The 142,382-nt window shown below is 51.6% G+C and overlaps 1 protein-coding gene across 1 annotated transcript; it reads right to left on the bottom strand.

Annotated features, from left to right (window-relative positions):
- Positions 1–22,915: 22,915 nt before the first annotated feature.
- On the bottom strand, positions 22,916–132,332 carry PLXNA2 (plexin A2). Its single transcript, XM_008701248.2, has 29 exons — positions 132,209–132,332; positions 96,422–96,522; positions 93,021–93,144; positions 91,230–91,383; positions 90,221–90,317; positions 86,870–86,984; positions 78,487–78,687; positions 76,594–76,690; positions 72,851–73,041; positions 56,976–57,127; positions 50,669–50,786; positions 48,455–48,591; positions 47,353–47,520; positions 47,114–47,207; positions 42,562–42,801; positions 41,778–41,921; positions 41,252–41,486; positions 38,443–38,585; positions 37,511–37,779; positions 35,862–35,928; positions 35,509–35,655; positions 34,748–34,907; positions 34,276–34,379; positions 30,522–30,621; positions 29,346–29,536; positions 27,760–27,929; positions 25,037–25,249; positions 24,182–24,332; positions 22,916–23,423 (listed from the first exon to the last, which is right to left on the bottom strand). Exons 1-29 carry the CDS (start codon positions 132,299–132,301, stop codon positions 23,328–23,330), a joined length of 4,272 nt encoding a protein of 1,423 aa, XP_008699470.2. The 5' UTR covers positions 132,302–132,332; the 3' UTR covers positions 22,916–23,327.
- Positions 132,333–142,382: the final 10,050 nt, after the last annotated feature.

The following is a 142,382-nucleotide window of genomic DNA, read 5'->3' as shown; positions in this document are numbered from 1 at the left end:
ACAATTCATGGTTAGTGCCTTTTGGGTAAGACAAATTTGTAGCACAGGCAATAGAAAAGTTTGAGGAGGGATCAATGGGGTGAGGGGACAAATGTCAGAATGCCTTCAATAATTTGGTCAAAAGTCAAGTTCTAGAGACTATCTGAAAATCATCGAGTAGTTACCTTAACTGTCTATACCTTCTAGCTCAACATTGCTGCCATGGACAATGATAACCCATGCGGATGACGAATGAGCCAGGAATTCTGCAAGATTTTCATCCGTCAAAGAAATTGCTTGTCCCATATGCTAGTGTCCAGCTTGCAGTGTCCTTTTAAATGAACCAGGCTTGCCCACATACGCAGTCCCATTTTTGGAACTGGAAAGCAATCCCAGGGAACCTTTACAGTGTCCCTCAGTGATCTCTGTCTCTCGGTCTTCACCTTCTCGTTTCATCCCTTGTCCTTCACTGTGGGCTGGATCTCTTGATTTGCTTCTAATGAATAGAACATGTCCCTTCCAACATGAGATCATACAAAGACTGTGGTTTTCATCTTGGGTGCTTGCTGTCTTCTAATTTTTCACTCAGTTTCTGGTTTTTCTCTCTCTCTCTCTTTCTCCAGTCACCAGCACCCATGTCTTGAGGACCCTTAGGCAGCCTTTGGAGAGGTCAATGGGATAAGGAGTTGAGGCCTGCCAGCTACCCCGTGAGTGAGCTTAGAAGAGATCCTGTCCTTAGAAGAGGACAGGATATTTCCTCCTGTCCTCATAAAGCCTTTAAAGGAGGCCACAGCTCTGGTCTTCAGCCTTATAAGAGAGTTTGAACCGTGGGCATCCCGCCAAGACAGGCTCAGATTCATGATCCTCAGAAACTTTGAGATTGTAATTGTTCACTGTTTTAGGCCACTCAGTTTTGGGTAACTTGTTACACAGAAATAAATAACTAATATGCTTATATATCACCAATTCTTCATCTCTGGGATTCCTTCAGACTTCTCATTCACCCCTGACCCTACTTCCCATTCTCTAGCACGGTGACTGTAGCTCCCCACCCTCTAACCTCTCATTTTGATTCATTCTCTTTGGCTTCTTGTCCAGCTTCTTGGGTTGATGGTCTGGTCTTGGCCTTATCATGCGGCGTTGACATTGGTTCCTCTCCAGACACAGTGCTGGGGGACTGCCTTCTGCACCATTCTTCATAATGTAAGAAACTACTACCTCCTAGACTCTACCCTGGCCAGGCTTGCCTCTCACCTGCTTCCGGTCTACGCAGGAGCAGAATCAGAAAATCAGCCCACTTACCAGAATAGGAAAGCTTAACCAGACACTCTGGAAAGATTTTCAATAAAGTCTGAAACAACCTTCTTATCATGAGAAAATCCACTGCATTGTAGCCCTTTGCCCCCATTCTCCTGGTGTTCCTATCAATCCAGACTTTCCTGCATTTGTCAGCTGATGGATGGCAAATGGCTGGCCCATTACTTTGTAAAAACAAGATGCTGTTTTCAGATATTTATCTTTCCTCCCTCTTCCTCCCCCCAACCACCTCCCTGAAAAGCTTTCATTTGTTAAGTCTAGTCCGTATTTCATTCATTATTATTATGATTTTTGAAATTTAGACATTAAAATGATGAGGTCTGGGTTCCATTATGGGGCTCTGGTGACTTAGGGTAAATAGTCTATGAGACTGAGAGAGTACGTGGCTACTTTTTCTCAGTCACCCTGGTTTCATGATAGCTCAGGCCTCAGAGTAAATCAGAGGTCAACTCAAGATCGGGCACAGAACGAGAATTTGATTCACTTTCATTGGATTGCCTACAGATATTGATGACTCAAATTCAATGTTTACGTGTGGGCTGGGGGGACACCTAGCCTAGGTTGGAAGCTGGACATAACATTCCTCACCTCTTGTCACTAAGGAAATAGTACACTAACAGATAGAAATGCCTGGTAACAAGCGATAAGTCCCTTCCCCGCAGAGGATGCGTGGTAAGTGTTTGCTGAAATGATGAACAAAGACTGTTAAGGCCACTGAGGCCCTGCCTGGCCCCTCTCCCCATTCCTCCTGGATGATTCCATCTAGAACCATACTGTAGTCTTCACCTAGGACCTGAAAATACCCGAAGTGTTATCTCCAGGCTATTACCTCCCTTGGGTGCCAGAGCCACGTATCCAACAGCTCTAGAAAGCTGCCCTTGAATGTTCCTCTGGAACTGAATGTACTTTGTGTCCAAAACTGAACTTACTGTCTTTCCCCCAAAGCTGCTTCTTATCCTCTCCTACCTTCTGGAATCTCTCCACATTGCTCAAGCCAGAAAACCAGAGTCAGTTGTGAGTCGTCCTTCTTCCTGACCCTGCCCTCGTGGTCAGTCTCTGAATTTGGCTGATTTGATCTCTCGCATAGTCCTTGAAGGGGGCCACTGCTGCCTGCCTCCCTTGTTACCCTTGTGTCTCTCCTGCATTACTCCTAACTGGCCCTTTGCTGCCAGTTCATCTCCACATTCCTGCCAGAGAAGTAAGTGCAAAATGCAGTTCTGTTCATAGCACCTTATTTATTTATTTGAGAGAGAGAACACATGTGCATGCGAGTGGGGGGAGGGGCAGAGGGAAAGAATTCAAGCAGACTCCCCGCTGAAGGAGGAGCCTGACAGGGCTCATGATCCTGAGATCATGACCTGAGCCCAAGCCAAGAGTCAGACGCCTAACTGACTGGGCCACCCAGGTGCTCCTGTTCACAGCACTTTTCTGTTTAAAATGATTCCAAGAGGGGCACCTGGGTGGCCCAGTCAGTTAGGTGTCTGACTCTTGGCTTAGGCTCAGGTCATAGCCCTGCATCGCGCTCCATGCTCCACCCGGAGTCTGCTTAAGGTTCTCTCTCCCTCGCCCTCTGCCCTTCCCCCCTGCACCCGCTCACTCTGTCTCTCAAATACATAAACAGATCTTTTTCAAAAACTGATTCAAAGATTTTTTTTCCCCAGGTTGTAAGTAGAGGCTGCAAGGCCTCACCTGGTTTGATCTGCCCTGCTTCCCTCGCCAGCTTTATCCGCGTGTTCATAACACACCTTGAATTTTATGTCTCAGGCACAGTGACCAGCTTACAGCATTCTCACGCCTTGCCTGCGAATTTGCCCCTCGGCTTCCCACTTGGCCTGGGTGTCTAGTCTTTGTCATTGCCTAGTCAGCTTAGCTGCCGTCTCCCCCTGAGGAATCGCCGCTACCCCCCAAGTCTGGGGTGACTATTTCCTGGCGGGCTGCCACTGCACCCTGGCTGGTCTGCCATCACAAATACCTTCTTGTCTCTGTGAGAGCCGGGGCGGCCGCGTGGCCAGGGCCTCGGACAGCGCCTGCTCCGCAGGAGGGGACGAGTAGGTAAGTCACGGGACACAGAGGAATGTGCCAGATCTACTGAGGGGAAGTTCTCCACCTCCTAGGCACCAGTACAGAGTAAAACCCGCTACGCGCCCCATCCCGCCAGCCGGGAGAACAAGCCCGTGTAATGTGCCGAGTGCCAGACTCAGGGTCCCGAGCCTGCGGGTTTGAACCCGACTCGGCCTCTCCTCAGGGGAAGTCACTGAACATCGAAGCCTCGGTTTGCTCAAAGGTGTGGCGGGGACCCTAGCACGTACCAGACAGGGTTGGTGTGAGGTGCACACAGACCGTGGACGCCGAGGTGCCCAGCTCGCTAGATGCCTGGTTAGAATTGCGTCCTCCCCTCTGTGCCCACAGAAGCCTTACCCAGGGCAATGAACTTGAGCTTTCAAGAGCCAGGCTGACAGAGCAGACTTGATAAGCACCCTGGTTGTCGGATATGATAATAATAGTCTCATTTATTAATATAAAGGCCCGCTAATAGAGGCGGCGCTTTTAATTAGCCAACACGGCCACGATATTAATTTTTATCCACAGTTATTTAAGTCCGGGAGTCTGCCTCCCCTCTTCTGTTAGCACTTAGCTGCAGGGCGATGGAGAACATTTGTAATTGGATTTCTGTGCAGGACTTAATTATAAGGAGACAATAAAGCCCCTGAAATGTGGTAGGGTCTACCCTGTTAACTATTATTTTCCAGAGACACGCTCAGGCCAATGAATGCACAGATTTATCTAAATTATAATTTTTAAACTTAACAAAGCTTTCCTTTCCCCGCCCCCCAGGACCGAGGGGAATCTGCCGGGGAACACAGATTTGCAGGGAGGAGGGCGCCGAGGCCGCACGCTTCATTCCTGTAATCAAGTGCTTCACTCCATGGGCCACCGAGCGGCTTCCCCAGGCCCCTCAGGATCTCGGAAGTGTATTTTCTTCCCTTGGCCAAATGGCTTATTAATAGAATTGGCTTATTTATAGCTCACCCAGAAAATCCCAGAGTGCTACAGCAACAGGGAGATATCGAGCCAATTAGTTGTGGGGCTTGTTGTCGTGGGGGGGACATCTAGTTATTAATTTACTGCCCTGCACCAGTGGCACAATCGATTCTGAGGAAACCAAAAGGAAAAGAAGAAGAGAAAGAAAGCCACGTGTTGTAGACCATCTGGGAAAGCTCAAAGAGACAAGGCGACACAATTTCTACCTTCAGCAAAACTGTCTAGCCGGAGGAGAGCAGGGAGCCAGAGGCCCTGTCCTTGGTCGGCTGGGTGTGGTGTGAGCACCAGCATCTGCCAGCATCTGCCCGGTGGGCCTGACTGTTACCTCCGTGAGTGCATTCGGTTCTCATGACACTCTGCGGCATGGGCTTATCGCACCCACTTCACGGAAGACACATTCATTCATTCATTCATTCATTCATTCATTCATTTATTCATTCATTCCGTCTGAATCCCATAGCTTTGGAGAGGCAATAGAGAGAGGAGAGAGGCTGCCCTCTTGGCGCCTCCTTTCCAGCCCGGGTGGCGAGCTGCCCAAGGTCATCAGCCAGCATTCAGACTTGGTAGGACTAAGATAAGAACCAGGTAGGTCTGCCAACGACAAAGTCTGGGGCATCGCTTCGCCTTCTCCTGGCTGCCAGGTTCTGTGGGCGGCGTGGCTGGCTACAAAGCATACCATGTGAGGGTCCATCTGCCGTCCTAACTGGGAACATGGGAGGAGGAAAAGAGTTCACCGAGGGGTACAGCTCAGTGGAGGGCCTGGAAGAGGAGGGTCTGCCAGGATGAGGGTGTGGGAGAGTACCTTTTGCTCCCCTTTGAGAGCGCCTGTGGAAGACGAGTTCAGAAATACAGTATTGTTCTTTTAAGAAAAAATGACCATCGTCATTCTGCTTGTAGGAACTGCTCAGATCACATTGTAACGTATCATGAACAGTTTTCCCAATCATTAGAAATTCTTTGTGGCTGTAAGAGTAAATGATGGTAGAATATTCCATCTTGTAGAGGTACGATTTATTTAACTTCCCAAAACTTGTGGGTATTCAAACCTTGGTGAATATTTAATTCGTGTGTAGTTATTATTGTAAATAGAAGAGATGAACATATATGTGTGTCCTTATTTTTACTTGCTCAAAATCGAAGCGGAATTATTGCAACAAAGAGAATGAATTTGTTAAAGATTCTTGAGGCTTATAGCCATATTGCACTCTGGAAACATTGTACAGATTCTATGGGGCTGGTGATGTGTGAGAAGGCTTATCATTGCACCATCCCTTCATCAATACTCCGCATTGACTTTTACAAGTATTTGCTAATTTGATAGCGTGAAAAATATTTCATTACTGTGTTTTCTTCCAGGGTATTGATTGCTAGTGAGGCTCAACGTTTCTTTGTATGCTTAGGCCATTACTTGTATTTCTTCTGCAAATAGCCTATTCTTGTTCTTTGCACATTTTTCTTTTGGGTTTAGAGGTTTTTGTTATGTATAAATGCTATTTTATATTTTAAGAACATAAATTTTTTGATGTTTTTGTTGAAGACATTTTTCTCAGGTTGATTTTGCCATTTATTTTTATTTTCTATGGGTTTTTTTTGTAGAGCTGGTTTGAATTTTTATGCAGCCAAATATATCAATTTTTTTCTTTGTGATTCCTCCAATTGCTTTTGTGCTTAGAAATTCCATCTCCACGCTGAGATGGAAATAGTAATCTATATTTTATCCTAAGTATTTTATGGTTCTATTTTCTTTACACTTAACCCTTTAATTCATCTGACATTTATTTTGTTCCATGGTGTGTGATAAAGACTTAAATAGATTTGTCCCCTAAACAGTTAACCATTAATCCCAGCATCGTGTATTAAAGAATGTTTTCTTTCCCCATTGGCTTGGATGCCACCTTCATCACATGCTGAATTTTTTTTTTTAATATACAGTACACTGTTTTGAGCTGTCTTATTCTGTTCAGTTGGTTCTTCCATTATAATCACACTGTTTTAATTATTGTATCTCATACATTCACATATTTTAAAATATGACATATTTGTATATGAAATGTAGCATTTTATTATCTGGTAGAACAAATCTCCCACAATTACTCTGTTTAAAAAAAAATTGGCTATTCCTGCTTATTTTCCAGATGAATTTTAGAATCATGCTGTCTAGCTCCAGAAAAAAAAAAAAATCCCAAAAAACCCAACAATCCCATTTGGTACTTGGAAAGGGATTAGATTCAGCATATATCTTAATTCATGAACCATTTGCATCTTTGTACCATTCAGTCTTGCCATTCGGGAAAATGACATGTTCTGCGGGTTGTTTTTTTTTTTCCCTCTTTCCTTTGTTTTTGCAGGTTTAACTCTTGGATCTAAGTGAGATTTTAGCGTGCACTGTGAGGTGCGGATTGAAACTGATGCCTTTTCAAATAGCCAATTGCCCACAATCCCAGCTTCTGCTTCCCTCACACTTTCTCCAGTGATTTACAGCAAGCTGTTATCATTTATTAAGTCCTTAAATATATAGTAGGGTCTGTTTCTGAGCTGCCTAATCCCGTTGATCTGTCTATTCTTGTGCTAATGCCACACCATTTTGATTCTTGTCTGGTCTTCCCCAGTATGTCTGGAAACAGGACCACCTCCAGATGGCTCTTGGAGTCTCTGCCCCCTTCTCCCAAACCAGGATTCGTTCCCTGCATACAGAGTCGGCCCTGAGCATCTCTGGTCAGAAGCTTTTCAGTGCCCGTGGGACTGGGCTGGAGTGGTTTGGTGCCAGGTGTTTGGTTTTTAGTTGAGAAAAAACGGAGGGTGGTGGTGACCGAGGCCCGATCCCTGCCCCTGTCCTTCCCACAGGTCAGCACGGCCAGATGTTGGCTGTGGAGGAGCTCCAGTCTCCAGGGTGGAATGAGGGAGAAAGAAGGGCCAGAACATTTCAGGGAGGTGGTGCAAGTTAATAACCCTTTACTAGCAACCTCCTCATTCCTCCAGGGCCTGTTATGCGCCAGGCCTGGGCTAAGGCCATTACATTGTTCTCATTTTCACCAGAACCACCTGAGCTAATAACACATTTTACACATTAGAAGACTGGCTCAGAGGGAGTAAGAAACAACATCACCCAGCTCCTAAGGGACAGAGCCAATGTTTCACCCCCATTGTGCCTACTTTCAGATCCCATGATGATTACTTCTGGGCTGTGGTTGACTCAGCAGAACTAGAACCGTGGTGGCCCCCCACGCCCCCAACCAAGGACTCTTCTGACTGAAGCATTTACCACCTGGAGAAATGGTTTAGGCTACCTTGAATTTTGAGGGGTCTCTAACACAGGCTGTCCTGGTGATAGAATCTCGTGATGTGAGGCCCCGGTGCTTGGAGCTGCTCATCTGTGTGAAGGCTCAAAGGTCCTCTCTCCGTCCAGGCTCATGGGCTCACCTTAGGGGCCATGGCATTCTCAGCCATGGCAGAAGCTCGGGGTGGCTCAGTCGGTTAAGCGGTTGCCTTCGGCTCAGGTCATGATCTCAGGGTCCTGGGATCGAGCCCTGCATCAGGCTCCCTGCTCAGTGGGGAGTCTGCTTCTCCCTCTCCCTCTACCCCTTCCCCCGGCTCGTGTTCTCTCTCTCTCTCAAATAAATAAATAAATCTTAAAAAAAAAAAAAAAAAGAAGCGGCAGCTGGGCTTCCCATCCTGCCTCCCCTCCCTCCCTCTCCCCAGCCTGTGCTCCCTTCCCCCAGCTAAGCAGGCTGTAACCTCTGACTTCCAAGACTGACTGTGTTTAAGGGAGAGCCTGTGTGCCCACTGATGCTGGGAAGCAGATGTGGGGCATGGGGACAGAGCAAGGAGAAGGAGCCGATGGGTTGGGAAGTCCGTTGCTTTATTAAAAGAGGGTTCTGTGGACCTGATCACATTCTGTCCAAACCAGTGGCTGAGATGGCTCAAACAGCCAGAACTGAAAAATAATATGCATTTGTTTATTCCATCTCTCTTCAAGAAAAGACTACAATCTAAATTTGCCTCTAATCTTGGTCAACAAACAAACAGTGAGCTCACGGTCACTTTACCACCCATGCAGTCTGTGAGTACTTGTCCCCGTGGGGCCTCCCCTTTTCCACTCGAGGTCAGTCCCTATTCACATACCCGAGTATTAACGTACTTCCCACATTTAGTTTATCGTGGCTTATAGCATTCCATCATCGATGATCCACATTCTAGCAGAACATATTTCCAATGGTTTCTGGAATGGGCAATGCATGAACAGACTAATAGTGAGCAACCGGTCATGAGAAGATAAAACACATTTGCTTTGTGGGGGATTTTACCTCCTGGGGGACACGGGTACTGTACTAATGCCGATTATTATGAAGACCTTTCCTGAGACAGATAGAGCCCTGGGCTAGGAATCTCCGTCCCTAGGTTTGGAGCGTGGCCCTTCCTATTATTGACTTTGTGTGTCTTTGATACTTTTTTCCCCTGGTTCTCAGATTTCACTGGTTCCATTATGAGAGTCACCCCAATCGTGAAACCACAGAGATGGAAGGACATTACAGATAACTTTGTCTAACCCTCTTGTTTTATGGATGAGAGAAAACAGGCCCTGGAGGTCCAGTGACTTGCTCAAGGTCACAAAGTCAGCCTTTGTCTCTGCAGACGCCACCCCCATCAGCCTCGTGGCTTTGGGAATCATGTCAGAGGTGGAGGGCTTGGTACTTCCTTGAAGAGAGACCCTTCATTATGACTCATGCCAGCCTCCTGGGAACCTTTGGAGTGTTTTTCCATCTGAGTTGTTGACAACATGCCTCCTGGACTTCTGCCTCTCGTTCTGGAAGCCCCGTAGGGCTGACTTGACCAGGCTTTATAGAAAGGAGGAAAGGGCCATGAGGTTTCCACCTGAGCCCTGGGCGCTGCCTTGTTTCCTTACAGGACCCCCACCTCCCGTCTCTTGTCTCTTCCATCTGTATGAGCCATCCTTCCAGCTGCTTTTGGAACCCGAAGCAGCCAATGCTAGGTGGCGCGCTGGCAGAGACTGTGAACTCTTTGGCCTGTCATCATTATCTCACCATCTTACTATGTTTCTATCTCAGTTCACAGAAAGCTCAGAGTGAACAAAGACCCCGGCACAGCGGGCTAGGCTAACAGGGCAGGGTGGTGGGGTTTGAGCCCCTGAAGATCTGGCTGGATCAGACAATCCACAGCGAGCCAGTCTCGGGCTCTGATGGAGCCTCGCCCGAGGAAACTGTTTGGCCGTGTGGTAGAGACTGGAATGAGACCCTAGGAGCAGGTCTCGTCCGTGTAATGTTTTTGAAGAACAATGTCAAGTCAGTGATGTTGCTGAGGCGGAGGTGGGGCGGCCCTAGAAAGGAGCGAGACCAGCTCGAGGCCGAGGGGGAGGGAAGCGTGGCCGTCTGTGGTACGTGGGTGCGTGTCCTTTTCCTTCCCCTACAGGGACCAAAGGAAGGAGACCCTGAAAGGAGAGGCGGGTATCCTGGGGGGAGTGGGGGTGGGGCACAGAGAGAAGAGAGAATCACATCACAGTTTTCCAAGTTCAGAATTTTCTAAAGACCGAGATCAGAGAACATCAGAGGATATTTCCTCAAAGGGGATGTTTTGGACGAGAGCTCTCTGAGCTGCGCACTTTGTCCACTGTCCCCCTGGCTCTTTTTTGCGTCTCATATAAAATGCAATTTTAGTTCAGGGCAAAGACACACAGAAGGGGGGGCATGGTAATGGGAGGGTAGAAATAAGGACAGGGCAGTGGTGATGGCCAGGCCGGGCTGGTGGGAAGGGGCTGGAGTCCAGCCTCCCTCACACTGAAGTTAGAGCCATGTTCCAAGTCCCCCCTCCCCAGGGCTCCTCAAGGTGACGTGCCGGCATTGTCCCTGGAAGTTTTCCATGGCCTGGGTGGACAGAGAGCTAGAAGGGGGTAAAAAGAAAAGGAAAGGTGCCATATTTAGCCCCCCGTGGCCACTTGCCATCACACCAGGTCCTGTGTGTCTTTCAGTTCCTCCTTTCCTGGTTTTAATGGAGGGACTTGACCTGCTCCTCTCTCTTGCTGCCCAGCTGTCTTGTCGGCAGGTCAGCTCTGGATGGGAGCCTGGTTCTCGCCAGCACGATTCCCATTCATTCTTAAGATCCTCTCAGCTCTTCACCAGATGAAAACAGGCAGGGTTTACAATATAACAAACCTGGGGCCGGTAAAGGCTATAAATCTCAAAACCATACGGCATGGGTATTCCTCGTCTTCGCTCAAATATAAACGGACTGGGTCCTCCAACCTCCTATTCCGTGTCTCTCCTCCTTCCTCCTCAGGTGGCACCTGGGGGTCTCTCTCTCTACCTCCGCCCACAGCCAGAATCACCTCGGGGCCTCTCCCCTGTTCTCAGTCTCCCAGTTCAGCAGGAATCTTGTTGGTTCTCTGGAGATGCAAAACGAGTAACTTAGGACCCAGTGGCTTTTGTTCTGTTCCTCAGAACGCTTAAGGGACTCTCTGCCCCTCTGCCCCTGGGCTCTAAGGATCATTTCCTGATACAGGGAGCTACTGAGGGTTTAGAGAAAAGCGCTGAGGCTGTATCTGGGGTGGGCCGGGAGGGGGGGGTTGCTCATGGCAGCTCCTTATAGGAACCCAGAATGCCCCTCCTACAGGGCTGGAACTCTATAAAAAGCAGCTGTATCCTTCACTCTCAATTCTGGAATGGCTCCGGGTCCCTTGGACTATTTGCTATTCCAACGTTGCCCTTTCTGATTTCACTGTCTCTGTGGTGGCTCCATATTTGGCCCTGGCTCTCTCCATAGTTCCTTGGATCAGAGGTTGAGCTTTGAACTTGGATTCCACTTTGGCCTTTGGCACTTCTCTCTATCCGGTCTACACTTTGGCTGTGGGTCAGAGGCACCCCTGTCTGGTAGGGAGGGTGGCCCCTAGGTGGGACCTTATTCTTTGGAGCCCTAACGGTGCTCAGGGACAATTTGGGGTACAACACAGGGTGGTGGGGGGGTGGGGACCTGGTGTGGGAAGGGGAGACAGAGTGGGTTGGGGCTTGGCTTCCTATCTCTACCAGGCAACTCCACTTGGATCTGGATTCTGTATGAACCTTTCTTTGGTAAAAAGTAGAAAACTACTGATCTTCAATTTATAAAGGAGAAAGCTGAGACGGAACAAAGAAAAAGGATTTGTCAAGGTCACCCAAGGGATTTAGTGGCAGATTCAGGCTTCAGAAGGAGACAAGCCCAGTGGCTGGGGCACATCCTGAACGCATTGACCCAGGAGCATGACCCAGGTCTCCAGGAATCTTCTGGTCTCTGCTTGCCCCTGTTCTGTTGGGAGAGGCCCGAGGGCCCAGAAAGCTTGAGTGCTGTTGTCACGGGCTGGCTCTGAGTAGTAAGGACCATCTACTCCTTCTGCTTTGAGTGCGTTGTGCTGGAACCGGTGAGGCCCTTTTAATGAGTCCTGAAGAGCCCTGACACCACAGGGGGTGGTAAGACTGGGGGTCAAGTCCCAAGGAGGTCGCTAACCTCAGTGTGATTCTGGATTTGTTATATAATCGCTCTGAGCCTCGGTTTTCTCATCTCTAAAATGGGAGTAAATAATGTTTGCCTCTTCAGACGTTTGTCGGAGTCTTTGATCATGTGTGTGTCGCCTTCACGACAGTAAGTGCACTCCAGACACCCAGTCATTGTTGCCAGATGAACATGGCAGCCAGGGAAGCTCACAAGATGAGGACGTCAGGGGCCCAGCCTGGGACCTTTCTTGGCGCCTAGCACCGAACACAGCATATAGAGGGCTGTCAGGACATGTTTGATTAAATAAACGAAGGAACAGGGACAGGCGGTCCTAAAGAGGAATGCCCACACAGCCCGTGTGTACACACCGCTTCACGTGCCATCTTATCTTTTTTTTTTTTAAAGATTTTTTATTTATTTATTCGACAGAGATAGAGACAGCCAGGGAGAGAGGGAACACAAGCAAGGGGAGTGGGAGAGGAAGAAGCAGGCTCATAGCAGAGGAGCCCGATGTGGGGCTCGATCCCATAACGCCGGGATCACGCCCTGAGCCGAAGGCAGACGCTTAACCGCTGTGCCACCCAAGCGCCCCTCGTGCCATCTTATCTTACCACGTTCAACCTAAGGTCAAGGAAGAAAGACCTCAAGACCCCAACACTTTGGGCGAACTGGCCAAGAGGAGTGATCACGTCTGTTCCCCTTCTCCTCCATAGGTGTCCTCACCCTCCTACAGGGAAATGGAATGGAAATGGGACCTAAGAGCTGCCTCTAAAGTCACGGAAGAGGAGATGGGTTCCTGTAGAGCCCCAAGCTCAAGGTTCACTACTGTCAGAGGGGACTTAGCTCCCGTCGCGGTCTTGTGGCCTTCAAAGTCACGGTGGATCGTCTTGGGTGGAGGTGAAGTCGGACTACACCTGGATGGGGGGCTCCTGGCCTACCCTCCGGGATCCATCACCTCAGGCTCCCCTCTCATGTGGCTGGGGGTGCCTCGGCTGTCCCACCGGAGCTCCAGGCTCAGCTTTTCTAAAATGGATCCTCCAAGTTAGGGGCACTTGAGGTGACATCAGGGAACTGAAAAATGGAGCCAAATGAAGATGGGGAACCAGGGAAAGATGAGACTGGGAAGATGGACCTGGAAGCACGGAATTCCATATGATTCTTGGGATTTGAACAACTAAGCTTTTTTTTTTTTTGTACCAGTTTCTGGTGTATGCTTTTTGGTGGGACCCTTATAAACAGGCTAGGATAATGGACTTTTATGAATGTTCAAGAGAAAGACCAGAGAAGGGGATGGTTTCCAGTTTTTCCCACTTCCTATGATTCCCCGTGATGACTCGGAGAGTCAGCCCCTCTCCTGGGCTCTGGAGCTGGAACCCTCCCTGCCCCTTTGTCGTGTTTGGCTTTGCGGTCGCTCCACACCTCTTTGATGTCCATCCCTTTTCTTCTTTGCTTAGCCCGCAAAGGTTGGGACTTTTCAAAAGCATTTTCCACCAGGAAATTAAGAGCAAAAGAAACCAGATTTTAAAAAGCATCAAAGTATAAAAGAATGGTCGTCAGGGGCTGGGGGGAGAGGAGCACGGGGAGTTGTTTAATGGAGACAGAGTTTCAGTGTGACAAGGTGAGAAGAGCTATGGGGATGGATGGTGGGATGGCCACACAACAGTGTGAATGTACTTAATGGCCCTCAGCTGTACGCTGAACAACGGTGAAGATGGTGAATGTTGCTGTGTGGATGTCACTACAATAAAAAAAAAAAAAAAGGAGAGAGAGAAAGCATCCAAGTGGATAGACTTACAGATCCTTTGCATGGGGTTTAGCTTCAGTGTTTGAGAGCTGGTTGACTTTGTCATTTCCTCACCACGAAGGTTAATTTTATGGGGCAACGCAGCGAGGCTATGGTGGCCACTTGTTTGGTCAAACACCAGTCTAGGGGCGCCTGGCGGGCTCAGTCAGTTAAGCATCTGCCTTTGGCTCAGGTCATGATCTCAGGGTCCTGGGATCCAGCCCCACTTTAGGCTCCCTGCTTGGTGGGGAGTCTGCTTCTCCCTCTGCCTCTGCTCTTCTTCCCTGCTCACATGCTCTCTCTCTCAAATAAATACATAAAATCTTAAACAAACAAACAAACAAACGAACCCACCAGTCTAGATGTTGCTGCAAAGGTACTTTTTAGATGTGAGTAACATTTATAACCAGTAGAGTTTGAATAAAGCAGATTGCCCTCCATGATATGGGTGGGCCTCAACTAATGGCTGAAAGCCGTAAAAGCAAAACCGAGGTTTCCCAAAGAAGAACAAATTCTGCCTCCACATTGCCTTGAGACTCAAGACTCAACATTTAGCTCTTGCCCGAATTGCTAGCCTGCCAGCCCGCCCTGTAGACTTCAGACTTGTCAGCCCCCTAGTCTTGTGAGCCAGTTCCAGAAAGTCTCTCTGTGTCTGTCTCTGTTGATCTCCCCCCTACAGACACACACACACACACACACACACACACACACACACACACACACATGTGCACACACACATACCCACATCCTAGTGCTCTATTGGTTCTGGTTTCTCTGGGAAACCCTGACTCATACACTCACCTGGAACCAGTTGCGGATGGAGGTGCCCAGATTTCTCCCTGAGTGGAGACAGGGCAAGTAACCCTCCCAGGTCTGGTAAGCACTTCATTTCCTCTCCTACTCTGCTCTCCTGGCTTCTCTCTGGGAATCGACCATCCTGGGGTCTGTTCCCTCTGCTTCCCACCTATGTGCCCTTCTCTGGAGCTCCTGCCCTGGGCCTATGGGCCTGGCCTACACTTTGGCTCTCTGGGTGAAAGGGTGTCTACGAGGCCCCAAACATTTTTTGGACCCTGGCCCTTGTCAGGCTTTCAGGAAGCCACCTACTGACTTTGTAGCGGGTTGGACTCTCTCTGTGGCTTTAGTACATGGGGTTTGGCTTGATTCACTTCTCTCTGCTTTCTATCCACTTTTAGCATGTTTACTGGCTGCTTTGTGGCTGGTTCTGCCTTTGGGTAAAGGCTTGATTCATTTCCTATCTTCCTCAGTCAACATCCACACCTAGGCTCCTAAGGGCTCAGCTCTGAGGCACCAGGTTTCCTCTGTGAAACCTATGAGCCTTATTAATTCAGCTTTTTCCCACAGCCAGATAGAGACCCTCATCTCCTCCTGCCTGTAGGTCCTGCTGGACGCCCATAAAAGAAGGATGGATTGATGCTTTCTCTCTCTCATTCATCTATGATAGCATCTAAGAAGTCCATTATATACATTATCTTATTTAACCCCTTCCAAAACCCTATTTCATAAATCGTATCCCCATTTTATAGGTTTGAGAACTGATACACAGAGAGGCTATGGGTCTTGTCCCAAGACTCACAGCACGGAAATGGACTTCGAACCCAGACAATCTGATTCCAAGTCTTATGCTCTTAGCCAGGGATGGACACAGAAAATCGAGCAAGTAGAAGGGAGCAGGGAATGAGGAATGAAGATAAATAAGACAGAGATATAAAGCAACGTCAGCAGAGGGTCCTGCACGCACGGGTGCTGCAGGTGGGCCCGAGTTTGGCTCCAAGCTTCCAGGGCCAAGCACAGGTGGGAGCCTCCTCTTGCAGCGTGCTCGCTGAGCAGAGGGTCTGACAACTCCCGGTGCCATTGTGATCAAGCACCGGTCACCGGCAGCCCCCACTTACCTCCGTCCTCTCGAGAGGCTTATCATGCAGGGTTTTCCTCAAATGGAGGGGCCCAGCTCTCTGAGCTTCCTACTGCTATGGTTTGGCAAAATTATTTTGCACTTGTAGTAAAAATGATACGTAATTCCCACTAAGAAAAGGGATGAGTCTTTCTCTCTTAGAATAATGATTCGATATTGACGTGGGATTTTAAATTCTGAGAAAGTTGCAGCTTTAAGACTTGGCTTTCTTTCCCCTTTATATGCCCAACAAGGCCTAATCTGGTGCCCTGCTCACCACAGTGGTGAATAGGGGAGGACCGTGTTGAACAAACACGAATGTTAGCGGAGGCTGACGGGCGCTCGCACAGCACCTGCTTGTACGAGAGGGAGGACCCATTTCCGGGGAAGACCTCCAAGCTGTCAATGTCCTGGAGCTCCTGAGAGGCAGTGTAGCGCGTGGAAAGAGCATGCAATCCGAACTCTGCCGTAGCTGTCTGACCCTCCGCAAACCTCTTCGCCTCTCTGAGCCTCAGACTATAAAAATGGAACATACCTATCATATGAGAGGATGGTCTCTAGTGCCTGGAATATGGTAAATGGTCCACAAAATTTATGTGCTCAGTCATTCATTCTTTCGGAACATTCTTATTGGCCTCTGCCTCCAGCCAGGACTCCCTGTGCTCTGTCCCGGGACTACAACAGTGAGCAGGACAGGCAGGGGTCTGGTAGATTCCCTCCCGGTAGGTCCTGGAGCAGATACTTAATAACAGAGCTGCCTGCGGGCACCTGGGTGGCTCAGTCGTTAAGCGTTGGACTCTTGATTTGGACTCAGGGTTCTGGGATCCAGTACCCCCTACCCCCCACCTGGGTGTTGGGCTCTGTGCTCCGTGGGGAGTCTGTTTGAGATTCTCTCTCTCTCCCTCCCCCTGGGTCCCTCCCTCTGCTCACACTCTCTCTCAAAATAAATAAATCTTAAAAAAATAATAATAATAACAGAGCTGTCCCAAGTCCAAATTGTTGAAGGAAGAGCCAGGGAGTGGCAAGAAGATTAGGGGGCCCACACCTCCGTGGAGCCCATGCGGCGGCGCCGTGCGCCCGGCCAGCCCACGGCAGGGATCCCGTCAGGAGCCGGGTCTCAGGGGACTGCCCCTGCCAAGCACTGTCAACAGGCTGGGGGCTCAGCAGGGCTGGGGGGACGGATCGCGCCGTTCTCACTGCGGTGGAGCAGGGCGCTGCAGCGCTCTAGGTCGGGATTTACAGGAGAAGTGGCCACGGTTTACGGTGGTCTCTGCGCTCACAGACAAACCGTCTGTGCGGTCAGAAGCAGCGCGCTCATTCTAGACCAGCCGCAGCGCTCTGCTCTTCTCCTGGCTCTTCAGGGTGTTGTGTTTGCATGTTCCTCACCCTCAGGACCAGCATTTGCATCTCTTCAGTCTGTCAGGGAACAATGCGCGTGCGTGTGCGTGCGTGTGCGTGTGTGTGCGTGCGTGTGTGTGTGTGTGTGTGTGTGTGTGTGTCCCCACATACGCATGCGCACAGACATCATAAACTCAGAAGCTGCCAAGGACGGACTGAAAAATCTTAGCAGGCGTCCTCTCTTTGAATCCAGCACAATTCTATAGCCCTAGCATATGCACTGCACTTAACGAACGTGCACTGTACATGATTTTGTACTTCGAGTCCCAGGCAGGCCCCACTTGTCCATGTGCTGGCAGTCCACGTAAGACTGGGCTGGCCTTGACAGCAAAGTCTGAGTCTCCCCCATCAGATTGGAGGCACCCTGCAGGCAGGGGCTGTCTCCCCCAGCTGACTGGAGGCCTTCCAAGGGCAAGGCTGCACCTCGTCCTTCAGGAACCTCTGCTTTTGATGTGATGCCAGGCCGTGGGCCCAGAAAACAGCTCTGACCGCATGACCATGGAGGCAGCCTTCAGCAGTCTCCTGGTGCGCAGTTCCCTGAGATGTCAGACTGCCAGGGTCTCGAGCTGACCCCATCTACTCCCTTCACCTGCCGAGAGTGGCGGGGTCACCCACACACTTGGGGTTACAAGAAAGAAAAAGAGAAAAATGGAAGTACAGAAGAGGGGAGGGGGCGTGGCATCCTCAGATCAACCAATCAACTCGATACCTCCCAGGCTCTGCCTGGACCCCCCCCTCCCCCAGCCCAACTGATTCCCCCGCCGGAGCCCAGCCGGGTGCCAGAACCCCGCCCCCGCCCCGCCCCGCCCCGTGCTGGATCTAATCGCACACAGTATCTGGCATCATTCCCTGATCCACACCCCCCTTCATCCCTTAACTGAAAATCAAAGGAAAACAACAAAAACACCCTTCTCGTGGTGTGGCCAAGACATTCATTTTTCAGAAAGACATTCCTTTTTCAGAATCCTTGCACTTTTCACCAACCTAAAAGCTTGATGAGGACAAGGATCATGCGTTCCTCATTTATTATTCCTGCCCCTCCCCCAGCACTTGCCAGGATGCCATGCCTCTTTTGTATAAACGAATAAATGTGATTTTCAGGAAGGACCAGGGATGGATCTCTTCATTCTCCTGAGACCTCATTCTTCCCTGGCAAAAAGGTGTCAGCCCAAAGTATCTGCACTCTTTTTGTTGGAGGAAAGCTGTATTCTGGGGTTTTGGGGCTAGGGGGCAGTGTTCACCTATTGGTACAAGCGGGAGCAGAGAGAGAGTGTGTGTGTTGATGATGATGATGACTGGACATTAATAAGCTCTGGCTATAGAGAGACTTCTAGAAGTCTCTGAAAACCACTTAGCTCACCTTTCCTAAGTGACCTGCTTCTTAAATATGCCTGTGAAATGTTATTCTGCATGTATGTGGCTGAACAACCAGGCTTATCTGAAGATATAAGTTTTTTTTATCCAGTAAACTTTATTTATATATAACAACAGTACAAATTGTGTCCTTGGCTTGCAAAATAGGAGTGTTTCATATTTACAATAGGTACACAATAATATATTAGAATAACCAAAAAACCCCCATTTTATTGGAATATTTTAAATACTTAGTTTTCTTACAGTTTTTATTCCACAACACCTGTAAAAACAACAAAACCAGACAACTATCATTGTATTTTCTTAAAAATATATATAATACAGAATCCAGTGTGTCAAGAAGAGTGGGTTTGGGTAGGAGAAGTTGGGGGGAAATGCAGGTGGGCTCAGGTCCCCAGTTTCATGGGATAAAGAGCTTGTCCCTTGTTCCCCAACACACTTGCCATGTTCCATTATGCTCTCCACCTGTAATGTCAACATGGAGGGCAAATAAAGCCAAAGTCAGAGCCTTGACTGAAATCCAAAGGTGCCTCCCATCTTCCTTGAGGCTAAACAGGAGCAGGTTGCACAGCAGAACGGATAGAGTCCAGTCTGAAGGTGGAGCCCTGTTACAGTGAGGAGAACAAGATAGGACTGTCCACGAGAGGCCAAGAATCTCCAGTCTGCTTACTGGGCTGAGGCCTTGTTTGACAAGCAGTGGTCTTGATCAGTCAGGTCCCAGGACGTCCCTGATACCGAGAGTGAAACTTACCTTTCATTCATGATGTCACTGAGCCCTGGGTGCTAAAACTCCCCTCTTTGGGAAAACCAGGAGAAAGGCAAGAGATGAGGAAGAGAGACTTTGGAGTTATGAAGAGGGTGCCGCCATTTTCTCCAAGCTTGTTCCTGAGACAAGGCATCGAAGGCCCTGAACTTCACCTCTCAAGTCTCCCCATGGGATCTGCTTCCACAGCCCTATAACTGCGAGGCTGTTTTGCATTTTCTCATCACCCCCTAGATCCTGCCCCAAGAGTCTCAAGTCTTTTCTGTCAGTGGCCAGGCCTCAGGAGCCTCAGAAGCAGCAGTGTGGCAGGGGAAAAGTGGCCTCCCCCAGAGCAGCTGCTGGCCCAGCGGTTACCTGCTGCAGGTTAATGGGGACCCCGTGGCAACTGGGACGCACCTGGAGATTTATCAGCCAGAGGCTTTCACACATTCTCTATTTGTTCTTCCCAGACTGTTTTTCGTCCAGCCCTTCCATCCATTGCTTCTGCTTCACGCTCAGCAGGGCCAGAGGCCTCGAACGCTATTTCTTGTCCTCATTTGGTGGAAATGAAGGAAGGTCAGGAGCTCAGGCAGCAGGGGACGTGGCACCAGAAGAGACAGTGGCTGTGGAAGTGAGAGAGGCTCTCATGCGGAAAGAACACCCCCAGATAAGGTAAGGCAGCTGGCTTGGTCGGCTTTCTTCCTTCTTTTGGCCCTCTTTCTGCAAAACTCGTGCCCTCTGCAGGTGGTGGGGAGAACTGTGCCTCCTAAGTTTGTGGCAGGGACCAGTAGCCTGGAGAATGTAAATTTGCTAGAAAGTCCTTCCTGGTCTCGTTGACTGCTGTTTCTCAGCACCCAGAGCAGTCCCTAGCAGACAGCTGCGGTGTGTGAATGGAGGAATAGAGGAACAGTCCCTACCCTTGAGTGAGGCTAACAGCTGATCCATGCTTTGAATGACTGAACTCTGCAAGGAAGGGGAGCTCTCTGCAGTGGTGGATCAGACACGATTTGAGAGCTGTGCTATGCGGAGAGGGAGGAGGGCATGCACAGAAATACCTGACCTCCGACCCCGTGCTGAGAGCAGAGGCGGCAGCAGGCCAGTTGGAGGGACCTACTCCACCAAGACGGACATCTTGTCCATCTTCATCTTGTCCATCAGCACCTTCTATCTTGCCAAGCACATTTCCGGGGTCCTTTTCCAGTCCATTGTCTCTTGTGCAGATTAATGAAACAAATGAAACTGGATGGATTTTTGAGAGACACTTCCCTTCCTGCCTCCCTCCAAGATGCAAGGGCTCCGTGGGGGGTAACGGCTGTGTCTTTTTCCTTATATGAGGTCAAAATATCTTCAAATTGGATAGTGAGGGGAGAGGCCAAGGGACTCCCGGTTCTCCTCATTCTATAGGTATGAACTCCATTGGTTCTTGATGGCCCGAAGCCAAGAGTTGGTGGAGGAGGGACAGATGGGAAGCTGGAGAGAGGGCAAGGCTTGACCATCTTTCATCCACGTGGCTTGGCTTGAGTTGCACCAAGTTTTCCTTCCTCTGAATTCCTTCCTCAGAAATGCCCCTGTGCCACCTCCTTTGCCATCCCAACTTGCCCGACACTCTCATGGAATCCCAAGAAATGTGGCCAAACCACTCATGCCAGCTCTGGTTCCTCTCGCCTCCACTCTCCAGCTGGCCATCCCCCCCATCATTCTCTACACTCTCTGGAAGCCTGCAAGGAAGCAGACCCAGGGCAATGAACGATCACCCAAAGGAGCTCCTGGGAGACAATCGGGTAGATGCAGAGAGGTAAGGGGTGGTGAGATACTGTCAAAATATCAAACTTCCTTTTACTTCTTGGTGGACCAAAATCCTGGATGCTCGTCTGCGCGACGGTGTGATCAGAAAACTTCCGTTTGGAGCTCGGAAGTCATGTGAGGGTGGGCTGGGATTTTTCTGCGGCACCGAGGCCCCCCGCTCACACTCCTCTTGCACAAATCTTCTCTCCTTTCATCGCCATTAATCACAGGCTCCAAGCTGATAAGCTTTGGGTGCTACGAAGAGCAAACACTTTGGCTTAGTGCGGAAGGCCAGTCATTAGTATTTCTTTCAGGCTATTAATAGGGCCCAGAGAAACTTTAGCAGAAGTGGATTATCAGAAGAAAGTGGCCTTGGCATGGCTGGTTGTGAATTATAATGAAAAGAGCGAGTTTCCTGAGTATTTTGCTGAATGCCTTTGTCAGCTGCATTCAGGCGAGAAACTGGAGCTGAGAAGACCAGGCGATGTCTGCTGTGTGGTTAGCACAGAGATCCAGAGCCACACGCCAGGGATGGAAGCCAGCCCTCAGAGCTCCCCCTCCCCCAGCCCTTTCCTGGGAATCCAGTGTGGTCAGCAGAGCCTTTGGAAATTGGAATTGTCTGGAGGTAAATCAGGGCACAGAAAAGCTGGGGCCCAGAGTTTAATTACAGAGGAAATGACCCTGGTCTGGTCTCTCTGGGGCTGGCTGGTCCAGTTTCCCAGCACTGCAGCCCCTTGCAAAGTAGAAGGTGGGAAGGGGAGGATGGTCCTCTCCTGCCTGCCCCCTTCCCACCCCTTTGCCTTTCTCTGGCCTTCCTTCTCCCTCCCTCTGATGCTGCTTACAGAGAAGCTGGAGCTGTCTGCTTGGGTCCTTGCCGGTGGGGGAGGCCTGAAAACTCTGATGGCTGTCCCGGTCACCAAGGTCTTGCCGCCAACAGAGCCACCTTCCTCTGGATGACTCCCACTGGCTTTCGTGGGGCCTCTGGACCCAGGGTGTGGAGCTTTGGTCTCTTTGTTTAGAAACTACACTCAGGAGAGTTGGTCATCCATGGTTTTAGGTGTTAGCAGAAGAGAGAGAGAAAGAAAGAAGCCCAGTGAGAAGCCACCCACTTGTCCTTCAAACTCACAAGGACATGGGGGGCAGAAAGAGGGGCAGGAGACAGTAACGTGGGGATGTACAGTCATTTCTACTGAGGCAAGCGCTCAGACGGTCAGGAACTTCCACATATGAGCGGAGGGCTGTCTCCCCTCTGCAGGCACAAGAGAAGGGTAGAAAGAAAGCATCACAATAAATACGGCCACTTCTTTAACCTATGCTCTTCAAGTATTGCTTGCTGTAAACAGTGTTTGGTTTTTGCTTTCTCTTCAACTGCAAGAAACCCCCGGCAGATTGGAGTGGGATCTAAAGCCAAACACCCACGTCCCCAGATCAGCTCCCAAGCGGAATCTCCTGGAGGCCTGGGCCACACACTCCAGGCCCTTTCCCCAAGGAGGCCTGGTTTATGACCGTGACGAGGTAAGGCAAAGCTGTCCAGTGTCCTCAGGGAGGCCAGGCATCTGGTCTGGGAGAGGCCCACCTCTCCCCCACTTCTGAGAGTAACTTTAGGGGAACCAAAGGGGAAAGTACCGAAGATCAGCTCCTCATTTCTTGAGGTCTGAGATTAAATAAAAGAAAAACAAACAAAAAGCCCAGTAGCAAAAAGCATTGGTACCCTACAGACACCGATCTGCTCTCCAGAGATGAGAATATACATGTGCGTGTCGTCCATAAAGCTCCACACTCCCGGTCAGCCAGGTTGAGCCCCGCAGTCGGTGCCGAGTTCGGTACTTGCCATGGTCCTTGGGCTGCCGGGATGATTCCAGGTTGTACTGGCCTCTATTTTTGCGAAGTGTTTGGAGTGAACTTGTGCTCGTTCTTCTCCTCCTCGTCATGTTCTTGCAATTTCAAGGGAAAGCAAATGATCATTTTCCCTCCAATTCTCAGCTTCTCTTTGTAGGCTTTTTCTGGCATTTGAAAATAGGAGTCATTCGAGGAAGGGGGGAGGGCGGGGAGAAGGAATGGGGACAGAAATCAGATTGAAACAGAAGTGGGACGGGATGAACAGGGAGGCTTTTTGTTTTGTTTTATTTCTGTTTTTTTTCCTTTTTCTTAAAAAAAATTAAATAAAGTTCTCATTATTTCCCCAATATACATCAAATGAGTTTTCATGCAAAGCAGCAGTCACAGAGGCAGAACTGTCCCCAGTTCGTGCCTCTCGGCTTGGAGAACCACCTTCTCTGCGCCCCCTGCCTCTCTGTGGTTCGCTGTGGGTGGACGATGCCTGCGGTCTCTCCCTGCAGGAGCCGGCGGTGATGGGCCGTGGCTGGCGTGGGGAGGAGGGGCCCTCCCCTCTCCCCGGGATGGGGTCTCAGGGGACAGCAAGCTCTGGGGTCTGATCCCCCTCACTTGTCCTTCCTTCTGAGACTCCCAGTGTGACAGCTTTCACAGGCCCCCTTCCTGGGAATGCGAGGCTCTGTCTCTCAGCTCTCGATGGACATAGCATTAATGAGCTGCTCCACCTTGTACGCCAGCCGCTGTCGCCGGGCCTGCTCGTCCTGCTCTAGGGCCCCGATGAGCTGAGGAGCAAAAACGAGGGTGGAGAAGACTTTAGGACTCAGTTTCACTAGAGGAAGCCATTGGCCGAATCCTTCATCCCTCTCCCCTCCTTTCCATTCTGCCCTAATGAACATAACCTGAGATACTGTAAATGATTAACTGAATATATGTTGTGTAGGCATGTATGTGTGTCTGTGTATGTCTGTCTACATGTATGCACATACATGTAGATATCTTAACACTATGTGTTTAAAACCGTATTTGGCATATCTGACAAAGTGCTATGTAAATATTAGCTATTATCATTATTATTATTACTAATGCTAATTTCAAGGACAATGTCAGTGCATGCCTTGGAAATTCTCTGGAGCTGTCCTAGGTGACCTCTGCTCACGTTAAGGTCCACCTGCCTACCTGAAACGTAACCGATAGCATCTGCCCGAGTGCAAAGAATCATCTGATTCATTGTTGAAGGAAGGATGAAATTAATTGTACAACACTTTGAAAGGAACAACAATTACGTTGTTGAAAGTGTTATTTATTGTGTTAACAATGAGTGGAAGACAATGAAATGTGAAAGAAGGTGCTGGATGAATCCGGAGGAGAGGCTCCCTTCTAAGGGGATGGTAATGAGTTTCGAGCTCATGGGTTTTTGACTCCATGCCTCTGTCATGTAAATTACCCTCTGTTGCTGTTATTGAAGGGCTGAGCCAGGCCTTCTGTGTACCTGCCTCCCGGCTCCGTGTGTCTCTGTCCCCTCCCGGGCCCCCCGCCTTACCTCTTCGCTATACTTGCTGACGTAGGAGTAGATCTCATTGAGGGCACTCAACATATTGAACTCCACAGCGTGCAGACGGGACTGCTCAGCCAGGTAGGCGTTCATGTCCTGGTCACTGATGGCCGGGAGCTTGGCGATGTCTGCGTAGTATCTGCCGTAGAGAGGACGGGCTCCTTAGTGAGGACCCGGCACCCCTTCTCCTCCAAGACTCTGACCTCAGGCTCCTTGAGAGCACCGGATGTCCCCAGTTGCTCCTGCCTCCCGATTTCTCTTCTGATGTGTCTCCCTCTGGCTCCTTGCCTCAAGCTAAGGTTGAGGCCTGGAGACTGGCGCTCCCTAGGCCAGACTCCATCCAGCTGGGAGCTTCCACCGTGTGGGCCCCCGCCCCCTCCAGGAACGCTTAAAAGCCCAGACTCTGACCAGATTCTGACTGGACTCCTCGTCTTCCAATCCCAGCTCTACTACCTGCCGGCTGTGTGACCTTGGGCGAGTTACTTAGCCTCTTTCTGCACCTTGGTCTCCTCAGCAGTGAAATGGGGATGATAATATTCCCTTTGCATCTCCGCTGGATATTTTAAGGAGATGATACATAAAAAACCTTTATCACAGCACTGGTTGCTTACCATGTGCTCAATGAAAGGTCATCAGAATGATAATGACCTGACCTCCAAGGGCCCAAAGGCTCCCGTCTTCCCCCCAGCAGGAAGTTTGGATAAGGGGGAAGGCTGGGAGCATGAGATCCAAAGGGACTGCAAACGCGGTTGTGGGTTGTGAGTCCTAGGTCAGTGAGGCCCACAGGGTGGGGGACGGAGCAGACAGATGGGGGGGTGGGCCTGTCCCGGGGGTGCTCCTGACCTCTCCACCCAGCTCTTGTAGCTGGGGATGTCCTTGGCGTAGAGCAGTTTGTTGGAGGGCGAGTCCTTGCCCAGCCGGTGCTCTGACGTGGAGCACGAGTCCATGAAGGTCTGGGCCACCACGGACAGACAGGCGTCCGTGATGCTGCCCTTGTGGATGTCGAACACGAACTGGGGGTTCTTGATCACGTTCACCCAGAAGCGCAGGGGGAGGCTGCAGAAAAAGGCAGAGCAGACCTTGAGGGCCGAACCCCTGCCGCACCCTGGATGTTGCCCGTGAATCTGCCTCTCTTCCCTCCCCAAGTAAAGATCTCTCCCCCGAGGGCAAGGGAGTGAAATCTCAGAGCGCTGCTCCGGCTGGGGCTGCGAATCCAGCCTAAGCTGTTCCTGACCCCGGGAGAAGAGGAGGGGCATCACTGTACCCTCACTGGGTGCTGACCCTGAGCCCTAACAACTGAGGGGGAGATGTGGGTGGGTTCTGTTCCGTCCTGGCAGCTTTCCCAAAGGCCTCCATGCCCCCAGGGAAGTCCAAGAACAGAGAACTGTGCGATTTTCTCAGAGCTTCAAACAAAGCCCCCAGACTCCTAGAGTCCCCTCGCAGGGCCCATGGCCATTGTCCTGAAGGATGCAGCCAGCAGCCCCAGGCGCTGCCTGGGAGCCCGCACAAAGGGCACCACCTGTGCTCCCCGCCCAGCTTGGCCCCTCGCACTGCTTCCCAGGGCCGGCCAGGCCTGGTGGGGCTGTGGAGTGGGCCCCCCTGGGGCCAGCTCTTTCAGGGCTCTCCCCGGGGCTCTCTCCTCTCTGGGCAGGGGCAGAGGGAGGAGAGGATGCCATTGTTGGCCTACTGGGAATGAACTCACTGTAGCTCAGAGTTTTTCCCACCCCAAGAGGAACTGATCAGTCGTTAGGAGTGTTCCTTCTTGCAACTTGGGAATTTATAATCAGAGGAGAATGGGTGTTCAACCCATTTGCTCCCCTTCAAAATCAGAACAGCTGCTGTTTCTGTGTCTTTTCCAACTTGGCCTTCTCCTCCAGCTGCCTTCAGGGCCTTAACTCCTGGGCTCCTCTGTGGAGTGACCTTTGTTCCCTGGCTTCTCCTTCTGGCGTGAGATGACATTTCAGAAATCTGACCTACCTCTCATCAACCCTTCTTCAAGTTCTTTTCACCCTCAAGCACCCCAGTCTTTCCCAAATGTCTCAGTCATGCCAAGTCTTGGGGAGGACTTTGCCCACTCCAAGTCCTTCCAGGATGATTTCTGCTTATCTTTCGAAGGATAAGAGGCTCGCTCTTTCCTGTAGCCTGGGCAGGGCTGCCTCCGCTGAGAAATGACTCGTCTCTTCCAACTTCCCGTCCTCCGGGAGCTTTGAGGAGCTTTTAATATTCTTTCCTTGGACATTAGCTATTTTAGGTCTGGATAAGGGGACTCTTCCTGCCACAACACCAGGGTAGGGCACTTCTATGACCTGGGCCTATCTGGCAACAGAAGGCAGCGAGATGGGGATGATCCAGAACTTTCCCTTCATTTCCCCGAGACTGCACGCTTCCAGCACTAGGCTGGGGAGTCTTCCAAAGCAAAGGAGACAGCCATGGCCCTGGCCCTGGGAATGCAGACGAAAGTCCTGCCCCAGTGAAGCACGCTGTGGGCTCCTCACCCGCGACCACCAGAATCTCCCCATTTCACTACCCTATGATCAAAGCTGCAGACTCCGGAGGGCCAGCAACCACAACATCTCGAAGAAGAAAGGATTATATGGGGTTGGGGTTGGGTTTTTCCAAAGTGTTTTGCTGGTTGCTAGGGTTTTTGATTCCCAAATAACAGCCGGGGCCCATCTGTGTCGGCTCTGTTTTCTGAGGAGATCGCTGACTCCAGACAGCTGTGTGGGCTGCCTGCCCAACCCAAATGCCTGGACCTCCTCTCTCCCCTCTCTGGGCTCTTTCCTGGAGGAAGGTTTTTGACTCCGGCTCTCGGCCAGGCCCTGTCTGACCTGAAAGCCAGTCCTCAGCTCCGTCTGTGGTCTGGATCTCAAACCCAGGAGGGAAAAGTCGTCTGCTAGGGGCCTGTGGGAGCCCCTTCTCCCACTGCTGCGTGTGGCTGCAGGGGTTACCTTAGGGAACACAGTCATGCCTGCAGGACATATCCCGCCTGCTGCTTCCCGAAACTCATGGCGCTCGGGTCCTCACTTGGCCTTAAGGCATCAAGTTTGCCATGACCTGCTCCCGGCCGGTGGGCTCTCGTCTGTAGCAAATGCAAGCTCTCTCCCCAGGGGTCTACGTTCAGTTCAGCCTTCCCCGTCTCAGGACGAGGTGCCTTCGGTTCTGCCCTGCTCAGAGTGCCTGACGCTGCCTTGCTCGGAAGCTCTGCGCCCAGCTCTCCGGTGTGGCTCTCAACGTAGCTTCCTCTAGCACCTTCTCAAGAACCAGAGGTCTCAGCATCAGGGCAGAAGTGCTGCCCGGGAAAGGCTCTCAACCTGAAAGGGCAGAGCTCCAGCCCATGTCCCCTGGTGCCGGGCCCTCCGCCAGACAGGCCCCACTTGGCGCCCGCAGCCTGGGGACCACGTTGGCTCTGCAGAGCATATGTGCGCTATTTGTTCTAGAAACCTCGGATTACCCAGCCACCATGAGGAACGGGCTGCCCACATCTCCCTGGTCCCTGCCGGCCTCCACCTCCCGCAGCTTGCGGCCTCTCCAGGCTGCAGCTCCCTCTGGGCTCCCCGAGGGGTTACCAGTTGCTTTTCCAGGTGTGCCGCACATCTGTGTCGTGGATGCTGTGTCTGTCTGCCTGCTCATCCAGGAAGTCAAACATGTACTTGATGGCCAGGGGGAGAGCGCTGCCCCGGTGCACCGTGCTGAACAGGGTCTCGAACAAGTCGTCCACGAACTTCTGCAGGGTGCCCTGGGGGAGGGATGGGGGGGAGCGCGTGAGGGGGAGGGTGGGGGACGGTGGGGTGCAGGCAGCAGACGGGCAGACCAGATGGTGCCTTGGACTGATCCTGCCTTGGAAATTCGTCTGCGGCGCCAGGCTGTGCAGACAGTGCGGTGGGGGTGGGGAGGGGGCCGTGGGGTGTCGGGGAGATGGGAGGGACTGAAGAGGCTGCAGATTCCTGGGAAGAATCTCTCCTCCAACCCGCAGCCACATGCCACATCTCTGCTTGTGTCCGTGCCAGGCGGGAATGGGCACGGGGTGCTGGGCAGGAAGACTGAGTGCTCCGAGTCCCGGCTGCCCGCAGGGACTGGTGGGCGGGGGCTGGGACGAGAGGGGGTCTGAAGAACAAGCTGGAGGACTGTGAGCCTCCTGGCAGGACTGCAGAGGGCCTGACTGAAAGGCGTGAAGAGGTTTGCCATATTCGTGGCCTGGGATAAGCGGTGCCTGGAGTGGGTGCTGCAGGTGAAGGGTCCACATCCAAGAATCCCCAGGCCCAGCCCTGACCCCCAGGGCCCTGGAGCGTCTCTGGGCAGGGACAAGGCTGGGTCTGGGTCCCCCAGTTTACAGGTTCAAGGGATACACCTCTGAAGGTGAGGAAAACATCCAACCTTTTCTGGTGGCTCTGTTGGTCTCTTATTAGCATATTGGGAAAAGCAAAATTTGAGACATATGGTCTGAGGGTGTATTTCTATGTCTCTTTTGGGAGCAAGTCAGAGCTGGAATCTGGATGCCACTGTGTGAGAATTTCAGCAGCATTTTTGTGGGGTCAGTGGGGGAGAGGATTTGAAATCTGACCTGTGTGGGCAAATACGGGCCGTATAATTGCCATACTTACAGGCATACTTGTTCTCTGCTCAGGAAGCTGGAAGACAGCTTTAGATCATAGCTTCCAGTACGGTGGCTACCTCACCTCCACCAGCATTTGGGGGCCGATGGGATGGGACAGGGAAGGGGGAGCCTTCTCTCCGATTACTGGCAGGACCCAGCCTTTGTTCTCTCCCTCCCATTGTGGCCAGAAAGTGGGTGGAAAAGGCAGTGACAGCAAGGCTGGCCTATCTGTCCAGCTAACATCAATAAGAAAACCCCAATATTTTCCTAAAAGGTACAGGGACCCAGAGATTCGAGAGCAGCTCCTCTGAAGAGCAATGGTGGTCCTGAGGGGTGGGCCAGGGCAATGATATTGTTGCAATTTTTGCCAAAGGGTAGAGAACAACAGTGGCCTGATCCTTTAGAAAGCCTGCTCTGGGACCTGGACCTGCTCATCTGGATGGGTCCCTTAAAGGACAGACTCCATGGCATCCTTATGCTGGGGGCGGGGAGGGGCGGAGGGTGGGCAGGACGTACCCCCTGAGGAGCCCTCCCCGGGCTGCAAAGAACAGCAGTTACCTTGGTGGCCAGCAGCCGGGTCAAGTAGATCTCGGACACCATCTTGCTGCCCCGGTCACCCTCCTTCTGGTCCCCGTGCTCATGGTTCTTCACCAGATGCCACACCTTAACCCCACTCTCCAGGTCTGGGGTGATCATGGGGGCTCGGGACCGCAGGCTGTCGGGACTGCCTGTGTACCTGAAGGAGGAGTCTGAGGAGAAGGGGGCAGTGGAGGCTCATAAGACACTGATTTCATCATCCTTGCTTGTAGAATCCTTCTAGAATCTTTGTCCGCCTACTGCACTCACTCAGAATAAAGTAGTTTCAATTGGAAGGGGACCCCTGGGACCTCATATTTGGTGGGTTATTTTGGGATCCTTGGTTGGCATGAGGACAGAGGAGCCTGAAGCCTTTTCTTTGAAAAGAAGATTCAGAAATTCTGTGAGCTGGAGAGAGCCTTGAGGATTTGGGAGCCCTCCCCCACCCCTCCTGATGCTTCTACAGCAAAGAATAATCAATAGGTAAAATGTCAGCTGAATATTTTCACAGGGGCTTTCATGAAAAATCTTGGTGCTAAGAAGTTGTAAGTTGTAATGCCCCATCTTGGGAGTTAATGGGTCCTTCTTACTTGGGGCCTAGGATATAGACTTGCCTAAGCCATTTTGGGGGCTGCTGGGCCCAGTCCTGAGGTGCGCTTTAGCTGGAGAGCCCAAAGTCTTACTGTATACACAAACGCAGAGGAAATGGAGCAAGAGAGTGTGGAAGCATGGTCACCTCGTGGCCCTTGCACCCTCAGGGGTGGGTAGGCTAGGACGGCCAATCTATTGGCCCAATTGGGACACTTTTGAGAGTAAAGGGGGGCCGTTAATAACTCAGCCAGCATAATAGATATAAACAGGGACTGGCAAGTAGGAACCCTCATCCACGTGCCTTCCTGATTCTGGGCCCCTCGCACTCCTTCACCAGGTCTGAGCTGTCAAAGGAAGGGCGCCCGGTGTACCCGCTCCCGCAGCTCTGAGGTCACGGATGCTCTGGGAATGACTGCACTCGGGAGGAGGGGAAGCAAACGCACAAACATCCTTGATTGGTGGAGGGCAGCTGCAAGGGCTGCCTGCTGTCGTGAGGGATGGTGACGGGTCCCAGGTAGGTCTCGGAAGCTGCCTCCGAGCTGCCCAGGCTACCTTCCTGGTCCTCACCGTATCTGCTGATGGATGTCCGGGAGATGCTGGCGGAGGCTGGGATGTTGTAGGAGGAGGTCTGTTTGGGGACCAGAGCCACCACCGATCTGTCTGACACCTGAGAAGGGTACGAAAAGTACAGTGTGGGTGAACCAGGAAATTGAATCGTCAAGTACTTCTAGAAGGTGATGTCATAGATATGGGGTAGAGCACAAGGAGTGCAGGAATACTAAAAATAATACGGTTGCTACTCGCCAATCTGTCCAATATGGTTGTTACTGGCCACCTGTCTCGATTGTGCACTTGAAATTCAGTCACGTTGTCAGTGTCTAAACAACAAATTACTAACTATAACACGACTATTATGCTGTAAACGCATCATATACACTGGGTTTCAATGAGTTAGCATGAATAAAACAACACAAACTATCTCCTTAATAATTTTTCTATTGATTCCATGTTGAAATGATAATTATGTACACGTGTGGCTTGCATTATCTTTCTACTGGACAGCCCGGGCTAGACCCAGCCTCCCTTCAACCCTTTGGGTTCGCACAATTATTCCCATTTTACAGGTGAGGATATTGAAGCAGAGAAGGGCAAAGCACCAACTTCAAAGTCACACAGAGACTCTGTGGTACAGCCAATATTTGTAGCCGGGTCTGTCCAGGCTCCAGAGCACATGCTCTCCCCATTATATCCTAATTTGGGATTTTATTTCAAGTCACACTGGTCTGAAGCCCATTTTCCCTCTTGGCTCTGATCCTTCTGGCCTGGGTCCTATAGTGCTTGGGCCACCTTGAGGAGTTTCACCAATGGGGCAGCTGCTCTTGGGGAGTCAGAGGGAAAGATGGCATGTTGCCCCGTCCTCTGTGAGGTACCCAGGCTCAGCACCCAGCCTGGAGGGAAACGGCTGATAAATGAGGAGCCATATTGAAGACATTTGGGGCCATTTTGATTTAAGATTACCCTCCATCCAATAAAAATGGAGAATCCCCAGAATTGTGGCGATCCAATTAAACCCGTAACGCAGAGGGAATAAAACAGCTATAATAATGTTATGGGCCATAAAACATTCCTATTAAACCATTTTTTATTTTAACAATTTTTATGAACTTTATAAGTTTGATTTATAGCTGCACCAGTCGTAAAACCATCTTTCTGGGTCTTAAATTGTCAGTCCCTCTCTCCCACCAAAAAAGAATTAAATGTTGGGAAGTCAAACTATAAATGAACATTAGTGCTAACGAGATTCCCTGATAGCCGGTTTTAGTAGTGGTGTTTAATTTTACCCTCCCTATAAATCTGCGGGAGCCCAGCAAGTTTTTTAACATCTCTTTGTTAATTAAGATTATGCAGATTTTCTCCTGTCCGGGCTTCCAGGACCTTTGACTCCAAGGAGGGTCACCAGGGGGCAGTGCTTTGACTTGGTGGCAGAAAGCTGCAGGGCCCTGGGCTCTTGCCGGTGCTGGGAAGGGGCCCAGGCTGCCTCACTCCCAGCCGGGCAGTTTCCTGGACCGTCAGTGGTCGGCACCATCTGCCCCAGCTCTGGAACTGAGCGGGGGGACCTCTCTACCTCTGTCTTTCAGGAACTCTCCTTGTAAATGACAGCCTAGAAATGTTCCTTTGAAAGCCTTGCAGGGGCAGGGATCACTACTCCTGGGAAGAACAGATTACATTCTTCATGTATGGCTTGTTGTCACCTGGAGGATTCCCAAGGTGACTCGAATGACCACAGTTCAACCCAATTCCAGGTCTTGTCACTAAATCTCTCTTGTCTTCAGTCCTAGCCTTTCTTTCTCTTGACTGACAGGTGGTGCAAATCCATGGTCAGCCTGCCTGGCTGGGTCTGACCTTGGCTCTGCCACGTACTAGCCACGTGACCTCAGGGAAGTCAGTTAGCCTCTCTGCGTCTCCGTTGTCTCATGGTCGATGGGATAATAACAGCATCTCAGTGTGCGTGGGGCTCAAAGAAGTCAGGACCCAGGAAGGCGGACGGCAGCACCTGGCACCCAGTGGGCCCTCAGTAAGTGCCGGTGTTAGTGCTGTTACTACGGGCATCATCGTCATCGTCACTGTCCCCCAAAGGGAAGAATAATCCCTGTTGCTCCTTGTCACTCAGGGCTAGCATGTGGGAAGTACCCTGTACTCGGGAGAGCTCAGTAAATATTTGAGGAATGAATGAATACATGAATGAGAAATGACACTGGGGAATTGAAAGTGCTTTGTATGATGAGTACTGTAAGAACAGAATATTCCATTCTGATTGGGAGCCTTAGGACGGACAGCGCAGTAGCAAGCGTTAAGGCATCACAGACAGAAAAGAAAGGCCTCCCTCCTACCCTTGAGAAACTTCGGATTCCAAGGCACAGTGCTATTCTCTTTTGTGCTTTCTTCTTCAGCTCTAACTGGTTCATTACAAGGGTTCTCCAGGATGCACCAAGCGCAGGGGGAGGGGGTGGGGTGGAATCAACAGAGACAGGGACGGGCTCTGACTACCCTGGGGGGGCGGGGAGTCTACATCCTACCTACCTCGCCGGCTATTTCTAATTCTTCCCACCACCTTCACAAGCCAGATGTCACCTTGTGGATGAGGAGCCCAAGGCTGCAAGAGGTTAAAGTCTCCCCACCAGTGAGTGGAGAAGCAGGGGTTGAAAATGGCTCGCAAAGCCTTGACCTCTTCTCAGACACCACACTCAGTCCATCTGGGGCTAGGCACAGTCGGGGTTACGTGGGCCGGCGAGGGGGATGGAGCCTATCGAGGAGGGTTTCTGGGGCTGCCCCAGTGCCCCCCACCAGCTTCCTCTGTGCCTCGAGCCTCCCAGCCAGCTCCTATCGGCCTTCAGGACCCCCGGTGGCCTGGTCCGGGGCAACGCCATGCTCGCCAGTCCGGCCTGCCAGTCCCTGCGCCCCCTCTCCGCGTGAGGCTCGGACGGAGGAGGACGTTACTAATCAGACAATCCCGTAGGGTCCTGCAGCCTGAGGCACTTCTTCTGGTTGGTTTAATTTCCCCCGGTGTCTCTCATTTCTAGTTTCTATTTTAGTATGTTTCCTGAATCCCAACCAGCCTACCTGTGCTTAATCTTATAGAGACCCCCAGCCACGAGTAGTCACCATGGGAGGGAAGGGGAGGTGGGAAAAGATCCCTCCTGGATCTTTTGTTCTTTTGCTGGAATTTTTTTTTTTTTTTGACTATTCATTCATCGCATCTGACAATGCGCCGAACAGTTTCTCTCCTGTACTGAATCTATTCCACACGGCTTTATGGGGTGGGGATCACTTTGAACCCCATTTTACAGATGAGAAGGGAGAGAACGTAAGTAATTTCCCCAAGGACACCAGGTAGTAAGTGGCAGAACGCTAGTGCTGACGACAAGTCTATCCAGTCCCCTGCTCTATGGCAGGTGAGCAGCGGAAGCTGCGTCGATGATGAGACGCTGAGGACAGAGAGCCGCAGATCCCTATGGTTGGTGACCTTACGGAGGACCTCACAACATGCAATTTTGCTGGAGACGTGGAGGTACACAGGAGAGAAATGCCTCGCCCTACCCAGACCAGTTAAGTCAGTTTCTCGGGGCAGAGTCTGGGCACTCATGTTTTTGGTAAGTTTCCCTCATGATTCTAATGGGTAACCACGGCTGAGAAGCTCCGATTTCGATTCAGAGGGAGGAGGAAAGGGGAGATGGCTTCTGAGGGCCTGAGAGCAAACCCTGGAGTGAAGGGAAGTCAATCTGGGGAGTCAAAGGTCATGCTGCAAAGCCCCTGCCCTCACCTGATAATGCATCAGTGTGTTCAGCCGCTTCCAGTCGCCCTCGATCTTGGTGGTGATGTCCTCGTCTTGCAGCACGACCCGGGCTATCCGGCCTTGACGCCACTCTGGGTGGAGGGGGTGGTGTAGGGAGCAGTGTGAGTGGGCGGGGGGCTGGGAGCCAGGGTCACCCAGTCCTGCCTCCTCTAGGGACCTGGCAACCCCAGCTCCAAGCTGGTGCCACCCATAGAGCTTAGAGACGTTCAGGGATCCATGCGGTCAAGACAGCTGGGGAGAAGGGTGGGCAGGCAGTGTTCCGGAAGAAGTACTTCCTGTGGCCCCTCACCTGGGCAGGACCTAGTCATGCTCCCAGGAGGGGCCTACGCAGGATGGGGCTTCCCATTTTCTCACCCCATCCCATCCCATTGCCCAAATGCCCTCCCGGAAGCCACTTTTCTAACCCTTGCCCCGCCCCCCCAAAGGCCAGGCCTCCTACCCAAGTCCATGTCAACAGCTCTCGGCCGCTGGGAGTAGGGCACATTCTTATAGATGGCATCGAGGATCTTCTCCTTGACCTGCGTGATGGTGTCACAGTTTAACACCTTCACTGGGGTCTCTGGACTGTTCTCGTTGTCGGGGTTGACGCAGTTCAGGATCTACAAGGACGATAGGAGGGGGCAAGACGGGAGTTCAAGGGGCTGCTTGAGGGAGAGGGAGCAAGGCCTTGGAATCTTCTCTTTCCAAGGCTTCTCCTCCTTACAGGAGAAATAGCCGTACATCGGTTTCTCTTGCCCTCCTGCCATCTCAAAGAACTGAGACTCCACTTTCTTGCTCCTGGTTGGCTTGGGGGCGACTGTAATCCTGGAACCAGGCGTGCTACGGGTTTAGAGATGGCTCCAGGTCTATCAAGGACTGACCAGCCACTTCCCAAAGCCTCTATATGAGGAACTAGCAAATTCATCTTCTTCCCCATAATGCTCATTTCCCCATACCTCATGGAGGCTGGTCTGCCCCTGGCCATATCATCTAGGGTAGACGGATGAGGCAGACAGCTCTTTGGGCCCACCCAATGAGATGGGGTGGGGAACCCAGGCCTGTCTGCCCCACTCTTGGAACCCTTCTCGTGCCCCTTAGACTCACTCCCAGGCTGTTTTCCAGCCCCTCTGTTGACCACTCGGTCAGCTTCGTGCCCTGACGGCAGAGTACAGAGCAGAGGCAGGAGGTCTGCCGTGTCCCCTGCTTTCCGGGGCTCCTTACCAGGGTCTTGTACTCGATCTGCTGCCGGATGAGCTTGTCCTCACTCAGAGAGTAGCGGGCCTCCCCCGTGATGGCGTCGATGGGGCCCTTCTCCATCTGCTGCTTGATGGCGCAGTACAGCATGAAGAGCGGCTCCCCCGCGCACTCCTGCGGGCACAGCGGGGCGTGGGGGTGGGCGCGGTCTCCTTCTCTCCCTCTCCTGGCCAAGCTCCTAGGCTTGCTGTGCTTTGGAGCACCCCGGCCGGGCAGCTTCCTGTTCCCGAGGGGTCCCCATGCAGCCCTGACGGCCGGGCCTGGAGCAGCAGCCCCCGTCTTGCTCTCAGTGCCGGGCCCCAGCTCGCCCCTACTCTCACCTTCAGAAACTTGTGCAGGAGGAAGGCAAACCAGTTGGTCAACATCTTCTCAGCCACAGACTCTGTCCTGGGGGGGTAGAAGGGGTGAGGGGCAGTCCTTTATGGAGGGGTCTCGGAGAGGGGGATCTGACTCGTATGCATCGTGGCCCAAGAGAGCAACAGGGCATCAAAGGATACAGGGCTGGGAGCCAGGATGCCAGAGCTGAAGGTGTGACCTTGGGCAAGAGGCTTTTTCTTTCTGGGCCTCAAATCCCTGTGGAAATGGAGTGGTACTCCGGGTCTGCAGATGAATGCACCAAGTACCCCGTTTCCACAGGGCTCTCAGTTACTAGTTCTCCCTACTTCCTGCAGGCCTCAGGATGAGAAACAGTTTCTCTGTCCCTTTGGGATTCCTTGCGTGCCTGAATACTCCATTTTCATACCCAGGAAGTCCCTGGTACGTGCCCCTCTGACCTTTCAGAATCAGACTGCCTGAATTCCAATCCTGACTCTGCTGCATACTGGCTGTGGGACCTTGGGCAAGTCATTTCACCTCTCTGGGTTCATTTTCCCCATCTCTGAATGGGGACAATGATAATAGTGTCTCTCCCACAGGGCTGTTGTCGGAATGGGATGAGTTAACATATGTAAAGTGCTAAGAATAGCATCTGGCCCCCAGTAAGCACTATTCCATAAGTATTGGCTGTCATTCCTGCGGTCACGTGGGGGTCCTGGATCCTAGCCACTCAGGTGGAGAGCAGGGGGCATGAGTGTTTTGCAGACAGGGGATCTGCTTCTGCAAACACCAGCCCTCCCCACCCCCTATCCAGGGCTGCAGATCTGGGGACTCGGGAAGGAACAAAGCCGCTGTGACAGACCCTCAGTGATGGGGATGCCGAGGGGTATTTTAACACCCCGCACGTGGTGCAAATTATACCCTCTGGTTGCAGTAAATCCCAGGCATTTGCCAGGGCTGCACAGCGGTCTGGGCCTGGGGGAGAGTGACAATGGCAGAAGAAATTGTAGCTTTGTCCGCCGGCCCCTCCCAGCACCCTCTCCCTGCATTGTGCCTGAGATTAGCTCTAATTTAAATACAACAGTTCTTAATGAGAGTTTCTAATGCTAAGATTGGCAGGATGGGGGCTCAATACGCAAGAAACAAAGACATTCATCCTCCTTCCTCACCCCACGTGGGGTCTGGAAGCCTGAGACCTCGCTAGGAGCAGGCTAAAGAGGGGGGCAGAGAAACGCAGGAGGCGCATTCCAACCCCTGCTGCCAAAGGAGCTCCAGAGCTCGGTTCGGCTCCCTGGGGCCTCCAGGGAATGGATGCCAAGGTCTCCAGCCCTCTTTCCTGCCAGTAAAAATGGCAACTGGGGACGGGGCACGTGGTGGCTGCTGGTGATTTGGGTCCTGGAAACTGGGCGCAGAAGGGATAGGCTGCACCCAATCTCCAGCCCGCCGCTGTCCACCAGAACCTTCGGAGATGAAGGAAATGTTCTCTAAGTACGCTGTCCAATATGGTGGCCAGCAGGTGGTGACTGAGCACTCGGCACGCGGCCAGCACGATGGAAGAACTGAATGTTACACTTTATCTCCTTTTAGTTCACAGCCACACGTGCACCTGCCGGGACCCCTGCCGCCCTCCCCGCCCCCCGGCCGCGGGGCTGACCTCCGGAGCAGCAGCTTGGGGTGGTTCTTGTTCTCCAGATTCTTCTCGATGAGGTCAGAGAGCAGCTGCTTGAGGACGTCGGTGGCGTACTCCAGGCGGCCCTGCAGGCCGGTCATGATGAGAGAGGCCACGTTGCCACGGTCGCGCATGGAGAAGCTGCGCTGCAGCTCGAGGGTGCGGATGAAGGTCAGCAGGAACACCTTGTTGTTGATGAGCTGGGCGAAGAGCTTCAGGGCCTTCTCCACGTGCTGCTGCCCATTCCCCTGAACCTGGGGTGGACGGGATGGGCGCACCCTCAGAGGACAGCCTCCCGCCTCCCCGGCCGGCCTGGCACCAAGGGTCTTCTGGCGAGCGCCACAGAACCCTCTCCAGGACGCCTATAAGCACCCCTCACCCCCAACCCGGGACGGGGTAGGAATGGCTGGTCTCTGAAGTTCTGGTCTGCTCTGCCTGCCCACTGGGTTGGGAGGCCTGGCTCCAGGCAGCGCCCTCTGAGGGGATGCCGTCCATCTGATTTTTCCAGGAATGCAGGAGATACTCCATCAAACTTGCTTGGTCTACTAGTCTCCCTTTAATCCTCTCTGCCCTGATTTATTATCTTCAGTAAAACAAACCAACACACGGACAAATAAACCTCACAGAATCATACGTCTTTCCTTAAGCCACCTTAAATCCATTTGAGAATGTGGCAGAACTTAGTTAATTAATTTAGTCTTTAATTAAAAATTGACAATGAGCCTTCCCCTGGAATTATCCCAAAGAGCCTGCGTGCCCCCTTGGCCGTGATCTGCCTGCTGTTGGTGATGCTGTTCCCAGCTGTCTCTTGTCATCACTCCTGACCTTCCTCTGAGCTGCTGGGCCCATTGGCATTTCCCCGGACACCCAGGCCCTGCGCTCCTGCTGCGTGGCTCGTGGAGGGTGGCGGGCATTACCTCCAGCTCCCGCAGCACGGGATGGTCCTCGATGCCAGGGAACAGGACTCGCATAGCGTAGGTACGGTAATCCAGGTAGGGGATTCCCGAGCGGTCCAGGTCGCTGGTCAGCTCATTGATGTCTGTCTGGAGCTCCGCAAAAGCTGTGCAAGTGCAGGGAGACAAGGAGGCTCAGGGGGGCACCCGCGCGGGGGAGGGGAAAGGCAGGAGGAGACATTTGTGAAGGAGGGGCAGGCCCAGGGTGTAGAGACAGGGATGGTTGTAGAGGCGCATCTCCAGAAGGGGCGAGAGATCTCCAGACCTCCTTTCTTAGGTGGTGGGCATGTGGGCGATTCTATGTTCTATTTCCTCTTCCATGCTGAAGCATAATTTTGACGCATCTTTCTATGTACTGTTAAGTGTAGTTAAAATAAAGAAAAGGGAAGAACACGATGATTTGGGTTATGCATGGGCTTCAGGTTCCAGAAACATCTGAGAGGCAGTAGCCAAGGGGATGAAGCAAAGACAGGAACAGGCAGCTTTGCTCCCTTTTCTTTCCAAGCAAGAGAATCAACCAAGATGCAAAAGCCCTGGGCAAAAAAGAAGACGAAAACCACGACTTCACACCTATCACGATGGCTATCATAGAGAAATGGCGGGGCGCCTGGGTGGCTTAATTGATGAGGCATCTGACTCCTGGTTTCAGCTCTGGTCACGGTCTCAGGGTCCTGAGATTGAGCCTAGAGTCGGGCTCTGTGCTCAGTGGGGAGTCTGCTTGACATTCTCTCTCTCTCTCTCTCCCTCTGCCCCTCTCTCTGCTCATGCAAGCTCTCTCTCTAAAATATATATATATATGTATTTTTTTTTAAAAGAAAAATGGACAACAACAAGTCCTGGAGAGGGTGTGGGAACACGGGCCCCGCGACGCGCGGCTGGCGGGAATGTAAACTGGTGAGGCTGTTCTGGAAAGCAATTTGGTGGCTCCGGAGACATAAACACAAAGTTACTCCTGGGTCTCTGCCCAAGAGCCGAAGGCGGGGACTGCGCTATCTGTATACTCCTGTTCATGACAGCATTGTTCAGGCTACGGAACGGTGGAGACAACCCACGTGTCCCTGCGCAGATAGACGGGTCAACAGCCCGTGGTACGGACAGCCAATGGAGCATCCCCCGGCCGTAATAAGGAAGGAGATTCTGACGCACGAAGCTTCGGGATGCGTAGGGAGGTAAAGCAGACACGAAAGAACACAGACAGGTGATGCACCTCCGGGAGGCTCCGAGAGCAGTCGGATTCGCAGGGACAGAGGGTAGAATGGTGGCTGCCAGCCGTTGCTGGGGAGGGGATGTGGGGGTTTTGTTTCATGAGTACGGAATTTCAGCGGGGCAGGAGGAGAGAGTTCTGGGGATGGAGGGGATGGTCGCACGACAACGCGGACGCACTTAGTGCGACTGAACTGGAGGAGGAGGAGCCCCGGGGTGTAGACACGGTGAGGGTTAAAGAAGGTGAATTTTATGTTATGTATATATATATATATGTATTTATAGATTTTATTTATTTATTTGACAGAGAGAGACAACCAGCGAGAGAGGGAACACAAGCAGGGGGAGTGGGAGAGGAAGAAGCAGGCTCATAGCGGAGGAGCCTGATGTGGGGCTCGATCCCAGAACGCCGGGATCACGCCCTGAGCCAAAGGCAGAGGCTTAAGGACTGAGCCACCCAGGCGCCCCTATGTTATGTATAACCTAATGTCCTTTTCTATCCCAGGATCCCATTTAGAATACCACATACATTTAGTAGTCACGTCTATGAGGCACTTTCTCAGACTTTCCTTTTTTTTTTTAATGACCTTCCCCCCCCGGCCCTGGCAGCAGAGAAGCCGTTCCCCACCTTGCCCCAGCCCGCACTTCCCTTTATGCCAGCAAAGGCCTCATTCCTGATCCTGACATTTGCAGCAAAGGGAGAAATATTTTGATTCCTTATTGAAATGTTGACTCAGAGAGCCTGCTGGGTCCTCCGCCTGAGGGGACGCCAGGGATACCGGTCACCTCAAGCTGTGGTTGTGTGGGAGATGGAAGAAAACCTTCTCTACTCCCACATGCGTCCATGGCCAAGGACACCAGCAAGAGGCGGCCTTCAGAGCGGTCAGCCTGTGGCGCTGGTGGGAAACTAGCCCTGGGGGAGGGGCTGAGGGTGGAGGCAGGCGGGAGCTCCGTGCCCCTCCTGCCGCTGCTTCCACATGCTCCCAGGGCAGCTACGCAAGACATAGGAGCCAGACTCCCTTTTGGGGGGTCTATAGGGTCTGAAAGAGCTAAGCCAGGGAGGCTCTGCTGTGGGGACACGGAGGCCCTGAAAGGGAGAGAAAGGGGGACAGCTTGGGAGTGAGTCAGAGCACAAGAAGGACTGGAACAAGACGAGCAGGGCTGGGGCCTCACCCTGGGCATTCTTCTTCTTCTTCTTCTTTTTTTTTTTTTTTTTTTTGAGAGAGCAAGGAGGTGGAGAGAGAGGGGGAGAGAGAGAGAGAATCTTAAGCAGGCTCCATGCCCAGTGCAGAGCCCAATGTGGGGCTCAATCCCACATCCTGAGATCACGCTCTGAGCTGAAATCAAGAGTGGGACACTTAACCGACTGAGCCACCCAGGCACAACCCCCGCCCCAGTCCTGGGGGCATTCTTCATAGGACTTCTCTGGCGCTAAAGGCAAAGGAGTTTCTGGGCAAACAGAGGCTCAGGGTGGGAGGGATGGCAATAGAGACGAGTTGTCTGGAGGGAGGAGGTAATAAGACTGGTGAAGAAAGACAGGGCCAGGAAGTGAGGAAGTGCCTCTACTTACCTTCCTTACACTCCAGGGCCACGCGGGACTCCAGGTTGTCCATCTGCATCTGGAGCCTCTTGAGAGTGAGGTCGTTTTCTCGAGACTTCCGCTTGTAGGCAATGAGGACGATGATGACAATGATGAGGAGGAGGCTGCCGCCCGCCGCGATGCTGACAATGGCTGGCAGGGTCAGCAAGCTGTCTGAGATGACACTCACCGAGCCAGGAGAGAACACCATCCCGCCCACGTGAACCTGTGCATTGCACACACACAGATGCTGTAGAGCCCTGGCATGCCATCGCATCCTTAGGTTTCAGAAAGGGCAGGCAAGACCACAACCACACAATACAGACTTGGATAGGGAACAACTTCCTGCTTATTATCTGCCTTTCTTTTCTCGTGTTCTCAACTTCTACCCATTTCAGTGCAGAACATGGTGATGAGGAGTTATGAAGGAGGTCGACGGGAGAGCCTTACTTTATGACAGATCACGCAGGCATGGCGAGGAGAGGAGGAAGTCGGGGAAGGAAGGGGGTTCACTCACTATGACTTTGTGCTGCCCCGTGAGGTTGGGAGGCTCGCAGAGGAGCTGTGTCTCGGACACGGTGACAGCACACGGGGTCTCTCCGATCAGCACTGTGTAGTTGAGTTTGGCGCCTCCAGAGGCGGGAGGGCAGAGGTTTTTGCCCTGTAGATAACAGTAATCTTAATAGAAATAATTGACACATGCACGCAGAAGTTAATTGCCTATTACAAAAGAGATTAAAGAGGTGGGGGAAGGGCAGCCATGCAAAAACCAATCGCTGGCTCCCCGGGAAGTTTTTGGAGAAAACTAACAGCCGCAATTTGGAAAGCCAAAGGGAAAATGTGGAGAGGAGAGAAAGGCAGGAAGAGATGGGGAAGGAGACAGGAAGGGGAGACCACACGGCGAACAAGTGAAAATCTGGAGGAAGGCGCGCGGGTTATAAACAAAAGTAAAAAAATAGGTGGACGGATCGTACCAGGGAACTGTGACCTCTTGAAACGTGCGTGCAGGTTATGGTGGCCAAGGACGTGGGCAAAAAAAGGGAATGTTTACTTCCAAAGCGCTGCAGAACCCTGGGGTCCCAAAGCTCACAAGAACAAGCAGAAATATTGCGAAGGGTTTCTCGAGAACCCCAAGTGCGAGATCTATCGCTGGGCGAGTCCATATCTATAAACAAGCTCCCTTTACGGGGATCTGGCAGCTCTGCGAATCCACGTGCACACAAAGGCGAACGGGAAGGGCTGGGGGCGGGGGGGGCTGTTGGCATCACTGCGAGTGGCAGGCTGCACTCTGCACATCCTACCTTCAGAATGATGGGGGATCCTGGCTTCTGATCCAAGACTCCGGTGGGGCTGAGCAGTTCAAAGGTTGGGTTGGGGTAGTAGGTGAACTTCGTGTCATTGTAAATGAGCAGGGACTGGACGTTGTTAAAGACGAAGCCAAACTCATCGGGCCGCTCCACAGCGTCCAGGCCGGGCCGGTAGTCTGTGGTCAGGGAGGGCGCCAGGCAGGTCAGGGTGGTGGTGTTCACGACTTTGCACACCTAGGAGGCCCAGAGTGCAGCACTGAAATACAGACTGAGCGAGGGTGGGGAAGGGTGTCACGGTACTGCCTCCCACCCTATTTGCTTCGGCCCATCACCACTGAGTTCCTTGGCTGTCTTCATTAGATGGTGAGCCCCTTGAGAAAAGGGGCCATGAAATTTTTTTGGGGGGGGCCATGCATTTTAATATCATTCATTCATTCATTCATTCATTCACCAACATTGTTCTAGCACCTATTCTGGGCCAGGCACTGTGCTAGGAGCCGGGGCCATCTAGCGACATCATCACCAGGGGGAGACAAAGGACCAAATGTGCTTTATAACACAGTTCTGGCAGGGGGCCTGGCTTGCAGAAGGGGCTGGAGCCCTGTTAAACGCATGAATGGGTGTGAGAAATGCCCTGGTGGGCAAGGACCAGGTAGGGTAGGAGGATCTGTGTGTGTGTGTGTGTGTGTGTGTGTGAGCGTGCACGGCCGTGGCCCGAGGATGGCTCAGGGACACTGCCCCTTGGGAGAAATGGGTGTAATGTAATGTAGTCTGAAGAGCGAGTGGGACTCAGCCAGACAGCAGAGGGTCGGGTGTGGGGAACAGGTCCCAGGCAGAGGGGACAGCAGCACAGGCCTGAGGATGAGGCAGCATGGAATGTCTGAGGACAAACAGGACAGGCACAGTGGAAGGGTGTGTGTGTGTGTGTGTGCACGTGTGTTTTGGAGCAGGAAGTAGCACGAGGTGAGCACTCTGCCAGCACCAGTAGGTGTGCAGTTAATGTTTATCGAATACATTGATGAACAAAAAGAATCCTTCAATTCTTTGACGTTCTGCTCAGGACCTCTCTCTTCTGCTCCTTCACTTTGCACAAGGGAAGAGCCAGGCATTGACACTGAGTTCGTAATGTCCTTTCTTTCTGGGTAGACTCTGGCATCCCTGTGAAAATCCTAGCGGGGCTGTCCCCTACTTAGCGGGAGTTGTGCCACCCCTCCTCTGGCGGTTTAGTTCCAGGGCTGCCCAAGGCAGCGGCCAGCCCTAAGGAACCACCACAGGACCCCCATGTGGCTTGTGGACAAAACCCGGCCTCCCACCCCCTCTCCTTCTGGCTTGCGCTCAGCACCCCCTGGTTCGGGCTCAGGGTGTCCCGGCCACAGCCAAGGATATCTGGGAGATCTCGGCTGCACAAGTACACGCTGTCCTGGCAGGTCCACACATGCTTTGAGTCTGGCCAACAGACACACACACACACACACACACACACACACACACGGGCTTCATGTTCTGAAAACAACACTGTGTGTGAAATTGCAGAAAAGCTGACGGATGCACAGAGATTATGTCAGAGCTCCGAGTCCAAGTATTAACCCCCACGTTCCAGAAGGAGTTTAAGAGCTTCATCAGAACAGCTCACTGAGGGCCTCATGCCCTGTGGGAGGTCAGGGCCCATTCCCGCCCTTTCCACGCAAACTGAAGCAGTCCCTGATGAGACGGATGTCCCCTTCGTGGTCCAGGGGGAGCGCTCTGGCACGAGGGACATGGGGGAGCAGTCAAATGGGCAGAGCTGAGCCAGGGAGGCTCGGACCCTGAGCTCTGCGGGGCACTGCCTCTTCCCTCCGTTCCCCCATCTTCGTCCGCGCTCATTGCAACGCCCTAGACCAGACTCCTCTCTGAATAAGCAAATCACCCCGAACAAGCGGCCTCTGTTTGCTTCCCGCCCCCCCCCCCCCCCCCCGNGTGCTGCGTCGGCACTTTGTTTGCCAAACATTCCTTGGGGTTTCGTGGCCTTCGCTTTGGCCCTTCTCACTTCTTACTTGGGACTGCTTCAAACCCCAGAGGCAAGAGGGAGCCCCAGGGCGCTGAGGATGACCTGGGGCCCAGGCAGGCCCCGCGGGGCAGGGTGCCGCTCTCCCAGCGCTCCTGACGGAGAAGGACCAGGGCAGAGTTCGCGAGCTTCCAGGTGCCGAGCCAGGCTTGATGAAAGCCGCACAGCAGGCCCGTCCTCCGGCCATGCCAGCCTGCAGAGCCCGGGCAGGTCACGACCGAGACTGAGACCCCAGCTCTCAACAGGGAGGAATTATTACACAGAGGGCATGTCAGGGGGTGCTGGGGGAACTGCTTGGGAGAGTCCTGTCCCGGGGCTGCAAGCGTATAACCTGGGCAGTGGAGGGGACGCTCGGGACCTTAATCTTTCCAGATGGAAGTCAGGTACAAGCAAGGCCTTCCCAGAGCCGTGTTCTCTTCCGATAGCTTTCCAGGGACTAAGGCCGCAGGCTTGGGAGGCTAACCTTGTCAGTCACATACTTACTCCGCACTCCATTAACCGTGTCTTTTACTTTCTGTATTTCTGATGCTGGGCCGTCTGGGGCCTTACTGACCTGGAGGAGCTCCCCTCCCAGGGCCAGCCAGTGCCTGGAGACAGCAAACAACTTGCCCGCCTGCCCGCCAGGGCACGTTGTTCTAATGCAAAGCGAACAATCCAGAGCCCACACCCCCCACCACCTCCTTTTCCACGCTCTGAGCAACTGTGAACCGTGTCTAATCGCACCAGCCCGCGTACCAGCCAGCTAGAAACAGCCCCAGAGCCCCGGAGCCCTCGAATATGATTCAGACCAGGCAATCCTACACCCGCTCACCTGGCCTTGTCGGTTCCTTCCTGCAGGAGCCATAATGCAGCCTCCTGCCACAGTGCCTTGTTCTCCCTCTGCTTCTACACCCTGCCCCCCGTGCTTCCCACGGGGCCCCCCATGGCACGGCAGGCCCCCTTCCCTGCGGCTCTGTGAATATAACAGACTGTCTTTCTGATGGCAGTCGTCTCCTGTTGGCCTTGTCACACCTGAGTCATAATAAAACCTATGATTTAAAACACGTACCTCTTCTGTGCAGGGGTTTTATCCCTCCTGAGTGCGAGCCCACTGTTCCCACGGCCACCGCTCACCTGCCTTCCTTCCACTTAGGCCCTGGAGTTGGACAAGGTGGCCTGTGAGCTACTGGGAACACTGGCCTCAGTCTGGAAGTGGAGTGGAGACAAAGGCTTTCTTACTCATGGATCAGACTCTCCATGTGGGATAAGGAGACATGGGCTCTTTTCGCCCAAAGAGCTGTGACCATGGTGGCTACTAAAGGTGTAACACAGGTGTCCCCACATATCTGCCCTGAGGGAATGTCAGAACCAGAGCACCAGCATCTCTCCTGGTCTAGTAATGAAGAGGCCAGCCTTTGGGAACCCAGTTGGCCCTGCTACCAGATACCTTCACGGTTGGCGCAAGCCATTACTCCTTTCTGGCCTTCATTTCCTCAGCTAGACAACGACGACAGGGGGTGGACTGGAGGATCCCTGTAACCTTTCCAGATCCAGCCTTCAAACACCGTGCATTTTGTGCCTTTCTGCTTTTCCTAAGGAAGCTTCTAGCATGCTGGGAATCCGTCCGGGATAAAAGGATAGATACAGTACCTCTTTCCCATCTCCATCACAGCCTACTCCATCCCCTGAGGTCAGAGCAGTAATAATAGCAATTATATAACAAATAATGGCCATAATAGCATCTCCTGGACTATAATTATGAATACAATCATGTTTCAGAAAATATTAGCTAACAAGACTGAGATGGAACCAACTAGAACCAACTAAAAAAATTGATAACGACATCTCAGACATTCTGCTTTGATGATCGAGAACTTCTTTAAAAATCACAAAAATCCATAGAGAAAAAAATTAAATGACATGGCTTCGCCTAGGAGAGTAAGGTGAACTGTTGGACCGGTCGTCTTGGCCACTGGGATGGAAGGAGCCGCGTGCAGTGACGGAGGGTTGTCAGCCGCCCACCCAGTGCGGGCCGAGGGCTGCAGGTCACACATCGGCGAGGAGAGTCTTATCATTAGCATTTTCAGGCAGAGAATAGAGGAGCACAGAGGTTAAATGACTGGCTCACGGTCATACAACAGTAAATGGCAGAGGCCCGCTTCCCATTCAGAAAGCGTCTGAATCTAGAGGCAGAATTTCTTCACCTTTCACACTGCTTCTTATCAGACCTCAAAGTGAACAGGGCACGAAACAGGAGCCCTTTCGCGCTGTCTTGCAAGCTCAGAAGCTGGGACTTTTATATACTTATCGTATCGCCTTCCGACGAGAAATGACTATGCGGGAATTCTAAGGGTCACGGTAAGGCTCAGGTGTTTGGGGCCCTGATTCCAGGCTTGGGGCCTTGAACTAACTTTCGTCTCCGGCAGGTGGCTGCTTCAGTGCTCACGCGGCGGACCTCACCACGTGGCAAACGCAGCCACGTGCCTGTGGTTACGGAGGGCCAGGCAGACTAGGGGTACTCACATTGACCGATTCCTTGCCGTTAAACTTGACTCGGACCCTGGGCTCCTGAATGACATCCAGGTTGAAGCCTGTGATGGTCAGGGGTGTGTGGCCGCTGGGAACAAGCAGAGGTTGGGTCAGGTTAAGAGCCCTCTCAAACTGCAAACCACCGCCACTCCTGGGTCCCCTCACCAGTCACACCTGGCCGAAGGCCATAAGTCAGGTGGCAGCCGGGCGCCTCCCTCCCTCCTCTGCCTCACCTGGCAATGCTCCACTCTGGCTCAATGCGCTGCACCCGGGGGTCGTCTATGTATTCGAACTGCAGGTTGTTATCCACGCGGGCTCGGTCGACACTCACGGAAACGGGGACTGGGCCCAGTCCGTTGGATGACGGGGGTGAGACGCACACGATCTCATTCATTGACCGCCTGACAGGGAGATAGCGGGAGGGTGGTGAAGAAAGGCCTGGGCCATGAGGAGAGCTCTCTGGCTTGGGAGGGGATTTTCCTCGGTCTGAGGGTGTGGATGGCCCAGAAGAGCTGTTCTTTCCTACTCTACACAACGGGACAGATCCCGTATCGGGTGTATGTATATCGGTCCCTCTTTTTACTGGAGAGCCACCTCTGGCTGGAATCGGGAGGGAACAAATTAGAGAAGGGGATTAGAGAATGTGGGGCAGGGGCAGGGCTTCACGGGCTCTGGGGGATCTTTTCTTTTCTGGATTTTTCTAGAACAGGCTAGTTAGCCAGGGCTTAGAGTCTGGTCAGTCATTTAATACATATTCACTGAGCACCTGCTATGCAGAGAAGGGGATGCACAGTCCTTGCCTTTAGGGAGTTTCTAATCTGAGGAGGAGATAATCGGATAATCCTGAGCATGCTGGGTTTGCACCCATGGGCTCTGGCAGGAAGCTCTCAGGAGTCTGTATATGCCCAGGGCTTTACCAGTGTATCTGGCAAAGAGCAGGTGTTCGGGTTTTTAGGCACAAAAGATGCCCCGAGGAGGAGTGTGTGTGCTTGCTGAAGACTGAGGCCATGTCTCTCAAGTCCCCATAGTGGGGACCTTGTCAGTGCTTGGTCCCAATGATGACCGAAGAGTTTCTGGGACTTTCCTCACCAGCAGCTCTTAGGGCCCTCATCCTAATGATTTTTAGACGTATCTAGCCCCTCGGTAGGTTCACTCGTAGTATATATGGCTATAAACTGAGTAGTAGTACGTATTTCGCACAGGGACAGGAACGCTGTTCCGGCCCAGGACGTCCGCATCACGGAAGGGACGGGCACCTGCATGAACATGCCCAGGAGCAGGTGTGCACACGCCTCACATGTCCAGCCTTCTAGGGCTCCCGTGCGCCCATCTTACCCATAGAACTCGCAGGTCTGGTTGCCCAGGTACACAGCCACGCTGCTCCCAGCCCCGAGGTAATGGCCTGTGATGGTCACCATGGTGCCTCCCGATTCCGGTCCTCGGATAGGGCTGAGTGATAGCACGGAAGGGTTCTTTGGGAAGAAGCAGAGAAACGGTCACAGCTCAGGTTTTGCCCAAAGTGACAGACCCAGGCTAGACGTCAGGCCCAAAGGAGGGGCTGTGTCTATGCTCGGGGTACAGGTACTTCTCCTGCCCTTTCTAATCTCTTCTCCTGGAGCTGAGGCTGTTTCTAAGAGGCTCTGGCATGTCTAGGGAAGGGAAAAGGACCATGGGTTAGAATTAATTAACTCCCTGGGGAATCGCATGCTCCTAACACTGATGGGAAGGCAGAGGTAACACGGACTAATCTATCAATTAGTTTACAAATGGAGAGCAATTTGAAAATGCTTCTCTATCCAGAGCCTGTACTGATTTTTTTGGCACAAAATCGATGAGGCTGAATAAAGCATCCTTGTTTAGACCGGGACACCAAGGGGCTAAAGTCCTTCATTAATGGCTCACGCGCATGTCCTGTCCCCTCTGAAACATGCGAGGGGCACCGCAGGGGGCCTGGTGCACAGAGTTGTCAGTGAATGTTTGACATGGTCTCCCCAACCTTCATCAGGACGATGGCCTGTCAGTGACCAGGGCTTTCTAGTAAACTCACTAAGCTGTAAAATTAAATCTGAAGCTTGAAAGAAATGTCGTCTGGTCTATAGTGCATCGGCCGCTGACCGAAATCAGAAAGGAAGTGCTCCTGCCTGGAAGACAGGGGAGTGGAGTGGAAAGTGTGTTTAACTGAGCAACTTCACTTGCACGAATTCTAGTTCGCATTAGCCATTCACCGTCCATGGGCCCTGAAGCAAGCTTCTGGATCATGCTGGGCTTTTTTTTTTTTTAATAATAATATTTTTTAATTATATTATGTTAGTCACCATACAGCACATCCCTGGTTTTCGATGTAAAGTTCCATGATTCATTAGTTGCATATAACACCCAGTGCACCATGCAGTACGTGCCCTCCTTACTACCCATCACCAGCCTATCCCATTCCCCCACCCCCCTCCCCTCTGAAGCCCTCAGTTTGTTTCTCAGCTGGGCTTTTGTTTGCTCCCAGGTGGGGAGGAGGGTGGGCTCAATGATCTCTAAAGCCTCTCCCAGCTGGGACAGTCTACAGTTATGTCTCCACCCAGTCTTTCTGGTGTTTGCTGCTCACAGGAGACCCTGTCTGTGTGGCGTCGGAGACGGGGTAGGTGGGTGGCAGGTAGGCTGCAGTACTCTCCAATCTGAGAAAAAGGCCAGCAGGATACAAAGGGCAGAGATGCCAAGATAAGAAGGCAGAGCCTGGAAAACCCAGAGCAAGCAGTAAAATGCTTCAGAGAGAATAAAATTTTGTGGTCTCATGATTTTTCAAAACTCTTAGCAAGGATGGTTTGACCCCATCGGCTGGTGTTAACACTTTCTAATGAACAACTCAATGCGGTGCTATAGGTAAGTGTCAGAGGAGGGATTCCGGGGCCCCACGGGCAAGTTGCTGATTCAGTGGGAAGCCAGCCCCCGCAGACTCCAGGGCCCCGGAAGTGTGCTATTGATTTCGTAGGAAGATCGTGCCAGTCTTAAAGAAAGCCTTTGTGATGCTACTCCCGGCTGCCTGAGTGCGAAGATATGCTCTCAGGTGTGAGAATGGTGAGAATGTGCGTATGTGAGCGTAACCACCCCAGCACACAGAGCAACTCACACGTACACCCCACTCCCGTGGGCCTGCCACAGACACACGGCCCCATGGGATTTGAAGTGGCTTTTCTAAACTCCCACTTGCGATATCCTTGCCAGAAAACAAAGCATGTGGATAAATATAGACCTTTTTAATTAGGTCCCTCAGGCAATCTGTCCTCATTAGGCTGGAATGAGACTAAGATGTCCGGTTCGTGGGACAAGGGGCAGCTCCTCCCTACCCTACAGGTAGAATCCGCTTTCTAAGAAAGGCCTGATTCTGCCTTATTGAGAACTCTGACCTGTGGCTCTCTGGGACACTAACAGCGTCGTTAGTCACACATCTATCCCACCCCTGGCGTGGGATGGGGGGGGTGGGGCCTTCCCAGGAGAAGCGTGGAACAGAAGCGTACCCCTGCTGGGAGCTCAGAGCCCTGTGCAGGACCCAACACTCACCACAAAGGTGTACTGTTGATGTGACTTGGTCATGAACTCTGGCTTACACTCGCCAATGCACAGGCGCACAGGCCCGGAGGTGGTTCCCACGAGGGCATGACCCATCTCACAGACGATCCTGAGGAGAGAGCAAAGCTTCCCGTGAGAGGCCTGGCCAGAGCCGGCATCCTGCCTGGACTGCTCACCCCCACCCCATAAAATGACTCTTCAAACCCTCGCACTAGTGCTATACCAAGACCTAGCTTGCTCACCCATCTAGCTGTGTGACCCTGGGTAATGTGCTTTCCCTCTCTGGGCTCCAGCCTCTCTTCTGTACAGTGAGAGGCTGAATGAGATCACCTCTAAAGCCCGGTGTGCCACCAAATGCTATGTTGCCTAATTCTCTGAATAAACCTGTCCTCCCAGTGCTGAGTGCAGGATCTTAGAGCGGGGTAGCAACCCAATCTTTGTCGAATAAAACCCAATGTCCAACAGAGAGATGTAGGGGAGGTAATTTAGTTAGCGTTCTTTCCTGTGTGACAAGCCAAAATTGCAACTCTCCTAAAAGGAGGGAGCGAGGGCCCATTTGCCAAGTTGATTCAATTGTGGTTTGTTTCCTACAGGGAGTTTTAAAAAGAGAATAGATCATCAGGTGAGATAGTGAGCGCCCAAAGCAGGAGCTCCCAGCTAAAGGGAGGAGTGGAGTCCTGCGACAGTGGGTGAGGGGGTGGGTGGTGGATGAGTTCATTAGGACAGCAGGTGACACTGGACTCCCACTTAATCAAGGTCTGAGTGCACTATGCTGGTGGGCGAGGCAGTGAACCAGCCGTGGGGCTGGAAGTCACGTCTCACATTAAGAGGCTGGGTAGCTGGAGGGAAGAGGGGATGCAGCGTTCTCTCTCATGAAGTGCAGATCAATACCCCCCGTGACGACTTCCCTGGTGCCTGAGATCGGTTACAGCAAGCACATTTAGACACTGGTTGCCTTGGCCACAGCAGCCTTCTAGAAAGGGTGGGCAGCTGGAGGATATGGGACTGAAGAAATGAGGTTCTTGGGGGTTCCTCTTGCCAACAATTAGAAGGCATGGGGCGGGTGGGAAAGGGCCCCACCAGGCTTGGCCAAAAAGGAAGCTAGGGACAGAAGAAAGGTCTTTCCTTTTCCTCCCAACACCATGTGAGAGTTCAGCGCATTCCCGTGCCCCTGGCAAGGCTGCTTAGTGGGAATCAGAAAAACAGACCCGGTACACTAATCCCAAGCATTATCCTGGCACTGTGGGGAAGGTCGGTGTTTAACCGGGCACTGCTTATCTCCCCAGCTTCTCTAGGAAGGAAGGTAACTAAACAGAGATTTCATTTCGATGTAATAAAACTTGCATTAAACAAATACACCGCATGCTTGCACACACGGCATGCCACGCACATCTCCACCTCCTTCATCCCAAATAAGTACTTTAACTCCTGGTGAATATTGACTTAACATGCAATAACTGTCTTATTACGTTTAGCATATTAGATCCAACAAGAAAGTACTGAATGCACACGGAAGATACTCTCCTTTCCCTTTCTCTGAGAATAAATTAATTAATTACGAACCCAGAGTAAAGACGATAGTGATGATCAATTAGTATTTTGCACGTAACTGTCCTCTTAAACCTCATTAGCAGAGCATTTGAGAAGCTTAATTTAAGGTACTGCGTGTGGTTATTTTCATGCTGCTACCTGCTTGGAGTAACAAATCCCTCATCCTGTTTCCTGGGCCCTAGTGCCTGCCCCTGCATGGGGTCCCTCCCAGCCAGCAAACCGCCCCCTGTGCTCCCGAGGGGCTTCCGAGGGGACTCTGTCATCTACTGCAGGGGAAGAGGAGGACAAGTAAGCGGGGGGAGCGGATGAATCTCTTTCCCTCTCTTCTCATCAGGACTCTCTTGTCCCTCCCTCCCTCTCCCCCTACTCTGGGCTACAGTCATCCTCCAGAAGAAGGGAGGAGGAAATCATGGCAGGCTTGAAGTCCTGGAGAGGGGAGATAGGAGAACATGCGAAAGTTGGGGGCATATTTTTTCTTCCTTGGGCCCGGGGTCCGTCTAGAAGAGGACAAGGCGAGGAAGGGCCTGTTCGGGTGTCTCTGTAGGGAGTTAACAATGGCCTGGACCCTTTTGGTGCACCGTCTTTTCTAGAACATTTTCTTACTCAGGGCTCATGTCCCAAAAGATAAGCTTCCCATATCGAGGACCTGGGAGAAGAGGGATGGATGGGAGATGAGCACTGCCCATGCATCCAAGGCTGAGTGCCTGAAGCCGGCTCTGAATGCCCCACCTGAGAGGGCATGACGCAGGGGAGCAGGGGCTGAGCCGCAGCGAGGCGCCAGAGCTCCACAGTGTGTGTGCTCCCTTCCTCAGCACTGCCGCTGACACCTGTCCCCACCTCCTCTCTCTGACCTTTAACTGCAGCAGGCCGTCGGCAGCTGTGGGCCACAGAAAAGGGTCTGGGTCGGTAGGGAAGAACTGAGTGGAAATCCTAAGAAGTCAGCACGCAGAAGAACCCCAGGGGCCGCTAACCCTTCTTCCTTTTATTCCTGGGATGCGGCACTTGCGCTGAAGGTTGGAGAGGCATCCTTGAGTGAATCTGTTCTCAGGGCTCAGGGAGAGGAAATAAAGGAAGAAGCAAGGGCAGTTTCGGGGAGTAGAAAGGCTTATATGAAGGAATGAGGGTCAGGCGAAGGCAGATTTAGTACCTTAGTAATAATAAGAGCGACAATTTACTGAGCCGTGATCCAGGCGGGCACTGTACAAGACAGGATCTCCTGGCATCTCAGGCTCTCCTACGGGGTGGGTCTTATCAATTCCGCTTTATGGGCCATGACACTAAGGCTCAGAGACTCTAAGTGATTCATCCACGGTCACAGCGGCAGAGCCATGATTCAAATCCAGGTCAGCCTGGCTCCAAAGCCTATGCCTTTGACCATTCTGTTCTACTGCTTCTAGAATCAATGGAATGCCTTCCATGTGTTTTGGGGAGGGGGCAGGGTAGACATGGCAGCAAAGTGGGGGTGCAGTTGAGGCTGTTCCGGGTGTGGGAGGAAGCAGGAGGATGGTGGGGACGTGCCAGCTGGGTTCCTAAGACTCAGAGCTGACTACCAGGGCCCCCTACCTTTCTGGGTGTGATGACCCCAGGCTGCGGTGTGTGCGCCGCTGCCTCCTTCAAGCCTTACAAGTTGGCGAGGTTCCTGTGGTTTGATTTCTGGGGGCCTCCTGCCTTCCTGGCTTCCTCCTGGAGTCTCTGGTGGCTCTAGGCTCCCTATATATCACAAGGGGATGATAGCTGGGGATGCCTGAATTTCTTTCCTTGCAAAGCGAGGAGCTTGACTAATAACCATCCAGCTTCAACATTTGGAGGTTCAACTCCTTCCTGGTAGACAGAGAGCGTCTGGAGACACATTCGTGACACCCACAGGCTCTCTAATGGTAGGAGCTGTAGTTCCACGGACATACAGTTCACTGCTCTGACACGCCAAGGACCATAGTTGCGATTGTAGAGATCATCTATTTCTCCATTTCTCCATTCTCCAGATGAGACATTAGAGAATGTGGGACCAAAGTGATTTGCCCAAAGTCACCCAGCTCACCGATAGCTGGGCTCCTGGCCCCTAGTCCAGTGCCCTCACCCCCATACCGTACCACCCCCCACAGCCTGGCAGAGATGGTGCCTTTCTCCCCATGAGTGGCCACTCCTAGCGTGGGAGCACATGCATCTGACATCCAGCCAGCCCTGCCTGGGTTCACAGGTGCAGCAGAGGAGCGGGGGGAAGGAGGGGGGTCTGAGGACTCCGGCTGAGTACCTCTCACAGAGTCCCCGTCCCCGGAGTGCCTGAGTGTCGGCTTCCACCTGCCTCTTGTCACCCAGAAAATACCCTGTGATGGAATCAGCTGGCCCTCCACAGACCGGTGGGGTGCTGATTGCAGGACTAAGTGGGGCCCTTTAACCAACATTACCCTAATTGCTGAGTGATAGATGGCGTGGCACAAGCATATGGTGAACCATTACTGTGCCCGCTAGTCCTGCCCGCACCCGGGACCCCGCACTGGCCCGTTTAGCCAAATTCATCTCTCCCAGACATGTGTAACGATTGTGCCTGCTGCTCGCTGCCTGGGATGGAGGCTTTAATGATGTTCAGAAACTCGGAAACCTCGAGAGTGGTAATGTGCCTGACACGGCTGGGAAGCAGGGCTGCACCCGCCGAGGTGCGGAGGGAGAGCACTGGCTCCCTCCTGCCTGCCCCGCGCCGCAGAAGAAGGCGGTGGAGGTTTTCTAGGGGCACCGGCCTTGGCAGGGCCCCCTGGTGACCAGTCACCTGCCTGGGCTCCCCTCACATCCTCACTTCTTGTGTCTCTCTGAGCTTTCTCCCCCGTGGCCCTGGGTGAGGGTGGTACCTTTGATTTCAAAGACGGAGTATTTCCTCGCATTCCTATAGCGCACCGTAGTCTCCATTTCCCCATCCTACTGAATGTCCCCCAAAACCCGTGCAGTAGAAATCCTGATTTCCATCAGGCTGATGAAGGTCTGAGAGATCGGATAGTTCGCTAAGGGCTCAGGGCTGGCGAGTAGAGCAGCCAGGACTCAGACCACCTTTGAATTCCAAGTCTCATGAGATCTCCATGTGCAGCTGCTCAAGAGTTTGTACTTCTCAGCTCAAAGCCTTACCCGTTGGTCCCCCAGACCCTTTCCTTTGGAGTCCTGTAACATCTCACCAAGTTGGAAACTTGGCCTGTGTTCGGAGGCTCAAGGTCGGTCCTTGAGGCCAAGGTGGATTCAGGGTCAGTGGGACCGAGTGTCTAGCCCAGCCTGGCAGAGCGCTGAGCGGGGAGAACTCTGCAGGCTGTCCTGCCTCCTGAGCCAGATGCTTTCACCTCCTTCTCTGGCTACGAAGCACAGTTTCTATCAATTCCTTCCCCTCTCCCTCATCTCTTTCCTGGAGACTCTGCCAGTCTTTCCTCCAAGATTCAGTCCTTGCAGAGAGAAGGCTGTCAGGGGAGGATCCGGTCTGAAGGATCAGAACGGCTCCTTCTTGTCCCCACTGGGGGCGAGCCGACCTCCATATGGTCCTCAGAGTCTGGGAATTCACCTCTCTGACTCTGACCCTGCTCTGGGCCATGTCACAATCATGGGCCTTGACCCCAGAGGCCACTCGCTGATGGATCATGGAATCCTCAGACCACTCTTGTCCAGGAACTTTGCCCCATGGCTCTTACGAGATGGAGAGACCTGGAGAAGTCAGGGGCCTCAGGTTCCCGCTCTGCCTCGGCCACTTGTCCACTGAGTGAACTGGGGAAGTCCTTCTACTTCTGCAAGCCTTTGGCTTTCTCCTGCTTTGTGAAGGGCGATAGCAACATCTATCTCTCAGAGTCTTTCCCAATTAAAGTGAGATAATGGATGAGAAAGTGCGAGTACTGACGGCAGATAAAGCGATGTCATTTTTCTGGTTGTTACTTAAGGCTGGGGTGGTCAGGGGGAGAGGCCTGGGGTCCTGGGGGTGGAGCTAAGGGAGAGAAGCCTGCCCACAAGCCCTGCTCTCCTGGAGTGCTCCTAGCACCCCTGGCCCAGCAGCTGTGTTCTCATGGAACCAGGATGACCTGACCCCACTTTACCTGACAAATCATGCAGAATGATCTGGCTGCTCCCCTCACCGTCTCTCGTTGGGGGTAAGCATCCCTCCTTCCACACTCCTGCCCCCAGCTTGGTGCCCACCTCCTGCCCACTGACTCCACAGCGGTCACCACTGCCAAATGAACGCCCCAAATTGGAACATATGTCACTCCTGGAGCCCCGTTCGCCTGTCCGCTGCTACACGCCTATTTTCTAATTTCCAGCTGACATTTCCCTTAGTGAAATAAATGAATTTGCTCCGGCGGAGGCCCTGCTCGGATTAAGCTGCTGTCAGAGCCCCATGAGCCAAACAAATTGTTGCCTGCAGCCCACTGTGTGGGATGCATTCCAATGGGGGCTGGCAGGGGAGGGGCCGGAGAGACCCAGGAGGAGCCTGGGCTGGTTGGGAACATGGCTCAGTCACCACTGGCCAGGCGAAGACTGAATGAGGGGCAGCGTCGTGCCAGGAGCTGTGGTGCCACAGGAGCTAGGAAACGAGGAATCGTATAGGATATGAGCCTTCAGGAGTGGAGATGGGGTAGAAGACGGCCCTGGGCAGGCTTCTGGGGGCAGGGTCTGCAGGAGGAGAGGGATGGGAGGGAATCCTGGAGAAGTCCCAGAGAAGGGAAAGGGAGAGTCCCCACCCTGAAGCTGCACAGGAAAAGGGTGGGCCAGAGCGCGCTGGACTCACTGCTCAGCGATGATGTAATCCCCCGGCAGGGGGGTGCAGGGCACCCCAGCCACCTGCACGTGGTGGGCGATCTCAGAGAAGTCCAGGCCCAGGTTCACGCCATGGATGGTCACTCGAGTCCCTCCTTCAGGTGGTCCAGACACCGTCAAGATCTGCGGGAGGGAAATGGGGTCACAAACCTGCGGGGCTGCAGAGACAGAGGCAGCAGTGCCCTTGCCCTGCCCCGAGGGAGGCCGGGGCACCCCGTGCACACCCGGAATCTAGGGGAATGGAGCAGGTTTCCTCCACTCTGTAGACTATCTAGGCTCCTGACAGCACCTCGTTTTATACGACTTCCTCGGTTCCTGAGGTCATTAATTCATTCATGCATTCTTTTACTTAAAAAAATTATCAGCGAGCCCTGGACACGAGGCAGAAAATCCTTGTTTGAGATGTGTCTCATTCACTAGCGGCCTGATTGTGATCAAGTCTCATAATCTCCCTACACCTTAGTTCTTAGTTGTGAAGGGGGGATAATCATCTCTACCAACCCGCCTCCGGAACACCAAATAGGGCATGTTGGGGAGCTTTTTGTAAACCGGAAAGGGCTCTGTCATTGTTATGTGCTATTATTGTCACTCCTGCGGGGCTAGACACTGTCGGGGTTACAATGGTGACTAGGCAGGAAACCAGGAAATTCACCCTCAAGGAGCTTCTGGTCAAGGAGGAAGAGATAAAGAAGCCATAAATCATGCTGATGGGGGGTGCACAGTGATAAGACGGATTCGGAGGAAAGCCGTGGGAGCCCAGAGGAGTCCAAGATGAGGGGCTGCTTCCGGGGAATGATGAAAGACGCAAAGTGTGTTTGCCATTGCGCTGTGAAAAATCCCATGATGCCTGCCGGAACCATGACAAAAAATAACTTAAGGATTTTCCAAATTTTGCTGGCTTCTCATTAGTAAGGATCATTCAGTGAACTCCTAATTCAGCCACCAAATGCTGTCTCATTTTGCTCTGACCCGACGGGAAAAGGAATCACGTTGTCTCAAGGTGTAAACACCCGTCCGGGATTAGATCAGGCTCTTGGGAAAAATGCAGCTCTTTGGGATGGAACAGATAGCCCAGGGAGTAAGTTCATCCATTGCGGCCCATAGTTCTCCGAAGTAGGAGGAAGCCAGAAGCGAACTCAATCACTGGAAGCAGGCTCAGAGAATCTTACACTAAGATTCGTGTACAACCTATATGGTACAGTTGCAAAAAAGTGTGAGGGTCTTTTCACAACACCATAAGAAAGGCAAGACCGGGTGGGAGGGAGGGATGGAGAGAGGGAAGGGTGGATTGGTCGAGGCCAAGACTCCACCACAATCTCCCAAACAGAGCTGCAGCCTGGGACCTTCTGTCCTTGGGTCCACTGGGAGCCTCCCTTTAACCCCGTTCATACTGGTGGAGCATCCAGTGGGCAGTGGAGTCAAGCGTGCCCCAGGGCAGAGATGATAGGTCAGTACAGGTGAAATGCTGTAGAAGGTTCTGGAAACTCTTCCCTCCTCCCTGCCCCCCAAAAGGGCACTGAGCTCTTCCTGTGGTGTGAGAGCACCAGGAGTTGTGCAACCAACTTGGCCATGAACGTCCAGGTGATGGTGGGCAGAGAAGAGATGATAGTGGGGAGGACCGGAACAGGCCTCCCTCCCCACCCAGCCGTCTCCTGGGCTCTCAGCCAGTTGGCTGCAAAGTCAGGGCTTGAACTCAGACCTCCTGATCCCCATCCTCTTCTGCAAGTCTTACATGGCGTGGTTTCCTTCCCTCCTTGACAGGCCAGGCCATGAACTCTCTCATCCGGAGGCTCATTTCACCCAAGTCACCTTGTCTGAGGCTCTCGCTCCCTTCTCTGGGAATAAAATAACCCACCTTCTGAATAAAAATAAACAAGATTCATAAAATGACTCAAGGGAGGGGTAGTGGAGGTGGTTTGAGGGCATCTCTGCGTGTTGGGCGGGAGTTGGGGGAAGTAGAGCAATTTGGAGAGAAGGGAGCTGGCCTGAGGAACCAGTGGCCCCACCGCTTTCCTGCCCCGGGGGATTCTAAAAATAGCCCATACTGGATCTTGGCTGTCGCACTCTCCCCTGGAACCCGGGCCTCCCTGGCTCTGCGAGATGGACCCTTGTTAATGAGGACAGGGACTGGGATGCCTCCATGCCCCTGCAGGAGACATCAGTCAGAAAGAATTTGCTTTGAGCAAATTCAAGTGCCAGGTTCTCCTCTGATCCCCGAGTGAGCTCCACAGGCCCTTCTCGCCCCTCCCCCAGCCACCTGGATGACAAGAACCACCTACCAAAAGGAACTGACAAAACTGTGGTGATTGCTTTGCTCTCCTTCCCCCACTTTTATTTTTAAAAATACATTCTTTTGCTCGCTGCAGTTAATTACAACCTTTCAGAAAAACTGTGAAACGAAATCTTTCTGGAATACCTAAAAATATTTCCATCTCGCAGGTAGCATGTGGGGATTGTATTGTGGATATCCAGCAGCAGGGTCTGTGAGGCAGCTTCCTTCAGCGGGTCAGCCATCGCAGTGTCCCCTTCCGACATTCAAGGGTTGGGGTCCGAGACGTGACCGTGGGCACTGGGAGGGGCTGCAGGGTCCGTCTGCCAGCACAGAGCTGCTCAGAAGCATAAGCCAGCTTGCACGTTGCATAAGCCAGCGTATTGTTTACAGAAGAAAGACTTTTTTTTTTTTAATTGTTAGGAAGTGTTATAGCCTTGGCATGAAGACATGTGTCAAAGAGATAGCTAGTCTGGGGTGTGGAGACACCAGCCTGATGACTTGTAAGCCAGCTAGCAGCGGCTGGAATCCAAACCTGGAGAATCAGAGGACTCGCAGGTCATTGGAAAATGCCTGGGGGATGCTGGGGCCCTGGGGGTCTTTTTTCCCACGCTGCACATGCTCTGTGCTATGCTGTCAGCGCCTGGGGTAGGTGGCAAAGGGGTTTGGGGTCAAGGTATTAAGCAACCACCGTGCCCGAGGGCTTACGAGGGACACAGCTTACATCTTCCTTGCTTAAAACAAAACGGATGTTTAAAAGTCAGGATTTCCCAAACATAGCTGAGGAGGTGAGCATTTGATTTGCCAAAGGAGTCCCCAGGTCTCCATTACTGATGACTTCCATATCTGTATCGTCGGCTCAGCCCTCTCTCCTGAGCTCCATATCCATATATTCAATTGCTCCTGGACATCTCTACCTCCACCTGTATGTCCCTCAGGCACCTCAAATTTCACCGTGTCTAAAAATGAACTCTTAATTTTTCCTCCTTCCACCCCCAACCTGATTATCCTCATGGATTATCTTTCAAGGTTAATGGGATCACCGTGCACCCAGCCAGGAGCCTTGCAAGCACCTTCTCCTGTTTCCTTTCCCTCACCTACCTACCATGTATAATAAATAACAGTCACCAGGCACCGTCAGACCTTCTTCCCCAGCATCTTTGGAACCTGTGCCCCGCTCTGTGTTCCAGGGTCGGCCATAAGCAGAGCCCCACCGCCTCTCCCTCGCGCTAACTGCAGGGGCCTCCATGGTCTAACGTTAGAGTGAACTTCCTCTTGCCATCGGTGACCTTCATGAACACACACTTGGCCAAGTTACTAGTCGCCTGCTCAGAACACCTTTAATGGCTCTGACCACTGTCAAGGCAAAGTCCCTAATTCCTGGCCTGGCACTTGTCCTTCAAGTTCTTCTTCTTCTTCTTCTCTTCCTTTTTAAAAAAGATTTTATTTATCTATCTGAGAGAGAGCGCACACAGGATGGATGAGAGGGAGAAGCAGACTCCCTGCTGAGCAGAGAGCATGATGCTGGGACTCGATCACAGGACCCCGAGATCATGACCCAAGTCGAAGGCAGACGCTTAATGGACTGAGCCACCCAGGTGCCCCTCATCCTTCAAGTTCTGATCTTCGTTACTTCTTCAGCCACATCTGCTGTCTCATACTATGTCCTCCGTGTTCTACTCAGACGCTAGCGGCTCCTGCCCCCACAATGCACTTTACAAATCTCCGGGCCTTTGCATCGCATGTGGTCTCCCCAGCTTAAAATCAGAGTGAGTCTGAGCTCACTGTGCAAAGGAGCAGAGAAAGGTATCCTGTCAGACACATCCCCTAACACCTGGGGGCTTCCAAGTGACTCCCAGATCGTGAGGGGAAGGGCCTTGATGTCTGGGCGGTGGCCTGAGGTGGTAAAAACCCAGGCATCCTGCTTTCCTTGTTTCTCCCAGGACCAAGTATTGGGGAGAAGCTATAGAGGGAAAACTTGATGGAAAAGGACTTATTCTCCAGAGAGAAAGTGAACAGGATCTTTTAGGATACCACTTCAGACCAGGCAGCTGTGGGGTCCCGCGTCCACCCTAGAGATTGCCCACAAGCAATCTTAAAAGCAGCATGAGAGTGGAGGGTGCTCAGTGTAGCATCTGCAAAGCTTGGTTCTCTTGGGAGAAGGACATATGCCTATAATGAGGCAAGCTGGTGGAGCCCCCTGATTGCAGAATCAGAAGGAAGGCCTTTCAGATCAGGAAGAAGTTGTGGGCTTCCAGGGCAGGGGAGAACCAGCCTCCTACAGAGGTGCGGGTGAAAAGTCAGGATGGGAGTTATAGAGACTCCCACCCCCACACTGACACTGACAGAGGGGGGACCAAGACAGGGCTGGGATGGTGGCCAGATCCACATGTCCTGGCTTCCAGTTTCAGAAGGCCCTTGCTGCTGGCTACTCTGGATAGGAAAGACAGCCCACCTGATACTCGGGGAGCACCTGCAGCAGGAAGAGAGTAAGACAGACTTGAATTTGAATGTTAGCTCTGACATGTATCAGCGATGTGACCTTCAATCTCAGTGTCCTTATCAGAAAACAGATAACAATACTTCCCTCCCAGGGATGTTCTGAAGGTTAAGGAAGACAACATCTGGAAAGTCCCTAATAGGATGGTGGTTTAGAGAGCAGGTCTTGACAATTGGCAATTTCCTCTCCGGTGTTGCCCCTGCACCTGTGCCTTCCCAGGTCATGAAAATGTAGAATGGTGGCATTGGTAGGGAGTTTACAGAGGTGGGCAATCTTTCTGTTTCCCTGGAAGAAGGACACAGGAACCGGGGGACTTAGATGCTGGTGTGACGGGGCTTAGAGAGAGCTGCCCATGGGCTGACTGAAGAAAGCCTGAGAGGTGTCCTACAGCCTGAGCCTGTCCATGCTGCCGAGGACAGGGCCTTGGCTTTGGGGGATTCTGGGCCCTGTGCAGAAGCATACTCTGAGCCAGACGTCACCCTTTCACCCAGAATAAATTTGGGAGGACATTGGGCCTGTCTAAAATTGTCTTCATTCTTTTCTCCCTCCCTTCCAGCCATTTCTTTTTCCCTTGGCGATTAGCCATTCTGGGGTAGGCAAAGCATCGCACAATGAACTCAATGAATGCTTCCAGGAAAGTAATTCTGAATGAGACACCCACACAAACAAATGGCTTGACAGTCTGGGATGTGTATCAGTGTGTGTGAGTGTGTGTAGTGAGGGTGTGGAGAGAGGGGGAGGGGAGCCGGAAACTTGTGAAATCAGCTGTCATCTTCAGATTTTGATCATTTCTGCCCCATGCTGCTCAACATGTACTCTACTGTGGACCAGAAATCTATCTAACTTCTCCTCTGTGGACCTCAGAAGTAGGGGATGAGGTAAAGAAGCACCCAGAAGCAGCTGCTGTAGGGAGCTATGGCACTCTGGCGTTCTGTGCTGACTCCCGCCGTGCACTCCTCCCCCGCCCACCTCCCCAGAGCTCCGGTTCAGCTCTCTCCTGTACTACACGTGCTCCCAGGGACAGCTAAGGGTCCCCAAGGCTATAGGGTCTAAAGGCAATGTGCATTTGACATGCCACTCCCCCCACTGGCCAAGCACGTCCACTGACAAAGGCCTACCTCTCCTGCAAGGCTCTGCTAAAAAAAATGCCTCCCCAATGAGGCTTTCTTTGACCCCCGTGGGCAGCACCTTCTCCTACACGCCCACTGCCCTTTGTGAATGTCCCTGGGAGAGTAATGGGCATGCTGGGTTGTAAACTGCTTCTTTTCTCAATAAGATAGTAACTGTCTCGGGACAGAGACGATCTCGCTTTTGCTTAGCAACCTGACACTTACCACACTGCCTGGAACACAGCAGCCTTCCCTAAGTATCCCCAGTTCTCCGTTACTGGGAAACGCTGGTCCCAACCAGGCTGTAGAGCAAACTTGTTCTATCGTGACAGCTGGAAGAAGGGAGGGCTCTATGTGGAGCTCGGGAGTGATGTACCGTACCATCCGCATCTCAAGAAGTTGCTCCTGCAATCTCTCTTAGTTTCATTTAAGCCAATTTCTGGTGTGATTCCTCATTGAACGGACGAGTGAACAGCTGCCTCCTTGTCACACATCTTCCAGATACTGAAGACAGCAACGAAGCCACCCCTGGCCTGCGCTTCTGTGATTCTCTTAGCCTTTTGTCGGAAGATCTTGTTTTCTAAACCCTTTCATCATTTCAGATGCTTTTCTCTGGACCCGTGGACTTCCAGGCATCCTCTGAGAGCGTAATGACCCAAAGCAGGCTCGTGGCTGGCTCAGAGGCCTGCAGTAAGGAGCGTCCGTGCAGGTGACTTCCCTCCGCTTGTCACACACGCCATTAACCAGGCCAGCCCTGGGCAAGTCCCAGAGGGAGGCTACCCCCTAGGTCTTTTTCCCAGGTCCTTTTTTCCCCTCCCTGGGGTCCCTTCCTCTACTTTAGGTACCTCTCATCCTGCTTGTCTCTTCTGAAACCTTGATTTGCATCTTAATGCGAACTTACGTTGCAGTACGACCTTGCCCGAAGAGTACTGGCTTTTTAGCTAAGTGCAGAATAAAATGTCTGTATGCAGCATTCAGAAGGAAAATGTGGGAAATGTGTTGGGGCAGAGGACGCAGTCCAGCAGCCCGACACCCGCCCCAGAAGCAGTCACTGATCGTGCCCAGGTATGTGGACGGCTAATCCACGCCTGGCTAAGTACTTTCTATCAGCTCATCCTATGCCCGGATGAGTAGGCAGGAGGATGTGGGATGAGGTTGGCATGTGCCGATGGTAGGGGACTAACTAGTCTCCTGCTGGGCCCTCTCAAAGCCTCCCTGAGCCTCTTGTGGGAAGCCACTTCTCCACCTCCTACAGACCCCACCTGCCAGCCGCATAGTCCCATTGAGTCCCGCCGAGCCCTGAGCATCCCAGCCAAATCTGCGTTCCTGCCAGACTGTGTCATGTTTGTTTTCCACCATGGGTGCCGTGACCTGGAAAGCAGCCGCCGTGATGCGACGCTCGCCCTGATTCTTGCAGCCACTAATCGAACAGTTCAGAGGGAACTGCGCCACGAAGCCGCCCAAGGGCTGGAGCAGATGCAGCGGACTCATCACAGCTGGGGCGCTCCCAAGGGCTGCACCGGGGGAGGAGCGCGAGGAGCCCCACGCCCAGGGGCTCCACAGCCTGGGGAGTGCTGCCCGGGACCCCTCCAGGGACTTGTGCAGAGCCTGGAGGGTGGCTGGGGGGCTCCCGCAGGGTAGGGGTTCAAGGGGTCAGAGGAAGACCACTTCTCAGGCCCGGCTTCCTCGGGTTGCACGTGCTGCCTGATAGCCACGGTGGGAGTGAAGACGGGCGCTGAACAGTGGCTCCTGGTTAGTGAAGGTTCTGATAATCCTGCCTACCATCAGTTATTTCATTTCCTTTATAATCGCATATTCTGATATCGTTTCATTTATTAAGTACTTATCATGAACCAGGAATTGTGCCAAGGGCTTTACATATTTTATCCCACTTAGGGCTCAAAACAAGCTATGAGGGAGGTCCTATTATAATTTCCTTTTTACAGACGGGGAATAGCACCCAGACAGGTTAAGTGATTTGCTCAAGTTTCCATAGTGAGTGGCAGAGCCCACCACGTCCAGCTAACCCGTGCTTCCAGCCTCCACAGACACTGCCCGAGTTGACCGTCTTCTTGCCCCGGAAGAGACCCCTCAGTCATCAGCCGGGAGAACTCATGCCCTATCCCAGTCATGGGCTCCCCTGTGCTCAGGCCCCCCAGCCCCTCTCCCCGGGCTAAGGCCAGAACCTGCCACTTTCCAAGAAGCCCTACAGTTGGCTTTGCTGGTCACCGCCATGTCTCTGAACTGGTCAACTTCTCCTCCTCCCTCTCTGTCCCCATTCCCCCTGCCACTGTGCGCATGACCCTCTTGGCCTCGCCCCCTTGTCATCTCTGCCTGTGCTCATCCAGTGTGATGCTGGGAGCGCGGACGACTGGCTTTCCTTCCTTCTCGGCAGCAGGCTGGATGAGCCCTCCGTGCCAGCACCTTTCCCTCCCCCAGCCCCGTGGATGGAGAATTCTGGTTTCCTACGTGAGCCCAGGAAAGAGATGAAGGATGGTGTACAGGTCACATGTGGGGGCTCTAGAGTCAAGTAGCTGTAGGTTAACTCCTGGTTCTAAAACTTACTAGCAGGGTGCCTTTGATAACATTGTCACTCCTCATAGCGCCTTGGTTTCCTCATCTGTTAAATGGGGCTAATGATCTTAGTAGCGCCGACCTCATCCAGGTTGTTATAATGTCTACGTGAGATGACGTATAGGGAGTGAGTGCGGTTCTGGGTGCCAGGGGAGCATGCAGTGAAAGGTAGCTATTATTTTTCTTATTACGAGTTTATGATGAAGAAGGCTGGGCAGAAGCCAGGCTAGCTGAAATCCAGAGGACAAGTGGCGGGTGTGTAGATGGCCCAGCATGACGGCCTCTCTGATTGGCCTGTCCAGCTCTTTCCATGGCTCCAGCAGCCTGTCAGCACCCTAGACTGGGTTCTTACAAGGACACGGGAGAGACTGACACGAGAGCCTCCCAGAGCAGCCAAGGGAGGGGGTCCCAGAGAAGGTGCTCCAAGACAGCACCCCCCAGCTGATGGACAGACAGGCTTTGTCAAAAAAGCTCTTGTGTCTGAGATTGGGATCAAGAGGGTTCTGCCCCGAGTGGCCCCCAAATCGGGACAAGCCAGCGAGGACAAGTTGCCAGTATAGAGACTGCTAATCTTCTTCTGACTAATCCACTTACTCCTTTCCTGTTGCTTAGAGTTCTCCTGACTTTCGGGGGCAGTGGGGCCGGCTCTCTGCCCACACATTCTGATGCCATCCTGGTGCTCGGCTGGAGACACCTGGACGCTGGATTCAAGATGGCAAATGGTCACATTCTTTTCCAACTTGGGTGCGCACGTGTGTAAGCACGTGTGTGCATGTGAGTGTGCGCACCCTTCAGGGGGGGCTAGAGCTCAGTTGACGCGCTCTGCGGGGATCTCTGGCCTCGGTGGCCCCAGCTCTCCTGCCCGGCGTGAATCCTTGCTGGCTCTGTCTTAGCTGATAGTACATTCAAGACCTAATTGTTATCTCAGCAGAGTAACTCCATTATTCATCCTGACACCATCCCCCGTTAGCTGTTTGTTGCAGTGATGTTATATTAATGAGGCCTGCAAATAAATGACGGGAGATCAGAGTGCTGACTTGTTTCTCAGGCAAGCTGGCTGACATATTTATTTATTTGTTGGGAACTTTGCAGCGAGTCTTTCTGGCCCTGGGTGGGTGGCTTTTGGCCTTTCCTGCAGAGATTTGGTGCAGGCTTACAGAACATACTTGTAAATGTTCAAGTCCCCAAACACTTTCACAAATGTGTTCACAACTGAGAGAATCCAGGAAAGAAAAAAATCTACTTTCAATTATTCGGGCAAATGGAGAGCAGAGGAATTCAAGAACAATGGATCATCTCCAAAACATATTGTATCCACTATTATCTGTGCTTGGTTTTAGAGAGCAATGCACACGGTTTTCTACATTTGCTTTTCTTTCCCAGTTACACATACCTAAGATAGTATTAAAGAGAATTTATGTTCCCTGAGCATAAACTAGTGAGGGATTGGGCAAGTTAGTGACATTGAAAAGTTCACAAAGTAAAATCTACAACGTGGTCAGTGGAGAGATGACTGTAAAACCGGCACCCCTATGGCCTGGCATCAGTGTGACCTTATTGGGCAATGTGGCAGGTGAGTTCAGAAACACACGGGAATATTCTTTGGTACCCAAATGGTGACAGATTCCCGGCCAATGAGAACCTTGCACTGGAGATCTGCCCCTTGCATTTCAAACCTGCTCTCCTTATTCTTCCCCCCGATCTCTATCATCACCTGCAGGTGTGAGCTGCATAGGCCCCATCCTCTGGGTTCCCATTAAGCTCAGATGCTTGAAAAGAATGAACCACCAGCCTCAGTAAATTCCAGCTTTCACCTCAACCCCATCACCCCACTGATAGACACAATCAGAAACGAACCAGATCAAGTCTGATAACTCTAATAAACATACATAATTAAAGTAATGTCTATCCTGAACGGGCAAGAAGGGGGTCACCGAAGTTTAAACATACCCCAAATGCCCCTCCTGCTCCACCTCCACTCATAGGAATAAGCGTAGACCTACTTATGTCTAGGAAGATGGTGAAGGTGACCTTGAGGCTCAAACAAAGGGTGGCCAATGCTCCCAGTTTTTCTGGCCTCCCCTGGGACCTTCCAAAAGAATTGATCCTGGGCACAGATATTTCTGGTACACCTGTGGTGGAGTGAGGTGGAAAAGTGTATAGGCAGGGAAAACCCCTCCATTCCTCTGACCTAGACAGCTGGCATGGTACGGTGGGGGAGAGTCTGCATTCTGGAGTCTGAAGGCCCTGGTTTTGAATTTGTTCTGCCACTAACCAAATGGGTGACTTTGGGCAAATTATTTACTTCCCTCAGCACTGTTTCCTCAACTCTTAAATGAAGATAATTGTAGGCATATTGCAGGATGTTTAGGGTGAGTAGGTATGCAAAGGTCCTGGGGCACAGTCTGGCTATTATTATTAATACTCCTAGAACTAGGATGTGGATCATGTCTGTTCATGTCTCTGGCCTGAGGTAAGTGTCCTCGTGAGGCGTCAAGACCTGGATCCCAGCCGTAGTCCTCCTTCTCAGCAGGAGACAATAGCAAAGGGTGCAGAGGAGAAGTTTCTGTCCTAGGTCCTTTGGAGGAAGCAGAGTGGCCTGCCTCCTCCAGGTGGCCCACGTTTAGGGATAGGTTGGGACTCTGCAGTGAGGGACTGCACCCCCGGCCTCCCCAACCGGAACTAACTTCTCCACGTGACAGCGCATGGCACGCAGTAGTCGCTCATTAAATGAATATTTATTTCTTGCAATCCTCTGTTATGGGTTGAATTTTATCCTCCTCAAATTCATATGTGAAAGCCCTAATTCCCATTACGTCAGGATGTGACCTATTTGGAGACAGGTACGTTTCTGGAGATCATCAAGTTAAAACGAGGTCATTAGTGCGGGCACTTATCCAATATGACTGGGATCCTTATTTAAACAAACAAACAAAGAAAAAAATCAGAGACAGACATAAGAGGGAATGTCATGCAGAGATGAAGGCAATGCGTCTACAAGCCAAGGAATGCCAAGACTATTGCCTTTTCAAAGCACTGAAAGTGAGGGAAGAGCCATGGAACAGATTCTCCTCACAGCCCTCAGGGGCCCAACCTGCCGACGCCTGGATCCGGGACGTCCAGCCTCCAGCACTGCGAGACGGTACAGTTCTGTTGTGTAAGCCACCCCGTTGGTCGCGCTTTGTCACTGCAGCCCTAGCTGACCAACATATTCACTTTGAGTGGAGACCCCTGTCACGTGAGCTCTAAAGCCCCTTGACCCTTCCTATATTTCTCTCCCCTATTACATATTCCGTCGTTTTTCCCTTTCTGCCGATGCCGCCCCTTCCCAGCTCGTCAGAAAATGTTGCTTCTGGGCCTTCCCTCCTAGCGGGTGGCTTGTAACGTCCTCCTCTTTGAGGTCCTAGCAGTGCTGGAAGCAGAGCAATGTGATAGGCCAGGCAGCTCACGGCCTTTCCAAAGCTCTGCACGTCTCCCATCCCTGGGGTTGAACAGGTGACACGCGCACAGACACTGGGATGACAGCTCGAATGGGAGCAGCCTGGGATGCCTCTCCTGGGGGGCAGTATCATGATCACACCACGGGCTGGCTGAGAAGGAGCAGACGCTGGGTGCTGAGGGGGGCGCTAACCTGAAGTTTATGCAGACTGAGAAATTCTTACATCGTCTGTAAGACTTGTCCTCCATGAAGCTGCCACAGGAGGTGGGTCCCTAGGGGTGGGCTAAGTTGCCATGGAGACCGTTGGGTGAGAAGGGGTTAAGGATGAACACAGCTGTTCATTCAACTAAGCTCGAGCCCACTCCTTTTCCTAAAGCAGAACTCATTTGAGGTCAGGGCATTGATCTCCCCAGCCCTGGATAAGGCAGTGCCCATTCCGGCCCCTATTTGTTTCCAGCAATGGAAATTCTGCTGCCTCCAGCAGCCACCACCTGCCATCATAGAATCCTCCCCCTTTTATCTCTGAGGGAGGATCTTCATAGAAAATGGCTCTCGCAGATGAGTTTGCATGGAGTGGGTACACATTTTGAAGGCAAGGGCCAGAGACAAGGGGGAGGTATGTATACAAAGGGACAGATCCCATAGAATTCTGATTATTAAGAAAAAGATCTATGCCCATGTCAAGGAATTAGCCAAGAAAGCCAAGGTAAAGAAAATGAGCTGATTCTTCTTAAAAGTTACTTTTAACAAATGATCCATTTTTGTTAACAAATGCTAGAGATGCACCAGAGGTCGATTCTTCCCATTACTGGTGATACTAACTTCGATCGCTTGGTAAAAGCAGTGTCTATCAGGTTTCTTCTCTGTAAAGTTTCTATTTTTCTTGTTGAGATTAATACATACTTGTGGGGAGATGGCTTGAGACTATGTACATATCCTATTTTTCATCATACTTTCATTTACTAATTTTAGTATTCACTGGCCATTCTTCCTGAAATAATTATTACTGTGAATTTTGCCAAATGGTGATTTTCTATTCCCTAGGTCCTTTTACATTTTTGAGTTAGAATTCTAGTAGAAAAGCTTCCTCCCTCCCCCATGAATTATTTGTTTATTTGTATCAAGAAGGGGCATAGATTCTTATTTTATTCTATTCCTTATAGTTGATTAGTATCATTCATTTTCTTGCTCAGATTGTCCCAGATTTGGCTATGGGGGCCAAATCAAGTTGGCTCCTGTGCCCTTTTGACAGGTAGTTCACATTTTTGTTAGTACTCCTTGCCATGAATATATAACCTAACTTAAATCATAAGGAGACATTAGCCATCTTCAAATCGAGGGATATTCTACAAAATAATTGTCCTATACTCTTCAAGTGTCAAGGTCATGAAAGACAAAGAAAGACTGAGGACCAGAGCATGAAAGAAACATGATAATGGAACACCACACGTGACCCCGGATGGGATCCTGGGTCAGGAAAAGGGGGACAATAAGTGGGATAACTGGCGCAATGTGAATCAGCCATGTATATTACATGGCATTATTGTATAAATGTTAATTTCCTGATTTCGATAATTGTACTGTGGTTATGTAAGATGTTAATTTTGGAGAATCTGGGTGAAGGGTATATGAAAGTTCTTTGTACTATTTTTGTACCTTTTTATAAGTCTAAAATTATTTCAAAAATGAAAAGTTAAAAAAATGGAAGATGACTTTTACAGGGTTTGAAGGAAGGGAGGTTGAGGGTAGGAGACACAAAAGGAAAGGAACTATTCCTGATCATAGTGGATAAAATATTCCAGGCCTGGATCCTCCCTCTTGCATGGCTTGTCCCGAATGATGTCCCCCTGCATGGCTTGAGACACAGCATGGATTTGTCTCTCCTCCCCAGAGATGAGCTTTCATTTCTCCACAGCCTCTACTTGAAAAACGCCAACAGGAGACCCCACTGCTTGGGGCCTCCGACTCCTGCTGCTGTGTTCACTGGGAAAATCAATTACAGCCTAATTACCTCAGGGGGTTAATTAGCATCATGTCGCTTGGGTGTCCTCTGTGAATGGAGCAGCCCGTCAGTCCCCGGTCAGTGAGCAGGGGCGACACCGAGGCAGAGACTTCCCAGGGAGATGCCTGCCTTAGGGCTGGGAAAGTGCCCCTGCCAGTCGGGGAGAAGACGGGGCTGAGGCAGCAGCCAGGGTGGGTGGAGGTGAGAGGCGCCGGCGGAAGCGGGTCCCTGCCTGATTTAAGCTCCCCTGTATCTCAGGCACAGAGATATAGAGACCAACAAGTACAGATGCAAGATTTGCGGGCAGAGCAGATTCTCCGGCCAGCGGTTGTTGGAAACCAGTGGAATCAGGGAGAAGGCATGGAGGCCTGAGCAGCTCAGGGAGCTGGCGGTGTGAGGACAGAGGCTGGGGCCCTACCAACAGTCACTGCAAGCACTCTCGCGGCGAGATAAACACACAGGATGGCACTATCACGGGCCGTGTCCCAGAGTAAAATGAAATGGAAGAAACCTGGTCCTTGAGGGGCGGTGTCTGCACGCTCACAGCCTCTTCCCACCAGGATGAATGAGAACCTAGATGGCAGGAGACACTCTCCCACCGGACTGTGCTTTCCCGGGGAAGCCCTGCCATGTGGATGGATGGCATCTTCGAGTCCACCCTAGCTACGAAGGTTAGATATCAAGGAAGGGGGAGCACTGCTTCCTGTGCTACGTTACTTGAGCAATTAGAGACTTTATAAATAGTTCTAGAATTCAATAAATCTGAGCTTCAATACCAGCTCTGCCCCTTATCGGCTGTGTGAAGTGGGGCGACCACGCCACTCCTCCGAGCCTCATTTTCTTCATCTGTAAAATGGAGGTGAGAATATTTACCTCCCCCGGTGGTTATGGGACGAAACGAGACGGTGCCAAGGACACTAAATAAACATTAGCTCCCTTTCAAATAACCCATCTGTAGGTTAACAACACTCATTTGATCTTGAGGGCTTTCTTTCTACGGATCTGGAGCTTCAAAAGGATCACAGGATGCTCCAGGAGCTTCTCAATTCTCTGTGACATAGGTGAGAGCCAAAGGTGCTTTCTTTGGCTAGTGAGGAAAATGAGCGGGAAAGAGGGGCAGTGCATCCACTCGGGAAAGAGGCAGAAAAGGAGCAGCCCCGATGCTTTCTTAAATGAGCAGACCACAGCGCTACCTGCCCGTGCCTTTATTCCCAGTCACCACAAGGAACGTGCAATTAGTTTCAAAGCACGAGTGACAGTCGGTGAATAGGGAGCCGCGAAGAGTGATGCACACATAATGCAACCAAAGTTAAATACAACTGTTCCTCTCCCAGGCCATTCAAAACCCGAGCAGCTGCTTTTTCATTCACATCATCTATTCATCTGCCTTTGCAATTTGCTATTCAGGAAACATCATTTTTTTCCCCAGGATAATTAATTACCTATTTCTTTCCATTAAAATGCACAAACAAATTGGGACAGAGAGTAAATTCTGGGAAATGGCACGGTGGCCAATGTAGTGCCTGCCTTTACTTTTTTCTTCCGTGTTCAACTTTGCAACTCGGAGCTAATTGCGGCTCCTGAAATCACATTTCTGCTGAGAAAAGCTAAACCTGCTCTCTGAAATGTTTACCCACCACGCAGCCAATTTCCCGTCCCCACCTGGCTCTGCCGGCCTGGCAGGGAGGCTGGGCTGCCTCGGCCTCCCTTGTGTGCACGCGCCCATACCGACGTGCACGCGCATTCACGCACTGGCCTGAAGACACACATCCGTGCGCTTGTCAATTACACCCGGATGCGGGCCATCGAAGTGCCCAAGAGAGGCTTCCCACACTCCGCATTCAACGTGCACTACACTTAAAATCCTTCCATGTGAACTCCTCTTCCACTGCCCACCCACCCCAGGCCGGCTTCTGGCCACCCCACCCTGTTCAGGGGACTTATGGGACTCACCTCGGTGATTTGGGGGTTGGAGCACTTAACGTTGTGGCTGGACCAGTCAAGCCAGGGGCTGGAGGGGCTGGGACAGTGAGGCTGGAGGGTGCACCTGCGCTCGCCGCTGCACCAGCCGCACTCGAACTTCCGGTCGGCCTTCAGGCAGAGGCCGCAGCTCTCCCGCTGGGCCGCACACTTGTAGAGATGGACTGCAAAGAGAGGGGGTGACACAGAGGGATTGGCGAGCGCTCCACAGGACCGCGCCTCTTCTCGGAGGCATGGCCGGTAATGCCAATGATCGCCATCATCCGTGCAAGAGTAACTGATGGGGAACAAATACTAAATGGAGGCTCTTTGTTGCTGAAAGTTCTTACAGAGAATGCTATTTAAGAGTTCTGGCTCTAGACTGAATTGTTATCAGGGCTTTGATAGTGGCCTCCCTACTCCCTAGCGATGTGACAGGATGTCACCCCCCTGAACCTTGTTTACTAAATCTATGACATGGGGATGATCATTGTTTTTTGGGAGGTTTGAATGAGGTGCTGTGTCTTAAGTGCTCAGCATAGTGCCTGTAACATACCTGATGGGCCACACAGGCTTATTCTCTTTTTTTTTGAGGTCACATGATGTTCTTCTGCACTCTTTCTCACGTGTGGCCCTCATCACAACAGGTAAGGACTGACTTCCTCATTTCAGGTAAAAATGAAGCTCAAAGAGGTATATAATGACTCTTCTTTTTTTTTTTTTTTTTAAGATTTTTATTTATTTATTTGAGAGAGAGACAGAGAGAGGACAAGAGTGGGAACGGGCCGAGGGAGAGAGACAAGCAGACTCCCCACTGAGCGGGCTCGATCCCAGGACCCCAAGATCACGACCAGGACCTGAGTTAAGTCAGACGCTTAACTGACTGAGCTACCCAGGCACCTCAATATATAAGGACTCTTGAAGCTTACTAAGGTTCATGCCCCAAGCTAGGATGGTGAAATTCCAGCTCTCTGTGCTGCTAGACCATAGACCTTGAGAAGAGAGAGGCATCCCGCCCGTACACTGGGAACGGGGTGATCTGGGAGAGAGGTCAGCTTGGCTTCAAGAGAGGCCAGGAGGCTGGCAAAGTGAGGGCAGAACAGAGAAGGAGAGAGTCGACACAGTCCTGTTCATGGCCCCCGGAGTGGGGGGGTGACATTCCCATGGAGGACAACCTGGCCACTTAACAGGTCACTTTTAGAGTCTGCAGACGCTTGGCCTTTGCTTTTGTCTCTTACTGACTTAGAAGCCCCGGGCAGGCCAGTCTGCAGAGCTGTGTTTTGGGAGCCGGGGGCTTTGCTGTCGCCTACTGATGTTTTGAATTCAGAATCCTGAGTAGAATTCTCCAGAAGCAGAATACTCAGAGAGTCATTTCCAACTTCTCTGGTCAAGCAGACAGACGCTTTAGGGACTGCGGGGAGGAGGGCACAAGTGCCTGTGCTGGAAATCAGGACAGGCCCAGGGGAGGGGCATTTTTTTTATTCCTCCGGGTCCTCATCCCGTTCCTCTGCTCTGACAAGTGTCCCTCAGTCCCAGCTGCAGGGACTACATTTACACATCCTCATGCCCAGGGCTTCTTGCAGCAGAGGGCAGGAAATGGGGATGGTTAGACGAACAATTACACAGTGAGCATTTGAACACGCACAGACGCTGCACATCTGATACCTCATTTGGTCTTCACGCTCACTCCACGAGGAGAGCGTCCCTGCCCGCACTTCACAGGCAAGGAAACTGGGGTGAAGGCAGGGGCAGTAAGTAGTCTGAGTTCCCCCGTCTATAAGTGGAAACGCCAGGATTTGAACCCTGGTTTCTTGGACTCTAGAACCCAAGTCCATAAACACTGTGGCCGTCTCCACCCAACACGGCGCTCAGCCTCCAGAAACACCTGGGCTCTCGGAGGGACGACCACGGAGATGGTGCTGCCCAAGTGCTCCGAGATGTTGAGTGCCACCAGGGAGGTTCTGACATGACCGCCTGGATGTGGCTGTTCTCTAAGCTCCAGGTGCAAAGGCCACCTCTAGGACTACAGCCCAGATCCTCAGCGGGGAGAATGTCTGTCTCTCAGCAGTGAGGAAATCTGGCCTGGGTATGAAGAGAAAGAGAACAGAAATCTCCCTGGTTCAGTTTCTTTCTCCCAGCCTAAGAGGCATCGATGTCCATGCCAGCGTTCCGGTGGGGGCCTCTGGTCCTCCCTCTGCACCCCTGGGTGACCCTCAGGCTCAGGGAGAAGCTGGGGCAGCCCTAGCTACTTGGAGTAGTGAGATGTGGCTCATGGTGTGAGGAGAGGCGCCTGCAGGGAGGAAGGCTTGACGTCCCCCAGCGGCCCCAGCTGCTGGGGGGACAGTGCTGTGGTCCAGCACAGGAGCTCTGAGATCGGACAGCCTTGGTTCAGATCCTGGCTCTCACTTTCTGATTCAGCCTGGTTTTGTTTTTTTTTCCTTTCTTTTTTCAGCTTTAGTGAGTTGTAATGGGCAAAAAGAAATCATAAGGTATTTAAAGTATGTACTGTGATGACTGGATACACATATACATCCTGCTAGGGTTCTTCCCATCTAGCCAATTAACGGATCCAGCACTATATATATACAGACATGTAGTGATGAGAAACAGGTATTTAGGTTGTACTCTTTCAGCAGATTGCAAGAATACAGTGTAGTGCCATCAACTACAGACACCGTGGTTTACACCGTGGTTTAATAGATCCTCAGACCTCATCCATCTCACAGCTCAAAGTTTGCATCCTTTTAACAACCTCTTTATTCCCCCTCCGACCCCCAGCAACCACTTTTCTGGGCTCTGTAGGAGTTTGACTTTTTTTTTTTTTTTTTTTTTTTTAAGATTCCACATATTTGTCTTAACAGGCGGGAGCACCTGGTGAATTTGCAAGTCACCCTGTGCCAGGGCCAACGCTAACCTGTGCACGGTTCCGATTTCAGTATATGGGTGGCTGAAGCGAGCACTCTTGGTCCGTTCCTTAACCTCTGTGGGTCCCGATCTCCTTACCCATAAAATGAGACTACTACTCGTACATACCTCTCAGGGTTGTTACGCGGATTAAGGAAAATAATGTCAGAAAATCACTGAGTGGCCGCCTGCCCGCAGGCAGAGCCCATCACAAGGGAGATGGGATTGTCACTCCGAGAGCAGAGTGGCACGTTGATATTTGCCGCTCGGAGGGTAACGCCTACCTGGCATGTGCGAGGAGCTGCACGTGAGTTTGGAGGACGAGGAAGAAGGAGCGTCCCTCTGGGCTCAGCCCAGCTCCTGGCTGAGCTTCGCTGCAAGAGCCGTGGGCCTGCGTGCTCCCGCTCGTCCCTCCTCCCCGCCCTGGGGCCAGGGGCACAACCGCACAAACCTTCTTTGTGCGGCGGCCAGACAAGGACAGGGGAGTCAGACCCTAACTGGAAACAGAATGTCTACGTCCCCGGAAACCGGCAGGACATTCCTGCTGCTGCCTTCCTAGGACAGGTTCTTCAGACACTTCAAAGTCTCGGGGAGCCAAAGAAAAATGTGGCGAGCCGGCAGCCGCCTGGCGGATGCTCTGGTTGCAATAAAACAGGGCTCCCGACAGGACTCCTTTGATGGCTCCAAATGTTGCTCTAGGATCCTCTGAAGAGTTCCGCTGACGGAGGGAGTGTATTATTCATGGCACAGCGGCTGGCCGGCTCTGATCCCTCCGCCCCAGTCTTTCCCGGGGTCACGGAAAGATCAAAACTCTACCCGGAAGTCCTGCTCACCTTTCAGGTCCTGCGGGTTGTCGATGATGAAATTCCCATTCCACACCACGGCGAAGTCCACGGCCAGGTTGCTGATGTCCATCCCGTCGTACTGGTACTGCGGGGAGAGGGGCGGAGGGCACAGGCTCGTGAGGCTCCCTATCACCGGGGGTCAGGGATGCTGCTGGCATCTCGGGGGGCTAGGACTACAGCAGGAGAGAAACCAGGGTCTCTGGCTCCCTCTGGGCTGAGAAAGGAGCAGAGGGAGAATCAAGAGAACCCCATTTGCTGCTCAAGTTAATGTCTCTGGCGCCCTCCCCCTGACTCCCAGTCACTAACGCCAAGGGGATCCCGCCCAAACCCCTTAGTGTGGTGCTCAGTGCCTCCTGTAATCCAAATCTAAGCCCATTTCTCCAACCTTCTCTGCCACTGCCCTCCTACGGAAAGCTCTGAATCCACCTGTCTCCAGACACATCTGCCCGAGCCCCTCTCTGCCTCCGTTCAACTCACATCTCCTAAGGAATACCTCTCTCTCCCTACAGCCTTCACCCTCCAACCTGCCTGTGTTCTTCCAGTCCAGCTCAGACTCACCTTCCCCGGGGTCCCCGGGGCGTCTCCTCTGACGTCCCTGCTGGCCCTCCCCCAAGCTCTCTGGCCCTGAGCATTGCCAGTTTCTGTCTCTCACTTCCTGAGAGCCGCTCCGCATCTTTTCACATACAAGTCCAGTCTCTCTAGCAAGTGCACGTCCTGCTGTGTGACCCCCCCCAGAGCACTGAGCAGAGCATATGCACTACAAACAGGGCTGCAGCGGCTGGCTGGTGGGCTGGGCGCTGCAGGGCTCCTCTGGCTATGCGCGTGAGCTTTACTTTGGCCAACAGTCCATTAGGGAAAGAGCTCAGGGCCTCTGGTCACAGATCTGACCAGGCCGACCATGAAAGGCCTCAAGCTGTGGCCAGGAGTCCACTCTCTCTCCCATGCTGGTCCCCCAGAGGACCCGCAAGCCCTGCACACACTTCAGAAATAGGCCCTCTGGTGGCCCAGCGCCTGCCCCTCTGCGAAGAAGGCCTCTGGGAATCCCCTCCTGAGAGACCTGGCCCGCCCCAGCCACTGAGCTCTCAGGGCAGGCCGTGTTACTGTCCTCCCTCCTGCCCCCGGCCCTTCCGGCCCGCTTCCTCCCTTTGTCCTGTTGCATTTCTTTCTCATCCCACCTTCGCTTATGCTTGGCGGCCTTCCACTGATTACAAATTCTATCAAGCGCCTGTGACCTGGGAATCTGACAGCCCCCTGATAAGAAGCCCAGATTCTCTTTATCTCTCCCAGGCGAATTAGCTTCCCTCAACACCTTTGTCACATCTCTCCCCATCTCCAGCTGACCCCCCATAGTCAGAGACAGGAGTTGGCAGATAAAAAGATCTTCTCTGGGCTAGTATTATAATTAAACACCTCGTGCTTTCTGTCTGGTGTGCAGGACTGCTTCAACCCTTGCCGCTCTCGAAATTCACTGCTCCCTCCATCTCCCCTCCTACCTCCCCTCACTCCATTCTACTTCTGCTGAGCTCCTGGCCCGCTTTTCTCTGGTTGATGCCTAAATGGCGATGGGGGTTTGTGGTGGAGTCCACAGGCTTTGGCTGCAATTGTCACTGGAGGCCAAGAGGTCTCTTTAAACTCAGAAAGAGCACAAAGCTCTCAACTGCTGCCAGAGGGTCCTCACGACCTTTGGCCCCTCTGTCACCACGAACCCGCTCTGCTCTGGTTGATAGGTGCTGGGTGCATGCACCCTCCTCTGTCCCCAGGGATGTGGGGACAGCCTGTGCACCTGGAGGGTTCTGGGAACTGGGGCAGCTCAGGCTCGGGCCTTGGCACGGGTGTGAGAGAGAGCCCGGCTGCAGGCAGGGCAGGCGTGAGTCCGCTCACCGAACTGTTCTGGCACTGGACGCTGGAGCTGTTGAAACGCAGGGCGGGCACGCGGTGGACCGCCCCCTGGATGTTGAGGACACACTCATAGCCTCGCTGGCCCGACTGAGGCTGGGGCAGGTTCCGAGCCTTCAGAGTGATGGGCTTTACCTCTCCGACTGGTATCAGGATTTCCTCTGTGGGCACCAGCTGGGGACAGTCCTGGGGGAGCAAGCAGAGAGACGCCATCTGTCCTGACTCACCTCGACTGGGGCAGGGGGCAGGACCCAGGTGCCCAGCCAGACCCTCTTGTACCCCAGTGGGCTGCCCATGAGAAGGAGACACCTCATATAAGGGGCATGGGGGAGTCAGCAGGGCGAATGAAGCCCATCTCTTAGTTCCCAGGGCTTTGATATTGTCATCCCCAGCCCGCACGTTGTCCCGGATCTGGTGTGCATGTTACAGTTTCGGAATTAATTTCCAAGCACCCGTGTGGCAGGCTGCGGATTTTATCTCCTGCCACACAGGATAAAAGAGGCCCCTGTGTGTCCCTGTCCCCAACCTGGAACGCCCGCCTCTCAGCTGCACCCCCACCCCAGCTCCTGTCCCCCTCGCACCGTCCAGCCGGAGGCATTCCGTTATCGACAGCTTCAGCTTCCCACTCTGGCTGAGTCGGCCTTTCCAGGAGGGGGATCAGCCCTCCCAGCAACGCTCTAAACACTTGCTCTGGCTTTTTATCTCATTTCATTACCAGGCCCTGCGTGAATGCCATGTTGCTTCGGAAAACAAAACCGAAACAAGAAAGTCTTGGTGGGGAGGGGCTGTGGGAAGGACCAGGAGAGCCCAAGGAGATGAGGGAGCCAGACTGATTTTTGTGAGTTCTATTCCTAGATGTTGCTTCTCTCCCGAAGGTCATGTTGCCACCTTCCCACAGCTCCGATCCCCTGACCACTCTCTCCCTTGTGGGGAGGACAGAGCCCAGGAGCCTCCGGCAGTGAGGACGGTAAGGGCCAGCCACCTCCACATGCGATCATTTTCTGACTCCAGGGACCAACGAGGGACATTCTTGAGGGAGGCACCTGGCTCCCCATCCCCTTCCCCTCTGCAGTGGTCTCAGGGAGCATTTGGGCACATGTGGGACTTAATGTCGCTATCCTGCTGAGGCGTGCTACTGGCGTTTAGTGCCCTGGGGCCAGAGCTGCTGAACTTCCTGCAAGGTGTGGAACAGTCTTGAACAAGGAAGAGTGTCCCCATCCCAGTGCTAAAGGCGCTCCCTGGTAGGAAGCCTTTCAGGACCCAGGCAGTGTTGAGCAAGGAACAGCCTTAGCTTCAGAAATGGGAGGAGACCTAGGGGACCTCAGGGGGTGCTGAGGCAGTCGCTTCTCTCCTCTGGGCCTCAAGTACAAGCCCTCACTACCTGGCCTCTGCCTCCTTCTTACCTGGGGGCTCTCATGACTCCAGCTCCAGCCATCCGGGACTTCTGGTGAGGTCTGAGGGGCTGTGTCCCCAACTCATGGGCCTCTGGTCCCTTGAAGATGCTTTTCTCTCTACCAGAAACGCTCACTGCCACCTCCTGCCCCCCTTCGATCTCCTGGCCCCTGCCTCAGCCCCTCTGTAGCTGAATGGCTCGTAATTAGGGTTCAAATTCAGCTCTGCAGCTCCTTTTCTAGAAAGCTGTCCCTGACCCTTTCCCTGCCCTGGCCTTCAAGAGGGGTTACAGATATTCTCCCATGATTGTATTTAGCTCTCGGAATTGAGATTTCCTGTTGACTCATTGTCCTCATTGGTGTGGGCCTGGAGGATTTCATTCACCTCAGTATCCCTGGTCTGTATCCCAGCTCCTGGCACGTAGCGGACACTTGGTCATTGCTCGTGGGAGGGTAAAATGAAAATGAGAAAAGGAAACGACAGATGAAAAGATCACAAACTTTCTTTCCACCTCCGGCTTCCTACATTCTTCAGAGATGAGGGTAGAGCCCTGCTTTCTGGACACCAAGAGACCTGAGAAGCAGTCTGATTTCCAAAGCTGGGGCTGGGAATGGTCACTGTTTCTGGACTCACATGATTCCTAAGTGGCCCTGTCCAAATCTAGTAAGGAATCCCGAGAATGTAAGAAACCCTGGCAAAATTTTCCACAGAAGCTAACTAAGCAGGACCTGGATGAACTTCTGGGGTCACCGGTGCCCTCTGTCACCTGTAGGCTAACTGCATGTGAGGACACCTAGCAGACAAGGTCCCTACAAGAGACAGGATCATAAAGCAACCCCAGAGCAGATGGGTCCCCTGTTTAGAAGCCAGTCACTCCAGCTGCCAACTCATAAACGTGCTCTTTACAGCACTTTTCCTTTCGTGCCCTGAGGGCATGCTTGACAGAGTCTTTCATATATTTATAGCCAAGAAAAAAATGAACACCACTTTAGGGAAACCCAGGCATCCCCAGGAAAAGGAGATACTACTTCCTGTCGGTGGCTAAAAAATCCCCATCGGGTCTAATAAATTAAAATTTTAATTTAGACTAGAAATAAGGCTGAGGTATAATGAGGGTGTGTGTGTGTGTGTGTGTGTGTGTCTGAGACAGAGAGAATAAATTTTCAGACACAGAACTAGTTGCTACATTGTAAGTGATGACTAGTTGTTTTTCATCTCTAATGACCTCAGAGAATAAATTCAAATTTTAGCAGCACAGTCTTAAAGATGTGTTTCTGGAAGTATGATGTCCTGCGTTAGTAAACAAGATTGTAGAATCCTCTTAACCTCGACCAATTTACATATATGTAACATGTATACTTATATAGATGTTTATTGTATTACATATATATTTACATATAATACACACACACACACACACACACGCACACCCTCATCTTTCGGTCTGGGTTAAGTCTGGTCCAACCTGGAGGTTGGAGAATCATAAGAAGACAGTTTATGAGTACTCCTTTGGAGTTTTTTGTTTTTTGTTTTTTGTTTTCTTAAGGGATTCTAAAATTTTAGAAAAGAGTCCCATGGTCTGTTATTTCAGACCTTCTGGGACTAAATTTAAAGACAACGATTAGGGGCTTCCCAAATGTCTAAACAGGCTTTAAGATTGCCTCAGTAGAAACAGATGTCTTATCTTTTGCTTGCTTGCTTTTGTTTTTTGGGGGGGTTTTTTTTGGTTTGGTTTGGTTTTTTGCTATTTCAAGCCACACAGAGTAGGATTCTTTCTTTTATTCTCTAGGGTGAAGGGAAGAAGGGGTTGGGGGGCAAGTACACTGTCTTCTCCTTCGGAAAGAGGGGAAGATACAGAAGCCTTGGGTTGTGAGTAGCTCCGGTGATTACGTTACCGAGGAAGCAGTGCATCCTGGGTAGCGAAGGCATAGTGCGGGCTGAGGGCAGGTGCGGGAAAGCCAGCAGCCCAGGAAACCGCCAAGTTGTGGGAACTTCAACGCCTCAGGGCCTTGAGGAAGGCATTGGGTTTCATCAGATACAATGAGGCCACTTGCAACCCAATTGTTTCTGTGAGCACGCACACACGCGCACACACGCGCGCGCACACACACACACACACACACACGGTTGCTGTCCTAAGAAAAAGGGCGCAAATATTCACGCTATGCTTTTCCTGCAGAATGTTAACACGGTTATTCGTGTTAAAATGCCCATCACTGCTGCTGGTCTCCACTGTCGTTAGGTCATCTTACTCCTCTGTCTCTAGGCCAGCTGGCAGCAGGATCACCTCCTTGGCAGCAATCTGAGTTTCTGTCAAGATGAACAGATGTCCTATTTGGGACTATCCCGGGGCGGGGGTAGGCTGGGGAGGAGGAGTCATGGCTCCGGGGCGGGCAGGACCCTGGCGTGGGAGCGCCTCGAGGCTCGCAGCCGCATCTCCCACCCCGTAGAGCTGTGCTTCTCAGCAACGGGGACACTTCGGCCCTGGGAAGCGACTTCTCCCATGTGGAAATGGCATTATCTTCACCCACTGGACTTCAAAGAGAGAGAGCAGCCAGGATCCTGGGAAGCTAATCGGATTTATTTGGTTCTATCTTTCCCCTGGGACGGGACGTAAAGAAGATATTTATGTATCTACATCTCACTAGGCCTGGTTTAGCCATGGAGGGAGATGAGCTTTCAGAGCTGAAAGCTATACATACTCCTGCACACGCCTGCTTGCTAACACCGTGTCACAGCTTGATCCGGCCCAGGGAGGCAGAGATTTGGGGGGCCCCATCAGAGATCGGCTGTGCTCTGCGCAGTGGAAAGCTTTGGCTCATAACCTTAAAAGAGCTCAAGAGATGGTTCAGTTGAAATTCCGTTTCCTCATGGATAAAATGGGGCCAGAAATATCTGAAAGCCCTAGGTGGGTTGAAGGAGGCCTACGAAAGGATGTTGTAAATGGCAATAAACTGGATTAACAACACGAATATCACTGCGTATTTCTTGGATGTGCATGTGTGTGTGGAAAGGCAGGATCAGAGGACGTCGGCTCACTCACAGTCAGCCTGGGGACATTTACTCTGAGTCACGCGGTCCGCATGTATGTGAAGATCTTAGGAAAATGGCTTAACTTACTTAACCCCCAGTTTACTCATCTGTAATAGAATCCATTTCATAGAGTAGACTAAATGAGATTTTACAGATATATATACACATATATATATATAATGTTGCATATATAATAAGCACTCGATAAATGTTCACTACCAGTACTTTTGTTTTGAATTAGGTACTTTCTTGTCAAGCCTAAGCATGGACTCGGTCCATCAGACCTCCGGAAATAAGTAGGCAGGTTCACCTCATGTGCTGGCTGGCCTTGTATCTGCAAGTGGGACTACTAACCCAGCTTCCACGGGCAGCCTCCCATCTGGGGAGATTTGTACCAGTCCCTGCACACCCTGAACCCTCACAACCAAAGAGCATAAAGCCAAATTGGGATCTGGCCGACAAGTGTGGCTGTGGCCATGGAGACAAGCAAGCTAACTGGCTCTGATTTTCTGCAGAAAGCATACTGTACTCAGCTCTTTTGGATGCCTGAGTTCTCTGTAGCCTTGGGCAAAAAACCTAAATTTTTAGCATCTTGGTTACTACATGTGTCAAAAATGAATTATGTGACACTGCAGGCCTGTTTCGAGAATCAATTGAGATGCCACACGTCCATGACTCTCAATCTCTAGGCTCATTTGGGATGGGGCTTGAGAATTTGGAATTTTTTTTAAGATTTTATTTTATTTATGAGAGAGAGAGAGAGAGAAAGATCACAGAAGCAGAGGGAGAGGGAGAAGCAGGCTCCCGCTGAGCAGGGAGCCCAATGTGGGGCTCGATCCCAGGACCCTGAGATCATGACCTGAGCTGAAGGCAGATGCTTAACCGACTGAGCCACCCAGGCGCCCTGAGAACTGAATTTCTAACAAGTACCCAGGTGATGCTCATGCTGCTGGTCCCCCTACCCTGACATACATGCTTCAAGAACTCTTGTCATAGGTGAGAGGATTACAAATGTGTGATACATTAACGTTTCCTATACATCAACAGAGCTAATCGGTTATATATTGTTTTGAGGAAGTAGAAATACAATTTTGATTCAAAGTTAGGGGCCCTTACTGGAAGTATAAAAGAGATATTCTAGGACCCCCAAAGAGGCACCTAAGGGATTTCCAGTCCCCAAAAAACCTAAAGACATCAGATCAGACTCCAAATACAGTTAGGGAAACCTCACCCAAGCTGGACGTGTGCACTTTTGCTGTTGCCCACATTTTCAGGAATGGGGCTCCCCAGAAGCAGAGCTTTGGACAGAAAAGAGCAGGGCTGAGAGCTATTTGCTGGGAAGGGATGTGTGAATGGCTGTGGCCAAGAGCTCTGGCAGTATTTGAGGCAGCCGAGGAAGTGGCTCTCACAAGCTTGCTGGAACCTGAACCTATTTTCTTTCCTGAGCGAAGTCAGGAGCCGGACGTAGACCGGGCTTCCACCCCGGCCTCCAGAGAGCCAAGCCCGGGCCCGCATCAGGGGCCTGCACTCATCAGCAGTAAGAGAATGGGAGTCGGGCCAGGGCCACTCAGGAGAGGCGGGGACAGCTCGGGGACAAAGGGTACTCTCCATCCCAAGCCACAGACATTCAGGAAAGAAAGTGAAACTAATAGGAGGTAAGAAGCCTTTGGGGTCCCCCCCAGGGCTCCTTTGGTATCCATGCAATCCCGAGTGGCCGGGTGGCAAGAGCTTCTCTCAGGCCCAGCTCTCTGGAACATTTCAGTCTCTCCCCCGTGGCTGAGAGGGAGCCGTGTTCCAGTGACTTCTAAAGGGCACGAGGGAGGCCGGCATGTTTCCAATTAGCCTTCTGGCCTCCACAGCCCGGTACAGTTTATTTGTCTTGCTCTGTGTGCCGCTCCTCCTGCCCTCACTCCCAGCTGCAAGCAGGCTTGGCTTTGGGTTTCTCTCGGCCCGAGGGGGAGCCCCTGGGAGAAAACGAGGCAGCTGCTCTTTCTCCTCTAGGTCTGCACTTCTCTCTCTCTCTCTCTCTCTCTGTTTTGTGGTCTGCCTCGCTTTATTTTATTGAGGAACTTAGAGGTTTAGAAGTGGCCCATGTGAAGACGGGTGTCTGAGACCCTTTATCGCCGTCTTCTCACGGCCACGCCTTTGCCTCTGAGCTGCCCCGTCTGTGGCTTCTGCTGTTCCTGGTCGGCCTCGCCTCCCTTTCTTCCATCGACTTGCTAGCTGGGTTAACCACCCTCTGCTCCAGACCCACAGCCCTTGGATCCTTTCCTCTGAGTAAGAAGACTGGCCTGAAAGCAGTTCCATACTCTTGCAGGATCCCAGGGCTGGGATTAATTGCCAGTGTCCGCTAAGACCAGGGTAGAACTTTCAGGCTAGCTACGTCAAAGCACACCAACTGGCTGGAGGGAAATCTTTTTCTGAAAGGTTTTCTGGGCGCTAGATAACAGGTTCCATCACCCTGGGGCACCTGCAGATGGCCTGTCTTAAATACCACCTGTGGGTACCATCCATGTTTCTCTCTTTCAAGATGGGCACAGTCCCTTTCTGTGGCTGAATATAACACGTATTATTGCAGAAACTCAGAAAAATTCAAGGCCATGGGTGTGTGTTTGAGAAACAGTTCAAGGCTTACTATATTCTTATTATTTTTTAAGCTTTTTGAGGTATAATTGACAAATGAAATTGTAAGATATTTCAAGTATGTATCATGATGATTTGAAATATGTATATCAAGGTCTACTTTCTTATGTTTATTCATGGAGGCAACGAGCACTTCTAACAAAATTAGGAGACACAGAAGACTCTATTTCTTTTTTGTTTTTCCCCATAAGACTCTATTTCTTGAAATCATGGACAAGTATATCCAAGGAGCCCTTCCCATCAATGGCACTTGGGTAAAGTGGCCATTGCATCATTCTTTCACGCATGCATTCTGCAAACATTCACTGAAGAAGACAGAGAGGATTTAAAGATAAGATGAAGCCCTTGCCTACAAGAGGCTTCTAGTCTACTGTGATGGCAACAGACGTATAGAAAGAGTGGAGTAGAACATGGCCATGCTATGCTGTCACTTTTTACATTTGTGGATCTTCTAAAAGGTGGAAGAAGAGGGGAATGTGTGTATAGACACGTGTGCAACTTATATGAATACATAGGTCTCTACCCAACCAACTGGCCGTGCTAGGGTGTGAAAAACATTAAACATGAGAAAGGGAAATTGACCAAGCAGGCATCATTTTCCTAAGGCATGTTGTGAATGTGTACGAAAGTCAACATCAGCGGATAATCATGGGATGTGATGTTCCTTGGAAAGACCAGCAATTTGATATTTCATGGTGTTGATAACAAAGGTGGGTCAGGCCTTGGGAATGGAAAACTGACTGTATAATAAACTGGGACTTTGAGCAAGGCCTGGTTCTTTTCACCAGCTGAATTTCCTTTTCTAGAAGGCCACCCACCCAGTCATACATCAGTCAAAGAATCATTGAAACTTGGAGTTGGAAGAGAGCTTGGCATGAAAGAATGGTTGAGAGTGAATGTTCTATTGAATCGGACTATGTCTGCAGCCAAGCAAAGGGCTTAGACTCGAAGAATCAATGCCATTCACTGCCCTCTTCTAGACAATGGAGTCTGGTTGGTTGGATATGTCCTCTCAGCTTTCAGTCTCAACCCTCAGTTCCCTCAAGCCTTTGAATGTAGAGAGTCTGAAGAGTCTAGAAAATACAGCACATTTCTGCCTCTGGTGTACTTTCTGCCTTTTTTTTTTTTTTTTTTTTGAGTTTTATAATAATGGGGCTTTCTAACACATAGAGTCTCCGGGAAGAAGACCAAGATGGGTCAGGGCAAGGAGATGGCCAAGCCGCTGGACTGGCCATCTGAAAAGGGAGGGCCACTCAGATTCACTGGGAAACATCACCATGCCAGGGTGAGCCCTGCTTACCTCTGAAATATTGATCCGGCCCTCCTGGAAGGAGCAGGTGGTGGGGTCATGAGTGCAGAGGTTCCGGTATTTGCACCAATGGCAGCGGAAGGCGCTGTTGACACAAGACAGGCACCTGCAAGGATGGAGACAGTAAGAGGCAAAAAGAAGGGAGCAGACAGGGAGGATAAGGGTGACAGGTAGCCCATGTGTCATGATGGAAGTTGGTTATCCTAGTCTTTCTCTCAGGAGGGCTGATTCACGGGGCATCTCCCAGCACTAAGAACTGTGGATTCTCCTTTGAAGATGTTCATAGGAGCAGACAGTTAAAAAAAAAAAAAAAAGAGCCCAAAGTGAAAATAATGTAGCTTACAGAGCAGTGGTGTGCTAGGGCTGGCCTGGGGCAGCTCAGGAGAGCTGATTATTTACATTTTCAGGAATTCTGCAAGTGGTCGGCATCATGTTTATAGCTTGAAATCAGCCGTGGACGGAGTATTTACACCATAAAAATTGGCAAATGCTACATATCAGGTTTTTTTCCCCCTTGATTGCTGGTAGTTAAATATTTACCAGCAACCCACCACTTATCAGAGAATAGCTTGGAAGACACTTATGAGACAGAAAAGCATGGGGATAGAAATTGGGCAGATAGGATTCCAGGCTTGCCACTGCACCGGGGTCATCTTGAGTAAGTTACTTCACTTTGTGCATTGGAAGTTCTTCAACTGTCTGTAATAAAACTTTCCTGTCTGCTCCACAGAGCTGTTTAGCATCAAACAAGATAATGCGTAGGAAATGGCTTTGAAAGGTACAATGTTAAATGTGAGTGTTATTTTCAAGCGTTTAAATTACCTGTTATTTCAAGCTCTTAAGTCACATTTGAGTGTCAACGACTAGTTCAGTCACCTGTGTTTCTGGGCTTTGGGGGAGTTAATAATATTAAATGGCAATTTCGTCTCCCTCTCCAAGTAGCCAGGCATAGACAGTAATATGTGTGTGGCTCATGCATTTCTTGCCAGGGTAAGCGCTTCTTTCCCTCTCGTTTCACCTGGGGGCTGTGTGTGACCAGACCATTACAATGGAGTTGGGTTTTGTAGGTGGGGTTGGTCTGCCTGCTCCTTGCCAGCTCCCCTAATCTAGCCTCTGCCAGCTAGACCAACCTGGAAGGGATACAGCTGGGTCTGCGATATGGCGCCATCTGGTGGGCGCTGTCTTTACATTCAGGTGGATGGGTCTCCATCCAGGGGGTGACAGGCTAATTTGCCACCGTGTATTGGGTGCATTAGCTCATCTACACCTCATTTTCCCTTGCTGCTCAGTCTTATCACCTTCCGGATATGCCCAGAGTGACTGTGTTTCAGAGCTTAGGCCACACTGACTGGTTCTTGCTAAGATCTTACGATTCAGCCGGTAAATAATGAAAATGGACCGAGAATGATGAGATGGGGTTCTAAGCCTGGCTTTTCCACTGGCTGATTTTGTGACCTTCCCTGCAGCATTTATTCCCTGTGGGCCTCAGTTTACCATATTAAAAGCAGGGGGTTGAACTTGATTCTGGGACTTTTTGCTATAAATGCCAGGAGTAGAGGAGGGTAAGATAGTGTTTGGCAATAAAATGGAATCTTTGCTGTCAAGAAGACCTGCCCCCCCACCTTTTTTTGGCTAAAACTTGCTGCCTGTGACTGCATGGCTGTTGCCATAGCGATGCAAAGTGGTGACATCACACCGAACTGCCGTGGAAATGAGGATGCTCTCACAACAAATCCCATCACCACTGTGTTGGGGTTTAAGAAGGAGGTTGGGAGCTTCTTTTTCCAAGATGCTTGCATTTCCCCCACAGGGTTAGCTGGGACTGGGACGCCGTGGTTAGTGGGCAATATTGTGTATTTCAGCTTCCGCCCTTACTGCCCTGCCCCCGCCCCAGGCCATTTCTGCCACTGGTCCTGTCTTTCTCAGCACATCTATTGACTTGTCCCAATGGGGCTCAATGTGTCTCCTTCCTTAACTACTGTGGAGATCCTTGAGTTCTAGCAGCTGATTGCCGTCAGAAAAACCAAGATCAGAGAAGGGGAGACTCAGGAGGACTGGTTCATTTGTCTCTTTTACAGGCTGAAGATTCCTTTCAGGTAGAGCCACAAACACCCCCTCTGTCCACATGGACTGCTGAGCGCATCTTGTCCGCAGTCTGGACCCTACAGACGTGATGCCTTGGAGTTATGTAGACCTCAGATTATTCCTGTCCTGGGATATGGGAAGGATGGGTCCATAGACTATCCCCAATGATTGTTCCCTCTGGTGTGGAGTTGTGCTTGATCTCTCTCCTTGTGGAATGTCCGTGGTCACTGGTCCAGCGGGCTTGATGTGGCCCTATTATAGAACCCGTTTCCCTCTTTCTAAACCAGGTGGTATAGAGTTCCCAGTTTGTATGGAAGGAATGTCAGTTTCTCTTCCAGAGAAGATAGAAACTAAATATGGGTATCTCTTCCTGCCCCGGCGTAGAAGCTCATAACTTGTGGGCATTACTGCTAAGTGTCCCACTGCCGGGGATGGCTGGTGAGGTCAGCTGGGCTCTTCTCAAGCCCCTCTAGAGGCTGCCGGTTTGGTCTGGTTTCCCCCTCCTCTTTAGAAAGTCAAAGGCTGGGTCCGGATCACGGTGGAGTTGAAGTCTGCTCTCCCCCTCCCAGCCTGGGCCCTTATATCATGTTCTGCTCTGGGGGTAGCTCTGTGCATAGCTGTCTTTTACCTCTGAGTCCCTCTCTGCTTGGTCATGGAGGACGTGTCTAAACTCCAGTCATTGTCAATCTTATGTTCAAAGCCACCACCAACTGGTCTTTTGGTCCTTGGACCACGACCTTCGTCTTCACGTCAAACTTTCTTTTTACTGTCTTAGCTTAAGAATTGGGGGTAGGGGGGCGCCTGAGTGGCACAGCGGTTAAGCGTCTGCCTTCGGCTCAGGGTGTGATCCCGGCGTTATGGGATCGAGCCCCACATCAGGCTCCTCCGCTATGAGCCTGCTTCTTCCTCTCCCATTCCCCCTGCTTGTGTTCCCTCTCTCACTGGCTGTCTCTATCCTGTTGAATAAATAAAATCTTTAAAAAAAAAAAAAAGAATTGGGGGTAGGGTTGTTGGGGGCCAGGCAAGGGGGTCTGGATGAGATCAGAGGCTGTGGACAGTGAATGCCATTCTGTTTAATATAACCGAATAAACCAAACAGAACTGAAACGGAACATTGATGGGGAGCTTACTTTGTCCCAGACAGTGTGCCAGGCCCTGTAGGGAGACTGAGAGGTGAAACCACCACAGTTGGAGCTTAGAGAACCCCCACAGCCGTATCCAGCCCCGGGGCAAGCCTCCCGCCCGGTGAAAGCTTACAGTTGGTGGGCGCTGCAGTTGTAGAACTTGAACTCGGTGCTGACAAATATCTTCCCCGTCTCCTTGGATCTCAGCTGCAGCTCTAGCCCAAACCAGTCTGGGGGGAAAAGGAGAGGGTAACAACCTGGAGGCCCAGTGGAGAATCTGGGGGTCATCCATGAAGCCATTCCAGGGCTCTCTTGGGGCACTGATGGTAGATGAAAACTGCCCGAGTCACCTCCTCCCAAGAGGGTCCCTTTGGTCCTGTTGAGACACCTGTCACTGAGACCCAGCCCCACCCCTTCTTAGGGGAAACGGAAGGAATCACATCCCACAGAAACTCTTGTTTTGGTCAGGCATGCTCAGTTACTGAAAGACTTCCAGAAATATTAGGCCAGAACTCCTCAAACCCCCAGTTCCATGGAGAGAAGCCCGCTAAAAATCACTGGCTGGAGCCACTGCCATTCCTAGAAGGGAAAGGAAATCTGGAAAAACTCCCTCCTGCACACTGTGCAGAATTAACCCAAATGGGAGCAAGGGATTTCCTTCTTCCTGAATTTCGCTTTGGGGCATGACAATTAGCTTTCAAACTCAAACAAGTTATATAAGCCCACGTCAACGTCTGCGATATCAAGGCTTGGTCCGGCAACTTTTGTGCTGGTACTCCCACCCCTTCCCCTGCCCCCTCTACTCACCACCCCATCCCCTGTGTCCTCTTCTCACCACCCCATCCCCTGCACCCTCTACTCACCACCCCATCCCCTGCCCCCTCTACTCACCACCCCATCCCCTGCGCCCTCTACTCACCACCCCATCCCCTGTGCCCTCTACTCACCACCCCACCCCCTGTGCCCTCTACTCACCACCCCATCCCTGCACCCTCTACTCAGCACCTCATCCTCTGCGCCCTCTACTCACCACCCCATCCCCTGTGCCCTCTACTCGTGGCCCCTTCTCCTATGCACTCTACTCTTGACCATTCTGGTAGGGCAGCCCCTGGCATGTGACTCTCATGGCCTGCACTTCTTACCTTGATCCAGAGGGATGACAGGGACATCCTTGGGCCCTGGTGAGATGCAGATGACCTGGCTCCCAGACACCTGTCCCTCCACCTCCGTCAGGTTCCCGAACGCACAGGAGATGCCCACAGATAGGTCGGGAGCGTCACTTACAACCAGGCTGAGCTGTGGGAGGAGCAAAGAGGCTCAGGAGCAAAGAGATGATGCCGTAGGAAGAGTCCTAAGGGCTCCGGAGACCGGGGCTCCAGGCCTGGCCCTGCTGTGGCCTGCTTGCGGACTAATGTCCCCTGAGCCATCTCTAAGGAAGGAGATTGGTTTAGTGATCCTCTGGCTTCGACACAGAACAATGAGAGTAGTGTAGAGTCCGTGTCTTTACTAATAATATATCACTGTTATTTATTTTTCAGTCTTGGCCAGCATCAGAAAGGAATGGGTGAGGGACACTAGAGGGAAAGGGACCAAAACCCATCTCAGACCCTCGTCATTCTGACATGAAACCATGACTCTGGAAAGCAAGTCGCGAGCTGAGCCCTTTGCAAACAAGCCTTGCCACGGGCTTGCCAATCTGGAAGTTTCCCAGGTTGGTGGGAGACCACTAGCTCCTCACCCCGGCTATGATTCAGGGGCTGCTTTTCAGGATGGTGAATGTGCTACTAGAGTTTCTGCCTCTCTGTCCCCCAAATCCAGGCCCCAAAGGCTCGGATGATGTCTGCTGCTGCCTATGGGTTCCAATGATCTAGGCCAGCACTTTCCAGCTTTTTCAAGTTTGCATACCCTCCTTTGAATGGTAAAAATATCACAGACGGCCAGGAATGAGTTTGTTCACAATGACCACAATAGAACATCTAAGTGGTATTTGACACAATAGGTAAAAAATGTGACTGGCTTCCTCTAGCAACAGGGGGGTGACCATAAGGGTTCATGGTGACAATACCTACCTCCCCCCAGCCTCTAAGCTGGGAGCCACAGTGTAGGCAGGTCTCCCATTGTCTTCCTACCAACACCTGGATGTATGTATTTGCGGTGGTTTCTCACTCACAATGGGCATCACTTAGCCTCTCCAAACATTTGTTTGCTGCTGAATCTCTGCCCCAGTTTCGTTTCCATGGGGCCAAGAGACTTAGGTACAAACTCCCCTATTTGTTCCCTCTGCTCCATGGGAGCCAAAACCTCCTGGTGAGGATGAATGAACAGAAATCTTGGAAGGTTCATTAACTAATTAACATCCGTAAATGCTCATAAAAGCTTCAGAATGAAATAACCGTGCAGGGCCTAAGGACAGGAAATATTTGGGGTTGTACCTCGACAGGTGGTTAAGGGGTGTTTTATTCTCTTTAATATTCTCTTTAATATTACATACTGACTGTGACTTAAGCCTCAGTCTCTTTGTCTCTGTCTCTCCTCTCTCTCTCTCTCTCTCTCTCTCTCTCTCTCACACACACACACACACAGGCAACTCTAAGGTCTCTGTGAAAAACCGCATGAAGTGGAGGAACGTAAATAGCGCATATAACAAACAATGTGTTATTTAGTATCGGATTGCACTGTGTTGTAGATGTTTGTTACTAAATGCAGAATCTAGATTTACAAAACAGATCAATGGGTAATGAGTTTGCAGGGAATACAGAGAATGACTGTGCCCTTTATAATAGGAGCTACCATAGGTTTTCTATAAACACGGTTTCCTCAGAGCATTTAAAGTGTGATCTAGGGACAGATACACGTGCAAGTGTTGCAGGAACATGCGTGCACCACGTGTGTGCTCTGTGCTCCCCCCCCAACCCCCGGGGTGCGTTTCTTACCCGCCGGCTGTGTTCAGACACAGAGATGCTGCTGGGATGCACCTCGAGGCTCATGCACTGGCTGATGCTGGCCGCAAATCGATTAGGTTCCCAGGCCCGCTGGCACTTGTCCCTGCGGGAGCACCTGCCATCAACACAGATTCACAAGAGGTCAGGCCTCTGAGACCCATCTGTTTGGCTCCACTGTCCCCTGGGGAGGGGGGAGTTTAAGAGGGATTTGCTGCTCTGAGGCTCTTGGCTTGTCTTCTCATTATGCTTTTCAGTTACCCCAGAGGGCTTCAGTGACTCCCAGATGGTCCCGATCACAGGTAAACACAGACTAAGAGGAAGTGGGGACAGTTTAGACATAACGAATAGCTCCTGGGGGCGCCTGGGTGGCTCTGTCAGTTAAGTGTCTTTGGCCCAGGTCATGATCTCAGTGTCCGGGGATCAAGCCCCCTTGGGCTCCCTGCTCAGTGGGGAGCCTGCTTCTCCCTCTCCTCCCCGCTCCTGCTCTCTCTCGCCATCTCTGTCTCTCTCAAATAAATAAATAAATAAATAGATAAAATCTTAAGGAAGAAAAAGAGTAACTCCGGATAGATAGCATCTTTACAGAATGTTTGACGAGCAAGGGCGGGAAGTCTGGGGAATGAGGAGGAGCACGTAAGAGGCTAAGCATATGAGCTTTGGAACCAGGTTGCCTGGGTACTCCCCTCCTCCCCCCAGATCTACTGCATCCTAGCTGTGTCCTTTTGGGCAAGTGACTTAATCTCTCTGTGCCTCAGTTTCCTCAATCACGAAATGGAGAGCATAGTGAAAATACCCTACGTCATAGGGCTGGTGTAAGGATTAAATAAGTTAGTACTTCGACACTGGCTTTTTAGGGGCTCCTGAGTGACTCTGTCAGTTGAGCCTCTGACTCTTGATTTCCGCTCAGGTCATGATCTCAGGGTCCTGGGATGGAGTCCTGGGTGGGGCTCTGTGCTCAGCGGGGAGTCTACTTGAGATTCTCTCTCTCTCTCTTTCTCCCTCTGCCCCTCCCCCTGCTGGCTTGCTCTCACACTCTCTAAAATAAACAAATAACTCTTAAAAAAAAAAAAAGAAAATGACTTTTTAGCTCTTACAATAATAATATTAATGAAGATGACTATCAATGTTACCATTCTACTCCAAAAAGATGTCAAACGCGGGACAGGTCTTAGCTGTGTGGGACAGCGTGCACTTATCTTGTGGCTGGACTAATGGCTCTTTGAAGGCAGGGACCATGTTTTATTCATTGAGATATCTACCTGTCACATGGTATATTTTAAATAAATATCTGCAGTGTGAAATAATGCCTGGAGACAGAGAGGCAGACCAGAAGGGGTAGCCAGGGCTGCCTCCATCAGAAAGCTGTGTGACCGTCTCTGCCAACAGCTTCATCTCCGCCCAGGGTGACAGGTGGGCATGGGGACACCGGCATGCAGGAACATCTGCTTGCCACCTAGGTCACATGGGAACACACTCTGGGGCCCATGCTCCTCCAGACCGAATAGCCCCCACCAACTACAAGATGCCACAATCCGGCAGTGATTCCCCCCCCCCCCCCGCCCCTCCCCTCTTCCTTTCCAGGCACATAATGGATCTAAATATGAATGCTGTCAAAGAAAAGAATTATTGAGGTTTAAGTGAATCCTTAAGATAGCTCTAAAGTGAGCTCTTGACTGGAGCCTTTATCTCATTGACTCACTGAAATGGCTCTTTTTTATCATACTATTTATGGCAACAGCCCTAACAGAGATAAATAGCCTTGGAGACAATAACAGACTTGCAAGAGCGAGGCATACAGAAGAGACAGGAAGGTTTCAAATCCCCCCGGACCCAGAGCCTCTTCAGCAATCTCCCTCTGGCCTCTGCCTCCATTACAGTCCAGCCTGTGGGCCTGGGAACTGGAAGTGAGCCCATCAGCTCCTTCCCGTTACCGACGCAGGCCATTGGTGGCAGGTGCGAGGGCATTGCAGGAGGGCTGGTGACCACAAGAAGGACCTAAGAGGAGAAAGCTCTGGGTAGAAATAGGAAAAAGATTGTTCCCAGGTGCTCTTGGCAGGCAGAGTGGCTGGCAGGAGAGGTGTGCCCCAGAGATGGGAAGGATTCTCTGCCACAGGGATGCCCATGGCACAAGGAGAGGGCAGGGAGCCTAGGACACGGAATGGGGACAGCCATCAGGGTCCCTGGAGGAAGAAATCCTCCTGATGAGAGATGCAGCTGGCTGGCTGATCAGCCTCACTGAGGGGAAACACAGTGGCAGCCACGTCTGCTGTTCCTGGGGCATCAGCATCTGTACCGCTTGCCTGACCTAAATGGCGACCCACTGCTTGGGTTCTGGCAAGAACACTTTCTGCAAAACTTCTTGAGGAGTGTCTCTTACCCTCAAACGCAAGCAGGGAACCCAGTGTTTGTAGGCTCAAATCCAGTCCGGATTTTGCATCTGCGAGTCGCCGGCATCCCTCCCTCCCTCCATCGCCCTTGCAACACCTGCTGCAGAGGCTGGAAGCCAAGAGCTATTGTGCAGGACCCTGAACTCTGGCCCTCCGCCTCCGCCTCCACCCCAAACCCAGCACATTTCATGGAGATGCTTTGCTGGCTGGCACGGAGCCACGGGGCTTCCAACTCCACTGGGGAAAAGAATTCCTAGCCAGCTCCTGCCTTTGGGGTTTTCACCCTCTTCTCTCCCTCTGGGGCCCTTAGAATTAGGAAGTTTAAGTGTGATTTTGCATTTCTATTGAGCTGGTATTCAAGGGCCAGGATGCATCTGAATAGGGGGGTGAGGCTAGTTAGAGTGAGAGGCAGACTTCTTGAAATCCTGAATTAATGAGACCAGAAGGGTCCTCCCAAAGGTTCAGAGTTCATATTAATTATTTTGATTTGTATAGCCTATTCTGCAAGTCCTTATTTCCAAAGCATTTATTATTTCATTTAATCCTCACGTTTACCTGCGAGGTAGGCATTATCCCAATTCAGCACTAGGCAAGTGGAGACCCAGAGCTGTCCGTGGACCCTCCAGGGTCACACAGCAGATCCCCCTGTCCCAGTGCACTGCCATCTGCATGCAGGCGGCAAGATGCACTGAGGAGGGTCTGGGGAAACCTAGAGAATTCTGTCGCTTCCCTGGTGAGTTCTTCTGGTACCACCACCCTTCCCAGCATTGACAAGGTGCAGACTTCGGAGCAGCCGGGAGGGCAGAATGAAAGGCAAGGGCAGGACACTGGGAAAGAAGGACCCCTGCCAGCCCGTGGCCTCTCTTCCTGCTCTCCAACCTGGATTAGAATTGCTGGAAATTCCTCTCGCCCTGGAAACCACTGTCACATCCTCATCAACAGTCCCAGGAAAGCACCTGGTCATCTGCATTCCAGGCCCTTTTTTGGGAACGATCCCCAACTCACATGTTGTGCAGGGCACACCAGCCACAGTGAGGGTCCCCCGAGCTCAGACATTCCCCACAGGTCGTATACTGCTCACAGGATTCCACGGGGACCCTGGTGATCTGGCAGAGAGATGAAAGAGAGCACAGTTAGATCCGGGAGTGATGACTGGCTGACGTGCGTTCAGACTTACCTACACCTACCCACAGTTGCACTGTCACTGCCCCTAAAGAGATGACCCTGGGCGGGGAATCAATGGCCCCTCTCATCTGTTTGCCTGATGCAAGGTGGGGGGGGGGGTACAGCTAAGGGGAATGTGTTTCTTGTGGGGGTGGGGGGCGGCCCAAGGCTGCTTCTTGCCTTCCTCAGGGGCAGAAGCAAATCTTCCTGTCTCTTTCTGCCCACCACTCAAGTCCTTTTGAGAGCTGGCCATGCTCGTGGTAAGTGCTGAAATGGTTAACTCTGTTGAAAGCCTACTGAGTGCCACCAACTTGTCTCCGAAGGGTTTTCAGCTGGGCTTGGGCTGAGACATCCTGCCCACACAGAAAACATTTAAAAAGGGAGAGAAGGAGAAACTTTTCCTATCAAATAATATTCATCGTATGGCACAGGCCCTTTACACCCACCAAACATACCACCTGGATCCAATTATCCCATTCTCTGATGTCTGCATTCAATTTTTCTAGTAAATCTTCCATCCTTTGAAAAGTCTGGCTAAATGGGGACATCCACAGAGATGAGCTGCCTGTCTGATTCTCTCTGGCTGGGGAAAGTGGGAATTTACAGATCAAGTCCCTGTCCCCCAGCCCAAGGGTGCAGCCCCAGCGTGGAACTCCTGCCAGTTGCCCTGTGGGGCCCTGTTTGGACCCGACACCACCACCCGCCCAGCACGGGTGACATTCAGGCCAGGTAAGGGGGTCAGAAGATTGAAGTCTCCCATTTGCGATGCTAGGTACTGCTGCTGGTTGGGGCACGACACTGCAAAACCATGTGCCGGGTGGGGGTGGGTTCTCCTTTGTCAGGGCAGAGAGGTCCCCCACCCACTGGGTGTGTGAACACAAGTGCAAACACACAGCCCAGGGTCCAGCCGAACGGCGCTCCGCCTCGGGCAGAGGGACAAAGGATCTGCCAGAGACACTTTCTCAGCATCCTCCTGAGAGGCTTGGGAGAAGTTTAACACGCTTATCTAGCAAATGTTTATCAGATGTCACTAGAGGGAGGCTCCCGTGCTATGTGAGAGGGAAATACCAGCCATCAGGACACAGATCCTGCCCCGCAGAGCTCGGAGTCTGGGGGGAGTCGGTAGCTGCAGAGCTGGAGCTCCTCAGACGGGACAGGCATGAACTTAGAGGAGGGGCGCCCAGGATGAGGCGTGGGGGGAAGTGGCCACTGGAGAGCGCGAGAGTTGGGGTAGTGTGGGTAGGAGTGGGCTGGTGCAGAGGTCTAGAAGGGCACCGCGCGCTGACCTATGATCACCAGAAAAGTCATCATGGACAAGGTCAGCAGAACTCAAGGGCGGAGCCTGGCCGGGGCGGGGAGAGATGTCAGAGCACATACTCCGGCGCGACGGTGAAAGGTCTCGCGCACCAGCTCCGGGAGGCTCCCTTTCCTTCTGGGTGCTCCTCATTCTTATGGCACCCTCACACCTAATATTCATATCCCAAGGCTTTCCATAAGTGGGCGGACAGGATCAGCTTTAAACAGTCCTAACCTCCTTTTAATAATAAAAACGTGAAATGCAGGAAGGATAATAGTAAAATCTTGCAATTCAGTTTAAGAAATTGGCACTGTGAGTGGAGGCCAGTCTGCAATAGACCTGAGGGTGTGAGTCGACTCCGTGCTCAGCTTGCCCTGACCAGGTGATAGAACAGTTCAAGGGGCTCATTTGCTCCTGGGCTGCATAAACGGACAGGGGGTCAGAGTGGAGAAGGGTCACCCCGCAGCGCGCAGTGCCCAGCTCAGGTCTCTGCTCCATGAACAGTGTCGTTCAACCAGAGGTTCTTCCCGCAAGAGTGGTCAGGACTCTCCCTCCCTCTCCCTCTGCCCCTTCCCCCGCTTGTCCTTGCTCTCTCTCTCTCTCTCAAATAAATAAATAAGTCTTTTAAATAAATAAATAAATAAATAAATAAATAAATAAATAAATAAATACCATCCAGCCATTGCTACCAGCCACCGGCATCATCACATTGCCTTAAGAAGCAACCCTTGACCCCTGACTCATGGCCCGTGATTCCTCCAGGGAGCACCTTTCTGAAAGCATGCCTCTCCTGAGCCTGGAACTCTCAGCCCTCCAGGACCTCTGTGACCCCACGGCCCTGGGGGGCTTCCACCAGCCCCCTCCAACCCACCCTCTGAGGCCTGAGCCCCACTGCAGCCCAGGGCCCAGCCTTCCTTTCTTGGGTTTCGGGCTCCGTGTGAGTGATGTCTGCATCTGGCTGGAAATTAAAACAACTGTCTGCATTGCATTCGGCCCGTCTGTCAAAACACAGCCCGGCTCTCAGCAGCTGGGAAAGGCGGCCCTGAATGGGAGCAGTGTCTCCGGCAACAAAGCCCACTTTCACGCCAAGTGCCACGGAGATAGTGAGAACCCTGTTCTTCTCCAAACATGAAACCAATAGCACAACTATTTTTCCTGTTTCCTGGGCCCTCCTGGTGGGAATTTCTTTTTTTTTTAATACACTGAGTTGAAGAGCAAAGTGAAACAGGAAACTTCTCGGGTGGGGGGTGGTTCTTAAACTTGAATGATTCTCTCCTCCAAGATCCACTAGCCAGGCACAAACTAGAAGCAAGAAATGTCACTGGGACTGGGAGGAGACCCTCCACGTCAGATGTTTCTGTGCGTTCTCTGTCTTTCCTATATTCATGTGTTTCTATAGTCATTCATCAACCCATATTCATTGATCACATCCTATATACAGAGAGGGGCCAGTGCTAGGCACTTCAGGGGCATAAAAGCAACTGCACATTAAAACCCAGCCATCAACTTCAAGTTCCAAACAGACCAGCAGTGAAAAAACAAGAGAGTGATGTGTGCTCTAAGGCACTGCAATAGAGCTGAGGGGATTCAGAGCAAAGAGAAAATACTTTTATGTCTGCTGTGTCCAACGCGATAGCCACTACATTATAAGCACCTGAAATGTGGCGGGTTCAAATTGAGATGCGCTCTAAGGACACAACACGCCCTGGATTTTGAAGATTCTGTATGGAAAAAAAGGTAACATATCACATTCATGCTTTTTTATTGACGCATGTTAAAAATGAAATTTTTCAGATACTGGGTTACATAAAATCCATTATTAATGTTACTTCATTCCTCTAACTTTTAAAAATCTAGCTGCTTTAGAAAAGTTAAAATTATACACGGAGCTTGCGTTTGTGGCTTGCGTTTTGTTTCTATGGGCCAGTGTGGCTCTAGATGGAAGTCCCAAGAAGGTCTTGTGAGAAACAAGGCGTGGGCCTAGGTCTCGAAGGGTGAATCGTATTGACACAGATCAGAGAGCTCCAGGTAGAAAGAACCACCATACAAATGGGAAAGCAGAGTTTCTTCAGCAAACCTGGCCTGAGAGCGAGGGAGCAGGGGGTACAAATCCGGAGAGGCAGGTTGGCCTTAAGCTGGGAAGGACAGGGAAGACCATGGGACTGGGGACGTATGAAGTGTCTGAGCTCTCCAGACTGCTACTGCTTGGCCAGAATGTCGTCCAGGAAGAGGGTGCCCAGGAGCTCTCAAGGAGCAATGGCTCTTGATGCACTATTGGCATGACCTGTGAGCTTAAGAGACGAGAAAACGCAGAGCTCTCTGCGTCAGAACTCTGGGGTGGGGACCGAACAATAGTTCTAACAAGCTCTTCAGCTGACTCTTACGACCTAACGATTGGGAACCACTGGGACAGATAACCTCACTCCTTGGAAGAGTCTTTTTAAATGTCAGGACCCCAGGCCAGGAAGAAATGGAATAAAACTTGGCTTTGGGGCAATGGAAGGAATGAGACTGATTTGGGGGAGGGGGAAAAGGGGGTATTCTGGACACTGCTTTGTGCCCAGGGAGAAGCTGTCCTGATAACTCTGAGTCTGTGGAGGCCCTAAAGGACCAACTTCGAGTCTCTGACATCTGGATGCTTCACCCTGCATCCCGGGTGACAGGCGGGCACGTGCTCTAGGACCTGGTGGGCCGGGGGATGGGAGTGGTCTCAGGAAGCTCAAGGAGGAGGGCGAGTTTCTCCTACAGAGCGCCCACTGAGTCAGGAGGCACTCTGTCAGGGCTGACTCAGACTTTAATGGGACACTCCGTGACGCTTTAATTAGTGTTTGTTTATTATGATTGCATTTTAATTACGCCTGAGGCTCCCCCACCCCCTTGGCTGAGTGCTGGGATGCAAGGGTAGCTAGGCTGGGAAATGAATGTAGCGATGAGAAGCCTCCAGTCGGAGGACGCCCTTCTCCTGACCCCCGGCCGCCTTCTCCCCAGGACCACGGAGCTGCCCTGGACAGACACCACCCTCACGCTCCGCATTCTTTTCTGCTTGATCTCAGGTCTTGTAATTATACCTCTAATGAATATAACTGTCCTATTAAGTCATTTACTTAAGAAATACTCTTAATTAAAGGTGACTCATACTGTGTTCTTGGCTCCTCTGGCCTTGGGGCCCTGCATCTCTAGTGCCTTCCTTGGCCTGATTCAGCAGGACTGGAGCTCTATGTGGGAAGGGATCCGTGGGGATGTGCAGAGTTTAGGGGGGTTCCCTCCACTCTCCCTCTTCTTAGCACAATGTGTAGTCCACAGGGTGTGAGGCCCTGCACGGCCAGGGACATGACATCAGATTATTATTGGCTATGGCGACAAGTCACTGAGGGAATGGCTGGAACCAGCCTTATTCCTCAAGATCTTGAAGAACGTGGCAGACCATTGGGGTTTGGACCACCCGGGGTGGGGCCGGGAAGGCCTCTGAGGCCCCGGACAGTGCGTAGCTCAGCAACAAACACATCGCCGCTCTCCAGAGTCGTCCAGTGGTAGGCAGGGGAGCCAGAGCCCTTTGCCAAGTCAGCCTGGCGATGGAGAACCGATGCCATGTTTCCACCACCCTGTGTGGACACCTGAAAGGAGCTACGTGGTTCTGAGAACCCAGACGGGTCTACTGGAGAAATAGCTGAGGTGAAGCAGCCCAGCACATCGGATTCTGACAATGGACTGGGCCTGGTTCCCCGCAGTTCTTAAACATTTGCTGAGCATTGCTGTTGTGTGACACTCTCTGTTGGGCACTGCGGCTATATTCCCCGCCTTCCTGGAGTTCTTGGTTTGTTTGAGGACAAAACCAAGGAAACGGATAATCTCAACACAATGGGATAGATGTCACAATAGAGGTAGAATCAAGAGACAGTCATGGCTCAAAGGACACGGAGCAGAGGCTCGCCTTGGGGGGCAAGGCGCTCAGGGTTCACAAGGCCCTGCAGGATTCCTCTGCCGTCGTGCAAGAGAGACACAGAGAACAGGAAGAAATCAGGGGAAGCTATTCTCCCTTCAGAATGAGCATTTAATCCCCTGCTTCCCTGGAATCTGCGCCCCCTGCCAGATGGCACACCTGTCCCCACACGTGTCCCTGGCCTCCTGACACAAGGGAAGAAACAGAGGCCTTCTCAGTGGCTAGGAGCCAGGTGGCGGGGGTGGGAGGTGGCACACACAGCCTGGCTGGGGCAGGCAGTTGGTCTGATCCAAGCTCCTGGTCCCCAGGGCCTGGGGCAAAGCACACAGCAGCTGAAGCCCAACTGTCTCCCCGAGCCCTGCTCCTTTCCCTCGTACCTTCTGTAGGTGGTCCCACCAGCTGGCCCTCTCTCCCCTTCCAGTTCGGAAGGTCTCAGACCCACTTTCTCTTTTTTCCCCAATTCAAGCCTGTTTTCCAGCCAAGTGCGATGCTCTTGCTTCACCCACGCGGAGGGCAGACGGAAGAGAGCCACGCCGGGCCTGGCACGTGGACTACCATCCGTGGCACTGGATCCCAGCACCAGGGGAGGGTTTGAGCTTTTCCGAGCGCTTTCACACACTTTATCCTTTGATCTGCACAACTCCCCAGGGAGGGACACAGGGCTGCCATTGTTAGGTATTGTGATTTCCACTTGATCCACTAGGAAAGAGAGGCCCCCGAAGGGCTGGCTTCACCCGGCTCCGTCTCGTAGTGAGGGGCAAAGTGGCTCCTCCGTGGCCCACGTTGGTGACATACTGGAAGGGAGCTTCCTGAGGATGAGGAGGGACAGGAGGTTCAGGGGACAGCTTCAGTAGACAAGGTTTGAGGCCGGAGGGAACCTGAGGGCAGGTAAGCCTTTTGCTTCTCTGTTCCCACAGTTCTGCGTAGCTTGCTGTCACCCAGTAGTCGTTCATGGGGGAATGGACGGGTGGGGGGAGTCTCTCTTCGCAGGCTTTCCCCAAACCCCATCAGCCCTGTGGCAACAAGGTGCAGTCAGCCTCGAGAGCCCTGAGTGCTTGGGGCTCTGTCCTTCCCTTCATACCCGATGGGGCCAAGGTTCAGTCCTCACTGGAAGAGGGACACGGGCAGCTGTTCGGAGAGGTCTAGCCCAGTGCTCAGCCCAAGCCACAGTGGACCCCCCAGGGACCGGACAGGCTCACCAGCTCCTGCCATGCGTCGTATTCTATCGCCTACGGTTCAGCAAGTTTCCATGGGAAAAGACAGCTTCTCCTCCTGTCCTTTCAGGCAAAGAGCTAATTGTCTACTGGGCGCTGAAGCCGCGTCTTCACCGAAACCCCCCTGCTGGGAGTGGGTGGGGGCAGAGGTATGGGGCAGCCATGAGAGGCCCTCCTTGGATCTGCTCCCCAGGGATGGGGGCGGGGGAGGCGGTAGGGCCCGAGGTCTCCGGCGGATGGCTGGCAGGCTCCTGGCTGGCCCCACCCGGCTCTGAGCCGGGCAGTTGGCTGAGCTTGCGGAACAGCACGAGGCAGCAGGAATAATAATAATGACAGCTTTCATTTATCCAGCGCTTGCTGCATGCCAGGCACGTGGTGTATGTTATCTCATTTAATCCTGTGCCATCTTCGCAGGCAAGGTATTCTTAGGCTCACTTTACTTACTAGAAAACAGTCTCAAGTGGACTAACCTGCCCAAGGTCACATGCCTTGCACGTGGCAGGCGCAGGCCTGGAGTCCAGGTTTGTCTGGCTCCTGGGCTGAAGGTGTGGAGGCGGAGACAGGCCGCCCTGAACACAGAAGGACCCCTACTCTGAGGCTGCCCTGAGGGCTGGCTGCCGGGGCCGTCTTTCTTCTAGAAATAGGTGCCAGCCGCAGTGCCCGGCCATGCTCTTGGACACCGCAATCACAGACTCTGGATGGTTGGAGTTAAGATTTTCCGACTTTCAGATCGCGTGAAAGTGATATGCAAGCAGCAGAAACCGTATTTTGAATTCTGAATTTGGATCCTTTCCCAGGCTAGCAGTCCGCGGTACGACGCTCTCAGCTGCTGGGCGGTGGTGGCGGTGAGCACAGCGCCCAGTCAGCCACGTGATCCCAGCGGTAAACAAGCCACATACTTAGCACCATTCTGTGCCCTACAACCATGCTGTTTTCACTTTCAGTACCGTATTCAATCCGCGACACGAGATAGGTACTACTTTATTATCCAATAGGCTTTGTGCTAGAGGATTCTGCCCAAATGGAGGCTGGCGTGAGTGTTTTGAGCACGTTTAAGGTAGGCTAGGCTCAGCTCTGATGTTCGGCAGGCTAGGTGTATCAGGTGCATTCCAGCTGACGATGGGTTGATGGGGAACGTCACCCCATCCTAAGTGCAGGAAGATCTGTACAATCACCCGTCTGACCGCTGCATGCCTCTTAGCCCATGTTACTCTCCTGTTTGCTCGCAATGATTCAGACGGTGAAGCCTGAGCTTGACGCAACAGAAGGGGTGATGTCAGAGTGCCGAGATGGGGAGAGGCTGGTGAAGGTGGAAGAGCGCCTGCTAGGCTCTTTTTCAAGCTGGCCAGGACCCAGAACAATAACGAGAGAGGCTCTGAGCAGGTTGCACGTTTCCATCCCGAGCCTCCCAGGAATGTCCCGGAGCGCTCAGCACAGAGGTGGAAGGCACTTTCTGTCCTGGTCTCACCACGGGTTAGCTGTGTGGCTTAGGGCAACCCGGTTTGCCTCCAGTTTCTTACCTTTCTCAGGGACACAACAGGACGAGCACATAGGGGAGCAGAGCACCTCTGAGCACCTCTGAGCTCACAGTTTCAGCTTCGGTCCTTCCTGCGGATCAAGCTTCCGGTAATGAACGTGAAGAACTCACTATGGTTTGTTCCTAGTTTTAGATCCAGGTCTTCAAAACTCAAGAGCCATGTGTGAGACCTCCTTAAATCCTCACAAAGTAAACACCAGCCCAGCCTCCTGCCTGTCCTCGGAGCTGTGAAAAGTCACATGATCAATGTCATTTAGAAAAAGGAGGCACCGACCCCCAGAAAACCAGCGGGAGGTACTAGAGTCTATGATTGCAATGAGAGCAACCCGCAACCTTCCGACCAGAAGCTGACCCTGGGGCTGGCTCCTAAGAACTCCTGACTATCTGGGGACCTCAGGGCGGAGTGGAGTTCAAAGAGAAAATCTATTTTTAATGACTTGGGGGAGAAGAGTGGAGTGGCTGAGTAATTCGGAGTAATTAAAGCTATCTATCACTCAGAGAGTGGAATCCAAAGTTGGTTGAACTTTTCAATGACAGTTTTTCCCTCCTCATTCATAAAACCCAGCAGACGGTTACGCAGGAGTCAAAGGGGAGAGGGCAGTGGGAAAAGAACAGAAATCTGACCGGTGAAATTTGTTCTTTTGAACTAGAGCAATGGCCTCTCCTGGACCCCCCTTTTTTTTTTCAGCGAGAGACCATATTTTGTACTGAAGGGTGGACACTGAAGGGGACAGCTGATAAGCTGTATGACATTAAGTTGTCAGCTCTCCCTACCTCAGTTTTCTTCTCTGTAAAATGGTGACAATAATGATGTCAACTTCACAAGGTTGTCTGGGGGCTTCACTGACACTCACACACCAAGAGCCATGCACACAGTTGGTGCTCAATAGTGGTAGTTATTACCATGCTCAGTCTTTATCCGCAGACCCCACTGAAGGTGGCAGTGTTTGCACAGGAAAGCTGCAAAGGGCCCTCACCCAGGCTCTGCACTCCTGTGCTGAGTGACCTTGAGCAAGCCACCTAGCCTCTCTGGGCTGAGATTGCCGATCCGTCATATGGGGAGAATTACATCTGCCCTTTGCATGCAGAGCAGTACAGCCACTCCAAGTCTTGTCCTCAGTGATGACATAATCCCTCCCTGAGGCCGAGGTGCACTAAAACTCAAGATCCTCTGCGGAAAAAAGTCAAATCAAGCTTCATCTCCTAAGGCTTCAGGTAAAACTTGGGCAAAGGAAAAGCACAAAGAGGGCGGGAAACCGAATGGGCAAAGTAGATATTCCAAACACCATAACATAGTTTCTTAAACTGGAGTTCTGGGCCAGAAATGCAAGGGAGGTAGAAGTAGGGCCCTTTCTAGTTTTGTTTTTTGGAAGGATCTATAAAGAAGTAGAGGTGCGGATACTATGTTGTCTCCATGACAACTGTGGGTTTATTCAGTTAGGGAAAGCAGGTGGGATAGGAAAGCGGGCATGAGAAATGGGGCCTAAGAAATAACAAAAACAGATCTCCCACCCGGGATTCAGATGCCTAGGATCAGCCAGGTACCACAAAGTTCTCTGTAGGGTCAACATCAACTCATCTACCCCAGGAGGGGAGAAGTGATGAGGGCAGGGGGATGGAGTGACATGGCCGGGATGACTCTTCACCCACCCATTCCCTGTGTATTCATTCCACACTTCTACTTATTCAGGGGTTCCACTGGGGCCCCTGGATGCCCAGGGCCTGAGTATAACCTTACCACGTGGAGACTGATTCCATCTAAGAGCTGGGGCTCTGCCTTATAGGGCCTGGTTTCTGGGCTCCATCCGCTCAACTTCTGCTCCCCCTGCTTTTCAGTTACCAGCGGAGCAAGATGAGAGGGTGCGGAGCACCAGTTAATCCCAAATTCTCTTTGAAGCGTCTATGGTGCATAAGCTTGGGAAGTGAGCTTTGCAGAGGGAATCATCAGGGCCCAGGAGAGGCTGGTCAGGATCTGGAGTAAGAACACCTTTGCTGCTGTCTGGGTAGAAGGTGTGGACTACGCTTAGTGTGGTTTGGGATGAGGACTCAGGGAATCCTTCTATGAGAGGGAAAGTGGGGCTGTTAGGACATCCCTGCTCCTGATGGGGACCGTAAAAATAAGGTCCTTTGGGCAGAGGCCCTGGCATTGCCTCCCAACCAAGCTCTAGTTTCTGTGTCCTGGTGCCCAATGTCCTTCTGGCTCTGATGTGAGCGCTCATGGTTACTGACATAAGCTTGTAGGTTCTCAGGGGCGCCTTGTGTACTAATTTCCCACTCTTGATATCTTCCCTCGTATCTGCTCCTGGGCTTATGAAGGGACGCCATGTTGAAGTTCCCAGGTCACGCTGACATAAGGAGAGCAACCCTACTGAGGAGTATAAGATTTGGCCAAGCCCAGCCGCACAAGCCCTTCTTCAGGCCTCCCTAATCAACAGCTACACACATAAGAAAGGTCCAAGCCAGCTTCGCGCCATCCACAGGCACTGGTCTGAGATGGGCCCCCACCTCTCCACCCTCGGTGTTGTACGCATCTGAGCAGACAAGAAGCCATCGCAGCCTCATGTTGTGAAACAGAATTTGGGTTTCCGGTGGACCTCACGGACGGCCTCTTCTCAGCCATCTCTCAATTTCTCTCTCTAACCGTCTGAGACTTGGCCATCTTGTCTTCCCTGACACATGAGATCTGAAAATATTCTCTCTGATTTTTCGTCCTATGCCAAGTGTCTGGCTCCCTCGGGTAGGACAGAGCAGTTTCTTGTCACTCACAGCTTTCTAGGACAAGTGAGTAGGTGAGTGGATGAGCGTGTGTGTGTGTGTGTGTGTGGAGAGAGGGAGACAGAGACGGAGAGACAGAGATGGTGGATAATAGTACATGTTAAATCTCTGCCTAAAGAAAAAAGAGTCTCCTATGTTTATATTAAATTTTAAAAATTTCCTTTCTGTGTTCATTCATGCCATCCGGGCAAGGTGGTGATGTGTGAGGCAGGCAGGCTCCCATGCTTTGCTGGATCCTGAGCCGCTGTGCTGCTCTGGGCATCTGCATAGACCAGTTGGATAAAGACTGTTTGACGGAGGCAACAATGACTCCAGGGCCACAGTGCCCCGTGCCCACGGGTGAGTCAGGAGGGGCTGGCTGACCTGGTCTTGGGAATCTGCATTCATGAGTGGACCTGCGTACGGTTGTCTATAATTTGATTTTTATAATTGGTGCTTCTATTTGTTCATGGGCTTATGGATTCATTCACTTATTCGTTAGTCCACCCAGGTACGAAGCCTTCGTTCGCTCATCTCTTCATCTGTCCAGCAGACCAGCTATCAAGTCTCACACGGTGGAATGACAAATACAAGTCAGTGTGGTCCTGTGCTGCCCTCAAGAAGCGTGCCCGCTGGTGGGTAAGCCAGGAAGTCCAAGTGTCACTGGAGAGGCTCCTAGCTCCGAGTGATCATCTCTAGGGGCCAGGAAAGCGTCACCGTCCGCAGCAGGCCTGGAAGCTTGCTGATATTTCGAGAGGCAGGAATGGAGGAAGGACAGTCCACGAGGACGGAAGGGCATGAGCAGAGACCAAACATGAGGAGGTGCAGAGAGGCAGCCAGAAGGAAAAGGAGAAGTTCTGCATCTCTTCTTTCACACGTGTTCCCCACCTGCCCCTGTCAGAGCATCCCTGCTGCCCCCTGCCCCCCCCCCCCAGCTGCAGGCCCACCTCCTCGGAGCAGAATGGTGGCTGTCGGCCCCATGGATCTCCATGCTGTTCTCTGGACACCAGATGTGTCCTGCATACCGTTATTTCTCTTTTTCTTCCAGAAAGGTCGAGGGCATGGGTCCTAGAGTCAGACCGTCCAGGTCCGAATCCCCGCCCCCTCGCCGATTAGCTGTGTGACCTCAGGCAGCTTCCTCAGCTAAGCCTCAGTTGTTGATTCGTGAAATGGGGGTAATAACAGCCCATATTTATATAAGACTCACTATCTGCAGATGAGGAAGAAACGGAGGCACAGAGCATCTTCGTGAATTCAGCCAGGAAGTTGTAGAGCTGGGATTTGAGCCTCGTCAGGCCAGCTGCAGAGCTTGTGCTGCAAACTTCTACACTAAATTGTCTCTTCGGCATGCAGGGTGGTACAGGTTAGGAAGCCATTAGGCTGGTGTCTAGCATATAGACGTCAGTTATTATGTGCAGGTACATACTAACCACATGCTACGTGTGCTGCATAGGCAGGAAGTTCAAAGGATGAACAGACATGGCTCTAATCTTTAGGTACTCAGAGTGTTGACCGGAAAACAGATAAGCCCCCCCCAATTATAATGAAATATTAGTGCAGAATGATTGAGATGTAGTACAGCTACAAGAGTAAATGGAAAATCATGGAAGGCTTCCAGGAGGCAGTGTTTTATAATGATGCCCTCAGCTAAAAAAAAAAACTAAATAATACAAAAAAATTTTTCAAAAACAAGAAAAACTGCTTCTTGGATGAAGTTTATAGTCCAAATGCCCCCCACCCCGTATTTGAACCTTTTAACTTCTGCTCCCCACCAGGCTGACATTTGCACTCTAGACTCCCTCTGTCAGTGTCAACCCCCCAGTCCTGGCATGGTGGCCTCTTGTGTTCTGCACTGTCCTGCCTCCTTAACTTTGCTCACACATTCCTGNNCTCATCAGAATGCCCTTCCTTCTCCTGCTCATGTGCAAATCCCTGAGCTTCCCCTCTTCCAGGCAGCCTTCCTTGATCAGCCTCTATAATGTCTCTGAATTTAGAATCTGACCACCTGCCCAGCTGGCAGGACTCTAATGCACTTTGTAAAAAATAGTCTTCTTAGGACTCTATCATTTTAGGTTACTCATAGGGCTCTGCTTTTTACTTCTTCATGTGAGATATCCCTGTATGCTCCGACTTCACTTTCTTACACAAAATAGGTCTATAAATACCTGCTGAGAAGCTAATCACACTTGCCCAGTGATCCAGGTTTTATTTTAAGCTTCTTAAGTAAATGTACTAAGAACTATGTGAAGGTTCTCTAGGTGTGGCTGACGCCCCTGGCCTTCTGCTGGGATCCATTAGGTGATGTAAAGGTTTTTGTTTGTTTTTTTTTTCTTTTTCTTTTTAAATAGACCTACTGTTAATGACCTAGCAGAGGTGCATGGTGTCATGGAAAGGACATGACTGTTTCAGCTAGGAGAACTTGGCTCAGCATCACCCTGTACTCAGCTGTGCTGGGTGAACCACTTAACCTTTCTGAGCCTCAGTTTCCAGTTTTGTAAATATTATCAAATATCAAAATTAAAGCACCCAGCAAAGCACCAAGTTACAATGAATGCAGCGTGCTCACTAAGATGGGAGACGATCACAGAACTTTCCAGAGTAGACTCTCAAGATTCACCTGCCCTTCATCTTGGGTCCTGGTCCCGGATCAAAGAAATACAGGGGTCAAGGAACAAAAAGGAGGAATTTTGTGAGATGTTTGGAGGAAGTCCTTGGAATGCTGTAACCTAGCCAGCCACCCTTGAATAAGACCACTTGAAAAGCTTGAGATGCATGCCCTGGACTGTAGGGGACACAGTGGACAGGAAAATCCAGAAGGCAGGAAATCCAGAGACCTAGCTGGTGAGCTCTGAGGAGGAAGACTGAAGGCAGGACCTTGGGCAGTCCCTGAGCACCCCCACCCCAGTGACGGTGGCAGGCCGAGGATCCAGAAGTGGACACCCAGGAAGGGGAGCTGACCTGGGAGCATTTTATGACCTCTCCCAGACAAACCCTTGGAGATCGGTTCTATGTGGGTGGAAGAGCTGGAAAATCAGGGCTGAGAGCAGAGCGCTGCCTGATGGGAGCTACAGCCAGGGAAAGTCAGCAGAGGGTGTCCAAAGGCACATGGAGGCCCCAGCCCCGAAAGAGTCAGCAGTGTTAGTCAGCTCAGAGAGCGAGAGGCTATCTTGTGATGACTCCAGGTCAAGTGCGAAAGGGTCTCTATGACCCTTTCTCTCTGCTTCTTCGAAGGGTTCAATAGCAATACTTGGGTGGGGGAAGATAAGTGAGAAAAAGAGCAGAAACACTCCTCGTGGCTCCAAGTGGGGAGCGTGCAGGAGGCCAGGCTGCAGGACGGCAGAGATCTGAGCTTCGGTCAAGGCCAGAATTTTACTTCTGGTCTGGAACTGGACATTATAACTCCAAATGGAAACTGCGTTTGAGACTTGAAGGCCTTGGTATTACTATCCAAGAGTGAGCTGATGAGCTATGCCAGTGCTGGAGACAGAGGCAAAGGGACCGCGGGAGACAAAATAGAGCAGCGTTTTGGTGCTACCTGCCAATGTATGGGCGGGCATGAGAATGCTAAGGACTGCCGTTCCCAGCTGCATGTTTTCATGACGGTCACACAAGGTGAGAGCCACGACCCTGCATGGCTCAGGGTCAGGCTGATTGCACACATCCAGGGCAATTACTGGTGTTACTTCTGGGGACAAATTGGTAACTTACTGATAACATAATTTTAAATAAAAAGAAAACTCTGGGTGTCGACTCTAGGATAGTTCCACTCACTGTTCTCTCTGAAACTCTGGTGTCCTTCCAGGGAGTGGACAGGGGGTGCAGCCGTCTCTTTTTCAATTCAAGGGGTTCACGGGTCAAAAGAATTTGAGAACTGCCCCCATGGAGAGGCCTCAGGAGATGCGAGCATAATCATTAAATGTGACATCCCATGCTGGTCTAATGATGACAAGGGTGTTGTGAGGAGCTGGCTCCTGGTGAGAAGCCCTCTGGGTGCCCCTGCCTCCCGGACCGCAGCGCCCGCCCTGCCTGAGCGATCCATGGGGATTACAGCTCTGCAGTTCCCCCCTGCCCAGAGGGTGGTGGCGGGGAATGTTGGAATCTTCACTTTCCTCACTGCTTTCTATTCCTGGTCCCCTTCAATGGCTGTGTCAGATGGAACCAATGTCATGCAGCCGCTGGGGATAGAAAGGGGTGGAGGGGAACTTGGGGAAGTGGAAGAGAAACAAAAGATTCTTTTCCTTTTTTTTAACAGGTGCTTAGGAAATTAATTAGAGCAAATAATCACCAAGTTGTCTGAGTCTCTATTTTATTTGGTGCATGCCGGGTTTGCTGGGAAAAAAAGGGGAATTTTAAATAATTTTGGAGTTATAACTGATGTAATTAGGTGCTCAGTGAACACTTAGCATCGAGCTGTGCTTATTAAAATTACTGTTTTAATCAGAACATTGCTGGAGAATCATTAATAATACAATGGCTTGATTCCCTGGAACTCTAATTAGACCTGGACTTTTAACCACCTGAGCGTAATCTGGCTCCGTCTGGATGCGCACCATGGGTGATGCATTATCATTTCAGGGCATGCGGGGATGGGGCATCAATAGTGCTATGTAGTGACTGCCTGAATGCTTTATTTTGGAGTGTGAGAGTGTGTTGAGGAGGCTCGGGGGGCACCGATGCTGAACGGTGGTGATGGAAGTGAAGGGGGTCAGCCAAGGGCTCGGGGTTGGAGGTCTCGGGAAGGAAAGGCAAGAGATACCTCTCCGGCTGCTGGGCATGCCTTATCCATCGTTCTGCAGGGGAAACAATCAAGCCATAATGTCACAGACCCAGCTGAGGGCCCTTTCCTGGGATGCTCTCCCTTCACAGGGGCCTGCAGGTCATCAAACCAAACACAGGTCCAGACGGGTGCGGCTTTGGTCCCCTGCCAAGCCACTGTCATCAGAAATCTAATCACTCACTCACCGAGTGATCACTAAAGGTTAATTTGGTGAAGGGCTGGGACCACTTCTTAAGTTCCCTGTCCAGCACTTTGGGTCACCCTAAAGAGAGACCAGAGATGGGCTGAGCTTTTCCAGCACTTTCCTTACAGACATTTCAGGGTTAACTTAGTCCACAGCCTGGAGGGAGGCTGAGTGAATGTGTTCTTGTCCCCTGAGACGCTAGGCTGAGCTGGTGTTTGGGGAGTGGGGTCAATGCCCTGGTTCTGAGCACAGGGCTTTGGTTTGTATCAACACTGATTTGGCCCCCACTAGGGGTGGAGGGCTCAGATAGATGTCACGGGGGTGCCCGAGAGCAAAGGAAATGGAAACACCCTCTGCCCTCCTAGAGCTTGCTAACTAGTTGGAAGGACATAACAAAGATGTGAAAACAAGATTTAGGATACTTAAAAGGCAGACACTGAGAAGGGAAAATTAAGCTGGAGCGGGGCAAGGGCAAGCTGAGTTAAGTGGTGATCAGAACACGATGGGATTAATCAGAGAGGGGGTAAAGGCCTTCCGGAAGAGGACGTGAGGCCAAGAAGGGGAGGCAGCCCTCTCCGTGCCCTCATTAAACATTCTTCTGGCTGCTACTGGAGGCCTTGAGACAACAGGATTGAACTCTTCCCGAACCTCCCTCTCTGGAACACCTCTAGCCAGAACAGCACATGTGTGCAATTGGAAAAAGGCAGCCCCTCTAGGTGCTTGGTTGGTGAGATGAGTGAGGACTCCGTTTCAGCCCCCACTTGCCCCTCAGCCAGATGGCTTTGTGCAGTACACAACCTGAACCATCATATCTGGCGGCCCTGATGCCCAAAGTTTCTACAGGAATAGAGAGTCGAAATGTGTGGTGTGGGTCTACTGGAGTTCAAGCCTAGCAGGGCCAAAGATAGACTATTTTTAAGGGCTAAACATCGTACCTCTTATAAGCCCTGTGGGGGGTCAGTGGGGGGGCACAAAGGAAGCTGGAGTCCAGTGTGGGCTGAGGAGCAGGGAAGTCTCCATGGAAAGGGTGGGACTTGAGGAAGGCAGGGTGAAAAGTCCTGGGAAGGAAAACATCACAAGCCAAAGCAGAGAGAATGAGCTTCGGGGTGTGTTCTGGGGATAGCGAAAGACACAAGAAGGGCATCCCCATTCAGATTTCTTTTCTTACTAGTTCCACCGGGAGTAGACATTTTAAATAAGAATCAAAAAAGTAAAACAACTCTAGGCCTCCCTCAAGGAAGCATAGGCCAATGGAAGAAGTTTCCTATAAACCAAAAGCGCTGGGCGGGAGAGCTCCCCTTCCATTGTGGGGGAGCTCTAAAGAGAGGCTCGAGACCCGGATGAGTGACAGGAGTCCCCTCCGACTTGCAAGACTGTCTCATGGGCAGGCCCCTTATCCCGTCTAGGATTCCCTGCAACCCCTCACCTTGGAGGGATTTAAACACACTGAAAGGGAGGGGGCAGGCAGTCCCTGTGCTTGGGAACAAATGGCCGGGCCTCAACTCAAGAATTCTCGTGCTTCCGAGAAAAGAATACTACACCACACACACACACACACACACACACACATCATCATCATCATCATCATCAGCTCTCCACAAACTCGTGTTCTTATGCAAACACACTCGGGAACACAAACACACGCTCACACCATGCACTCACCTTCCACAGCGACAGCCTGACGCCGCACGCACACTTCACACACGCTCACGCCGACATTCCATACACACATTGCTGTCACACACACTCAGAACACACAGACGTGCCTACCACACTCACTGCCCCCCTCCCGCCCCCGCCTGCACACCACTGTGGGCAGGAAGAGCCATCAGGAGCTGTCTCCTTCGGGTTTGTCGTGAAGAAGGATTAGGGCTGCCCAAGATTAAACAGAGAGTTAAAAATGACAAACAGACTTCTAAACAGGATGAGAGTCTTAATGAAAACCATAATGAATGGAAGAGCCGCACAGATATCATCCATTAATGGCCATAAATATCAGACCAACAGATGAGATCTTAGATACTGCAGTTCTGAACCCCATCAAATTACTTCTATTGTAATTCATCAATAAATAACCAAGCCCGACCTCATATTTGAGGTCTTATCATGCTTCAAAGAATAGACTCTGAGGCCAGGCAGACCTGGGCTTGAATTCTGGTTTCGCTCCTGACAAGCTTGGGCATGTTACTCGGCTTGTTTGATCACAGTTTCTTCATCTATAAAATGCAGATAATTATCCCCCTAATAGGGATGTTGTGGAGATTAAATTAAGTCCTGGACAGCTCTAATAATAACTTATAATAGTATTAATAATTTATTATTACAGTTATGATTAATTTTCACTGTTATCTCTTGTTCCCTCCCCTTTTCAGCCTCCTGGGGTCAAGGAGAGCCAATTGGTTGGTGCGATCAGTAGACAGAAGGATAAAGGAGAAGGGAGATAGAAGGAGTAAGAAGAACAGGAAACCGAGGCAGGAGCAGAGCAGGGAGAAGACTGGGAAGGGACAAGAAAATGAGAAGAAGGCTGGCAGGGCTCTTGGATGCGATACCCTGGCATCGCCTGTGGTGGGCTGCCCATGCCCGCCTGGGTGGTGGTTACCCGGGGAAGGCGTAGCCACACAATTATGGTCCTGCCTTCCTACTATTTTTTAAAAAATAACAGCTTTATCACGATATAAGTTATAAAATTATGTCATAATTTCATAAAATTCACCCACTTGAAGTGTACCCTTCAATGGTTTTTAGTAGATTCACAGAATCGTACAACCATCACCACCATCAATTTCAGAACAATGTCATCACCCCCAAAAAGAAACCCTGTGCCCATCAGCAGTCACTCCCCCGGCCCCCCTCTCTTCCAGCCCCAGACAACTGCTTCTGCTCCAGCTCCAGGCAACCACCAACCTTCTGTCTCTAGGGATTTGCCTATTTTGGACGTTTCGTATCAAGAGAAGCATACGAAATGTGGTCTTTTGTGGCTGACTTCTCTCACTCAGCGTCGTGTTTGCAAGGGTCATCCATGTAGCATAAATCAGGGACTTCTTAAATTTCTTAACTCAAAGCCAAAAAGGTGAAGGAAGAGAGCTTCGTACACCCACACCCAAGCAAGTGTCATAGCGGCGACTGTCCACTAGCTCACCCTGAGAAAGCTCACTGAGTCAAGGTCAATCCCGGAGTTCTAGACTCAGAGGCTGGCCGGAAGGAGTCTTCATTCATTTTCACCATTGGGGAAACCAAAGTGCAGGGAAAGGATACGTGTTTCGAGCGTGTGTGTTTTGTGCCCTCCACATGCTTCTCACGAACAAAGGAAAACAAAATAAGATCCAAATAGAAGAGTCTCTTGTCTATGGTTTTATGATTTAGATTTAATGTTAAGAGGCAAATGAGAGTCTCTTGGTATTCTGCCCATATGTCTCTCTCTTATCTCTTAGAAGTGACAATTCCCAACTCTATTTTTACAATGTAAAAGGATGGCTCTCCTCTAATGGTTATCTGTCATTGTTTATGTTCAAAGTAATTTTATATGTTAAGACTGTAGCCTTAGGACACAGGAAAGGGACACCCCTGGGCCACAGGCAGACCCTGAGGTGGGAGGGGCTTGTAATCTGGTTTGAGAAGGACGAAACTGCTCATTGGACTCAGGAAACGTCAATCACCTTTGTTCTGTCACTGAAGCGCGATGTGTCCCTTAGGGTGGCTACACCGAGAGTTTCGGGAATGACAGGGCAGTATCTATTCAGTCAGTTGACCTTAGAGACAGAGAATACTTCCAGACTAAACCGTGTGTGTGGCTTCACGTCCCATACTGGCGCCTACCACCATTACCCCATGGCCACTAGATGTTAGTCTCGCACCTAGACTTCATGCAAAATGGAACCCGACCTACCACGGACTGATAACTTATGCTTCCAGGAAGCCCAGTGAAAGAGGGTGATGTGAGGCCATCTTTCTTCCCTATAAATCCCAGTACTGATGTAGCTTGAATCACAGAGAGAGGAGATTGTCCACAGGCCAGGCCAAGACAGTGCGTCAAGCTACAGTGTCCTTAGATGCCACGCATGGTGGCCGTGCTAGCAGCCACAGCTGGAGAAGCGGGGAGGGACTCCGCTGATGAGAAATGCCCTTGAAGTTCAGGTATGATTAGGGGTCACTTCCTATCGGGGCTATTCAGTCATCAGTATCTCCAGTGATCTCAGTGGGTACTGTGAGACTCACAGACCTCAGTTCAGAGCTAAATTCATTTGAAAATGGAACAATAACGATACCAAATGGCCTGTTGTGTAGGGCCCTATTTCACCAAATAAAACGACACAATGTTGCCACTCTAAAAAGGTCAAGCATTGTTTATTAACAATGCCCAAAGAATCTCATTAAATCCGGGAGCGTGAGGACAGAACAAACTAATATCATACATGTGAAGTGATTTGCATACCAAGGAGGACCGCCTGGGACAGGACTGGCGGTTTAAGTCTCCTGGTGACTACTGTTCAGAAGTCCCCCTGCTCCTCGGAGCGGGTGGCGGGGCCGTGTGCTGCTGTCCAGCGCTCAGCATCACTCTTCGTTCAGCCTAGCACAGAGGAGGCACTGGGCAAATTTTCCCAGCCCCAGGGTTCCTTCCTCTGTTGCAAATTACTTCTCAGTGCACGGCAAACAAACAGGGGATCCCAGGTGAGGGCAATGGGATTCTGGAAAATGTGAGGTGGCTAGAATTTTCTCCATTCCTCTGGGCACGCTCCAATTTGCACTCTGAGCATAAATTCGCATGTTGCATTCCAGAGGCCCTAACTCTAAAAATATTAGATAAAATAAAATTAATTCTTGTCATCCTCTGTGATCATATTCAAACCCAATATTCTCAGGTTGGCCCACAGAACGGGTTTGCCTGCCTGCTCTCCTCCGTGCTTTCCTATTAAAATCATTTTTCTCAAACACTGATAGAGTGTACGGTCGGTACCAGGAGGGGCCAGGGTACCTCGGACGGGCAGCCGGTCTCTTAGAAGCTTAGAGCCTAATGCGGGAGACGCCAGGTATTTACTGTCATTTCTACCACGAAGTTAAAGAAGCTCAGAGAGCTGAATTCATTCTGACTGGAGGGAACTGGGACGGTTCTGAGTTCTGCAGGGGGCGTGGGAGCAAGGACACAGGGAGGTGGCCGCAAGTGGACGCCTTAGCTTTCTACAAGTTCAAAATACCTGCATGGTTCGTGAGCCTCGAGTCTGTGTTCCCTTCATCTAGGGAGGCTGTTAATGAGAGAGACAGCTCCTTGAGATGAGATGGCTGAAGGCTGAGCCCAGCAGGCTTCAGAGGCTTGGGAAAGGCCCATGGCTATGGACAACCGCAGGATGGGCAGTGAGTGCGGCCAGGCCGAGGCAGAGAGCGGGATGCCAGCTTAGCCCGGCTTCCTGCAGAAATCTGCCAGGCCTCGGGAAGCAATCTTGAATCGAGTGATGGCTTGGTTTTTTCCTGGCTCCTCTAGGAGCTTAGGCTTTTCCTGTGGTTCTGGAGATAGGATCAATCATGGACCATGTGGCCTGCCTTTCTTGGAGAAGTCAGACGCCCTGCGAGCCAGGCTCTAGTGGTTAGTGAGCTAACGGCTGCCCAATACTGCCAGGGTGCAACCAGGATGACGCAAGGTCTTTTTAAAAAGCTGCTGTTGCGCCATGTCCTGTGCTCCGTGTTCTGACGTCACCAGTTTAATCCCTGCGACAACCCGATAAAGGAGAGTCTATCATTACTGACAATTTATCTGAGAGGAAACTGAGGGCAAAGGTCAATTTAGTAAGAGGCGAGGACCGGATTCCAGAGGTGCCAAAGAGAGCCTGCCTTTCCCCTCTGCCACTGGGCCTCCCACCGGCAAGCAGGTAACACAGAGTGTGTTCAGAGGGCCTGGAATCCCCTTGCCTGCCCTGCCTTCCCAGGGAGCCGCAAGCTCTGCTCTGACTTTCCCCTCTGCTACCCCCCTCCCCTCCCTACGTCCAGAACACGTTGGAAGGAAGCTCATGAGAAGGGTTGCAGGCACACTGTGTCCTGGGCCCAGGGACAGGTGACCTTTCCAATTCAGCACCTTTATAAATCTTACCTAATGAAGTTAAGGGGGAAAAAAGAATTAATGAATAAATGAAGGTTAAATCACTCCCTGCAGAAAATTGATGCTGACAGCGAGGGCCAAGAAGAGAGCTTGGAAAGCAGGGAGCTGACTTGCACAAGAGGCTTTTAAAATTCCTTTCTCCGAACTTTGAGGGAGCCGTGTGGCCGGCCAGGTCCGAGATGGGCCAGCAAGGCTCTGGGACGTCCAAGGCAGATGGCCTGAAGGCAGTGGAAAAAGAAAGCCATACTCTACCTTGGGTAATTTTTTTTACAAGCCAATTTGGGTGTTTCTGATATATAGACATGTGTGTGTGTGCATTGCACACAGACACACACACACGTGCGTGTGCACACGCACACCGTATACGTACTTAACTCCTGCAGCTAAGCAAAGCATGGGCACTTTGGGTCTGCCTGGCTCATTCCTGGCCTCTTGGGGCCTCTGTGGAAGGTCTTCTTGTCAGTACCCACTCGTTAGTCACTTCGGTCTCCTAGTCACTACCCTCAACTGCCACCCCATATCCCCGGGGCTGCACACCTCAGCCCACTTAGCTCAGAGGGGCCACAGGGGAAGGAAGAGAAAGAAAAGCAGAAGGGACTGCTGGCTAGTGCAGGTGCAAGGTGGGGGCGGGGTTTCGGGGAAGGGGATGGAAGAGGAGATGCGCCTAAAAGCTCACAGGGCAAAGCCTGGGTGGGGGCCTGGGAGAAATCGCCGCTCTTCCAGGCAACGCTGCGACTCACTGAGTCAGTCGCTCAGGGGCGGGTCACTGGCTGGCCTAAATGACCTCCGTGTGTCTCCTTGGTGAAATGGGAACGAAGAGGGGGCCTACAGAAGAGATCAATGGCAGGAATCTTCCCTGGTGCCCGCACCAAGCAGACTCTGCTTCTCCCTCTTGTCTGTGCCCACGGATTTTTAAGAATCTGATCATGAAGACAGGGAGGCTCCGAGGGACCGGAGAGCGTGCCTACCCCACGGTGGGATGGGGGGCACGGGAGGCGAGAAGCCGGCTCTCGGCCGGGGGAGGGGTGGGAATGTGGAGGGTGGGCTGGAGGAGGGGGGAGGCAGAGAGACCTGAGCTGACTAGATCAACCAGTAAATAAAAGGTCACAGTGATTTTTCCAGGCACCCAGGGAGATGCAGGCAGAGAGCTGTGCTGACGGCAGGAGCTGACAATTGGCAAATGAGCCTCTGCTGTTATCTGTTTCCCTTCCTTATTCTCCTCTCGTAAGACAGAGGCTAGAAATAGATGCAACTGGCAGATGACTTAAGGATGAAAAATGAGCAACATGTTAGTTACGGGGGGCTCAGTGGCAGTGAACCAGGGAGCGTGAGTGAACCCGAGAGAAGGAAGAGGGCGGAGCTGGAGCAGTTTCCAGCGTGGGGCCCCTGCTCTGTCCCAGCCACTTTGCAGGGATCTGTCACTTCAGCTCAGCAACCCTCGAAGGCAGGTATGACTGTTTTCCCACTTTACAGAAGAGAAAACTGAGGCTTAGAGAGGATAAGCCAGGCCCTGACGAAAAATGGTAGAGCCAAGGTTTGAACACAGGCCAATCTGCCCCCAACGATGAGCTCTTTACACTATCCTACAGTGTTTCCTTTCCACGCGCTTTCTCTTGTCTCATCTCCCGTCTTCGCCTTCCTCTCTTCCTTAACCTTCAGCATGGGGAGACAGAAGGGGCCCAGAGAAGCAAGCTCTCTGCTACCAGGGAATTTTGCTGGAAGGACTGAATGAATGCAAGAAGCGGGTCCAATCTCTCTCGTCCTCTCCCCCTGAACCTGAGAGGAGCAGAGTTTTCCTCTGCATACAGAGAAGGGGCTGTGCTGAGCAGCAGTGTGGACTGGCCCGATCACAGAGGGCTTGGGGGGTGGGCTGTGACCCGCCCTGGCATCCTTTCTCCTGGCCCCTGGGGAGGGGGGAGCTGCTGTCAGGGAAGGGGAAACACTGGGAGCTTGCTGCATGATCGTTTTCTCCCAAGTTCTGTGGTGCAGTAGCAGGGGCTGAGGGAGCCTGAAGCACCTTCTCTTGGGTGGAGATAAGGACAGGTGGGTTGCATCCACCCGAAGTCCTCTCGCCCCCTGTGAGCTGTGGCTAGTCGTCAAGGACTGATATCTCCTAACTCTTGCCTTCAGCTCCAACAATATCAAATTTGGGGGGCTATTCCCTGAATATGCTGAACTCTTTCAAGCCTCTGTGCTTTCCTTCACTTGAGAAATACTCCTTTGCCTTTTGCTCCACTTGGTGAGCTCCCCCCCTTTCATAGTCACCTAGAGGAACACCTCCTCCAGGAAGCCTTCCTTGACTCACAGACTACTGGGTAGCACCCTCTCCTGCATTCCCAGCGCTCTGCACACTGTATCACAACACTCTATCCCTGGCATAGGTGTGATTTTGTCAGGACAAGCTCTATGCTCACAATAGGTCCTCAAAGGTTGTTTGATAAATTGCTTGGAGGCGGAGTGGTTAACTAAGACATTGTTCTCAGCTCTGTTCATTTTTCTCTTTCCAATCTTCCTCCTGCCCGACTCTCATCTCTGCCCACCTCCCTCTTCTCATTAAACATTACTTGAGGGACAGAGGCTGAACCCAGACTGTTTGCTAAGCCACCAACAGCTGACGACACAGCCAGTTCTCCCTCCACCTGGTGCAAATTTCAAACCCCAACCTGTTTGCAGAAGTGGGGAGTGGGAATAACCAGGAGGGGGAGTGAGGAAGGTTGCTCTGTGCAGAGTGGCAAAGGCTCCGGGAATTTCACTGTGGGGCACACAAACCATGAACTGGGGACTGTGGCTGACGTGGAGTCCCTGAGCTGGGCACGCTACAGAAAGGTCGAAGGGCCAGCTTGGAAAATGCAGGGAAGCGGGGCTCCGAAAACCGAGTAAGCCCATGGAGAAGGAGCACAGACCTGCTTTCCCCACAGTAAGCACAGCCCTGACCTGTGGTCTGAAAGCGTGTGAATACCCTTTCACCCCCCAGAACACACAGGAATGCTTGCTCTCATCTGATGCATTCCCCCACGTACGCTGTTCTCATAAGCACACACACTCGCAGACCCAGGTCAGCCTCTATCCCGTACAGGCTCGTGGCCAGAAAAGAGGCGCTAAATGTCATGGCCCCAGGGAACATTCAAATGCATCTCCTTCAGAGGGAAACTGAGGCTGTAGTTGGCTTGTAGTCATACAGCTGGGGGAGACTCCAAGGATTAACTAGAGGCAGAATCCTAACTTACTACTCCCCTGGCACTCTCCTGTCACCCCCTGCCATCCCTCCCCCATCCTCCCCACACACCTCCCTGGCAGCTCACAGTTGGGTTCGAAACGTTGTCCCGAGGCCAGTCGTCTGACGGGCAGCATGTGTGAGGGGCTGGCCAGAACTCACGGGCACTGAGGAAAAGCCGCCTCCCTGGGTTTCAGGAAGCCAGCGCAGCTGGTCACGTCTGGCGGAGGGGCGCAGAGGCTGTTGTGTGGAGAAAGCGACCTGCGGTCCGCTTCCCATCTCACAGGAATCCCGTGGTCATGGAGCCTCTCCGCACACCAGGCCCAAGCCACGAGCCACGTGCACCAGCAGTCAGCGGGCTTGGGGCCCAGCTCCTCCCCCGTCCCGCACGGACACCCGGGACCCCGAGCCTCCACAAGTGGGCCTCCCAGCCAGCACCCACCTCCCGCCCTCTCGGGGGGGAGCGTGCAGTATGGGCTGTGCACCTCGGAACGTCAACCCGTGCTCCTCGGAAGGGTTCGCTGCCGTCCCCTCTCCTCCCTCCCCCTTCGCTGCCGCCTGGTGCATCTCTCGGCACCTCCGAAGCTATATCTTCACATCACAGCAACTGTCCTACTCATCAGTGGATGGAAATAACTTTTCACGACGGCTCCTCTGATGTTGCCATCTTTTGTGTTGATCAAAACAACAAAACGAATCAGACTCTCGGCGTTTGATTGAAGCCTAATTGGAAATCCAAAGTGGCACTAAATGTTATGGTCTAAATAAAACACATTCAATTACAGAAACCCAACACGGGAAGCATGAGAGAGAGCTCCGGGAAGGAGCTAGAAAGCAGGCTGCAGAGTTCGGGGGTGTCACTGGGGGGCTGGCTGAGTCTCAAGACAGCAAGCACCGAACCCAGGAGCCCAGGAACCCCCGCTTAGGGCAGTGATGGCACGGATACCCGTTTGCCTGGTTCCCGTGCAGCTGCAGGGGAGACGCTGAATCGGGGCCTTATTGTTCTGGACCTGCTCTCCTTGCAAAGATGGCTAGCTATGGGTGGGGGTCCAGAGGGTGCAAGGGAGTCATGGTGTCACTCACTGGGCCTCCCTGGGCAAGCAGGGCAGGGGCTTTGCCCCGACACTTTGCGCATCCCTGCCTCCTAGGAGTGGCGTGAAGGGCCTTGCTCAGGTCCCTTAACCTTGCCGAGCCTTCCCTGTGTGTCAGCAGGGGTGTAATGCCCGCCTTTCAAGCTTGTTGTAAGGAGTCCGGATAATGCTTGCGAAGCCCGTGGCCTACTGCACAGGCCAAACCGCAGCAGTACCCTCCTCGGGCTGGGCACTCTCTGTCCCTCCACTCTGACCACCCGAGCCATCGCCCGGAAGGGTCTGAGTAAGGCCCTGGGCAGTGCTCGCTTTCCTTTGTTGGTTTTGAAAACAAAACAGCGCACTGCTCCTGTCTCCTTGGGGGTGTCAAAGGAGGACTTGTGAGTCCTTGCTGGTCCCCTGAAGCCTTCAAAGCCGCTGCTAAACCTTTTCCTTAATTTGGAACCAGGTGGAGAGGGAGCAGGGAGGAGCCCTGTGCCCACACGTGGCAGCCAGGGGGCGCCGTCTCAAGAAGAGGGAGCTGTGGATTTGGCTTTAGAAGGGTGGGGTGGAGTCCTAGCTCTGCTGTTAGCCGGCTTGGTGGCTCTGGGCAAATGACTTCGCCAGACTTGAATTTCAGTTTTCCTATCTCTAAAAGAGGCGAGGACAATGCTACTTCTCCCATGGGATTGCTGGATTAGCTGATGTCATGTTGGTAAACTAAAATAAGAAAAACACAACCTGAATGTTAGTTAGATTTCAACACATCTTCAAGTAGAGCCGAGAGGCAAGGCGGGGTGGTTAATTTTCTTTTTTAGGTGTGGCTATATGCACAGCATGCTCTGCAGGGCTGAGCCTGGTGATGACGCCTGGGACACAATTATAAAAATAAAATTACGACTACCAACATTTATTAAGCAGGTAATGTGTGCCAGATACTTTTCAGAGTGCTCTTTATGTATTAATTCATTTAATTCAATCCTCAGGCAGATGCCACACTTAGGCCCATCTTACGGATGAGGAAACGGAAGCACAGAGAGGTAAAGCAAGTTGCCCCAGGTCACACAGCAGTAAGTAGTGGAGACAGGACTTGAACTGCAGCAGGCAGGCAGAGTCTAGCGCCCACACTCTTCATGGGGTCAGGAAATTACCCATCATCACCACCATCTGCTTCCTCACATTCTGGTTTGGTAGACCTTCCCTTCTCAAGAGTCATTTCCCCCTCTGGTCTCCTGTCCTCATCTATAAAAGAAAAGGCTTCTCTTCACTCAATAATCTCTGAGGTCTAACCAGCTCTGAACTGCTGTGTCAGAGAGAGAATGAGTCCTCTCATTCTCCCAAGGACAGGCCTCTCCCTGGTTGGTATGACTTACTTCAGTCACTGAGCACACTGGAAGTCTTCACTAAGCACGGCTACTTTATATTGGAAGTCTCTGCTAAGCACGGCTACTTTATATTGTAATTTATCTACAGTCATTCTTCCCCACCAGAATGAGACCCCCCTGAGGGCAGGGATTCTATTTTATTTACTGCTACACAAAAGCACACTTAACAGTGCTGCCGTTGCATTGAAGAGAGCAGAAAGAAATCAAGAAGGTACCTATCTTCAGGCAGCCCTGTTTGTAACATTTTGCTGGAATATTACCTAGAAAGACTGCCCTATCTATATCTGCATATGCAAATGACTTGTCAGTGGACAGCTCTATGCATTATACATGGTAGACACTTAACGGTCTGTTGAGTGAATGAGTCTATGTATGCAAATGATATGCAAATCTTTCCCNNTTTTAATTTGACCCTCGGGAACATCTTCAGTGACTCTCTTGGGTCCAGGTTGTTTTTAATTTTTTTTTAATTGAAAGTCTTTAAAGACAACCAGTTTTCTTTCTTGCCCGTGCCGAGGGAAGCTGTTGTCAAGTTGGGAAAAGAATGCTGGGCTGGACCAGGTTAATTAGGATTAATTCTGCTTCTCCTGGTCATTCAGGGGAAGATATCAGCAACTGACTCCCCTCTCTGGGCATCAGTCTTCTCACCTTTAGAAACAAGGGAGTGGGTTTCCTGCTGGTATTGAGACACTATGATTTCCCATCTCTCAGTCACAGGAACATCATCCTGGGCAAGGCAGAGTGTCAGTGTTCAGCACTACCTGCCTAGAAAGAGAAATCGAATCCCTTGCCAAGGATTAGAGAAAGTCTCCAGCCCCCTGCCCATTTAGAGAAATGAGGTTTTTTGGCATTAGTTCTCCCAGCCTGGGCATTGTGTTCAATCATTTCTTTCCAAACCAAAGGATTTTAAAATAAGAGGCTGGAGTTTTCTCTCTTAAATACAACAAGCCAAGCGTCTGATTAATAGGTGCGACTGCATTTCCTTTCTCTCATGTGAAAATATTTATTAGAAAAATGTTCCAATGAGAATATTAACAGCCAGGGAATCAGCTCTGTGTCAGCCTCTTTGTTCCCTGACATTTGAAATAGGGGGCGGAGGGGGGAGGGGAGAAAGAAGGAAAATCAAAACCCAGGCTTGGGGTGGTCACCTTTCCCTGCGGCCCCCTCCCCCAAGAGGCAGGATTCTGCCCTTCCTTTGGGAAAGGCACTGAAAGGAGCAGCTTAGCTCCTGGGCCACACCGGGGTCCCCTGTCCTTAACCAGAAACACATGTGCATCAAAGGCTTGGATTGAAAGTGACACATTTGAAAACAGAAGTGTAGCCGAAATTCGCTTATCCTCACTTTCCTAATCCGCAAACTCTGTAATTCCTCAGCCCAGGTCTCCCGCCTCCCGACAGCAAGAGGGCTCCCGTGACTGAGACCCAGAGCGCCTTGTAAAAATTCACCTTGGCACGCTCTGCCCGCTCCCTGGGAAGCCTTATCGCCTGGACTAAACAAATGTGCACAATCAAAATAATAGTCTGAAATGTCAAAATAAATGAGCAGTGAACATCTGGAAGTGTGGTTCCCCACATTTTTTCCCTTTCCCTTCCTCAAGCCTTCAGGTGCCTTAAGGGTCTGGCAGCTCAGTGGCTCTGGCCACAGGTAGGAGACTATTACTTCCGAGTCACAATAGGCCTTTTGAAAATGCTTATTTTTGGTGCTAGGTCCAGGTCTGCAGTAGGTAGGCCCTCCCCCAAACCAAGGAAACCCAAATTAGCCCTCCGGTTAGCGGGCGGGACACTCTGGGAACGGCACGCTGGAGGGGTGCGGCCTGTCCTTCCATTCGGCCTCCCCACCCGGCACACACCTTCAACCAAGGCCCCATCAACCGAGGGCCCAGGAAGGGGTCTCTCCTGCCCATGAGCCCTTCAGAGAAGGATGGCTTCACAATCTTCCCAAATGATTTTTCTTTCTATTAACTCCAGGCCAAAGTTTTTCTTGCTCCGACTCTCTTGAATTACTTAAGGCGGGGATAGTTAAAGAGTCAGTTTCCTGTGTGTATCCACGGGATAAGTCACCACTGCCCTGCAGAGCCAAGGTGGGGCACCGTGGGGCCTGCCTTCCCAGTGGGCTGGTGTAACACTGCTGCAGAGAGCTGCCCCGGAGAACCCTGTAAAACCGCGGGCCGCTGTCTGGGCAATTTCCTGGCAGTGCGATCCCGCTCCTGATGGATTCCCCCAAAGGCTTGCAGGAAGCACTTTCCCAGCCCACATTTCACGTGGGCTTCATGGAGGACCTACGCAACCTTTAGCAAATCAACAGTAGGCTCTAAAGCTCCTGGCACTTCTCTGTGAGTTTTGAGAAGTCAAACCAGTTCTGATGACTCCAGACTTGGGCGTTGGGCGCAGCACGACACTGAAGGGGCAGCTAACCTGCCCAGATGCCTGCTGGGCCTCCTTGTTCTCATGTGGGGTCAGGATGGGTGATCCCTAGGATCCTTACCAGCTATGACGCTCTGTGCTTCCATGACCCCGGGGGTCAGGAAACCACGTATTTATCTTCCCTGGGCCTTGTCTCTCCAAGTGTGCTCATGGGCCACTGAATCAGAATCACCCAAGGTGACTGGCTGTGGAGAGGTGAAGAGGCAGGGAGAAGAGACAGCGATGTGGTTTCTAAGGCTGTGTCATAAAAACAGCAGTAATTCTACCTTATTTGTGGGAAGGCTCACTCTCTTGAGTCCTGAGCTGCCATGTTGGCCATGATCTGCCATGTTCAAGAAGTCTGACTCTTGAGGCCACCATGCTGTGAGGAAAGCTCATGCCCCATGGAGAGGCCTTGTCTAAGGCACTCTGGTCAACAGCCCCAGCTGAGCCCAGCCTTCTAGTTCCCAGACAGGAGAAGCTTCCAGATGATTCTGGTTCCTAGAATTCTAAGCACCCCAACTTATTTGTGTTGTAGAGAAGAGACAAGCCCTCTTCAACGTACCACGTTTGTGTCCCTGACTTACACAGTTTGTAAATATAATAAAACGTTTGTTTTATGTCCCAGCATTCTGAAGCAGTTTGTTATGTAGCAATAAGTGACCAGAACAGTGTGCCAGCTACAGACAAACACAAGGTCACTCAGAACTGGGGTCTGAGTGCCCACTACTTGGAGAACGGTAACCCTATCTTTGGAGACCTAGTTTCCTTACCCGTAGAGGCCAGAAATGAAAAGCCCCATGGGTAGCCCTTTCTGGCCACGTGTGTACATGTGCAGCACAGTACCCTGAGGGCTTGGGGCCTAACCAGTGTTCAGGGCGCCCCTTCCTTCTCTCCACAGATGCCTGCAATACTGGCGTCCTGGGCCTCACATCTGGGCCCAGGGCAGCCTCTGCCTATATCAAGGGGAGCGGGGCTGTTTAGTCTGCAGGGCACATTCCTGGATTTTTAAAATAAATAGCAGATTATGAGCGACTTAGCCTGATGCTGTCATTGGGCCAGGCCGCGGGCTTCTGAGCCGTCCCTTAGGAGGGAGAAGCAGGAATGGCAGGTTGGAGGTGTTTGACTTGGGAACTCTGTCCCAGCCATAACTTAAGTGGAGAGGCTTCTAGCCTTCTCTGGGGTCCCAGAGAACTTCTAATAATATGATTGATAACAGCAATGATAATCATCATACCGCACACTGAAGGCACTGTGTGTCAGACACACAGTGTTACCATTACTGGGCCCACTATACAGATGAAGAAACTGAGGTTTAGTGGTGTGAGATCTCAAAGCTGAATGTCTAGCAAGTGGCTATGGGTTAAATGGAGATCAGTCTGATTCTCAGGCTCCAGCTCTTAACCACTACGCTATATTGCCTTCTCAGGCTCTGAAATAGAGAGCAGCATCCCATGCCCCCACCCACCCCAAAACACACACACACATGCATGCGCCCCCATCACCAGCCTTTCTGCTGTTCCCAAGGCCCTTTCCAGCCTGCACGGAGCCATTCTCCACTGTGACTCCCTTTTTCCATTTCACCCTTCGCTGGATCATTTTATGCCTCTATTCCCTCTGCTAATTCAAACTAATTAAAGTATAAAATAGAATAATTGCTTCCATCCCCATACTCTTTCCCATCCACGTTGAGTACAGAGTTATGTTCTTTATCTGGGAGTGGCCAACCTGACAAGTTGGGTGGAAACTGGGGCTATCAAGTTTCTTTTCATCTTCTCGCTCAGTTTTGCACTTGGCTGGTAGCCTGCTTTTCCCTGGACTTGCTGTCTGACTTCCATTAGACACTGAGGATATGGGAGAACTTGTATTCACACCCATAGCATCTGTCGATCTGCTGTTGAGGAAGCCGGGGCGGACTTTCTAGGGAAGAGCCAGGCATCCGATCCGTGGGGCACCTGGGCAATTAGCAGGATTGGGAAATCAGTTCCCAAATGTTCCCCTGGGACTGGCCGGCCCTGGATCTATTAACAGTCCATTAACATCGGCTTGTTAGGCAGTGGCACTAGCGACCCAACACTTCTTACTAGTCCTATTTCTTAATTACGTGTAATTAACCAAGAGAGGGGGAGGGAGGGAGAATGAATGAGCTGTACCGAATCGTTTGAGCTCTGTAGGGAGATGCAAACCTCTCTAGGCAGAATTTAAGGGCCAGAGACTTGTATCTACACTCCCATATGCCAAAGATACGAACGTGCCGTGTTTTGGGCAAGCAGCAGGGGGACAGAGAGACAAGAGGTGGGGATGAGGTGAAGGCTGGGATGACAGCAGGCTGCTCAAAGATTTATTCTAAAGTGAGGGGAAGCCCCATTCTCATGGTGTCTTATATGGCCTCAGGTCCTTCAGGAACCTCCTTAGTCTTAAATCACTGCCTCAAAACAGGAATACACTTATCCATAACCAGCCAGCATTTCCACCCTCTCTGCAGTGTTCACCGTTCAGGGAAGAAGTTCACATGGGCACTCATAGCCTCATACAACTCTTGTTCCAAAAGTTCTTCGCTTGCTCTAACCTCAGGCCTGTCTACTGTAGTTTTGGTGTCGGCTTCTGGAGATGGGGAAGAGTCTCAACCCCAACAGCTTAGACAAGCCTGTTGAATATGCAAGGGAGTCTAGAGTTAGATTTGTTAACTGTATGTCTAAAAGGGAGGAAACTGAATCTCTGAGAACTTAAGTCTAGGCCTCCGAGATGGGCCGGAACTAGAACACCGAGATGGGCCGGGCTCAGCCTGAGGCCTACTGGCTGTGCCTCACGGGCCGCTTCACTTCCTCTTAATCATCACTCATGATCGCCACCCTCCTGAGCCGGAGTCGTAAAGGCCTGAGAGCCAGAAGGGGCCGTATAGAAGCTCAATGACCAAGGGTTTGTGCGGTGTGTGAGGCCATGGGAAAGAAACTCCCCTCTGCTGAGCGGAGTCTCTGCTGAGCCCCACGTTGACCCAGGTGAGGCACAGTGAGGCCAAGTGGATGGTTTAACACCACATGGCTATGAATTGTCGAGACGGGATCCAAATCAGAGCTTCAGACTTCAGAGAAAATCCTATTATCTGAAGCAACTCCTCTATTTCATGACCAGGGCAAAGGTCAGGCTTCCAGATCTAGCAACAGCTGGACTAGAACCCAAGCCATCTGATTCATCTTCACCACCACCCACTAAAGGGTTTCTTGAAAGATGTCCGAGCTGTCTGTGAATACTCTGTACCCAGAGTTGCTCGGCCTCAGACAGATGGGCCCCCTGAGGTGTTCTTGGCCCTCATCCCTGGGCCCAGCCCCAGGTGAAATCACCTATCTACACGATTTACAGCTCTCAGGGTGACAGGTCTCAGAGCTCTGCCACAAATCCCCCTTAGACTGTGCCCACTGATCCCAGCTCCACCTGGCTGGGAGCTCTCTGGCCTAATATCTCACCTGACTGGAGACAGCCCCATGGCATTCACCCCAAATTCTTCCCATATCCGCTCAGTGGGACTGGCTACTACCGAAGCCCTCTGCTGGGTACAGACTGTAACAAGAACGGCACAGCTGTGGCAGAAGATGAGGACAAAGGCCAGGATATTTAGAAATTAACTATGTGGACACTTGGTTGAGCCAGGGCTGATGCTCTCAGAGGTGACACCAGATAGGATCTCAGGAGGTCATCGCAGTCCCTGAAGGCCACTCACTCGTCTCCAGCTCTGGCCCAGGCCCCTCTCTTCCGGCCACATTTTGAATGTAATTTCAGAAAGCAGCCCCATTTGAGAAAGAGATATGCAGCCAAAATCTGAGCCTTGGCATCTTCTCGGTTCCATTAAGGCCTCACTGGTCACTTCTATTTGCTCTCAGTGCTTTTCCACTACACCGAGCTCAGAGGACCCAAGAAAGAGTTTCTACCCAGTTACCTGCCTGGTCCTCAGCCATACAGAACAGGTTCGGAAAATATCACATATATTACGGGTCTGTTGGATCCCCTGGATCATCATTTTATCCACCTGTCTGGACTGCCATCTACCCATCCATTCCTCTGTCTGATTATTATCCCACAGAAGCATCTAGAATGGTATGGTGTTCACCAAATGTTAACATGGTGGGGACTCATTGCTATTTTCTTTTCTGTATGTATTGCTGGAATTTGCATGGTAAGCATCTACTGTTTCTGTTTAAGAAATAACCTATGTCTATAAATAGAGAAGAACAGGAAGAAAAGGCAGAATATTTATAAGCTTCAGGGGAGGTTATAGATAACTGGCTACATGTCTCCCTTCCTTGTTAGATTGTAAGCAACCTGAAGGGAGCGGCCAAGTCCCATTCATTTTGATGTTTTCCCAGCACAATGTTCCCGATAAATATATTCCCAGTAATGGGCTTTGTTAGGGCCCACGGACTGTTTTATCAGAACGAGACATCAGTGTTTATTTCCAAGACTGTCTTACCCACCGTAGGTTAGGCTAAGCCTCCTCCAGCTCCATCAAATTCCCATCTGCACCTGTTTATGCCTCAACTGCAGGGGCCATATGAAAGGAGGTAAAAAGACAGGTGGGTTCAAGGGGATCTGGATATAATTTGCATGCAATCTGCATATGATTTGTGTCATCTGTTCTCAAGAAGTAATTTTTGAGTTAGAGCTGCATCACTGCTTCCCTTAATGCTGTCATGTGCCCATTTGTCTCTTCCTTCCTCTCTTCACTCTTCCCTCATCTCTGGATTCAGAATTCTTACATTCAAAAAAAAAAAGAGGAAAAGAGAACTCTGGGCGAGGTGGTATTCATCAAGGGCACCAGGGATCTTTGCAGAGTATTTTGGGAAGGACAAACACTCAGGAGCTGGGAGGCAGCTCGTGAGTGCTCACTGGTCCTCCAGCCCAGCATCTGTGTCTAGCCTAGGGCAGGGTCTTCAGCCATCAAGACAGATTCTCAGCCCTTCTTCTCCTTCTTGGGCTTTAGCTCACCTGCCATGGTCAGGTCAATGCCAAGACCATGCTCCTGCCGAGCAACAGTAGACCCACTGATGGAACAAATGGAAGGAACCAGCCTTTCTTAAGGTCTTTGCTTTGCTTTGTGCATCTCCATTAACTCGCGAATCCTCCGTTTTCCCTGCTTCTCTTGCCATTACCATGGCTCTCCTGCATTTACCTTCTCTTTGTTCACACATATTCGGAGGAAATACACTCCGGGGGGAATAATGCTCCATCAGAGAAGGTGGGGAACCTGCTCACTGGTTACCCCGCAGAGGGTAGAAGTCTATTCCCCAGGCCAACTTCGGCTTCCCAGAGCTGGCCAGCGTCTACTGGCATCAGTCTATGACGCAGGCCAAGATTTTTATCTCCTTCTGGGGCCCTCTGTTGGGTCTGTCTCTCCCAGGATCAGGCCCAGCCAGGAGGCCTGGATTATTTACACTTCTTTGGCTCCCTTGAGCAGCAGACTCTGTGGGCCCGGGAGCCGTAAATCTAGCTCCTAATCACACCAAGCTGCTCTGTGCAGTCTGGCCTGTTCTTGCAGGGCTGTTCATCACGCACTGAGACAGGGGCTGTGGCCTGGAGAGAAGCCTCCGGGAAGCGGCTGGCCCCAGTTGCTTCTCTCGGGCTCCCTACAACAGCCTCCAAGGACCCTGCCTCTCCCTGGACCCTGAGCCTCAAGCCCAGAGGTCTCTCTTATTAGATGAACGGTTTCCGAACGAAGGTCACAGGTTATCACGTACTCCTGGGCTTTGGAAAGAAGCGATGGATGTCACACTTACCTGTCTCTCAGACATGAGGTACAGGTAGCGCTCGTCGACGGAGAAGGCCATGTCCCGGAGGATGGGGCTCCCGTCTTTGAGCACAGAGACCATCTCATACTGGACCCCTCCATGGGGGGGACCATCGGCTCGAATCTGCAAGAGAAACAAGGCCCCCTCAGCATCTGTACTCAGCAGCCCGCCATGGGATTACCTGCTTCGTCCTAGAGCAGGTCACTTTACCGGAGATGGTTCCCCCCACCCTACCCCCAGTTGCTACTCTGAACCAGACTAGGCTTCAGGGAAGGTAGAGGTGCTTCTCAGTGCCAACAGCCCAGCTTCTGCCAAGAGAGATCCTTTCCCAAGTGGTCTGAGTGTGCCGGCTCTGGGATTTCCGATGGTGGGTTCGTTTGTGCGTGCCTATGTGCCCTTCGGAGCAATTCTGAATATCCCAATGTGGTTGTTGTTGTGTGTGTGGAGGGGGTGTGTGTGAGTGTGTGCTTGTGGGTAGGAGACAACATCTGCTCACGGTGCTTCTCCCGCAGGCAGGCAAGGAAGAATGGTTAAACAATCATATGAACTATCAAAAAGCTGGTCACCAAGAGATTCAAGATTTTAGAATCTCAGGAAGGTCTTTCTGCCCCCAAACATTTCCCCTGCATGCGTGCAAATTCACCCTGGGATTCTGGGGAGCTGGGAATCCTGGCTCAGACGCTCAGAGCCCAGCTCCGGATAGTCAGTCAGAACGAAAGGAGTCAGACACCGTCAAGTTCACTGCTTCTCAGCCCTGGCTGCACGTCAGAATCTCTGGGGGGTTGTAAAAGATACGAATGCCAAGGCTGGATCCATTAATCAGAATCGCTGTGGGTGTGGCCTGGGCATCTTCTTGGGGATTCAAAGCTCCCCCGGTGAATCTGATGAGCGGCCCGAGTCTGGAAGCAGCGATGGAGTCCAGTGGTTTTCAAGGCTGCGCGCTTGGAGAATCACCTCGGGGAGGCTTGGGAAACACATTGCTGAGCCCGCCCCCAGAGTTTCGGATTCAGCGGAAATGAGGCTTGAGAATTCTCACTTCTAACAAATTCCCGGGTGACGTGCAGGCTGCTGGTCTGGGGGGGTTCGAGAGGGCTAGTCTAAGCTCTGTGTAGACTCAGCAGAAGACGGTTCCTAAGGTCGTGCAAAAAGCTGGTGTCCAGGAGTCCTCGGTTTGAACATGCTCCTGCCTTTAGGTTTCTTGTTGCCAATGAAGCAGCTAACGGTTGACCAGGAATCCCTAACGGTTGACCAGGAATCCCTACCCTGGCATGTTTTCTCTGTCCTCTGCCCATCTAAACTCCCTCTGGCTTGAGCCCTATTTCCTCCACGAAACCTTCCCTAATCTCTCTACCACGCTAATTGCTCATTACCCTGATGCCCTTTTTTTTTTTTTTTTTTTTACTACTAGACATTTTGTCTTAGGATTAAATCACTTGATCTGTTCATTGTATAGGTACTAACTACGATGTATTGACCACCCACTCCCATTGTTCTCTAATTGCCTCACATGTGCGTAAGTCTGTCAACACTATGAAGGCAAGGATGCATTTTCTATTTCTCTAATAATCCTCTGAGGACGAGAATGGGCTCGGGAACCTCGCTGGTGATGGATAAAACGGGAGGCTTGAGAAATACTTGTTGAAAGGACATGAACTAAGAACCAGCTGATAAAGTCTCGTGAACTCTAGTGCTAAATCAAAGTGAGGTCAAAAGGCATTTTTCTGGAAGATTGTAGACTCAGGCTGCACCCTTCCAACCACATTCCCTTTTGTTTTTCTCTTTAACTTCCAACCATGCCCTTCCCTCTGCCCATTTCTCCCGCCACATGAGAAGCTCCGGAGGGCAAGGACCGTGACTTCTTCACCCCAAGGGCAAGCTTGGTGCCTGATGCCACAGTAAATTCCCCTTTGCCCTTTCTCTGCCTAGCTAGTGGCTTCCTGTGTTCAAAGCTGTTGCATGGAGGGGCTGGGGGGGTTCATTTAATTCATTCTCAGAGAGTTGAGGAAGACTCTGGGATCAGCAATGATGTTATGAGGCTGAGGTTACTGTCTTCTACCCCAGTGCAAATATGATTATGGATTCAAGCAGAGGGAAGGGTCTCTACCTGGGAAAATACCCCACAATTTATAAGGTTCCCCTTAAATTTGAAGCAGCGTTCTCTCTTAGATGGAGAGAGCTGAAATTTCCTTGAGATCTTTCCAGAAATACAGTAGTTTTTAGTCAAAAAAGTTCTCGGGCTATTGTAGAGAGTAAAGAGAAGATGTGATAGTCATGGCGTCTGGCTGGCGTGACCTCAGTTTTCTGTCTCCATTATATGGGGGAGTTCAGACTCTGTTTCTGTCTTTGAAGGGGAAATGGCCCAGTGCTTCTCATCACCCTCCCTATGACAGCTGCTCCTCTTCAGGGAGATCGAAGTCTCCTTGAGGTACCGGCTCAGCCCCAGGAGCTGTGGAACCGGTGTCCTCCCTCGGGCCCAACCCAGGATCTCCCTGCCTGGGGAGGCTAGGTAACCTTCGGCCAGCTGGGCGGCCTCCTCCCCAGGAGCCCGGGCACCTGCTTGCCTCCCTGGCAGGGCCTGGACACAAAGTCAGAAGGAGGAACGCCACAAGCCTGGCATTTCCTCTGTGGTCCCTGGGACGTGATGGTATCCATGGCCAGCTTGGAGCTGGAATTGGATCAAAGACAACTTACCATCACACACTGCTGCGTCCCACTTAGGACCAATCCCAGCCATTAACTTTTTTCTGAATCAGAGATCTATGCAGGGTTTTTTTTTTTTCCTTCCCATCTGCAGCCCCAATCTTTTAACAAAGCAGTGGAAGCCAGAATCAAACCTACATAACTCTCAAACGTCAAAGCTAAAACCAAACCAGAACAGAAACTGTTCTTGGTACTGAACCTGAACTAACCGATCCTATTTCGTTCAGTCTAAATCCCTGGGGGGAACAGCACTATTGCCCCAGAAGTCAGTGCCTCCGTACTTACTTCCTCATCCCCCATCTGCCTCCAGCCTCTGTAACCCTCCCAGGCACCTGCAGGAGGGCAGAGAAGATGGAGGATGGGGCCAGGAGGCCCGGGGGTCAAAGGGCATGGGGTGAGGGCAGGCGCTGGCAGGCAGGCAGCAGGAGAGGCCAAGTGGGCAGCAGGCAGCAGAGATCTTTCCCCTCCTTAACGCCCTGTGCTCCTCTGGGCAACGCACCAAAGTGGGCAGAGTCTCGGTCTGGAATGCAGGGTTCCGGGTTTCTGTTCAGCCTGTTTGTGCCTGGGCTTGAGTTCTGCCTAATGGTACAGTTAGCGTTCAGATCCCTCCCCTGAGCCTCAGTTTTCCCTTCTGGATAACACGCCAAGGCGATCTGCTCAGTGCCGGCCACAGGAGAACCACAGTAGCGAGTGCTAGAGCTGGAAGGGCTTTGGAGCTCAGCTCACCTAAGCTCTTCCACTCCAGGCTCGCAGCTGGCCCGTGCTGGAACCGGGGCTCAACCCGGCGGCAGCCTGTGTGGCTCAGAGGAGAGCGCGTGGAGGATGGAGACAGCGCCCCGTGACGACTGCCGGGGACAAGGGTCCTGCCGCAGGGCAAGCACATGGTTTCCCAGACTGCTCTGCCTCGGAGAGAAAGTTCGGAGGTTCAAAGTTGTCTCTGTCCTTGCCAGACACAGGACAGCAGTGGTGCAGGAACAATGGTCAGGGAGTCCCGAGTAAAGGTGGGATTCTTAAATCCGACAAATCGAGTCTATTCGGGGCTGGCCCAGAATAACTAAACTGCTGTGACATAGTTTTCAGCTTTCAAGCTTGTGTCCCCAGGGCCGGGTTTCAATGACCACAAGGACAACAACTGACTGAAGTAGGTCGCGAACCAGTCCGAGAGAAGGGTGTCAGCAGCCCAAGCTGCACAGGGCAGGGGAGGAGTTGGGGAAGAGGAGGGACACACACGGGGGCAGGCGAGTCACCTGAACACGTCTTTCTGGTTGGGCTCCTCCTCTCCTGAGAGGGCCAGGCCTCAGTGGACACGCAGAAGCGACGGAGGCCATTTGCTTGGACAAAGCTCATGAGGTAGGCTAAGAGGGCCAGTCTGCTGCAGTGGAGGGGGACAATCTTTACTGTCACGCAAGGAGATTCAGGCTGGTTCTAGCAAGAACTCCTGTTGTGTAGAGCCCTGACTGCAGGATGACCCCAGGACCCTGCAACGTTCTCAGGAGGGTTTTGAACACAGGCTAACTTCTTTTGCTTCATGGCTCAACATGGCCCGACCTGAAGGCGGTAGCACAGACCTGGTGAATTTTCAAAGGGCCCCGTTTGCCTCCAGAACTTGGTAACAGCCACCCTGCTGTTGCTCTCACAATGTGCCATGCGCCGTCGAAAATACTTAGCAAAAATCAACTCTCTTACCCTTCCAAGAACCCCTGAAGTAAATGTTCTTATTATTCCCATTTTACAAAGAGGAAATTTGAGGCCTGGGAGAGTTAGGTGGTGTTCCCAAGATCACACGGCTAAAGGGCGTCGGAGCGGGGATTCCCACACCCAGCCCGATTTCTCAGGCGCTCTGTGACTCTCTTAGGAGGGGATAATAATGGGCCAACGGAGCTGTTCGCCGCCAGGAACAGAAGAGACAGAACAGACGGCAAAGACTGAGAACCCTAGTTCTCTTCTCACCCACACTTCCTCTTTCAGACCCCAAGGCCCAGGCGGGGCAATCACCCATTTCCTGGAGTCAGCAATAAACTCAGAACCTCATTTTGAGGGACCTTGGTTGGGGGTGAAAAGTCAGTTTATCAGGGCCATCTGTGGGGCAGGAGGGTGTGAGGTGCAGTCCAGGGGAGAGCGACTGCCAGGCCCTCCGGGTGGGGGTGTCCTCTGCTAAGTGAGAAGGAAAGAGTAATCCCATTAGCCATTTCCTTTAAACCACAGCGAGGCCTGTGCAGAAATTAATGATAGCCTCTTTACTCCAACATCCAATTCAAATCAGCATATCCAATTCCAATTAACTAGCCTACCTGTAGGCCCCTCCAAACCGTTTTTCTTGTGTATCAAGGTCTTCTATAGTTAGCTCTAAATTATGGAGCCCCTGCTTGGGATTCGTCCCTCTATTTACTCTATTAGTAGTCCTAGTAGTGTAAGTAGTAAGAGTATTTATTTATTTATTTGTTTGTTTGTTTATTTATTTATTTGGCAAGAGCTGCTGAAAAGCAATTGGGAATCTTCTTCTTCTGGGGCCTCTCAGTAGGAAACAGATTGATTTGAGAGGCATCGCCATGCAGAGGGAGGCACCGGTTCACGTCTGGAGGGCTGGGATCTAATCCCAACGTTCTCATTAAGTGGCTATGCGACTCGAGGCAAGTCACTTCCCTTGTTTGTGTAATAGTTTCTGTAGCTGCCAAATAAGGTGGGAACTCCTGTCCTTATGAGCACAAAAAGGATGCTGGGAGAATGAAATGAGTTCTTAGCTATGCATTTCAGGACTGTCCAGTATCCATTTATTACACGTCTGCCGTGAGCCAGGCCCGTGCTCGGCGCTGGGGATGCTTCGGGACAGGATCCCCTTGGGAAGCCCGAGGAGCTGGGGAATGGACAAGCCGATCAGTCTTCACAAACACATGGGCTACCCCTTGTGAGAGGAGTTTGCACGGGGAGGGGGGGGGTGGGGGCAGGGAGGCCAACACCCCAGGGAGGCTGGGGCTTGAGGGAGGCCCTGAGCGGGGGCTTCCTGGGGAAGGTGATGCCTGAATGGATGAGTAGGAGTGGAAATGTGAGTTCTTTGGCTAATTTCAAGTGTGGTGTTAGTATAAGCGTGTTATTGTTATGTCTGAGCCCAGATTTCTTGCCAACTTGGTCTCTCAGACCTGAGCGTTTGGAGAGGATGAGACTTTTGATGTGCATTTATTGAGGGCTTGACAACAATTTCTGCAGGTCTTGTCACTTTATGTCCGAAAAGTCACTTTGGAAGAGGCCTTTATTACTTGATTTTATCTCTGCCTCAGGACTCAGGGCTTGCGTGCTATATGAATGTGGTGTGTGTTGTACGTCTGCACGTGCACACACACATACACACACGTAGACTTTTAAAGAGGGGAGAGGTGGGGCAGGCCTGGTGCTGCTGAGACAGAACCTGGGGGTCAGCTAATGAGCGAGCGTGTCCGCAGCTGTGCATTTACCGCCGCGCGAGAGGATTCAGGCTGAAGTTTATTTTTGTAGAGCTTCATGACCCAAATTATTTATAGATTGAAGCCTTTGGTAAATTCAGTCTCTGAGAGTCTTCCTCCCTCTACCCTGCATACACACACATGCACGCCCACACACATGCACACAGAGGCTGTATACCTTCCAGGGTGCTTCTGTTTCCCCTTCCCCAGAGCTCTGCAAATGTTAACTAACCATCCAGAGTCACAGCCTGGTAGACCGAGGATGCCTGGAGGGAGCCCGGCCCTGAATGCTTGGACAACTGGGGAGGGACACAGGAGCCAGGAAAACTCAGCCTGTGGGTTGCAGTGAACCAGGAGAATAGAGGAAGAGGGGCCACAAGGCCAAGGATCCCTCCTGTCCCTCAAAAGGAAGGAGGTCACTAAGATATGCTAAACTTTGTGAATTTTGCACTCCCCTCCCCTGTGCATGCATGTACATGGACACACACACACATACACCCTCCCACACATATGCAGATGCTTCTAGAACTGGTCCCCAGTGAGCTGTTGGTTTGACATTGGAGATTGACATTTCCATGTACAATTATTTCTATTTCTGTGCATGTTAGGAATCTGCCCTAGATATTAACCGGGGGGTGGATGGTCTTGCAGAGGGGTTCGTGCTCTTGAGGCTCCTGGATTTCTTCCTTCATGGAAGGTGAAGCCATGGAAGGCTTTCTCCTGGAATGTGGGGAGGGGCTCCCGAGAGAAACCACTGGGTCTCTGGACTTCTGCATCTTGGAACAGTGAGAATTAAGAGCCTGGTTTATGATAGGTGATGTAGTGAATGTTTACTGAGCAATGACTAAAAGTGTTCAGAGATTAGGTTGAGGAGGTTGGCTGGAGTGAGAGTCTCTTTTCCTAAATCTTTGCTTCATTGCTCCTGATCAGCCAGGGGTGGATGGCCAAGTGACCACAGATCCACGCGGCCCACAGAACTTAGAGGAGCAGCCGCTGCTTTGGATCTTCCTGTGGTTCAAGACCAGCTGCCTTTCACAAGGCCACTGGCTTCCCTGCCCCCGGGGCCTCTCCCTTTCTGCCTCAGCAGAGAGTGACGTCAAGATCCCGGAGCCAAAGAATCCAATTCTTGGTTCCACCTCTGTCAGCGAGGGTTTTGAGCTGCCAGGCCCAGGATGGGGCAAGAGCTTATCCAGGCGAATATGCTGGGCATCTGGGAGCTCAGGGCTCTGGCCTTGGCCCAGCCCCACCTTTCAACCCTGCCGCAGCTCAGACTTCGGTCAGGAGGTTCCGGGAACCAAATGAAGTTGCCAGGGGCAGCGGAAGCACTTGCTTGTTCTGGGAAACAATAAGATAAACACTGGCGAGGGACAGCTGAAGCATTAAGCAGCCTCAGACGAAATCACATCACACAGCAGCAAAGCAGTAATTCACAGGGAGCACGCAGAGTTGAGGGGGGGGCATGGAGGGCTGGGGGGGGAATTAATAAAGAATAATGAGCAACCCTGCCAAATCAAAATCTCTGCTTACCCGAAGCTCTAGCAACGTGGGGCTCTCGGAATCCCCATTCGAGGTACCGCACATGGGCTCCTTGCCTGGGGATGCCCTTGCCTGTTTCAGGGTAGCATCTAACCTCTTAGGCTTTTTGGACTGGGAATGCGTTAGAAGCATCCTTAGGGCCCACGGGGAAGGCGACGCAGCCTTCCACACCAAGCTCTAGAATAGGGTGTGGTGAGAATCAGGCAGCCTGGCGCTCAAGTTAACCGCCTTAGAAACGCCCTGCCCCACCCCAGTGGGGTGGAGGGGCGGGCCAGTAGGCAAAGCAAAGTAGCACTTCCGGGACACATGCGGCTTCTGAATCGCCCTTATCTCCCTTTATCAGTGTAGTTCAACATATTTACTGAGCATCGATCGGACATGTCAACCAACGTGCAAAAGGTTGCAGATACAAACATGAATGATCTCGAACACTATGAATTCGGCCTCCCCATTTCACAGAATAAGAGACATCAAGAGTCGAGAGCAAGTTAATGACAGAGCCAAGCTCAAAGCTGACTCTGCCTGATTCCAAAGCCTGTACTCTGTCTCTTTCATTAGGCTCCCTCTGGGGCCTCGCTTTTCCCTAAGTCAAACAAGAGGACAATGCCTGCATTGGGACTAAAAATTACATCTAAAACGTGCTCAGTGCCCCTGGAGATAAGTCCTGGGGAACAAAATAGATCATATAGCTGTCTCCTCCACTATGACAAAGAAGGCCACCTGCAGTCTGGAAAAAGAGCAAAGGGTGGGGTGTTTAAGAGGGTTATTACCCTCTTTAATTAACTCATTCTTTTCAATGGCCTAAAATTGCCCTGCATTTTATAATCTGGAACAGTAATCTCTTGCTTTCATTAACACCGAGGATGACATTTAAAGCTATAAGGATGGGAAGGGAGGTCTAGACTTGCGAGCACAGCTATCTGACACAGGGCTTGTGCCTGAATGCAGGAGGCTCCCTGAGATTTCAAAAGGAAAAGTCATTTGGAAAATGCACGTGGCTTGCGTACACCACAGTGCAGAAAACGCGCGGTAACTGAGAGTTGCGGAGAGCACGGCCGCGCCGCCGTGTTTCTCTTCCCATTGCTAACGGGCGAGGCCTGAGTCTTTATTGCCTCTTATCTGTGCTACAGCAAGAACCTGAGAAATCTCCCTGCCTCCAGCATATTCCTGCTCTAATCTGTTCTACCAACACCGCCAGATTAATCTTCTTAAAACACTTATTTGATCCTGCCTTTTCTGTATGCAAAATCCTTAAATTTCAGGTGTTTGTAATTTTCTTTCTCTTGCTTATCTCACTAATTTTTTTATGATGAACATACACTACTTTTGGAATACGAAACAGAGTAAATCATTGCATGCACCCAGGCACATACACACAGAACACTTTTTAATTGCCCCCATTGAGAATTTAGAAAAGTTCACGTCCCTTCCTGGTCATGCAGAGGTCTAGCTAGCATGGCCTTCCCACCGTTCTCCAATTACGTCTTCAGGTTTTTGGTCTTCATGTCTTGGCTTGACAATTTATTCTCCTTCCGAGGTCCTAACCATCCTTCAAGGCATAACCCAAATGTCCCCTCCTCCAGGAGGCCCATCCTGATCTCTCCTTTGATCTCTCCTTTGAACTCCCATAGTCCCTAGCAAGTTTCTTGGCACCATTACCTGTGAACACATGCGATTATCTCCCCTAAGATTGTAAGTTCCTAGAAAACAGACACTGTTTGGTATAGATTCCTATGCCTTACTGTATTCGGTACTATTGTACACATAGTAGGGCTTCAATCATACCCGATGATTGAATGAATGAATCCCTATTACTGAAACTGGGTAGGAACGGAACATTAGCCACAGCTTGCATTTATTTAACTCCTATTATTTTTAGACATTGTGCTAAGGGCTCTATCCACGCCCTCTCATTAAATCCTCACCACAACCGTATTAGTCCCATGTTACAGAGGAAGAAATAGAGGCACAGAGTGTGAAGCAACTTCAAGGTCACATAGCTGGTGGGCGGAAAAGCCAGAATCTCAACTCTGTGAGGCCTTCGCTTTTCTAGGCCTCTGTTTTCCCATCCCTGGGAAATAACGAATGGAGAAAGAGAGAATCTCACTTTGCACATCCTTCCCCTCCTTCCACCTTCTGGAACCTGGCACATAAAGACACTGTACACATTCGCTTCTGTTGAAAGGATCTTTTTGGCTCCCCACTGGACTGCTATGAGCTCCTGGGAGGGAAGCACTCTAACATCTCAAGGTGCTGCTTTGGGGAGAACTCCAGGGCCACTAAGCTGGAGCTCTCGGCTGGCTCAAAGGCAGATGGAAAGCAAGGGTTAAAGTGGCAGAGTTGGGCTCAGAGCTGGGGTCTGGGAAACAGCATCAGAGGAGGAGGGAAGGGAAGTGAGGCCAGAAGGCCTCTATCCCCTGAAATCCCGAGACACCAGCGCAGGGGTGCCCCTGTGCTCTGGTATGTCTGACTTGCCGGCAGAGCCCAAG

Source organism: Ursus maritimus, unplaced genomic scaffold, assembly GCF_017311325.1.
Source record: "Ursus maritimus isolate PB19 unplaced genomic scaffold, ASM1731132v1 scaffold_2, whole genome shotgun sequence".
NCBI classification, from domain to species: Eukaryota; Metazoa; Chordata; class Mammalia; order Carnivora; family Ursidae; genus Ursus; species Ursus maritimus.
Note: the sequence above shows the minus strand (reverse complement) of the source record. Positions and strands in the feature narration are given on the sequence as shown.

Excerpts from the sequence above, each read along its gene's own strand:
- PLXNA2 (XM_008701248.2), bottom strand. The coding sequence starts at position 132,301 with ATGGTCTCTGTGCTCAAAGACGGGAGCCCCATCCTCCGGGACATGGCC. Across the intron at positions 90,318-91,229 it reads TGTCATCCCTCTGGATCAAG|ACTGGTTTGGGCTAGAGCTG; the intron begins GTAAGAAGTGCA and ends TTTTCCCCCCAG. Across the intron at positions 73,042-76,593 it reads CAACCCGCAGGACCTGAAAG|TCCATCTCTACAAGTGTGCG; the intron begins GTGAGCAGGACT and ends CTCTCTTTGCAG.